This window comes from Globicephala melas, chromosome 2 (genome assembly GCF_963455315.2).
Source record: "Globicephala melas chromosome 2, mGloMel1.2, whole genome shotgun sequence".
Taxonomy (NCBI): domain Eukaryota; kingdom Metazoa; phylum Chordata; class Mammalia; order Artiodactyla; family Delphinidae; genus Globicephala; species Globicephala melas.
Window position 1 is genome coordinate 78031232 of NC_083315.2, and position 144179 is coordinate 78175410.

The 144179-nt window shown below is 40.2% G+C and overlaps 2 protein-coding genes and 1 non-coding gene across 7 annotated transcripts; all 3 read left to right on the plus strand.

The window, feature by feature from the left end:
• The first annotated feature begins 322 nt into the window (after positions 1-322).
• RAB27A (RAB27A, member RAS oncogene family) lies at positions 323-74277 on the plus strand. Of its 5 annotated transcripts, XM_060294233.2 has the most exons (7): positions 886-912; positions 39729-39927; positions 47191-47365; positions 55540-55625; positions 57606-57709; positions 62849-62972; positions 71922-74277. In XM_060294233.2, the coding sequence occupies exons 3-7, from the start codon at positions 47213-47215 to the stop codon at positions 72118-72120; spliced, it is 666 nt and encodes a 221-aa protein (XP_060150216.1). In that variant the 5' UTR covers positions 886-912; positions 39729-39927; positions 47191-47212; the 3' UTR covers positions 72121-74277. The 5 variants fall into 5 exon arrangements, with proteins under 5 accessions (XP_060150215.1, XP_030734598.1, XP_060150216.1 ...); XM_060294232.2 differs by lacking the exons at positions 886-912; positions 39729-39927 and adding an exon at positions 323-533; XM_030878738.3 differs by lacking the exon at positions 39729-39927 and having other exon boundaries at positions 795-912.
• LOC115864882 (U6 spliceosomal RNA) lies at positions 25588-25694 on the plus strand. The gene has a single exon (XR_004044175.2). It is a non-coding gene; the product is annotated as a U6 spliceosomal RNA (small nuclear RNA).
• A 6489-nt stretch (positions 74278-80766) lies between the features above and the next one.
• Positions 80767-105778, plus strand: RSL24D1 (ribosomal L24 domain containing 1). Its single transcript, XM_030878737.3, has 6 exons — positions 80767-80921; positions 97449-97562; positions 99263-99335; positions 102063-102126; positions 103833-103918; positions 104903-105778. The coding sequence occupies exons 1-6, from the start codon at positions 80841-80843 to the stop codon at positions 104974-104976; spliced, it is 492 nt and encodes a 163-aa protein (XP_030734597.1). The 5' UTR covers positions 80767-80840; the 3' UTR covers positions 104977-105778.
• The last annotated feature ends 38401 nt before the right edge of the window (positions 105779-144179 follow it).

Sequence of the window (144179 nt, forward strand, 5' to 3'; positions counted from 1 at the left end):
TATTCTTTCAAGTACTGTACTTTTTTTTTTGTTGTTAACGAATTGCTCTAATACTTGGAAATTTAACTGAGAGCGATTTTATAATCTGAACTAGACTGTACGAGTAGAGACCCCGTTTGTCATTTCCTTCCAGAAATATATTTTTTTCCTGCCAGAATTCTACTACTCTCCCCCCGCCCCCGCTTCCCCCGGTCATTTTCAAGAATCCCGGAGCTTTTTCTCACTCCACGAGGGCCATGTCCAGGCTCCCTGAGTGAGGAGCTGGCGGGGCGGGATGGACAGTGGCAGAGCCGGATGCCCAGCGCGGATCCGGTCCCTGGGGAGCCGGACCAAGGGGGCACTGTGAGCTGGAGCGCCCCCGGGCCTCAGGAACCGCGGGCAGGGCTGACTTTGCAGCCGCTCAGCACCTCTGGCTACAAGGTGGACACACCGACCTGATGCCCTGGAAAACACCTTTAGAAAATGGCTTTTAGGGGAGCAGATTTGGCGAGAGACACCAAACTACCTTGCAGTGCCCGATCCCGTGGCAGTTTGTAAGTGTCACCACTGTGTCTCAGAACGAAAACAACCCCCTAAGGTTTCGCGCCTTCCGGGAAGCGGCAGTGGAGACCCAACTTGGATTAAAAAGAGGCGAATGGGGCCTTTGCGTGGCAGGTGCGGCGGGGCTGGGGGCGGCGCGCGGGGAGGGCGCCCGCAAAGCGCTCTCGCAGAGTTGGGCGGGGGTGCTCGCCGAGGTGACAGGAGGAAGCGGGAGGTGGAGGGTGGAGAGGAGGTCCCGCCCCCACCTCGCTCTCCTTTACGGGAAGTGATGTGGGCCCGACGGAAAATACCCGCCGAGAACCCAAAAAAGGCCGTCAGCGGGTGGACGCGGCGCGCGCAGAAGGAGCGGCGTGGGGACCGCGGGCGAAACAGGTGAGGCGGCTGGCGCGGGCGGGGGAGGCGCGCTTAGGCCCGGGGCTCCTGGAGGCTCCAGTCACCCCGCGGGGCTGAGCGACGGAGAGGGCGAGCGCAGGATCTGGCCCTGGGGCGGGGGGTGGAGCTGCAGCTCCTTCTCTCCCCGCCTGTGGGCGGCTGAGCCCACCAGAAAAGCTGCTTTGCTTCTCCCGGGCCCTCAGCACAGACCCCACGATGACAGTGACGGGGGTGAGGGTCAGCTTGGGCGAGGTGCTGATTAGGTGGACTCCCAGGTTGGAACTGGGCTGAGGTCACCTCCGGGCGGCATCCAGGTGCGAGGCTCCCCATCTCGGGGTGGGAGGAAGGAAACTTCTCTGGCAGGAGAGGAGGAAGGTTCCAGACCTCCTGCACGCCCTCCTCTCCGCCCCCCAGCCCCCCGCCGTTTTTTCCTCCCTCCCTTTGTTGTCGGTTGAATGATTTAACATCTTGACACCTTTGCTGGTGAGGGTCTGGACGGGCAAACTGCACGGGTGGGAGAGGGTTCTCTCTTTCCCTGCCAATCAGACAGAAAACCCTACCAGGCAGCCAGGCTCTCGGGTCTTGACTGGTGGTAGGGCTGGTGTGATGACTCGTTTGCTAACTATTGCCAAAGCTTTTGTCTCTGTCCCAGTAGATCACCGATTAAGCAAAGTCAGGCCTGAAGTGAAGGAAAGCTTGTGAGCCCTTGACTTCACCTTCCCAGCATTTCGGCTCCTGCGGGCCACATGACTTCCTGCCAGGGGGTCCTCTTTCTTACCTCTATGGGCTAACAACTATTTTTCCTACTGGATGGATTATCACTTTTGGCTCAGCTCATCATTCAGATGTTGAGAAGGGGAGGAGTGTTATGCTGTATAAATTTTCTATAATTATTGGTGATATAACTTGTTGGTGCTTCACTGTTCTTGTTCCATTTATTTATTTATCTTAAACTTCTTAGAAACTTGCTTTAGGGGGGAAACACAGTCTGGAAAACAGAATTTCTGCAGATGGTTACAAATGAAGAAAGGTTAATGTAGTGCTGGAAAGACTTGACTGACCATCATTCTTTTCTATATTTTATGTTAGTTTTTCATTCCTACTTTCTTCCTTTCCTTTATTCTTTCTTCCTTACTCCCTCACTTCCTTAATTTCCATGGCCTGCCTTGATTTTTAACTTTGATGAAGTACAATTAATTTATTTTTTCTTCTGTTGCTCTGCTTTTTGTGTCAAATCTAAAAAAGCATTGCTAAATCCAAAGCCATGAAGATTTATGCCTATGTTTTCTTCTAAGAGCTGTATAGTTCTAGCTCTTACATTTCCATCTTTGACTCACTTTAAGTTAATTTTTGTATATGGTGTGTGGTGGGGGTCTAACTTAATTTTTTTGCATATGGACATCCAGTTCTCCCAGCACCATTTGTTGAAAAGATTATTTTTTCCCCTCTCAATGCTGTTGGTGCCTGTGTTGAAAATAAATTGACTGTAAATGTGAGGGTTTATTTCTAGACTCTCAGTTCTACTCCACTGATCTGTATGTCTATCCTTATGCTAGTATCATACTCGCCTCTTTATTAGCTGTGTACATGGTGAGTTTTGAGATCGGGAAGTGTGAGTCCTCCCACTTTGCTTTTCTTTTTTGAGACTGTTCTGGCTATTCTGGGTTCCCTGAATTTCCATATGAAATTTAAGATCAGCTTCTCAATTTCTGTTGCCTTGGTTTTAAAAGAGATCTAAGGGTCTTGAAGTGGGCAACAGTCTCTAGGAACCAGACTCTTGATTTTCCTCTTCCAAACCCGCTTTCACTTAGTCTCACCTGTCTCCGTTAATGGCAACTTCACTCTTCCAGGTGCTCAGGCTAAACACCCCAGGGTCACCCCTGATTCTTTTCTTTCTCTCACACTCCACATCTAGTCCCTCAGCAGATCTCACTGGTTCTATTTTGAGTCTATACCTAGGATAGGAAATTTCCACAGTTTCCCCTGCTTCCACCAAGTTCCTTTCACTTCTGTCGCCTGGATTACTCAAAAGCCTCCTACAGGGCCACTCTGCTTCCACCCTCACTACTCTACAGTCTGTTCTCAACGCAGCAGCCAGAGTCAATTATGTCTCTCACTCCGGTGCTCAAAGCTCTCCAGTGGCTTTTTATCTCAGAAGGAAACCAAAGTCCTTACTGTGGCCTGCAGTCCCCTTACATGGTGTGGGGGGCTTCATCTTCTATCACTCCCCTCTTTTCACACTCTGCTTCAGCCACGCCTCAGGACCTTTGTATTTGCTGTTTCCTTTGCCTGGAATGTTCTTCCTTCAGATGTCTGCACAGCTTACTCACTCATTTCTTTCAAGTCAAAAGTCATTTCTTTAGAGATGCCTTCTTGTACCATCCCATCTAAAATAGCATCCCTCACCCCCCACCCCCGCCCTGTCCCATCATTTTCTTCCCCTTTCCCTTGCCTTATTTTTCTTTAGAGTATTTATAGCACTTACTGTCATCACACACACACACACACACACACACACACACACACACACGTATGTTGTACACAACATCTATCTCCCATTGGTGGAATACAAGCTCCATGAAGGTCAGGAATTTGTCTTGTTCACTATGGTGGGCAAAGCACCTAGAATGGTTTCTGGCACATATTAAGCCCTAAAAAATCATGTTGAGTGAATGAAAAGGGAATGAGAGGCTGAGAAATGGGGATCACTCTGCTATTTCTTTCTCACTCTTCTTCCCACTTTATCCGAGAAGCAATGTCCATAGCTATACCACAACTCCTAAACCTCTCCTCTTCTATTCTCCTATTTTCCTCAAGATAATGGCCTTACCCTCCTTGGAAAGGGAAAGGTCGAACAAGCAGAAAGGTGAGGACTTTGGGTCCTTCCCACCGTGGCAGTGGGGAGCCCTCTTCTCTGGGTGGGGGCATTCAGCATCTGTCTCCAGTGATTCGGTCTCTTGTGCTGATCTAGGGAGAGAGTGAAATCCCTTGGAAATTTGAGAAAATGGAATTTCATTTCCTCATGAATATTTTGCAGTACAGTGAATTTAATCTTTTTCTGACTTCTAACTGAAATTGCCAGTTCTGAGACTCATTTTGGCCTTTAATGACGTGACGACTTTAGACTGTCAGCTGATTATGTGTACGTGGCCTTAGACAAAAAAAGAAGTGTTCAATAAACTCTTGCTGAATGTACCCATAAGTTAATGAATAAACTTGGATTTGTTTTCCTCATTAGAAACCTCTAGTCCATATATTTAATTTTTCTTAGTGTATAGATATAAGTATCTGGTCTCAGTCCACCTCATCCTGCTGCTCCTGATAGAGCAATATTGGCAACAGTTGAGAGGGGTTTCCTGCGGACCTCTCTCAGTGAGAATTGAGTTAACTGGCCCAGACAGCACAGTAATCAATCTTCTGTGTTATTTTGAAAACTGAACTAGCCTTCCATCGTTATTTAGACTTATCTTGGAATGTGCCCTGTTTATATCTTCACTACAAACTATGAAAAAGGATTATTTTTACGTACATGGAATATATATATATATTTCTCTCTAATAAATTATGATAAGCTTGATACCACCTGAAAAACCAAACAGGGCTCACATATTTAAAGTGTGAGTCCGTAATTAACTGGATGGGTGGGAGAATCCCTCTCACGATGTATATGTATATCAAATCACCATGATATACACTTTAAACATCTTACAATTTTATATGTCAATTATGCCTCAATAAAGCTGGCTCACAATAAAAAAAAAAAAAATGTGATGCCCTAGGCAGCAAGATTGTCTTGCCATTGTTAGAACAAGATTGCCTTCTGAAGAGAGGAATTTTTCCCTTTCACTGCTTTCATTTTTTATACTGTGTGCAGGTTTTGCTTGGATCATATTTATTCCTCTGCCTCTTGGTCAGGAAGTTCCAGTTTATGGTTTGGTTTCCCTTAAGCTGATTATCTTGGGAGCAGATGAGAGCACTGAGTTGGAGGAAGAGATAAAGGGCTTGTAATTAACTTTATGTCCAGAGGGTGAGAGGTGTGGAGCTGTGAGCATCCAGCTGGTTTTGGCCTCCTGTCTGGTTGTGCAGTACACCACATTGTTTTTCTTGTATGATTGAGGTCTACTAACACTCATATTTCACTCACTGTTAAAGAAAACTTGATGCCTCACTTACTCAAAAGAAATGTTGAAAGTTATTCTTCCTTGCCTGTTTTTGTTTTGTTGTTTGCCTCTGTGTGTGTTACCCATGAGAAGGCCTCCCATTTGGTGCCTCAGCCACACTTGGCACCACCCACAAATATGAAATCAGACTTTTGAGTCTTGAAATTGACCTTTTAACGTGGGGTCAGAGGTAGGGCGCCAGATTTAGCAAATTGGAAAAAAAAAAGAAATTTGCATTTTGGATGACCAACAACTAATATTTTACTATAAGTATGTCCCATGCAATATTTGGGATGTACTTATGCTAAAAAAATTAGTTGTTTTTATGAAAGGCAAAATCAACTGGTGTCTTGAATCTAATGTGGTAACCCTGGTTTGGTAAACCTAGGTTTATGCCCAGGGAATGCATTGAGCATGATAATGTCCAAAGAACGCCTGAGCTATGGCTCACTTCGGTGATTGCACATGTGTCCATCTTAAGGAAGGAGGGGGCTTGTAAACTCAAGGAGTATTAGAACTAGAAGGAAGTAGAAGATTATCTTACTCTAGTGTTTGGTAGTTAAGGAAATTTTTATCCAGAGATGTTAAGTCATTTTCTAAGGTCCCACAGTTAGAGCCAGAACCGGAACTCTGGGTCCAGTGGTTGGTCTGCTACATAATGTCTTCCCTTAAGAGATCATGTGTAAGTTGCTTATGTTTTCGTGCTGACCTTTAATCACTTCTTTTGCCACCCTCCCATGATCGCTCCATTCTCTTGCTGTCCTTCCAGTCCCTAGATCCGTTATGTAGCAGGCAAAGCCATCCTCGTGGATACCCTTGTCTTTTCTCTGAGAACCATAGGACTGTTTAGAGCCACCATAGGTTGTATTTCTGTGGTGATGCCAGAAAGCCAGAAAGCCTGTCTTTCCATGTGTTTTTATTCCTTTTAAGGTCTGGTTAATATTTTTGTTACCTTTGAGTGTTCATTGTAAGATGCTTTGATTTAGGAGGACTTGCTGAGAACAATTCCACAGCCACCAAGTACTGTCTCACTGTAAGTCACTTGCTTTGTGTGGCCTATTCCTTTGATACTCCGTATCCTTTTGTATTTTGGTAGAATAGATATGGAAGCTACATGGTAAGGACCAATGCAGTAGATAGGTATATGTGACTTCCTGTTTAGAGATGTGTCCTTTTAAAACACTGGGTTATTTTCTTACTGTTTAAAAGTTATTTGTACTTATTTGAGAAAGCAGTCTTGAAAACGAATATGCTTCCTCTGACTCTCACGAGAATACCATATTTCAGAGCCACTAATCCTGTTTTTTCATAGCTTTGTTGATTAATTCATATAAAGCCTTACCAGCTGCCAGGTCAAAGCATAACAATGAAATCGGTTGCCAAGAGACTGAAAAATCTGTTCGTTCTTAACTAACTGCTGCTCATCTATCTTGCTCTGATCCCACCTCATGGGCAGCTGGTCAAGCCTTATCTGAGTATGGCTGGTTACTTATCTCCTGTATATTTGTATCATTGGCAACAAAGACAGGGTCTCAGTCAGCTAATAAAACTTATGGTAAGGTATTGTTTAAATTCTTGCTGTACTAATACGGGAAGGAAGGAATGAGACATACACCTGAGAATTTAAAAATATAATCCATGGTTGTGGTCGGGCTTTCTTTGTTTCCTGCAGTGTGTGAATCATTTTCATAATGAATCTCACCACTGCAAGGGAGCAATCCCAGGCATGAGTAAAAAGGTCTAGCAGCCCTTGAAAAGATAAAGTATCATCCTTCTAGTCAGATACTGGAGACCACATGTGGCCAAACAAGCTGCTGGCTGTTCCAGGCTGGGCTTCCTTCATCAGAGACAAGGTCAGTTCTCCATTGCCCCCACTCTGCTTAGGCACAGAGGGCCGTGAAGTGGGTTGTGGTATTTCCTCAGAGAGTGACTCATCCCTGTGTTCCACAGCTCCTGCTGGAACGTGGAGGAACCAACACAGGCAGGAATTAGTGGATTCGTTTTTAGCTTCTAACACTGCCAATAATTAACTAAGTGATATTACACCAGCGTTCTCAATAGGGCTGGTTCCGACTCGCTCCTCCCGCAGAGGGCACTGGGCAATGTCTAGAGACACGTCTGGTTGTCACACCTGGGGAGCTATTGCTGGCATTTAGAGACCAGGGGCGCCTCTAAACATCCCACAATGCACAGGACAGCCCCTCATGGCAAAGGGTCAGTCCTGCCCACCATGTCAGTAGGGCCAAGGCTGAGAAACCCTGCGTTAGACACATCGTTGAACCTCTCTGGTGTGCGGTTTCCTGAGTTCCACATTCTCTCCATCATGTAAAGTAACTAAGCCTAACTCCACCACTCTTGCCTTTCTAACCTCTCCCTCACCCCAATTCTAAGTCATTAAATGTGAAGTAGGACCCAGGCATCTATATGTGTACATAGTTTTTAATCCCCACCAGGGATGCTGGTGGGCAGTTGGGACTGAGAACCCTGCCCTCAGGGATCATGGAGTGAGGTCCTCACCAAGGTGCCAGGTGGACCATTTGAGGGGAGTGGATGGTGTGGGGAGAGCCTGCCAGTAGGAAGTGAGAGCCGGGTGGCAGGGCCTGCTGCCGTGTGACTCAGTGCAGGTGGAAGGCTGCCAGAAGGGCCGCAGGGAGTGCTGTGACTGAAGGCTTGGTTCCTGAATTCCTCAGAGATGGGGCCCTCAGCCCCTCGGCCTGACGAGCTCTCAGCTTCCTGGGAGTGTCTGCTCCACAGATTCCCAGCTGGCCACCGTACCCTTGTGCCAGAGGTGCCACAGACCTCAGAGTTTCCCAAGGAAATAGTAGGACTGGCCAGTTTCTTCATTAACACTCCATTTCCTGCTTAGCTAGAGCCTCTCTGAGAGATTAAAAGTCAACAGCAAAAACCCCAACCCTGAGTCAGCAGCCCATTTTGCCACCCAGATAAGGTGGCAACAACCTCACTTGTTACACTTACGGCATCGTGTAATTTAAGGGCTGGTAGGCACCTTAGAAACAAGGGGGCCCAGCCTCCCCTCCACCTCAGAGGTTCAGAGCGGTCCCCAAGGTCACATGACAAATTGATGGCAGAGACGGTTCTAGAAGACAGGTCTGCTGGTTCTTTCTATGCCCCTGTGCAAATGTTTCTTAATTGTAACCAGCAGTGTCTCTTCCTTGAACTCTTCTGAAATATCACAGGAATTGAAGCAAGTATATTAATGATTTTCCCCTATGTTAAAGCAGTCCAGAAATATCTGTCTGCTATGGCTGTGTGCCAGCTGCCAGTTAAAGGCCACCATCATTTTTTTGCCTGTACTATTGCTTTTCTTCTTCTTCTTCTTCTTCTTTTTTTTTTTGGCCACACCACGCAACATGTAGGATCTTAGTTCCCCGGCCCGGGGTCAAACCTGCACCCCCTGCTGTGGAAGCATGGAGTCTTAACCACTGGACCACCAGGGGAGTCCCTGCTGCTTTTCTGGTCCCGTTCTGTGCCACCCATAACCCATTCCTCACACAAAGCCAGGGATCTTTAAAAAATGTAAATCAGATCATATCCTTCTTCTGTTTAAAATTCCTCAGTCGGGGCTTCCCTGGTGGTGCAGTGGTTGAGAGTCTGCCTGCCGATGCAGGGGACACGGGTTTGTGTCCCGGTCCGGGAGGATCCCACATGCTGTGGAACGGCTGGGCCCGTGAGCTATGGCCGCTGAGCCTGTGTGTCCAGAGCCTGTGCTCCACAGCAGCGGGAAAGGCCACAACAGTGAGAGGCCCGCGTACCGCAAAAAAAAAAAAAAATTCCTCAGTCACTTCCCATTGCAGTTGGTGTAAAATCCAAATGTTCTAACTGGTCTGGAAGAGTCTCCGTGATCTGAGCCCTGTTGACCTCCTTGACCTCAGTTCACCCCTGTGCCTCCATCTTTCAGCCTTATCTACTTCCTTTCTGTTCCTTAAAAATGCCAAGTTCTTTCCTTCCTCAGAGCCTTTATACTTGCCTATAATTCTTTTCTCTAGATCCTCACCTGGCTGGTCCCTTGCAGCAGAGTAATCCCTGATCACTCTGTTGAAAGTAGTCTCTAGTCAGTCTCTACCCTATTATTACACTATTGTCTTCACAGGACTTAGTACTCTTTGAAATTATTTTATCTCTATCTTCACTTATTACTGTCTGTGTCTTCCTACTGAATTGTTCTGTCTATGAAAGCAGGGACTTTTTCTGTTCTGTGAACTCTCTATGCTTAGCACCTAGAATAATGCCTGGCACATGGTAGATGCTAAGGTAATAAATGAATGATAGAGTAACTAGGGAGTTGGTGTTAGAGAAGATTGCCTGACAGATTGTCCTATGTAATTCCTATTTTTTTCCTACATTGAGCTTTATTTATTTATTTTTTAAACTTGTTTCTTTTTTTAAAATTAATTAATTAATTGTTGACTGCGTTGGGTCTTCGTTGCTGTGTGCGGGCTTTCTCTAGTTGTGGCGAGTGGGGACTACTCTTCCTTGCAGTGCGTGGGCTTCTCATTGTGGTGGCTTCTCTTGCTGCATAGTACGGGCTCTAGGCGCGCAGGCTTCAGTAGTTGTGGCACATGGGCTCTAGAGTGCAGGCTCAGTAGTTGTGGTGCACGGGCTTAGTTGCTCCGCAGCATGTGGGATCTTCCTGGACCAGGGCTCGAACCCGTGTCCCCTCATTGGCAGGAGGACTCAACGACTGCTCCACCAGGGAAGTCCTGGACTTTATTTTTTGAACTAACTGGAATGCCAGTTTGATACATGAGAAAAGTGCAACTGTTAAGCAGACGAGATTCCTTTCTTTGAAGATGAATGTACTCACTTCCTCTGGTAAAAACTCTGTGGGAAGCAAGTATAAAAGGACAAGGGTACTTGGTAAGCACAGACTCAGACACAGGGACTTAGAAATCAAACAGGTCCAAGAGCTTTAGTGCTGGATGGGGCCTGTAAGATCACCATGGGAATGGTTCCTCAAAACTGGCTGCCCATGAAAATCACACAGGGAACTTTTATTTAAAACATACTCACGCAGGGACTTTCTTGGCGGTCCAGTGGCTAAGACTCTGTGCTCCCAATGCAGGGGACCTGGGTTTGATCCCTGATCAGGGAACTAGATCCCACATGCCGCAACTAAAGATCCTGCACGCGGCAACAAAGATTCCCGTGTGCCACAACTAAGACCCGGTGCAGCCAAATAAATATTAAAAAAAAAACACAAAACCTAAAAAAACATACACATGCAAAACCACACGTTTTTCAGTCTCTCCTTTGGAGATTTTAATTTGCTATTCTTGGCATTAAGGCTGGGGAATCCATGTTTTATCAAAAATGCTGCTGTAGTGATGGATGGTGCACAGCCAGGTTTGGGAACCAGTGACTGAGCCCACTTCTGTTCCCAGGTGAATACACTGAGAGGTTCAAAGAGATCCCCTGTCTCACTCAGGGGCACCCACCTGGGGAGCTGGGAGATGGCACTCAAATCTCCCAGCTTTCTCTGCGCCTTTCGAAAAATGTAGTGAGAAAGAGTCTCAGGGACAGAGGTGGCACAGCCTTGGAAGTTGTGGGTTTATTACTTTTTTCTTTGTTGACATGTAACTAACCAGTCTGGTGTCAACCAGGAAATGCATGTAGCATCGTTTTCCTTTTTGATTACAAACTGTCAGAACAATCTGATTTTAGTGGAGCCATGATCAAAGTGTGGTTCTGGGACCAGCAACACCGGCACCATCTGGGAACTTGTTAGAAATGCAGATTCTCAGCCCCGGCCCAGAACTACTGATTCTGGAACTCTGGAGATGGCCCAGCAGTCTGTGTTTTCAAGCCATCCAGATAATTCTGATGCCCACTGAAGCTTGAGAACCACCATCACAGGTACTTTTTACAACCCAACCATTGGTTAAAGAAGCTGGCCTCGGCCTTTTAGTTGGTGACGCATTAACATGCAGGACTTAAGCTAGCCATCTGCTTTCCTTGGTTCAAAATAGGGACTTTTGTTATAAATCTTGTTCAAAATAGGGACTTTTGTTATAAAAGTTCAAAATAGGGACTTTCGTTATAAACCTTCATTAGACTTTTGTTATAAATCTTCGTTAGACTGCTACACAAGAAAGGGGGGGATGGGTTAATACTTCTTGGACACCTGCTGCATGTGAGGCTCTGTGCTGGAAGCTATTACCTGTTGTCTCATTTAATTCTCACAACCATCCTGCTAGGTAGGTATTATTATCCCTATTTTGCAGATTTGGAGTCTTGAGGTTGGTGGAGGTTAAACGTGGTCTTTCCTCTGGGTTATTTGCCCAGAGATGGTTGTGCGTTTTGCTGTCTGTGGTCTCCACTCAAACCTCTTTATGCACAATCAGGAGTCCTCTGGGAATCTTGTTATAAATGCACATTCCCTAGCCATCCTCTCAGAGATCCTCATTCAGGGGCCTGGGTGGATTTTCTTCAGGTGCTCCAGGTGATCCTGCTGCCGGTGGGCATCAGACCATACTTGGAGAAGTTCTCTCCTGGATCCAATCACTCTTGCTTCAGTAGTTGGACCAGATGTCTCTCAAGGCTCCTTGGAGGTTCTGTGGTTCGCCAGGGTTTTGCTCACAGGCCTTGGGCACTGGGTGGGGACACTGGCAGAAGAAGTATGAGCATGGGAGGTGGGAGCTTGGGAGCCTGGACAGAGAAGTCTCTTACATGCCTGGCTGTTCATGCTCTCTGCTGCCTCTTAGAGTGCCCAGGCCATGTCTTGGCTTTGAGTAACTTGTGATCCTTTCAGTTATCTACCCCAAATCGTGCAACTTTTCTCATAGCAACTTCGCCCTTGTGTTGGTGGACTGCCCTGATGTGAGCAATTTCCTTTGGCTTTTGAGGTCAGAATGGCATTTCATCTGTTTGTCGATAAGATCCCTTATTTTTCAGGCATAGAATGGACATATTTAGTGAATGAATTGTTAATCCATTAGGAGACAATGATTTGGTGCCATTATGAAGGAAAAAAGTGAGATGCAAATTAAAAAAGAATTTCATCATGTCTGATGTCCTTTTTTGCGAGTTGGAATGCTGATTTCTGTCCAGAAGTTTAGAAGCAACTACTAACATAAGTACTAACATAAGTACCCCAGGGCTTCTGTAGTAGAAAAGATGCATGGAGAAGTCAACATTGTTGAAATATTACATTTCTTTAACAAGTCTTAGTCCCTGAAACAAATTGTGTAGGAAAAGGGTGGAAGGAAATTCATGAAAGCAAACATTTCAGCTTCCTGGGATCCACTGTATATAAGGTTAATTATTTTTCCAGTAAGAAAATAACCAAGGTACAGGTTAAGTTTCTAAGGATAATTTATTTTGCCACTGATATCAGAGTTGGTAATAACAATAGGTAACTGAGTCCAGTAGCTAGAGCTATCATTTATTGAGAGCTTACTATGTGTCAGGAATTATATGAACATTCTCTCACTTAATCCTCAATAGACTTTCAAAGTAAATATTATCCTTCATTTTACAGCTGATGAAACAGGCTCAGAAGGATTAAGTAATTTAACCAGTGCTGGGACTGGGGTTTCCAAGTATGCAGGACTTTCGGTGCTAAAACGCAGTCCCAGGTAAACTGGGATGGTTGGTTTCCCTGAGTGTCACCCAGCTCACTGACCTACAGTTGATAGTTAGAAAGTAAGCCCAAAGGGTTCTGAATTGTCAGATAGATGATTCGTATATGGAAATGTGCAGATTTGCCCCACAGAGAGACCGTCAGAACATTTTGTGGTGCCCATTTTTCTCCATTTTATACATAATTCTAATCTTGGTTATTTGGTTTCCAGGTGCCTTGTCAATTAGAAGCTGCACATTGGCGGGGGAAGGGGTGACCCTAGAAAGGCACACTGACTGTTGTGGTGAGGGACAGCTGGCTAACTGACAGAGAAGGTGAGGACAGGGAGAATGAAATGTAAACTAATAAAAGACAAAATCAATACAGTGTCAGGAGGCTTTTATTATAGGGGCAAACATATCTTAATAAGAATAGCTACTTCTGAACATTTACTATGTGCCAAACACTGTTTTAAGCACTTTATAGGTATTACATAATTCAATTTTTACAAAATAATCCTGTTATTATCCTGGTTCCACAGATGAGGAAGCTGAGGCACAGAGAGGTTAAGTAACTTGCTGAAGGTCACACAGCCAGTGAGTGCTAAAGCTGAGATTCAGAGCCAGGCAGCCTGTCTCCAGGGCCCAGATCCTCAGCATCCTGTTTCCGTGTAGGCCCTAGATCCTGAGGATGTAGCACACGTCAGAGGTGTTTATTGTGATGGCCTGACTCATCCAAGAAAAAATAATTTAAGCTTGGGCATTACATTTCATTTTGTATTAATTAATTTTAAAGATTTTATCAGGGCATAGTTCTACAAGGCTTGTTAGGAGAAGGCATCCGAGCCCCCGCCCCCAGTTCATTTCCTGCTCCCCAGAGTCAACTGCTTTCAGTTCTTGCAATGAATTGACTCTTGCTGGTTGTTATATCCCCTGTCTCTAAATGACGTACTTATATTTCTATGGCCGGTTTTTCAGTTTGAGGCATTATCTGTTGATGCTTTACTATGGAAGAAGAGAATTTTAGCTTGTTTTTCCACCTATACCCCTACCACACACGTATACCATTTCCATCTCCTCCTTCTCCCAACAGGTACAACAGAGTTTTAGCTAGATTGACATGTCATGGGCTCCTTTGTATCTTTCAGCGTCCCTCCTGGGTTGGGCAGATTCTCCCGAGAAGACCATTTGAACCCACCTGCCTGTGGAGTATGCCTGCCTTCTGGAAGTCCAGTGTGTAGGTGAGGGTGGAGGTGTCTTCATACTTAGCAACTTCTCAGTGCCTCCCCCTGCCTCCACTGAAGTTGGTGTGACTCAGAGACCCTCTGAGAGTCTGGTACTCGGAGTTTTACTCTCTCCAGAGAATAAACCTTCGACTACTGCCAGAGCTGGAGGAGTCACAAGGCTGGCAAGGGTGGGGCTTGGGGGTGTAAACAGACTTCCACCATTTTCAGCCCCACTTTACCCTCTCCTCTCTCTCAGAGGTGTTTGGGGCCCCAACTGCCTAAGCCTTTCTGGAGATTCTGTGATGAGTTGCTTGTTGGCTTTCTCTAACGGCAGGTAAAGAGTTTGCTTTCCTGGGTCTGCTAATCGATTACCTCTTGTTCATCTATTCGATACTTTCTAGCTTCCAACATTTTCTTCCTGTTGTTTCCACTTACGTTCTCTTTGTTTTTGTAAGTTTATGTCTATAAGCAATAAAATTCTCTTCCTTGTTATACTAGTGAGATTTGGGGAGGGAATAGAACTAAATGTATTTAGTGTTCCATCTGTATCCTGAAGCCTGAAAGACATTTGAGAAAGCTTTCAATGCAAAGTGGTCTAAAAAAAGGTTGTGTTGCTCTAAGACTTATAGTTCTATGAAAAATGGGGTCGTTGAAGTTTTACTTGCTACTGAAAGTGTCGTTCTAGGACTAAGAGCATCATTGTTACCTGGGTATCACCTGGGTGCTCCTTAGAAATGCAGAATCCTGGGCCCTACCCAGACCTATTGAATCAGAATTAGCATTTTAACAAAATCCTAAGATTCCTAAGAACCCTGAAGGCTGAGAAGTGCTAATATGAAACTTTACTCAGCTTCTACTGTAATTTAGAATAAGCTAACTGTAATGAATTTTAATCTGGGATTTAAACATTTTGGTACATTCCCTTAATAAATTATTCTCCGCATTCTAGAGGTTGCTGTGAGAAAAGAGGAGTATATAAGTTTTCCTTTATAAACCACATAAACCGAAAATTCCGTGTCATTTACCAGATGATGTCAGACTGGTTATGTTCAGTCTTTTTCAGTTGCTCACATTTCAGGTTGGTGATGGGATTGTGTAGATTGTATCGGTGGAGTCTTCAGTCACACTTTGAGTGGTCAAAGTGAGCGGGTGGCTTCCCCTAGAGGCAAAGGATAGAGTGATTCGTTTTACGCCCAGCATCTATCCCAGTGACAGGCTTGTCTTCAGCTAGTGATTTGTGGGACGGGTGAGTCAGATAAGACACAATTCCTGTCTTCAAGATATTCAGGGACTTCCCTGGCGGCCCAGTGGTTAAGACTCCGTGCTTCCACTGCAGGGGAGCACAGGTTTGATCCCTGGTTGGGGAACTAAGACCCCACAGGCCGCGCAGCACGGCCAAGAAAAAAAAAAAAAAGATATTCACCAACCAGCAAGAAATAAATTGGATAATTACCATCCAGGGTTAACCTGTTCTAGGAAGAGTGAGCACAGAGAAGGGGCATCTAATGCAGCATTACTGGCAGAAGAAGGAGCCGAAGGACTAAGTCTCTGGGTGGGTTTAGAGCAGGTGCCCTCTGGGGAGTGTATCAGAATCACCTGGAGGGCTTGTTGGCTGCCCCCATCCTTAGAATTTCTGATCCCATAGGCCTGGGGTGGACCCACGAATGTGCATTTCTAACAGTTTCCCAGATGCTGCTGATGACTGCCCTCCCACTTTGAAAATCACTGGTTTAGAGAATTAACAGCTAGTTGTGGTGGCTGGAGTCAGGAGGCAGGGATGACAAAGAAGGCAGAGGCCTAAGGAGTGGGGATGCCACTGCGGAGGTGGTGGGGAGCCGTTGGCTGGCTTTACAGAGGACGGTGATGGACACCCACTTACCTTTTGGAAAGATCACTTTGGCTGAGGCGTGGAGGATGGGTCCGTGGGGGGGCCCAGTTGGGGGCCAGAAAACCGAACGTGTCGTTGATTGTAGCCATCCAATGAGAAATGATAAACACTTGGAATAAAGGCAAGAGGAGGGAGGAGCCCTAGAACTTGGTGGCTAATGGAAGTGGGAGGAGCCACTGAGGGCCAGTCAGATGTCTGGCTGGGTGTGTGTTCGGACTGTGTTACTCAAGACACAGGAGGAGAGGAGGGTCTGAAGCAGGGTCTGGAGAGGAGAGCACAGGAGGTAAGTGGAGGGCAGGACATGTTGAATTTAAGATGCCGGCAAGATACCTGGGTAGACCGCGCGGTAGAGAGTTTCCCTCGTGAGTCTGGAGGCCGGAGTGAGAGGTGTGGGAAGTCCCGTCACCTCTGCCACTTAACACTGATCTCCCGTGGTGTTTGTTTGGATCAGGCCTTGTATTTGTAAAGAAACAGTATTAATATAAACCTTCAGGGCCTTGAGAACGCAATCCCTTTAAAGATGTCTTTTCAAGAAACATCTAATTTTTTGATGGGAAAAAGAAAAAGTTGAAGTGTGAGTCTTCTAACGTTGGAAGGCGGTTAATACAGCCACCTTCTGTCTGAGAGACCAGGAGATTGGGTTTTAGTAAAAACTTGAAAGGGGCAAAGTCACTTGACTGGTTTGCAGGCCATATGACGAACAGCTGAGACTAATTAGCTGGCTTGTGGGTTTTTACAGAGATGCCTGATTTTGAAAGTTGATGGAGCAAATTGCTTTTCAAAAGACTCTTTTGAAAAACTTTTACAAGTAGGCGATTCTGACTTTCACATCTTTGTATTAGACAAAAAGTAACTTTTTAGAAGGGGACATGTGATTCCAAGTTCTCTAATTGTTGAAGTATTGGGAATGCCAGTCTCTACAGTTTTAGGAAAATTAACCAGCGATTTATACTTTATCAAGGTATGCTTTTGCTTTTTTTGGTGGTGGAGAGGGAGGTAGAGTTCTGCCATGCCAATTTTCAAGTATTTAAAACACGTGCAATTTAACATAAAATGCCACTGCACATGTTAATTTTTTTTTTAAACAAAGACTTCAAGACATCTGCTAAATTTCTTGGGTTTAGTTTGAAAAGTGCATTTTCGGTTACCAGAGAGTGAGTATGAATACTAACTGCATTCTTCCTTTCTTTTCTGTACTTTAACAAAGTAACAGAGGCTTTTATTCTCAGATAATATGTTGAGTAAGAGAGCCGATTATGGAATTGAATTGCTCTAAGAGTCTCACTCATCCTCTGAGCATTTTATCCACAACAGTTCAAGCTTATTGGGATTTTGTTTTCAATATTGTTAGTAGCTCTAGTGGAGGATTATATAAGCGTGTGTTTTAGTATAAGGTGTATTTCTTCTGTCAGTTAAATTTGCCTTCAAATTATTCATTTTGTGATGTTTGGAAACAGCATTGTGAGGAAAGGTCCATCTGTTTTAGAGGTGCTTAGTGATAGTATGCAGGAATGAAAGATCTGGGTGATGAGTATGATGGGGTATCTTATTAGACAATTCTCCCTACTTTTAGATATGTACCAGTTTGCTGGGACTGCCATAACAAAGTGTCACAGACCGTGTAGCTTAAATAACAGAAATTTCTTGTCTCAGTCCTGGAGCCTAGAAGTCTGAGATCAAGGTGTTGGCAGGGCTGGCTCCTTCTGGGGGCTCTGAAGGAAGGGTCTGTTCCAGGCCTCTCTCCTTGGCTTGTGTATGGCTGTCTTCTCCCTCTGTCTCTTCTTGTCATCTTTCTTTTCTGTGTGTCCCTGTTCAGAAATCTTATAGGGACACCAGTCACACTGGATTAGGGCCCACCCTAATGACCTCTTTTTCATTTGATACCCTCTCTAAGGACCCTCTTCCAAATCAGGTCATGTTATGAAGTACTACGAGTTAGGACTTTAACATATGAATTTTGGGAGAACACAGTTCAACTCATAACAGATAAATCTGAAAGATTTCATTACATCACACTTTGCCTCCACGTGCATGCAATAGGTATTTATTAAGCCAAGTGCCTAGACTGTGTTGGGTGTTGAGTGTGTGAAGATAAATAAGACACTGTCTCTGCCCACTAACATTGGTTTAATCATATGTATGGATCTAACTTCGTGAGTGTGCGTTCACTTATCTCTTCCATTGAGTCGGGGCCACTTTCACTGTTGGGTGTCCCTGGAGACACAATCAGCATCTTGGCACAAGGGCACCTGGAAGGGCTCCCTTGCTCCGGAACACCCTCAGGATAGGTGGGGAGAGTAGAAGGACCCCTAACATTCATCTAGTCTGACCTCCTCATTTCACAAATGAAGAAACTCGGGCTTCAAAGTGCTCAAGTCATTTGGCTGACGAGTGTCAGAGCCAAGGCAGTGTCCTGACTTCCACCCCAGTACATCATTTTGTTTTCTTGGTCACAGTTCATGCTTTCACCTAGGAGTGAACCCAAAGTCTCATCAGAAATCAGGTGAGAGGGGGACTTCCCTGGTGGTCCAGTGATTAGGGCTCTGCACTTCCACTGCAGGGGACCATCCCTGGTTGGGGAACTTAGATCCTGCAAGCTACGTGGTGTGGCAAAAAAAAAAAAAAAAAAAAAATCCCACGAGAAAGAGACTTGATAAAAAGCCGACATTCTCTGTTGAGATTCTTCTAAGTACCAAAAAAAAAAAAAAAGTTTGGGGGAGGAGTGTTTATTCATGAGGGCATTTCATCCATAGAATTTCATCCATAGAATGTCCATTTTGTAGTTAATACATCCCAAAGGAGTTTGCTCCCACCTTGGTTAGTTTCTCTGTCTCTTTCCGCTTTCCCTTTTTTCTTTCCAGGCACAGTGTTCAGTGACCCAGCAGCCATTAGAGTACAAACAACATTTTTTCTTCTTTCTTGCTGCTGCTGCCGCCCACAAGACAGGAACTGAGGTAGAAAGAGAATGCTGATGCAACCTTACCGGCCAGCAGGATAGCGCCATGGGAACCAGGACCTGCGCCTGTTTGGCAGGGCTGGGAGCCCAGGGCTGCCTCTGCCGCTGTTTCAGCATCTGCCCTTTCCAGTCCCTCAGTACCTGAGTGCTCACGGAGGACATGCTCCCCACTTCCCTCTGTTTCTCTTCTCTCTTTTGCTGTCATTCCCTTCTTCCTCCCTAGGAACCTGGTTGATTTATAGCTTGAGCCAGGGTGCAGCATATGTGGTAGCTGATGAGTCATGGAACAGGCCCATTAAAAACAAAAGCTGATTTTTGCAGAAGCCATCGTTCTCTGGGGCTGTCTTTGCAAGAGGACACCTTCCTGCTTTCTCCGGCGCTCCCGGTGTTGCTGTGGTGTGGCCGGGGCCCTGCCCTCTTGGCAGAGCAGAGGCTGGGTTCGGTGGGGGTTGGAGGGTAGGGAGGTGATGAGATGAGGGCGCTGCGTGAGAGGTGAGCTCGCATTGCTGCTGCTTCTCTGGAGGCAGGAGCCACTTTGCTCAGACACAGATGCAAATCATCCAAGAGCTGAGAGCATCGATTTTGTTGGGCTTCTCTTCTCCCTGATGTCGTCTGTAAAGGGGTCCTTTATTGTAAGTGCTGGATTTATCACTCAGCAAATATTGAATGGATCCTCTGCTTTCACAAGAAGGAGAGAGTCCAGACGGCTTTAAGCTGGCACCTCCGTGCGGTGGTGACTGACCCAGCCTATGGACTGTCGTTTGAAAAATTTCCTTCCTAGTGTCCTTGGATCTCTCTGGCTGAGCCTTAACATTTTGGCTCTTCACTCTAAAAGGCCATCTTATCTCTCCCATTTTCTCAGTAAATCAACTGTGTTGATGGCTTTAAAATCCGTCGTGTTAACCCTTGTTTTTCTTTTGAGCCCTGTTTCTGTTTTCCACATGCCAATTAAACACAACTCCCTGGATGTCCCCGAGACATGAGGGACATTTAATTGGTCTTGTCCCATACAGTATAACGTAGTAGTTGAGAGTGTGTCTGGGTTCAAATCTTGGCTTTGCCTTTTATTGGCTGTGTGACCTTGGAGAACTTACTTAGCCTTTCTGTGCATGAGTTTTTTCTCATCTGTAAATTAGAGAATTCATAGGGTTGTGAAGCTCTAATGAGTTAATATTTTAAAGGGCTTAGTAGTCAGTGAGTGTTACTTATAATCATCTCAAACCAGCTTTTCCTCTCTTAGTTAATGATAATACCTTTCATTCAGTTTTGGTTATCTTTAACTCCTATACCAGTCAGTTAAGAAATTATACTGATTTTCTGCCTCCTAAATCTATCTCGAATTAATCCCTTCTTCTTCATCCTACTGTCACCAACACATGTCACTCACTGTCTCTCCTCATAGCTTCCTGGTCCTCTGTGTATTCCCAGTCTCCATGTGGCTGCCAGAAAGATCTTTCTAAGACACAGACCTTGTGTTCCTCCTCTTCGTAAAAGCCTGTAGTGGCTTTCCATTGCCCAGAGGACAACACAAGACTTCCTAGTGCCGTATAAGAGTCCTTTCAGGCCCAGGTCCCAACTTTCTCCCATCTTTTCAGCCTGTTGGGACACCTCCTGTCGCCTCCCCGTGCAGCCCTATAGCGGCATGCATCTGCTGAGGTCCCCTAAGTGCATTGTAGCCTTTTCCCTCTTAGACCTTTGCAAGTGCAAATGCTCTTTCCCGACTCCCACCCTCCCATTCAGTCACCCCAGCACCTGCTCCCTTCTCATGGCTCTAAACCTGGCCTGTGTTTTGTACTTCGAATGTCAGACAGCCCTTACCTAATTCCATCAAAACTCGGTTACACCTTTCGGATTGGCATCTGTGATCATTTTGGTTGATGGTTTCCATGATGTTTAAAGGATAATGCTTATTTGACATATGAGGTGAAGTCCTTTACCACATCATATGTGAACTGTGTAATTTTTGTTCATTCACATTTGTCACTTGCGTCTCTGTGTGTTGATGTAAGTCCTTGGCTCAGGTGCCCCTCTGTGAGGCGGCATAGTGGGCTCCCCGCCCCTCTGGCCCCCTCTGCCCCAGGCCTCCTGGCTGCCCAGCGTTGTGTGCATATTTCTGTAACGTTCTTGTTCCACTGCATTTTCATCGTTCATTTCCATGTACAGCGCTTCTATTAGACCATTGCTTTTCTAGAGCCTTGTTCTAGGTGCTTAACATAGCGATGAGCGCAGGGCCTGTTCTCAGTGCTAACTTATTACAGGCATGATGTTTGAACTGATCTGCTCATCAGCCACGACCTGAATTTCTATCATTCATACCAGGCTCTCCCTCCTCAGTGTCTTCAGGCTTTGCTGGTATATCTTTGGGTCATTGGTGTAGGACAGTCCACTTGTCAAATTTTATTTAAAATTATTAACACCTTTTGGATTGATATTTATATATCATTTTGCATTTAGTTCTGGTTATATTTAAGGACATTTGGTGTATGTATCTTTCTTGGGAAATACTTCCGTATTTGTCACAGCCATTCTCCACATCATCCTATCCTTTATAATTTTTCTGATTTTGCATTTGCCTTTTTTGTTTTTTTGGCGGTGCCTCATGGCATGCGGGATCTTAGTTCCCTGACCAGGATCAAACCCGTGCTTCCTGTAGTGGAAGCACGGAGTCTTAACCACTGGACCATCAGGGAAGTCCCTGCATTTGTTTGAGCCAAGTTTTCCTTTATTTATTTATTTATATAAATTTCTTGAGCCAAGTTTTCCTTTATTTATTTATTTATATAAATTTCTTGAGCCAAGTTTTCCTTTATTTATTTATTTATATAAATTTCTTGAGCCAAGTTTTCCTTTATTTATTTATTTATATAAATTTACTTATTTATTTTCCGCTGCGTCGGGTCTTCGTTGCTGCCCGCTGGCTTTCTCTAGTTGCGGCAAGCGGGGGCTACTCTTTGTTGCGGTGGCTTCTCTTGTTGCGGAGCATGGGGTCCAGGTGCAAGGGCTTCAGTAGTTGTGGCACGTGGGCTCAGTAGTTATGGCTTGCGGGCTCTAGAGCACAAGCTCAGTAGTTGTGGTGCACAGGCTTAGTTGCTCCACAGCACGTGGGATCTTCCCGGACCAGGGATCGACCTGTGTCCCCTGCTATGGCAGGCGGATTCTTAACCACTCTGCCACCAGGGAAGTCCCCCCAATTTTTCCGTTAAAGCCACTTAAAAGTGTGTTAAAAAAAATAGATTGCCATCTAGTCTAGTTTTTATAGTTCTGAAAAGTGTTTAAAAAGTAAAAGTGATTAAGTGTTTATAGAAATCACAGAATGAAGATAGACTGTTTTTTGTTTTGTTTTGTTTTTGTTTTTATGGTGTTAGAAAACTTACTGCTGGCAATGGCCCTGGGGCTCCTTGGAGTCAGGTGCGAAATTACAATTCTATATAGTTTTGTGATGTTTAGTTTACTTTTCTTAGGATGAAAGACTCTAGAAGTTTGTTTGAGAGCTACTTGCTGATTTCTATTTAACTGCCCTTTTTCATCTAACATCCCTGGTAAAATAGGTGTATTTCATGGAGTTAAATACAGACTTTAGTATAATTGTATAGGCCAATTGAAAAACAAAAAAAAAACTTGGCAGTTTTTTCAAAAGTGCATCCTAAATAATTAGCCAGAGTTTAGAAATGTACCTTCAACTTCTTTAATTTTAAAATGAAGATGTCACCTTTTTAAAAATTTTTTTATTTTTTAAATTTATTTTGGCTGTGCTGGGTCTTTGTTGCTGCGTGGGTTTTCTCTAGTTGCGGTGAACAGGGGTTACTCTTCGTTGCGGTGCATGGGCTTCTCATTGCGGTGGCTTCTCTTGTTGCGGAGCACGGGCTCTAGGTGCGCGGGCTTCAGTAGTTGTGGCATGTGGGCTCAGTAGTTGTGGCGCATGGGCTTAGTTGCTTTGCGGCACGTGGGATCTTCCCGGACCAGTGCTTGAACCCGTGTCCCCTGCATTGGCAGGTGGATTCTTATCCACTTGCACCACCAGGAAAGTCCAAGATGTCACCTTTTTTTTTTTTTTTAATTTTTAAATTTTTTGCGGTACGTGGGCCTCTCACTGTTGTGGCCTCTCCCGTTGCGGAGCACAGGCTCCAGACGTGCAGGCTCCAGACGCGCAGGCTTAGCGGCCATGGCTCACGGGCCTAGCCGCTCCACGGCATGTGGGATCTTCCCGGACTGGGGCACGAACCCGTGTCCCCAGCATCGGCAGGCAGACTCCCAAGCACTGCACCACCAGGGAAGACCCAAGATGTCACCTTTTAAAAAGTGATAAGATCACATTTAAAAAAAAATTTTATTGGATTATAGTTGATTTACAATGTTGTATTAGTTTCAGGTGTACAGCAAAGTGATTCAGTTATACACATATTCATTCTTTTTCAGATTATTTTCTCATATAGGTTTTCATAGAATACTGAGTAGAGTTCTCTGTGCTATACAGTAGGTCCTTGTTGGTTGTCTATCTCATATATAGTAGTGTGTGTATGTTAATCCCAAGCTCCTGATTTATCCCCCACCTTTCCGCTTTGTTAACCATAAGTTTGTTTTCGATATCTGTAAGTCTGTTTCTGTTTTGTAAATAAGTTCATTTGTATCATTTTTAAAAATTAGATTCCACATATGAGTGTTATCATATATTTGTCTTTGAATTACTCCTCTTAGTATAATAATCTCTAGGTCCATCCATGTTGCTGCAAATGGCATTATTTTGTTCTTTTTTAATGGCTGAGTAATATTCCATTGTATATGTGTACCACATCTTCTTTATCCATTCCTCTGTCGATGGATATTTAGGTTGCTTCCACATCCTGGCTATTGTAAATAGTGCTTCTATGAACATTGGGATGCCTGTATCTTTTCGAATTATGGTTTTCTCTGGATGTATGCCCAGGAGTGGGATTATTGTATCATATGGTAGTTCTATTTTTAGTTTTTTAGTTTTTTGTTTTTTGTTTTTGTGGTACGCGGACCTCTCACTGTTGTGGCCTCTCCCGTTGCGGAGCACAGGCTCCGGACACGCAGGCTCAGCGGCCATGGCTCACGAGCCCAGCTGCTCTGCGGCATGTGGGATCTTCCCAGACTGGGGCACGAACCCATGTCCTCTGCATCGGCAGGTGGACTGTCAACCACTGCGCCACCAGGGAAGCTGCGACTTTTAGTTTTTTAAGGAACCTCCATGCTGTTCTCTGTAGTGGTTGTACCAGTTGACATTCCCACCAACAGTGTAGGAGGGTTCCTTTTTCTCCACACCCTCTCCAGCATTTATTGTTTGTAGACTTTTTGATGATGGCCATTCTGACTGGTGTGAGGTGATAACCTCATTGTAGTTTTGATTTGCATTTCTCTGATAATTAGTGATGTTGAGCATCTTTTTATGTGCTTTTTAGCCATCTATATGAAAAGCACATTTTTTGACTAGTAGAGGGAGATGGCAGATTGGGTGGGATCTAGTGCATAACAAGAGAGGTATAGTAAGGCAAGAAAGATGAGGAACCTGTTTCCTACTCACTGTCACAGTCTTTTCTCCAAGTATCTGGGGAATACATTGACTTTTTTTTTTAAACCGTAGCCTTCAGGGTGAGTCACACAGCTGTGTGTGTGTATGGGCAGTGGGGTGGGATGAGGGGAGAGTATGCATGAGGGTCTTTGGATCTTTCAGCTTTTCTGTTCTCTCCTGTTCTACACTGTTGGGCTGTAGAATGCTTTCCCCCCAGGGAATCCCAGCTTTAATGTACTATTTAGGGCAAATTACTTAGAGAACTTCTCCATCTCCAGACACCAAACCCTTTGTACACTTCCTCTCAGAACCTACCTCACCTGTATCTAGGTTAGGTGTTAATCTCATGTGCTCCTTCCATTATGCCAGCCATAGGTACTAACCACACTTGGAGTCTTGCTTCCGTGGTCAGTGTTCTCCATTAGATGGTAAATTTGGCGGGGGAGCAGGTGCTGTATCTGTCTTATTTGCATTTCTATCACCTTGCACAGTGTTTACCTGTGGTGGGCACTCAGCTATTAAATGAATGAACAAAACAAACAGATAATAACCCCTCATTAAAACAGAACCTGTCCAGTCTTTTCTAGAGGTATAACCTCCCTTGAGGCAGCATTCCACAAATCAGATTTGTTCATCCTGTTTTAAGCAAAAGGAAATAACTATATTTTCCCCTCTATCCTCAGATTGTACAAATTAGATGATCATTGTGGCTGGTCTGGTTTAGGTTCAGAACCAAGGTTTTGAGGCATGGGCTGGCCCCTTTGGCTGGTAGTGTTGAATTGCAAAATATGTATAAGCGTCACTTTTTATCTCTCTTAAGATGCTTATCATTTTTGAAATCTGTCACCCTCATTGCTAGGTTTTATAATGGGGGGAGCGCTTGAACCCCAGTACTTAAAGTCCAACATAGTACTGAAAAGAAATTCAAAAGACAACTAATGATTTTCTGATATTTCTCTAGGGAGTAAAAGACTATTTCAGTTGAAAACTTTCTGTGATAATTACTTCTGTCTCTAACTGACTGCATCTTGAGTAACGTTTTTCTTTTGGCTCCAAGCTAGAGCAACCTATGTACACGTGATGTGTTACATTTGAAGATTGGTTTTGAGTAAATCCTCTCAATTATGTGATACTTATTAGGTATTTCATTTTTTTATTCATTCAAATATTTATTAATGATTCTGAGAACTATAGCCTCCTCTCCTCAGGGATGGACATGGAAGAAACAGTGACTTTGAAAGAGAAGTCTTGGGTAGAGAGTATAGGTAAAGAGGAGAAGTCAGGAAAGTTAGAGAAAAAACTAGAAGAAAGGAAAAATAAAGATCAAAGGCAGAATAGTGCTCGCTTCGGCAGCACATATAGTAAAATTGGAACGATACAGAGAAGGTGAGCATGGCCCCGGTGCAAGGATGACACGGAAATTCGTGAAGTGTTCCATATTTTTTTGTTATAAAGCAGAAACTAGCACACCATTGTAAAGCAATTATACTCCAATAAAGATGTAAAAAAAAAAGGCAGAATAATTATAAAAGCTTGTAAATTAACAGATGGAAGGAGAAAAAAAACCCACATAATTTTCCCAATAGATTTAGGAATGTAATTTGATAAAATTGATATGCATTCATAATACTCATTCTTAGAAAACTAGTAATAGATGGTGCACTTCCTTAACCTGATAAGAGTGTGTACCAAAAACCTAAAGCAAATGTTATTCATCACAGTGAAACGTTAGAATCAAGACAAGATTTTTATTCAGTACTTTTGGAGGTCCTAACTGGTACAGTAAGACAAGGAATATAAATAAAAGATATAAAGATTAGAAAAGAAATATATAGAATGTATATATGTGTGTGTGTGTATATATATATATACTACATATATATTATATATATTTAAAAGATGTCACTTATAGTAGTCACAAAAATATAAAGTACCAGTAAATCTAAAAATGTACAAGGTCTTTATGAAGAGAATTTACTTTGACAACATTTTTAAAGGCGTTAAAGAAGACATAAATAAAGGTAGAGATTATACATTACATGGATAGATTCAATATCATGAATATGTCAGTCTTCTCAATTTGATCTATAGATTTAATGTACTCCAAATCAAAATTTCCTTATGGTTTTTGAGGAACTTAGATGGAAGTGTGAAAGGTCAAGGATGTCCACAGTGAGGTAGAGGGGCCTGGTCCTTCCAGATATAAACAATAAATATAAAGCTGTATTATAAAGCCATAGTAGTAGTTAAGACCATATGACATTGGCCCAGGGATAATGAAAATGACCAAAGGAACAGAAGAGAGAGCCATGAAACAGATCTAATCAGATATGGTGACTCACTAGGGAAAGCATAATTTTTCTCAATAAATGGTACTATGATAATTAGGTGTCCTTTTGGGGAAACTAATGAAATTGGATTCCTACATACACCTTAAAAATTCCCACTGGATTGAAGACTTAATGTGAAAGGCAAAATCTTTTAGAAAATAATGTAGAAGAATATCTTTATTACTTTAGGTAAAGAAGGATTTCTTTCATGATATGAAAAGAACTATCTATAAAAGTTTGATAGATATGACTACTGGAAGATTGAGCCATTAAAAAAGTGAAAAGACAAACAGCTAGGTCCTACTGTGTAGCACAGGGAACTATATTCAATATCCTGAGATAAACCATAATGGAAAAGAATATAAAAAAGACTCTTTCACGCTCTCTCTCTCTCTCTCTCTCTCTACATAAACTGAGTCACTTTGCTGTACAGCAGAAATTAACACAAGATTGCAAATCCAACTATACTTCAATTAAGAAAAAAAAAGTGAAAAGACAAACCACAAACAGGAAGAAGATATTTGCAACCTCTGTAACTGACAAAGGACGAGTCGCCAGAATATATGAAGAACTCCTTCATAAGACAGGAAAAGACAACCCAATAGAAGAAAAGAAAAAGACAACCCAATAGAAGAAAAAGACATAAGAAAAAGACATAAGAATGTCTTTAAGAAAAAGTCCATAAGAAAAAGACAACCCAATAGAAGAAAAAGGGAAAGGACATGACTATGCTCTTCCACAAGAAGAAATCAAATGGCCAACAAATTAAAAAAAAAAAAAAAGGAATTGAATGGCTCAACCACATTAGCAATAAAAGAAATGCTAATTTAGATTACAGTGTGTTACCATTTTGAGAAGTCTGACAATAAAATGTTGGTGAGGATGTGAAGTTGGGAGAGTACAACAATTATGCTGGACAACAATTTGGCATTGTCTTGTACTGAATATTATTGAACGCGCACATACCTATGCCCCAGGAATGTCACTCTTTGGTATCTACCCTTCTCCCCTGGTATGTTCTGAATTGGTTCAGATGTGTTGAGACAGTAAACGCTTCTTCTCTCAGGGTTGTTGGGCAGGGCCTGGCATTGCTGGAATGCCCAGATCTGTGGCCTTCGATTATGAGCATTTGACCCAGTTCGTCAAACAAATAGCATGAAAAGGGTTGCCAAACAATTTCCTGGAGAAGCTCTTGCTGGCATGCATCAGGAGACGGTGCACGTGCATATTTATAGAAGTGTTGTTTTATTTTAAATGAGAACAAAAACATGGGGGACATGGTCTAGTTAGCTAATTCTCTTCTGAAAACCCACAGCCATTAAGTAATTAGAAAAGAGTATGGGCTTGTCATTTCTTAATATCAGCAGTAAAAGTGGTAATTATTTCAAGCCGAGTGAGAGAGGCAGAGAATGAGGCTGAAGGAAAATGATATACCCCTGGCCATTATGTATTTTTATTAACATGTAGTCAGATGGGTGGGATATAGGGTGATGTTTTGAATCTGAATTGGTGCCCTAATAAAGGCTCCCCAAAGGAGAGAACAGTCTAGAGGCAAGGAGATATCCAGCTGTCCTCCTTGACATTTCCCTTTTACTTACTGTCAGATACTAGAGGCATGATGTCTGCAAATGAAGTTTCATCACAACAGCAGGGACTTCCCATCATGTCCCATGTAATTTAGTTTGAGTGAGAACACCCTGCTGTGATCCTTGGTCTTGTGTGTTCCCTCTTCTGCGGTTTGTACAGTCATGGCCTTCTTTTTGGACCTTTCACTGTTGGCCCCTCTGCCTCTGTCCCAAGGACAGAGAGAAATGTGGGACCATAGTGAAAGGGGATGGTTTTCAAGCACTTCTCTGTCATGTGGCTTTGTTGACCCCTAACTCTCAGTCTGTCCCAATCCAATCTCATCATCTTTTCCCTCCAAAAATCTGGTGGCCACCCACAAGAAACTTCTGCCCACTTCAGCTCTCTCCCTTCCCAAACTTCAAATATCCTGTTTCTGTCAGCAGCCCCATTTTGCTGTCTTGGTCACCCAGTTTCATTCCTGGTAGTACTTTCTCTTTGTTGCTTCCTCCTCTACCCAGTGACGCACTGCATTTTATTATTATTATTATTTTTTATACTATAACCATTTTATTTAGCATCAAGAATCCACAAAATCAATGCAGATGTCTCTTGGATCTTTTCCATCTCATGCTCATGTCTAGGGCTCTCGTCTTTAAGGAGTGAGAGGTGACACGAGGGACAGCTGCCACCATGACCCCATTTAAACGTCTCATGGCTAAACTCTTCAAATGTAGAATGTTTGTGTAGGGAAGAGACCATTGAGTTCAGCCCTCTTATTTCATATTTGAGGAAACAAGGCCTGGAGAAGGGGTGGTGACCCATGCTGGATCACACACAGATGGTAGCAGAGCTGAAACGAGTACCCAGCACACCGACGGGTTCGTTGTCCAGCCTTCTTCAGCTTGCCACATTGCCTCATAAGCATTCCTTTGAATTTATAGCCAGTTTTATAGTTATTTGTGGATTTGTCTTATGTTTCTCTGACTGTAAATTTTGAGGGAAAGAACTATATCGTATTTACATTCGTAGCCTTTGAAGTAGTTAACAGGGCTTCTCAATACTTGTTAAATTGCAGTCAGAACATGTTCTTGCACCAAACATTCCATCTTTCCTACTCACCACCACTGAGCTAAATCCCTTCCGGCTTTGAAGGTGTTCAGCTAAGGCCCTGGTTTCTGCTTGAAGCCTTGGTCAGATTGTGCCCTGTTTCTGACCTCTTGGGGTCTTTAATCCTCCCAGTGATCTTGCTAGATAAACACTCCCATATTGAGGAAACAGGCTGGGAGAGGTTACGTGACTTGCCCGAGATCACACAGCTAGGAAGTACGTTGCAGAATCCAGGTGTTCTGACATCAAGCCCATTTCACCTTTTTTTTTTTTTTTTTTTTTTTGGTGGTACGCGGGCCTCTCACTGTCGTGGCCTCTCCTGTTGCGGAGCACAGGCTCCGGACGCGCAGGCTCAGCGGCCATGGCTCACTGGCCTAGCTGTTCCGCGGCATGTGGGATCTTCCCGGACCGGGGCACGAACCGTGTCCCCTGCATCGGCAGGCGGACTCTCAACCACTGCGCCACCAGGGAAGCCCCCCATTTCACTTTTGATATCCTGGGCTGGGTGACATTTTGCTTCCTGATTATCTTGTCTTATTTGTCCTTTGTTGGAAGTGAGTTCATTTTATTTGCTCATCCCAATTACCAAGTTCTTGAGGGTTCTCATATTTCTCTTGTGCCATTTGTAGTTGTCAACACAGTACTGGGCACATAGAAACTGCTTATCAAATACTGTTGAGTTGAATGCAAATATAATTTAATTTACCAAAAAAGAGCAGCTAGGGACTTCCCTGGTGGCTCAGTGGTCAAGAATCCGCCTGCCAATGCAGGGGACACAGGTTCGAACCCTGGTCTGGGAAGATCCCATATGCTGCAGAGCAACTAAGCCCGTGCGCCACAGCTACTGAGCCTGCGCTCTGGAGCCCGCAAGCCACAACTACTGAGCCCTCGTGCCACAACTACTGAAGCCCGTGAGCCTATTGCCCATGCTCCGCAACAAAGAGAGGACACTGCAATGAGGAACCCACACACTGCAATGGAGAGTAGCCCCTGCTCGCCAAAACTAGAGAAAGCCTGCGTGCAGCAACGAAGACCCAACACAGCCATAAATAAATAAATAAATAAACTTATTAAAAAAAAAAAAAAGAGCCGCTATCAGTGGAGCTCCAAGACACCTTATGAGTCATTCCTGAATGAAATCAGCAGGGAACAGAGGGAAACAGAGGAAGGAAAAGGCTGTCAGAGAAAGCCAGATGGTAGACACAATTAGCAATTGAGTGACAGCTGGTCTGTTTTAAGTCCAGCGGTGAGGTGTGGAGGGGAAGCGACACACAAGAAGAACAGTCCCGGCAATACGCAAGTTTACTGGGGAGCTGAGGAATGGGAGAGGAGTACTCAGAAGTAGTGTAATACCCGTCCAAGTTAACCAAGATAAAGCACTCATACATATTGAGGAAACATTGGTTAAAGGAATATCCAGAGCATGATGTGGCCTAGGAGGACTGGTTTCCAGGCTGAGAGTGGAATGGGTAGAGGAACTTTTGGCTTAGTTCGTGATCATACTGTTAATTACTGAGACTGTGAGAAGAGGAACATAAGTAGGTGAGGATGTTGCCATTGAAACAACTTCCCTTCCCCTTTCTCTACTACGGCGATCAGTAGGGTCTCAGTCCTGAGCCCTGATGGTCAGAAGTGAAGGGAACTCAAATGATTGCACGTGTCCTCTGTGCACAGAGGTGTGTTGTGATGGCCAACTCCATGGCTTTTCCGATACTGCTTCATTTCACTTTCTTCTCTGTGTATTTGCCCTATAAATTAGTGAGGTGCTTTAGAAATTCCAGTACTTTGGTAACTAAACTATATTCCCGATTCTGCCTTTTTCCCAAAATGGTCATGAAAATCCACTGACAGACCTCATGCCCCAGATTTTGGTTTGGAAAATCACACTGCATCTCCTGAGTAAATAAACATTTTGCATCTTAACAAAATGTAAAACCTCTTGCACTAGAATGTATGTGGTAAATGTCCAGTTTCCTAATAGAAGCTTGTTCTCTTGCTGATTCATAGTTTCCTTGCTAACACAGAATCTTTATTTTGTGTTATATAAATCCACTTCTTACCCATCCCCCCCCCCCCCAAAAAAGGAAATAGGAGCTTGGTTCCCATAGGTGTCCTTATCCCAGGCTTGGCTGATGACAAAGACAGGTATGGCTTTGGGAACCAAGTTCTAACCTGGATGCTTGACTTTTCCATTTGCCCAGGGCAGCTGGAGGAAACTTAGTGAAGGAACCTGTTTAGGTTGATTAGGGAGCCTTTGAAATTGGATAGGTTAAGCAGGGGAGAGCAAGTAGATGGAATAAATTGCCCTGACTTAGAAAGGAAGAATCTCTCTGGCTTTTGATAAAGTAACAACTACCTGGGTCTTTTCTAGGTGTTGTTCCTACTGGCTCTGATGAGCAACTGGTCTTCCCAGTCTGCATGGCTAGCTGTCCTCCTGAATTCCTCAAATCCACAAGCCATCTCTCCCCTTTTTGATCTGCTCCTTACTTTTTTGGTGTTTGACTTTGATGTGACTTTGTCCACCTGTCTGGGACCTCCATTTGAATCTCCCCCTTCTGGCCTGAAGTTGGTTCTATGCCATCTTCATATGAGGCTGCCTGCTCTGGTAGGGAACACTAGGGATTGCTCTGTTCCCATCTTCCCCATGCCCTTTCCTCCTTCCCTGGAACTTTCTAATGGTTCTAAGTAGCAGTCCTTTCTTTTTTTTTTTTTTAAATTAAATTAATTAATTTATTTATTGGCTGCTTTGGGTCTTCATTGCTGCGTGTGGGCTTTCTCTAGTTGCGGTGAGCGGGGGCTACTCTTTGTTGTGGTGTGTGGGTTTCTCATTGCGGTGGCTTCTACTGTCGTGGAGCACGGGCTCTAGGCACACAGGCTTTAGTAGTTGCAGCACGCAGGCTCAGGAGTTGTGGGTTGCGGGCTCTAGAGCACAGGCTTAGTGGTTGTGGCGCAAGGGCTTAGTTGCTCCGCGGCATGTGGGACCTTCCTGGACCAGGACTTGCATTGGCAGGTGGATTCTTAACCACTGCGCCACCAGGGAAGTCCCAGTAGCAGTCCTTTCATATGAAACATTCCTCATGACATAGCCATTAGCTGGAACAAGGGGTTCTATGGAGAAAATACAATACTAGCAATTTCTTTTGAATTTATAGAAAAAAGTCAAGTTAGTGGAGAAAATTTTAAGTTTTTCTCCCATCAGTATTTTTTAAAATTTATGCTGCTTTGTGTTCTCCTGTGCTGTACTTTAGTACAAAGTGGCTTCTGACGTAGCACAAAATAATATATTCTCAGTTATTTTAAGTTTGCTATATCAACATTTCATTGTGGTCTTCAAAGCATATCTTGACTTTTGAGGGTTCCACCCAAGCATAGGTTGTCGAGTCCATTGAGACTGACATGGCTATGCTTTACAATGCCCTTTGGGAAAAGATCACCAGTGTAGCTGGTTATAAACATCCTCCCAATAGTTCCCTTTTCCAAGAACACTGGTTTTCTGTCCCAAGGGGGATGCTGCCCCTTGCTTCACTTCTAGCCAGTTTGATCTAGATTTTCCCTGGACTATTCAGCCTTAGATCCACAGCTCTTCTTTCCCTTTGGTTGACCCAGTGATCATTGTCCTTTCCTACAGACTTATTCTGTGAAGCTCCAGGTAGCCCTTCTTGGAATTCTTACCAGGGTCACCCAATACATTCCAGATTTTCAATCCCAGATAAGAAGAGTCCTAAGGTTGTGGTAAGGGGATGAGATTTGAGACATGGCATTTTTAGGAGATGCTGAATAAAAAAGTGTAGCATACCTTGTAATGAGGTGTCAGTTTGAGGTGTTTAGGCAGGCAGGAAGTGTTGGGTACAAAGTTGAAGGTAAACAAGATGATTCAGAGCCATTGAGGTCGAGCTTTCCACGTTGATTTTCCACATGTGTACAATGGAGCACTTGTTAGGACTTTGTTGGGTCCACAGGCCTTGGAGGTGGGGTCTTACCTTCACTTCTTTTACCAGAGTGGTTCTACTTTCACCTGTTTTATATGTTAAAGTGCCAGGTAAGATTTCATTTGAAGAACCTTGCTAAAGAACGTTTGCAACCAGCTGGACCAGAGCAGTTTTCTGAGGGAGCGAAAGATTTGCTGCAGTGATACTATGTAGCTTTTCTGAGACGCTATGCAAGAGTATTCAGCTGGCTGTGAAAACACTGATCTGCTATGAACAAGAAGTAACCCAAGCTTAGCGTAGCTCTAAGTCAGAGAAGAAGCTCCCCAAACATAAAATCATGTCTGCAGTGCTCTATAATAGAATGTTAGGATGCAGCATACTGTGTTCATTCCTTATTGCTCAATTGTCCTAACTGAGTAAAAGCCAGCATGTGCTGAACAGATGTGCCTGAGCCTTTCTGTCATTTACTGAGTGTGCCTCACATATGCTTCCTTAAATATTCTCATAAGAGTGGACATGTGAATCCACTCCAAACTTTTTTTAAAAAGGAAAGAGAATGACAAAAGCCTAGTGCAAATTATAGCCTTCTCAATTAATGTCAGATTTATAAGAATTCCAAATAATATGTATGCACTAAAGGCAGAAGCAAATAACTTAGCCAGGCAGTAAGTGAACAATTTGGAGGTCTCTAAATGTGGTATATAACTCGTTTGGCTGTAACTTTTTATTCCAGTTAAAAAAAATAACAATAAAGAGAAAAAGGACATTTGAATAAAAGTTTATAGACTCCTAAAGAACCTCAATGGGTCCCAGAGCTCCACAGACTTGAGGCCTCTCTAATAACTGCAGTGCCTTATTCTTTTATGATTTGCTATATTCATCTCGTTTAAGACATTGTCTTGTGCTTATTTTCTAAAAATAAATACGATCCAGTTTTTTCTCGGAACCTAACAGGTGAAGTAGGAAAACATAAACAAGGATATATCAGATTGAAAAATACAACTAACTAGCTTGAACTAGTACATACGTAATTCTGCATACAACAAACAGGGAATACAGATCCTTTTTACGCAACCAGGGGACATTCGTAAAACTTAACAAATCCCCCCAAATGTGATATTAGGCAGCATTTACTGATTCAAAGGTAAGAAAATTAGAAAAAACAACAACAATCGCAAAAAAGCCAACTGTGATCTGACAGGCTGATTTAGAAATAGGCTGGATGCCTGCAAGTACCTCAGTCCTCTTTTGCATAAGTAAACCCAAGGCATGCCCTAGTCTATAAAAAGCTGTTGATAGAAATGCAAACAGTCCCTGCTAAGACTGCCTACTGCATAGGTGGAACGGGGCAAGAATCAATAAGAAGTATATCAGATTGGACCTGCACCACAGGTGAGTTTCTCTTCTTTCCTTTTGATTCAGCTATTAAAGAATATGATATTTAGGGAGCAGTTAAACATGTATTGTAAGTATATTAAATGGAGAGAGTGGACCTGATCGAGGACCAGGAAGACCTATAGCTGGCTGTTTAGAGCTTATTGACACCAAACGAGAGAGGCTAAGAATCCTAGTACTGTTGTTTTGTGGTGCTAAAACATCAGGAAATAGTTTGATATTTCTGAGCCTATTTTACTGTTTTTAAAAGAACTAAGTTAACACATGGTGGAATATTTACAGACACTAGTTTTTTTAAAATAAATTTATTTCTTTTTTATCTATTTTTGTCTGTGTTGGGTCTTCGTTGCTATGTGCGGGTTTTCTCTAGTTGCAGCGAGCGGGGGCTACTCTTCATTGCGGTGCGCGTGCTTCTCATTGCGGTGGCTTCTCTTGTTGAAGAGCACAGGCTCTAGGCACGCGGGCTTCAGTAGTTGTGGCGTGCAGGCTCAGTAGTTGTGGCTTGCGGGCTCTAGAGCACAGGCTCAGTAGTTGTGGTGCACGGGCTTAGTTGCTTCGCAGCATGTGGGATCTTCACAGACCAGGGCTCGAACCCGTGTCCCCTGCATTGGCAGGTGGATTCCTAACCACTACACCACCAGGGAAGTCCTCAGACACTAGTTTTTTAAACTCATGATTAACTTGTGTCAGTATGCTGCCTTTTCATCAGTATATGGTAAACCCCAAACTGGCACAGTGGAGAAGCACTTGGGTTTCTGAAACGGCTCTGTTCCCAGACTTAGCTGGGGGAAGACTTTCCTTATTGGAAAAGCAGAAGTCCCTGAAGACAGAGTAGCAAATGAGCTTATGGAGGAGAGTCCAGTACCTTGAAATTGATATAGCAGCTCACTGTTACAAGGAAAGCACCAGTATTCATGGACTGGTGTTGTTGGTGTGAGGTCAGTTTTTGCACACACAAACTGGAGTTTGGGAAGAGTACGTGGAGATGAGGGACAAGAAAGAGTAGAGAGGCTCAGGGTAATGGATAGAAGTGGGACTGTTAGAACCCAACATGGGGGCATTGTAGGGTGGATAGGAGACTGTGGAAAAGAAAAGCAGCTGTGCATGGGACTTCCCTGGTGGTGCAGTGGTTAAGAATCTGCCTACCAATGCAAGGGACAAGGGTTCGAGCCCTGGTCCGGGAAGATCCCACGTGCCGCGGAGCAGCTAAGCCCACGCGCCACAACTACTGAGCCTGCGCTCTAGAGCCTTCATGCCACAGCTACTGAAGCCCGCGAGCCACAACTACTGAAGCCCGCGTGCCTAGAGCCCGTGCTTTGCAGCAAGAGAAGCCACCACAATGAGAAGCCCGCGCACTGCAACGAAGAGTAGCCCCCCCGCCCGCCACAACTAGAGAAAGCCCGTGTGCAGCAACAAAGACCCAACACAGCCAAAAATAAAAACAAACAAATAAATAAATTTATATTAAAAAAAAAGAAAGAAAGCCAGCTGTGAAGAGATGGACTCCTGTGTGCTTTTGTAAGCCAGACTGCACCTGAGAAGCATATCCCTGGGGGTGGAGAACGGCTGTGCCCTGGTGTGGTCAGCATGGGTGAGGCTGTGGTGTAGGCAGGACGAGGGAGAGGTGAAGCCCTGTCTGGTGCATCTTAGTGGCCTTTGTAAGTATCTGTGTGCCAAACTGATGCTTCATCTTAGCCTTCAGAGTAGGGTGTGTGGGATAGGAGCCCTCACCATTCACAGTTTCTGTAAGTATACAGTTACGGTATCTCATCACAGAAAAGGTGAGGTATGGTCTATGCCCTTTGTTTAAGAAGTCAGGGAAATGGTTACAGTACACTGTAGAAGTCACCCTAAAAAAACAACAGTGAAAATAATATCCTGGTGTGCAAATGATTGGGTCTGGAAAGGCAGGGTGGTGGTATATTCTGGACACACTGTCTCTACGGGGTGAATAAATATAGAGCATTCATTTTAGTTTTTAAAAAAGGCAATGGTAAAGGAATCCCTCTCCTCCCCAGCTACTGCCAACTCAGGGACATTAATCTAATTGTTTTTATTATTTGGACAGTCATCCTCAACAGGTCTTGATTCTTCTAATTCACAATTGTTTTTCCATCCTAAAATTTTTCTTGGAATGAAAGAAGCATCATTGCTCCATCACAAAGTGAAGTGATTCTTTTCTTGATTTGGTGCATTTCCTCTGACAAATCAACATCTTTCCTGTGTTTCAGCACATGAAAAACTTTGAGGCAGGTGAGATGCAAGAGGGCAGCTAGGTTGTGTTGGTCAGAGGCCTTTACAACCCTCGCATATTCCGGGAGGACCAGGCTTGGCCAGAATCCCTGACTCCATTTCTAGGTCATAAATGGAAAGGTGTTCTGTGTTTTGCAACCTTGGAAATGTACTTTTTTTTTTCTTTTTGAATTTTACTTTATTTTTTTACACAGCAGGCTCTTATTAGTCATCCATTTTATACACATCAGTGTATACATGTCAATCCCAATCTCCCAATTCATGGAAATGCACTTTTCAATTTCAAGTCCTTTGAGTGCTACTTGGTTTGTAATCCTTCCAGTCCTGGCTGCGGTAGCAGCACAGTCACTCCCAATATTTCCACCTTTGAGTCTTGGGCCCAGGAGTTTGGCATCACTCTGACATAACCAAAGGCTCTTCACTTCTACCTCTTCAGAACTTAATAGCAGAATTCCCTCTATGAATCAGTTGGTCTTGCAGCTACCTTCCAGGTAGCTTAGGTCACTCCTCCTGTTCCATTTTCGGAAAATATTTTTACTCCATTCTTTAGGAGATTTATTAGGTTCAGTGTCCCTCTCAAGGAATAGTGGAAAAAGCACCAGTCTTAATGCCATAAGGTCAGTGTTCAAACCTTAATCTCTCGTAGTCATAAGAACAGCTACGATATATTGATCTCCATCATGCATTTTGCTACTCACTTTACACCAGTAGGTGGTGGTCCCCTGTTTGAATTGAGGAGACCCTGACTCCAACACCTATGTCTTACTGTTTTCTATGTGCTCGCAGAAAGCAACCACTGAGTGGGAGTAGACTTTACACGTTTTGCACTTCTGTGGACTTCTTGGAGAATTCCAAGAATTCTCCAAGAATTTCCTGCTTTACTGTGTCATTAGGAAGCACGTTTAGCCATGGGTGGGACATTCCATTGCAGGGACATGTGGTTGGGGCCATTATGGGGCTACTTTCACCTTATTTGAGATATTGCTCGGCAAACCAAACAGCCACTCCTATTGCCACTGTATTGTCTATATTTTACAAAGGACAGTTTCTGTAGTACGCCTTTATTCCTATTACCCTGTGTCTATAAAATAAGATGTACTTGTCACAAACTGTAAGTAAATAACACCCAGTATTTACTTTCCATAAATTTCTGTAAACAGTTATATTCTGATCGTAAAAGAGGCGTGGGCAGCAAATAATGCCTTTTGAGTAAATGAATCGATGATCTCCACATCTTACAAAAACAAAGAAGCCAGTATCTCATTTGAGTCGCTGACAGTGGTCTTCCAGAAGAACATTTTCTACTTTCAAGAATCATTCCAGTGCCCACTTCTTTCTTAATGTGTAGTTGCTTGTATTATTTGACTACTGGCTTATGTTAGTCACCTACTGAGGTGATGGTAACATTTCAGAAATAGTAGGTCAACTCCTGGATTGAGACTGCTTATTTTTTCTTTTTTAATACTCATAAGGAATTGCAAATGGCTGAAGGATGCTTTTACAAATGATATATTTGGATGTCCTGGTAGTATTTGGGAATGTATATTTAATTCAGTAGTGTTTGTAGATGATTTTATTTTTTCTCTGAATAACTTACTATGTTGGAATATCATCGAATGCTATAATTTAGTCTTTTCACTTTGTGTAATTGGGGAAAATGGAATATTCCTGTGTAAGAGGCACATTTATAAATATTAAGCCAAATTGTATGTAAATTTAGATTGTCAGTTTTTAGCTATGTACCTCTCTTCTCAGTGTTAAGGGTGGATCTATTATATTACTATGAAACAGATTCCAATTTCTGTCTATTCTTCAATGCCATTACATTTCTACTTACTTCTCTCTACCTAAGATCTTTGCACAAATAAGATAAGCTCTTTGTTTATAATTTCATCTATTCTACTGTCAACCTATTTAGGAGGGCAGAAACCTATCTACTCACACTAGATCAGAAATTGAGAAGAGGAAGGTCACGTGCACAGAGGGCAGAGGCTATCTCCTCTTGTGGAAATGGGGAGCCCCACTCTTGGGCAGTACACATCTTGCTTTTGCAGTGAAAGTAAGTGTATGTCACTTCAGGGTATAGCAATTACAGTGATCTAAAATAGTTGTAGCCAGAGCTCATCTGGTAAACACAAGTTGCCCCTACTCATATCTTGGTACATTATAAAATGCTGCTTTTTTTTGGTTTTGTTTTTCCTCATGGCTTGTGAGATCTTAGTTCCCCGACCAGGGATCGAACCCAGGCCCCCTGCAATGGAAGCATGAGGAGACTTAATCACTGGACCACCAGGGAATTCCCCATTATAAAATGCTTTTATAATGAACACTCTAGCTCTGAAATTGCCAAAAATCACCCAGTTAAAACTCACTGTTGGGCTTCCCTGTGGCACAGTGGTTGAGAGTCCACCTGCCAATGCAGGGGATGCGGGTTTGTGCCCCGCTCTGGGAAGATCCCACATGCCGCGGAGCGGCTGGGCCTGTGATAGATGGCCGCTGAGCCTGCACGTCCGGAGCCTGTGCTCCGCGACGGGAGAGGCAACAGTGAGAGGCCTGCGTAGCGCAAAAAAAAAAAAACCCAACTCATTGTTAGATTGGAATGCCAAAATAGCTTTTGTGATAGAGACCTCTTAAATGATTGCACCTAAATTGACTTTCTTTCTCTATTTTTTCTAAAGGTTCAGGTACTGGTTACATTAAGAATAGGTTATAAAATTACATGCCTTGCCTAATAAGAACTTGATGAGGCTATATGTTAGTAATAGTATTGCTAAAAAGAAGTTTCTGTTGTTGAACACTTAACACAAACCAAGCAATGTGCTAAAACTTTCTGTGGATTATGTCACTTCATCCTTAAAGTAACCCAGTGAGGTTAGTAATGTTATCTCCACTTTGTAGTTGAAAGAGAGGAGACTTAGTTTGAAGAACTTGGACCAAGTCACACCAAGAAGAGTCCAGAATTTTAACCCAAGCCTACGTGCCACCACATTAAGAAAACAACGTTCTCTTTATGTCTTACCTAGACATTAAGTTGCACTTAAGGATGATAAAATAGAACCATGTCTACTACCATTCATGACACATAGTAGTTGTTCAGGTAATGTTATCCCTCCCTGCTTTTTTACTCTCTGTATTAAATGTGGTTGATAGAGGGAAAATTGGGCTTTTAAAAACTGGCTTATCTGGAGTAGATTTTGAATGATTCTGCCTAGTGATTGGGGATCGTAAGGTTGGAATCTTTGACTGAATTTAATAGGAAGTTTCGTGGAGAATTTGGGCTATAGTGTGTGTGTGTGTGTGTGTGTGTGTGTGTGTGTGTGAGAGAGAGAGAGAGAGAGAGAGTGAGAGCTTTCCCCTTTGCACTTAACTAAAATCAATTTCTTCTACCTTATTTCCTGAAAAGCAATTAAAAATAAGGAAGAAGATCATTGACTTTCTCTCACCAGGCAATTATCACCACATGGTACATGTTGAGGAAGTAGGTGTTCCTTGCTTTCTATTGTTAATCTGATGAGAGTGAGGGTGTAGATCACTTTGAAAAAATATTTGTGTAAGGAGGAGAGATAGATATGAGATGAATAAGAAAATCGTTTGCCTGTCTCAAATTGAGGGCATTCTTGACTTTAGAAGACATTTCCTTGAGGTATTTAGTTGCTCCTTCCTCCAGGAGGTACAGTGTTTAAAGAAGTGACCTTAGGTTCAAGTGCTCTCCATAGATTCTTTTTTTTCCTTTTTTTGATAAAATTTATTTTATTTTATTTTTTACATTTTTTTGGAGTATAGTTGATTTACAATGTTGTATTAGTTTCAGGTGTATAGCAAAGTGAATCAGTTGTATACATACATATATCCACTCTTTTTTTTTTTTAAGATTCTTTTCCCATATAGGCCATTACATCTCCATAGAGTCTTTTTTTTTTTAATCTTATTTTTCGATTAGGGATTCAGTTCTTTCTTCATTTCTAAGAAAGAATATTGCCTTCGTATTGACCCTTCAGAGCTAGACTGCTTGATGATGCTAATAGCAGTTAATACTTATACAGGACTTACTGTGTGCCAGGCACTGTTCTAAACTAAACTTTATATGTATACTCAATCCTCACAACAGCCCTCTGAGATAGGTTTACTGTTGTGCTCCATCGAATCTAAAATGTGTTGATGCTGCATTCTTGATTTTGCTTAGAAGTTGCTAATGAAAGGTTTCACACAACTGTATTTCCAGTACCACCTTATTTAATAACAATTGTAAGATGTCATGGGTGGTAAGACTGTGAAATATAAGATGCACCCCACTTTTAAAGAAGTTAAGAAAGCAGATACTTGATAGTATTAATAAAATAGGTTATCATTCCCATTGTTAAGATGGGGATCCCGAGGCAAAAGACATTAAATTTTCTAAAGTGACATGACTGGATTCATATCCAGGTGATTCAACTCTAGAGTCCTTGCTCTTAACTTCCACTTTTTTTATGCCTCTCAACAATTCATTGGAATTGAGCGCATGTTAATATGTGGAGAGACTGCCCAAGACCCACTTCCTCATCCTTTCATTGTGGCATTCATGATAGACTGGCACCGAGATTCCTCGGAGGGAGGAAGTGTGTGTGATGTATGTATCACCTGCCTTTAGGGCTGTGATGAGGGCTGTTACACTAATGCAGGTAAAGTGCCTGACATGTGGGCATCTTACTTATTTTTAGCAAGAGCAGTGCAATTGGGAGGCCTTGATGAACTAGCTTCCCAAGCATCAATAGGCTGGAGTGCTTGCTGGAAATTGTGTGCACAAAATGTTGTTTGGGTGCCCCGAATTCTGCACTGTGTATTTTTACTGTTTCCCTGTCTGCTCTAAAATGCCAACATAAAAATAATTTGTTATTTCCATAATTGGGGAGTGGAGTATTTTTTTTTTCTGAAGAACAGGTTCCAGAAACACCACTCAGGACTTGAGTAACAAAAATAAAAAGCAAAAATAATTTTAATTTTTTTTAACTAAAAATTTTTTTAAATGTTTATACTCTTTAAAAAAATTTTTTTTTCTTTTTTTAAAAATAAATTTATTTTTATTTTTGGCTGCGTTGGGTCTTCATTGCTGTGCGTGGGCTTTCTCTGGTTGTGGCAAGTGGGGGCTACTCTTTGTTGTGGTGCGTGAGCTTCTTACTGCAGTGGCTTCTCTGGTTGTGGAGCATGGGCTCTAGGCACCTGGGCTTCAATAGTTGTGGCACGTGAGCTCTAGAATGCAGGCTCAGTAGTTGTGGCACACAGGCTTAGTTGCTCCGCAGCATGTGGGATCTTCCAGGACCAGGGCTCGAACACGTGTCCCCTGCATTGGCAGGCAATTCTTAACCACTGTGCCACCAGGGAAGCCCTGATTTTCTTTTTTTTAATGTGGATCATTTTAAAAGTCTTTATTGAATTTTTTACAATATTGCTTCTGTTTTATGTTTTGGTTTTTTGGCCCGGAGGCATGTGGGATCTAAGTTCCCTGACCAGGGATCAAACCCTCACGCCCTGCATTGGAAGACGAAGTCTCAACCACTGGACTGCCAGGGAAGTCCCAAAAATAATTTTTAATAATATGAAGATGGTTCTACGTGAAGACCTACCAGAAGCTGAAACTTAACATTTAGTTGTCTTTACCTCGTGGTGGTAAGCGGTGGCGAGACAACCACATATAGGACTGCAGCATGGGTTTGGGATTGTAGTCTGCTATGGACTAGAATTATTTTCTCCTGAAAGATGGAATGATTCCGTTAACTCTAGGCTTTGACTAACTGACTGTAAGCTCAGATAAGGAACCTGTCACCACCAATACCCTGAAAAATCTCTGTCAACAATTTGAAGACCTGCCTGTTCCCTGAATACTTTTATTTCCTAGCAGCTTCCTTACTCTTTAGAATTCTGGTCTCTGTTAACCCAGAACAGCCTGGTCATTGTGACCAACTTAGGGCAAACTCTAAATAGCATCCCAATTTGCTAAAGGTTCCCCCCAGCTGAAATCTCTGTTTTATTGTTGGATTACAGATCAGTGTTTTGCTGCCAGGTCCTTGAGATAAGGCAGGAGGTGAGTTCTCAACCAAGGAAGCCTGTGTCACTCATCATACCTTTCCCTGTTGTTTATCGTATTCTCCTCTGCCAGTATCCCTTCTCCCAACCTGTTTTCTGTACTCTAACACGTACAAACTGTTCAAGTGTAGAAAGAGACTGTACTGTGATGGAGATAAATATTTGAGTACAGATTGTCTACAGCTGGGGTAATTATAAGGAAAATTTTAAGTTTGTTGATTTGGTATAAGTTTAAAAGCCCCAAACCATTGCTTTTGGTGCTTCTGAGTATCATTTTACATTTTTAGTCTTGAACTGTTTGAACATCTTATCAGTCAACTTGGACTGTTTTGAGCCAGTTTTTACCTTCAACTACAAGCAGTTTGGTAAAATTAGAGCAACTGTGACCCAGTTGGAGATAGATTTAATTGGTCAGCACTAGCTTGATTCAGTAGAATATGCTCTGAACCAATCAAACCTTAGGTGAGCCGGTCAGAACCTACTTGTCCAGGTCAGAGCTTATTTGAGCTAGCTAAAACCAGTGTGAAGCAGTTTGAGCCCTTAAAACCAGACCTAAATGATTTTGGTTAGATACATGTGTTGTTGTTTTTTTTAACATCTTTATTGGGGTATAATTGCTTTACAATGGTGTGTTAGTTTCTGCTTTATAACAAAGTGAATCAGTTATACATATACATATGTTCCCATATCTCTTCCCTCTTGCGTCTCCCTCCCTCCCACCCTCCCTATCCCACCCCTTCAGGCGGTCACAAAGCACCGAGCTGATATCCTGTGCTATGCGGCTGCTTCCTACTAGCTATCTACCTTATGTTTGGTAGTGTATATATGTCCATGCCTCTCTCTCGCTTTGTCACAGCTCACCCTTCCCCCTCCCCATATCCTCAAGTCCGTTCTCCAGTAGGTCTGTGTCTTTATTCCTGTCTTACCCCTAGGTTCTTCATGACATTTTTTTTTCTTAAATTCCATATATATGTGTTAGCATAGGTATTTGTCTTTCTCTTTCTGACTTACTTCACTCTGTATGACAGACTCTAGGTCTATCCACCTCATTACACATAGCTCAATTTCGTTTCTTTTTATGGCTGAGTAATACATGTGGTTTTAACTAAGTGGCTTTAGATCAATCAGAAATGGTTTTGTAGGTAGAATGTCTCTGAACTTAACTCTTTCAGTCTGAACCAGAATGAACCTTTGAGATCCTTTTAAACAAGTATGAATTTTTTAGTATGGACCAGAGTGTTTTATACAATTTAAACCCGTTCTTAAGCTGGTCATAACTCTTTTGAAATTGACATATCTACTTAAAATTAATTGAAAATGGTTTGAACCAGCCAAAAAAGAAGGTGACGTTTGCTGACTCCGTAAACTATTCTGAGCCAGTCAGCAATCTTTTGTGCCAGAAATACATGTTTTGAGCTGCCCAGAGGCAATTTCAGAAATTGTTCTAGGTCTTCAGAGCCTGTCTGATGTGTCCAGAATGGGGAGAAGAGAGTGAGCCAACATTTACTGAGTACCCAGCTTATGCCAAGCATTGTGCTGGGCACTCCACAAAGAGTATCTCATTCAATCCTTAGAACAATGGTGGGAAGTAGTGTACATTTTCTTTTTCATGGAATGGAAACCTGAAAATCCAAGACTGAAAAACATCTGAGTAGCCAGTATGTGGGAGATATGGAATCCAATCCAGCTCTGCTTGACTTCAGAAGTCACATGTTTCCTGTTAGGCTACCTTGTATGATATCCCACCTGGTCACTTTTAAATCCAACATCCATTTGTAAAAACTTGAGTAATGGCCACAAAGCTTGAGGTAGAATGGACATTGGACTTGAAGTTAGGAGACACATGTTCTAGACTGTGCAAATGAGTTAAACTCTCTGGGTTCTGTTTCATTCTTTAGCAAACTGAACCCAGAAAATGGAAGGTCTGAGCATTTATTTTCAGATCAGCAAGGCAGATAATTGTCTAAAGGTGCAGTCTGAAGAGTATAAAATATGATTAATTTCAATGGTGGTGTCTATACCTTCAGTTGTGGTATGTTGTTAACACTTCCTTTATGATGGTTTGGTTTGGGAACAAACTGTTATATATTGCTGTCATCACAAATAGAAGACAAAACCCATGAAGATCATTTGTAGACTTACCTGTGTAATTCTTCTCCCATGATAACTAAACATATTAAATTTTGGTGCAGCAGAGATAGGTTCATCAGTCTTTGAATTCCATTGAAGTAGGTTTAGAGAATTCTAGAAGAGTATGCCATTGGTGACAACATTTTCTCCTGTACCTGAAATGATACAGAAACTCGTTATAAAAATGACCAACTTTTTTCAAAATAAAAGTAAAGAGGAGGGCTTCCCTGGTGGCGCAGTGGTTGAGAGTCCGCCTGCCGATTCAGGGGACACGAGTTCGTGCCCCGGTCTGGGAAGATCCCACATGCCGCGGAGCGGCTGGGCCCGTGAGCCATGGCCGCTGAGCCTGCGCGTCTGGAGCCTGTGCTCCGCAACAGGAGAGGCCACAACAGTGAGAGGTCCGCGTACCACAAAAAAAAAAAAAAAAAGTAAAGAGGAAATAAGGTAGCCACAGCGACTTCTTGCATCATTCTCCTTGCAGAATTTGGAGTTGCTTTCTGCTTCCTCATTTATTTGGACGGAAGCCCCCCCCCCCAAATGATTCAATGTTATCTGGACCTACTTTTCAATTCTTAGCTCTTATTTATGAATAACTTGGAGCCGAGTGAGATGCTGTGATAAAACGTACTAGAATCTTTATTTGTATCCAAGTGGTCATCTTCTGGAGAGGCATTCTGTTACACACCATTAATGCTGGCAACCTGTACCTGTGTGTACAGAAGCTATAACATAGGAAAACCATCATCTGTACAGTGTCACACCTTATAGTGTGCAAATAGAATGCCAAATGTTTGTAGAGGCTTTGCCCTTGTCGACTGACCAGCCATATCTGAATGTGAGGCCACAGCTCTGCACTAAGGGACTCTGTGGAAGTCACTGAAGCAGCTCTTGGGGATCAGAATTCAGGATTTTTGAGCATAAGGTGGGTCACCAAATTGAGGATAGGGTGGGGGAGGCAACCTTGAAAATCAATAAATGTCCTTGCCTGAGCTTTTATGAATCTTATGGATCTATAGAAATAATCCTATAGGAAGCGTTGAGAATTGTGGTAAAGTTTCTGGGCAGGAGATGGCTGGGTGAAAAGGGGACAATGAGAGGAAAATCAGCAGCATCTAATGTAGGGCATATGATGTGTATGTGGATGGGTGAATATGTATGTTGAATGGGCAGGTAGAGTTGTCAGTGGTAACGGAATAGCTGATTGTTTTTCTGATTTTCAGGAGGGTTTATCGGTATTAGAAATGGGAGGATAAAAAGAAGTAAGCCTTCCCTGGAGACAGACTATATTTCTAGTCAGACTGATATTTTGAATAGTTTGAATCTATTTAGAGGATAAAAACAATCTTGAAAAGTGCTGATTGCAAAGGATAGAAAGTAACCATGGTTAGATCTTGCTGTAAAACCAAGAATATTTCTTCTCAAAGGTAGACTTCTGGCCAATATTGAAGAGCTGAATTGGAAGCATTTCCTGTAGAATACCAAGGCAAATGTAGATAAATGAGCCCTTCATGGTGGAACTCAGTTCTCAAGTGAGCAGTGATATTCTAGAAAGATCTGATTTAATATGTAGTAACAATAATTTGTAAGGAAGCTGCAAACCAAGTTTTACTTGTGAACTTAACATTATCTTTGAAGGAATGATAATCACATGTGAAAATGAATAGGATAAATGAAATTGCCTCAATGTCCAAGTAAAAAAAGAAAAGCCAAGGATGCAGCACTAGGAGACTTTGAAAAAGGAGGGGCAGTTGGAACCACTTGCAGTCTAAGAATTTTTGTTATTCTTGTAATATTCTCCTTCCTCCTTTCTTTCTTTGTTGTGTCAACTCTTGTTCTACACGGTCTGCATATAAGCCTTAGTGACCATTATCTTCTTGATTTTCATTCTTACTTGGAATTTTTGTCTTAACAGTACTATAATATGCACGATAAATTTAACCTAAACTGTTAGTTATTTACAAATTCAGTAGCAGCTCATCTAGCAAATGATTAAGTCCTTGGGATAGTGAATCATGTCTAATCCTCTCTTCACAGAACCCTTAGGCACATAGGTGTTACGTAAAAGTACTTGATGAACTGGATATTAAAGGAAGTCATTTAATTCATGGAAGATTCTAATATTTTCTAATCGGTTTTTGGTAAATATACATTTGTTTGTATTTTTCAGGTGAACCACTGAGTTCTTCATTATGTCTGATGGAGACTATGATTACCTCATCAAGTTTTTAGCTCTGGGAGACTCTGGAGTAGGGAAGACCAGTGTACTTTACCAGTACACAGATGGTAAATTTAACTCCAAATTTATCACGACAGTCGGCATTGATTTCAGGGAAAAGAGAGTGGTAAGTTCTGTATCCTTCTATATAAAAACATAATCTGAGTCAACATTTGCCTGTCTGTTTTGTTTACTTTGTAGGAATTAGGAGGACAAAGGTTGGAATCTAAAATTAAAGGGTACCTATGAGAGTGTATTATGTTCAGTCTGGGCAATGTGATTAAAGGCTGTAACTGAGGACACTTCATATAAAACCAAGCAGATAAAATAAAAGTGAAGATTTAAAAAAATTTCCTTGATACTCTTTTGGCTGGTATGTTCCTTCTGATTTCCACAAAGTTATTTGTGGAATTTGCTTCGTACCTTTGTTATGAAGCTTGCAATCTTCCCTGCTCCTCATACCCCTGTTTTGTGGGCTATTTCTTCCATTTTTGATATCATTTTAAATGGATTTTCTCTTAATTAAGGCCTCAGCTATCCCATGTGGAACACTAAGTGGCAGAACTCATTGATCCCACCAGGAGTGTGAGGTTGGAGTAGGGATGGGAATGGCGGTAGGGCATATGAATCTGGGAGGTAACCAAGGGAACAGCAAGGTTCTGCAGAATAAGGGAAGTGGATATTTTAAAATATTTTTATTTAATTTATATTTCAGAGGACAGCAAGACAAGTTATTGTGGGGTAGGGAGGAAGGCAGGAGGTTAGTATGTCCAGGAACTACATTTCTTACTGAAAAAGCAGCTGTTCCCATGAAGCAGGTCAACAAGTAGTCAGGAGATTAATGACAAAAACCCTGCAGTGGACAGTATCCTACCTGGGAAAAATGAATGGTCTCTGGCTTCTAGGACAGAAATATTCATTCTCTCTGATCCACCCTAAGCCTTCCACTACCAGAGAGTCTGTTTCTTTTTCTTTCTTTTTTTTTTTTTAATTATTTTCAAATTGAGGTATAGTTGCTGTACAATATTGTATAAGTTTCAGGTATACAATATAGTGATTCACAATTTTTAAAGGTTATATTCCATTTATAGTTATTATAAAATATTGGCTATATTCCCTGTGTTGTACAATATATCCTTATACCTTATTTATTTTATATATAGTAGTTTGTACCTCTCAATTCCCTACCCCATCTTGCCCCTCCCCTATATGCTTGTGATTATATTTATTAACTAATCCCCATTTTATAACTTTGTTTTTAAAAAATAACTTTATTGAGATATAATTTATATAAAATTCACCCATTTAACATGTACAATTCAGTGGTATTTTAGTATATTCACAGTTGTGCAACTGTCACCACTACCAAATTTTAGAACATTTCATCACCCCAAAAGAAACCTCATATCCTTTAGCATTTTTCCATTTTCCCTCCCCCAGCCACTAATCTACTCTCTGGATTTGCTCGTTTGGATTTATCACGTAAATGGAATCATACAATATGTGGCCTTTTGCGTCTGGCTTCTTTTACTTAGTGTAATGTTTTCTGCATAATGTTGTATCGTGTATCAGAACTTCATTCCTTTTTATGATCAAATAGTATTCCATTGTATTGGTATACCACATTTTGTTTATCCATTCATCCATTGGTGGACATTTCAGTTGTTTCACTTTTTAGCTGTTATGAACCATACTTCTATTAATATTCATATACATTTTTGGGGTGAACTTATGTTTTCAATATACTTATATAGGCTTGGAGTGGATTTGACTGGCTATATGATAACTCTCTGTTTAACTTTGAGGGACTTTCACATTTTTCAGAAGATGCTGCCCCATTTTACATCCTCACCAACCATGTATGAGGGTTCCAATTTCTCTATATCTTCACCAGCTCTTCTTGTTGTCTGTTTGATTGTAGCCATTCTAGTGGGTGTGAAGTGGTACCTCATTGCAAGTTTGACTTTAATTTCCCTAATGATGAATGTTGTGGAACAATCACCTTTTCATATGCTTATCGGCCATTTGTTTATCATCTTTGGAGAAATGTCTGTTCAGATCCTTTGCCTATTTTGAAATTGGTTGTTTTTTTGTTGTTAAGTTTTAAGAGGTTTTTTTGTGTGTGTATTCTGGATAAATGTTCTTATCAGATATATGATATGCAAATAGTTTTAGCTTTTACATTTAGATCTGTGATCCATTTTGAGTTAATTTTGGGGTATAGGGTGAATAGGGGTCCAACTTCATTCTTCTGCATGTGTATATCTAATTGTCCCAGCACCATTTGTTGAAAAGACTATTCTTTCCCCTGTTGAATGTTCTTGACACTCTTGTTGAAAATCAGTTGACCATAAATGTAAGGGTTTATTTTTGGACTCTCAATTCTATTCCATTTATCTATATGTCTATCCTTATGCCACTATCTTGATTACTGTAGCTTTGTTGTAAGTTTTGAAATTGGGAAGCACGAGTCCTCCCACTTTGTCTTTTTTCACTATTATTTTGCGTTCCTTGCAATTTCATATGAATCTTAGGGACAGCTTGTTAATTTCTACCAAGAAGCCGGCTGAGATTCTGATAGGGTTTGCATTGACTCTGTAGAATAATTTGGTGAGTATTGGTATCTTAACACTATTAAGTCTTCCGACTTGTGAACGTGGAATGTTTTCCTATTTAGATCTCCTTTAATTTCTTTCAACAATATTTTATAGCTTTCAGAATATGTTTTATACTTTTTAATTAAATTTATTCTTAATCTTTTTATGCTATTATAAATTAAATTGTTTTCTTAATTTTTTTTTGAATTGTTCCTTGCCAGTGTATAAAAATACAATTTATTTTGTAAGTTGAGCTTGTATACTGGAACCTTACTGAACTTGTTTATTAGTTTTAATATAACCTGTACATGTGTGTGTAGGGGGTGTATGTATCTGTGTGTGTATTTATTCCTTAGGATTTCCTATATACAAGATAGGAAATAGATGTTCGGAATTCCCATCTTCTGTTATACTTCTTCCTTTCCAACTTGGGTATGTTTTGTTTCTTTTTCTTGCCTAATCGCCCTGATGAGAACCTCCAGTAAAAAATCGAATAGAAGTGTTCAGAGAGAACATCTTTGTCTTGTCTTTTAGGGAGAAAGCATTCAGTCACCATTAAGTGTAATATAAGCTGTGCATTTTTCATAGATGCTGTTCTTCAGGTCAAGGATGTTCCCTTCTATTCCTAATTTGTTGAGCATGTTTATCATGAAAGGTGTTGGACTTTTTCAAATGCTTTTTCTGCATCTTTTGAAATGGTCGTGTGGTTTTAGTCCTTTATTCTATAACTGTTCTACTCCATTACAAATCAATATTGGTTGATTTTTGTATGTTAAACCAATCTTGTTGTTCTCGTGATAACTTCTACTCAGTCATGGTATATAATCCTTTATATATTTTTCTGGATTCTTTTTGCTAGTATTTTGGTGTCTGTATTCAGAGAGGATATTGGTCTGTAGTTTTTCTTCCCCTCGTATCTTTGATTTTGGTGTCAGGATAATATAGGCCTCATAAAATGAGGTGGGAAGTATTTCCTTCTTTTCTATATTTTAGAAGAGTTTGAGAAGGATTTGTGTTAATTTTTCTGTAAACATTTGATCAGATTCATCAGTGAAGGCATTTGGGCCTGGCCTTTTCTTTGTGGGAAGTTATTTTTATTATGAATTCAGTCTTCTTATTGGTTATATATTTCTTTAGATTTTCTATTTTTTCTTGAGTTAGTTTCAATTGTTTGGGTCTAGGAATTTCTCCATTTCTTCTAAGCTATCTAATATTTTGACATACAATTGTTCATACTATTCCTTTATAATCTTTTTACATATGTAAGGTTGGTAGTGTTGTCCTTTCTTTCATTTCTGATTTTAAGAATTTGAGTCTTCTATTTTTATCCTTGATTAGTCTAACTAAAGGTTTATCAATTTTCTTGATTTTTTTTCAAAGAAAAGTTCATTTATTTCTACTCTAACCTTTATTATTTCTTTCCTTCTGCTTGCTTTGGAATTAGTTTATTCTTATTTTTCTAGTTTTTTGAGGTTGAAGTTTAAGCTATTGATTTGAGATCTTTCTTGTTTTTTAATATAGGTGTTTACTGCTAAAAATTTCCCTCTGAGCACTGCTTTAAGTTCACTTAGTATTTTTTGTATGTTGTGCTTTTCATTCATCTAAAAATATTTTCTACTTTCCCTTGTGTTTCTTCTTTGACCCATTGGTTATTTAAGACTGTATTGTTTAATTTCCACATATTCATGAATTTTCCAAATTTCTTTCTGTTAATGATTTCTAATTTTACCACATTGTGGTTAGAGAACATACTTTGTATGACTTCAGTTTTTTAAATTTATTGAGGCTTGTTTGATGACCTAACATATGGTCTGTCCTTGAGAATGTTTCATGTGAACCTGAGAAGAATGTGTATTTTGCAGTTGTTGGGTGAAATCTTCTGTAGATGTCTATTGTGTCTAATTGGCTTACAGTGTTCTGCAGTTTTTTGTTTTTTTTTTTTTGCGATACGCGGGCCTCTCACTGCTGTGGCCTCTCCCGTTGCGGAGCACAGGCTCCGGACGCGCAGGCTCAGCGGCCATGGCTTATGGGCCCAGCCGCTCCACAGCATGTGGGATCTTCCCGGACCGGGGCTGGAACCTGTGTCCCCTGCATCGGCAGGCGGACTCTCAACCACTGTGCCACCAGGGAAGCCCCTGTTTTATCCATTATTGAAAGTAGTATTGAAGTCTCTAAATATTATTGTCAAATTGTTCATTTCTCTTTTTATCCCTATGTATCCTTAATAAATCAGCCCTTTTATCATTATAAAATATCCTTCTTTGTCTCTAATAACTCTTTTTGTCTTCAAGTCTATTTTGTCTCATATTAGTATAGCCACTCCAGCTCTCTCTTTGTTATTGTTTGCATGGTATATATTTTTTTCATCCTTTTCCCTACACCTTTTTGAATTTAAAGTGTGTCTTTTGTAGATAGCATATAGTCGGATCATGTTTTTAAATCCATTCTACCAACCCCTGCCTTTCACTTGGAGTCTTTAATACATTTATATTCAATATAATTACTGATAAAGTAGGATTTATATCTGCCATTTTGCTACTTGTTTTCTGTGTATCTCATCTTTTTTCTGTTGTTTTGTTATTTCTTTGCAACTGTTACATAGATATTTTCTAGTATACTATTTAAATTCCCTTCTCATTTTTTACTATATATTTTTTGAATTATTTTCTTAATAGTTCCCCTAGGGATTACAGTTGTCATCTTAATTTTTAACAATCTAGTTTGGATTAATACCAATTTAATTTCAATGCCATACTCTGCTCTTATGTGGCTCCATTTCCTACCCCTTACTTTGCACTGTTATTGTCATACAAATTGCATCTTTATACACTGTGTGCCCATCAGCACAGGTTTATGATTATTAATTTATGCAATTGTATTTTAATCAGATGGAAGGAAAGAGTTGCAAAAAACCATTTATACTGTCTTTTATATTGACCCACGTAGTTATCTTTACTGGTGCTCTTTATTTCTTTATATGGATTCGAATTACTGGCTAGGGTCCTTTCATCTCAGCCTGAAGCTCTGTCTTTATTATTTCTTGCAGGGCAGTTCTGCTAGCAATGAATTTTCTGTTTTTGTTTATCTGAGGTTGTCTTAATTTCTCTTTTAATTTTAAAGAATAGCTTTGCTGGATATAGGATTCTTGATTGACAGTCTTTTTTCTTTCAGCACTTTTTGTCATCCTACTGCCTTTTGGCCTTCATTTTTTTTGATGATAAATCAGCTCTTAGTCTTATTGGGATCCCTTGCATGTGCTGAATCACTTTTCTCTTGCTGCTTTTAAAATTCTCTCTGTCTTTTGATTTTGACAGTTTGGTGGTAATATGTCTAGTCAGTATCAGCAAGCTTATCCTTCTTGGAGTTTACTGAGTTTCTTGAATGTGGAGATGAATGTTTTTCTTCAGATTTGGAAAGTTTTTGGCTATTATTTCCTCAAATATTTTTTCTGCCTCTTTCTATCTCTCCTTTTTTTTATTTTTATTTTTTTACGGGATTGCTAGTATGCATATATTGGTATGTTTCATGGTGTTCCATAGGTCTCCAAGACTCTCTTCACTTTTTTTAAAAAAATGAGTTAATTTATTTTTGGCTGTGTTGGGTCTTTGTTGCTGTGCGTAGGCTTTCTTTAGTTGCGGCAAGCAGGGGCTACTCTTCGTTGCCGTGCGCAGGCTTCTCGTTGCGGTGGCTTCTCTTGCTGCCGAGCACGGGCTCTAGACGCATGGGCTTCAGTAGCTGTGGCGCACGGGCTCAGCAGTGTGGCTCGTGGGCTTCAGAGTACAGGCTCAGCAGTTGTGGCATGCAGGCCCAGCTGCTCCACAGCATGTGAGATCCTCCTGGATCAGGGCTCGAACCCACATCCCCTGCACTGGCAGGTGGATTCCCAACCACTGTGCCACCAGGGAATTCCCTCTCTTCACTTATATTAATTCCTTTTTTTTTTTCTTTTGTGAGTAGACTAGGTGATCTCAGTTGAGCTATCTTTAGATTCAGTGATTATTTCTTCTGCCAGTTCAAATCTCCTCTTGAGCCCCTCTAGCGAATATTGCACTTCAGTTATAATTTTTAACTCCAGAATGTCTGTTTACTACTTTTTATAATATCTATCTCTTTACTGACATTCTCTATTCAGTGGGGCATTATTCTCATACTTTCCTTTGATTCCTTAGACATGATTTCCTTTAGTTCTTTGAACATATTTATAATAGCTGATTTAAAGTCTTGTAAGTTCAACATCTGGACGTCCTTAGGAATGGTTTCTTTTGGTTGCTTTATCTGTGTGTGTGTTCCTATTTCTTTGTGTGTCTTATAAATTTTGTTGAGAGCTGAACATTTACATTGATAGAATGTAGCAACTCTGGAAATCAGATTCCTCCCCATTCCCAAGGGTTTCTTGTTTTTCCTGTTTATTTTTGTCGTCACTGTTTGTTTAGTGATGTTCTTGGGCTAATTCTGTGAAGTCTGTATTTCTTGTTACGTGCAGCTACTGAAGTCTCTGCTTAGTTAACTTAGTGGTCAGCTAATGAGTGGACAGAAAGTTTCTTAAATTCTTGAGCCAGTATATCTCTCAGCTTTCTCTGAGGGACTCTGTGTGTGTGTGCTGGGATGTTTGCTTAATGCTCCTGCAGGCAGTTTACAACTCTGCCTTAGCCTTCACTTCTGCTTGAGAAGAGTCTCAAGGTCAGCCAAAGGTGAGAGATTAGGGCATTTTTAGGTCTTTCCTGGACATATGTACAACCATGCACATGAGCCTGGCCTAGTAGGTTCCAAGGAATATTGTGAAACTTTTCAAATCTCTCTGTGGACACCTCATATCTTATCTTTAAGATTTGGGGTTAGATTAGGTCCAACTGGTCTTGCTGCCTTTGGTAGCTGTGATGTTAAATAATTGCTACTGATTGCTTTCAATAAATGGTCTAAGGATAGGGTTTTCTCATAGAGCAAGTTAAGTCAGATAAAATAAAGACAAGACTTGGGAATGGAGCTTTACAGGCAGATTTCAGACACTACTCTGGGGATGAGACTTTTGGGGAACTCCAAACCTGTTCTGCCTCTCCTTCCTACAGTGGTTGCTGCACTGATGGTTTTCACAGCTACTGTAGTTGTGCATCTGTTGGTTTTCAAGGCTACAGTGGAGCCGGAGAGGGAGAATGGGAATAGGACAAGTTAAAAAGGCACAAAATTTATAATTTTTACTGATATTCAGCTGTTTTTCTTGAATAGGTGCTCCTAGGAATGTTGCAAGCTTTTGTTAATTTTAAGGGTTTGGAAAAAGTTGATTTTGACTATTTTTGCCAGTGTTTTTATTGCTTTGGTGGAGGAAGAGATTTTCAGAGGCCCTTCCTATAAAATTGTTTTAAGAGTACTTTTTAAACATAGGATGGGGAGAAGGTAATATTACCTGAAACTAGTGACCTGAGGGGACTTTGAGGAAAGGTGAGCTGATTATTATTTTTTAATACAAATTATGTATTACTTGTATATTTTGTAATATATTTATAAAGATATATAATGTACATACATCATTTAATACAAATTATTGTGTTACCCAAAGACGATTATTTGGAATAAAATACAAATAAGATTATATTCCAGATGGGATTTCCTTTAGAAGTTTAGATGCTTAGGGGAGTTGTACTGAATAGGAAAGTGAGAAGAAGTTCTCTCAGAAGTTCTCTTTTTCTCTTTCATTTTTCCATTTTAGGTGTACAGAGCCAATGGACCAGATGGAGCCATTGGCAGAGGCCAGAGAATCCACCTGCAGTTATGGGACACAGCAGGGCAGGAGAGGTATGAGATCTTCACTTACGTGCTCCTTACTGGAGGAAAGGGGAAAAACAGCTGCGCTCTTCACACAGTGACCTGAGCAGGAAAAGGCCAGCTGATTAGTTGATTTGCACCTGGATAAGACGTGCTGCCAAATTAGCAGGAAATGTATCAGTCTGAGCTGATAATGGTGGCTTTATTTCGTACAAGGTCAAAGGAAAAATGGATCCTTTTCAAAATGGACCCTTTTACTTATGGACTTTTTTCTTTTTCTTCCACCCTTTTTTTTAGATCTGTATACTTTTCTCCATTTGCTTTTGCTGTTTACTCAACCACAAAGAAAGCTGTAGAGTTGTATGCGTTATTCTTACCTGATTGTTGAAACCTAGTAGAAAATCTCATTGGAATTAATTTATATGGTCAGAGGTTGCATGACAAAAATGTGACATGAAATCTTCATATGAAGTTACTTTTTACAAATTGCAGTATAGTTGATTTACAGTGTTGTGTTAATTTCTGCTGTATGGTAAAGTGATTCAGTTATACAAATATATACATTCTCTTTTATGTTCTTTTCCATTATGGTTTATCACAGGATATTGAATATAGTTCTCTGTGCTATATAATAGAACCTTGTTGTTTATAATAGTTTGCATCTGCTAATCCCAAACTCCCAATTCATCCCTCCCCCACCCCTCTCCCCCCTTGGCAACCACAAGTCTGTTTGAAGTTGCTTTTAGTTAGCTATAGCCATGTTATCTCTCACAATTTCCTTGAAGGATTTTGTTTGTTTAACTTTTTATCATGGGAAACTCCGAGTATATGCAGAAGTAGAGAGGACAGTACAGTGAACTCAGGTACTAATTCCCTGGTTTCAACAGCCATCAAGTTGTGGCCCATCGTATTTCACGTATATTCCTCACCTTTTCCCACCACCCCCACCGCCCAATTATTTTGAAGCAAATCCCAAATAGCAAATTATTTCATTCGTAACTATTTTGGTACGTATCTCTGAAAGATAAGTACTCTTTTTGTAAAAACATGGATTAGAAATAATTGAGAAAACTTAAAAGAGTGGATTAGATGACAGATTTGTACCAGTATTTTCTTCCCTGGAGCCTTTGCCCGTCAGTTGCAGGCTTTGCATAAAAGCAAAATAAGAGAAAACCTGCTACTAGAGGGGGAGAGAGAGGGGAGAGAGCAGGATAAATCCTTGGTGGAGAGAGTACCAAGAAAGGGGAGACTGAGGCGATACTATCCCCACCTTAAAGCCAAAGAAATGGTTCTCAGAGATAAGAGATTTCTTTAGAGACTGAACATTAAAAGGTCATGGAACACATTGTGATGTTCAATCAAGTCAAGCTTTCACAGGACAAAGAAGACAAACACAGCAAGCACCGTTGCTTTTGGCCTATTTAACTCTTAACTGTACAATAAATTCTGGGCTGAGACCAGGGAATCACGAGCTGGTTCTTGTCATCCCTGTCCAGCAGGCTGGGTTTTTAAATCACATGGCCTATTAACACATAAACTTTTATCAGTCAGATAAATAACTGTAATGTACATGTTTGGAATAGCATCATCTAACTTATTTAAAATTTTTTAAAAGTTTACACAGGTGGTCTTTATTTTAAAAGAAAATTGCACGTTTAACTTTGGATAATTGTTGGCATTTTCGAAAGTCTAGATTTGTTTTCACATATTCTTTCTTGCTCTAGATAACTACTTACTATATTTTGTATGCTATCCAATATCATTGATTATGTACATAATTCTACACTGTTGAAATTATCTATTAATGTAATACAGTAAATCTTGCACAAATAAGATTTATGCATGTATAATGTGCATATATAATGTGAAGTTACTAGAAACAGCGGCATGTTATTAAACATCTAACTTGTTTTTGATGAACTGTTGTAAGAGGCTGAGGGCACTGCTGGTGGCTTTATCTCTCAAGAGTGGGGCCATGGTTTAGGTGACCAATCTGCTCTATGTTCCCAGGTTCCGCAGCTTGACAACCGCATTCTTCAGAGATGCTATGGGGTTTCTTCTGCTTTTTGATCTGACAAATGAGCAAAGCTTCCTCAGTGTCAGAAACTGGATAAGTAAGTGTTAATAGTCTCCCTGCCTCTTGCTTCCCACTCCCTGCAATAAAATCCCTTTTATATTCTACTTCTTTTGTAAGTTGTTCTGTAAGAGCTCCTAGTGCTGTTTAAGATGCTGTTTAAAGGAGCAAGGCTCTTAGTTTAGGGGTGAAGATAACTGAAATACTCTGCTTTCACTAGTCATGCTCACTTTCATTTGTTGAGTGCATCGTGCACTCTAGATACAAGGAGTGCTTTCTATGTAATCTCTTCATCAGTCTTTTCCACAAAGGGGACTCTCATCTGCATTTTATAGATGAGGAAATAGAAGCCTAGAGAAGTGCTATCAGGTATTTTACCATCCCAGGTTTTAAAACATATATTACATTGACCCTTTTGAAAGCTTAATGGACCCTACCCCTGGCTCCATGTCTCTTCTGTATTTAGAGACCCCTTTCTACTTTTAGGGCCAGAGCATTTACCAGGAAGATCCCATCATAGAAACCTCTAGAACTGCATTGGCCAGAGTGGTCCCCAGCAATATATATATGAACCTGCATTTTGGCTCTTTGGAGACAGCCTAATCTCTTACATGATTGGTTATAGTAGCCATTTAAAATACTGCTACTTGACCAAATGTATCATTTTCTTGCCTTGCAAATGTACATTTTCCTCTGTTGGTTGTATTAGTGTTACCTTAGAGAATCTATTGAGAGGGCTGTGATGTTAAATTCTTAACATCCACATCTTTAAAGTGAAAACACTTATTTCGAAACACCCACTACTTAAGAATTTGGAGTTTCTGTATTATGAAAGGGTAATGGGCTGTGGTTTTTATAGTAGAAAACCTTATTTTAAAAAATGAGGGACCTCCCTGGTGGTGCAGTGGTTAAGAATCCGCCTGCCAATGCAGGTGACACAGGTTCACGCCCTGGTCCAGGAAGATCCCACATGCCGCGGAGCACCTAAGCCCTTGCACCGCAACTACTGAGCCCACATGCCACACTACTGAAGCCCGTGAGCCTAGAGCCCATGTTCCACAACAAAAGAAGCCACCGCAATGAGAAGCCTGTGCACCACAACGAAGAGTAGCCCCCGCTCGCCGCAACTAGAGAAAGCCCGCGCGCAGCAACGAAGACCAAGCACAGCCAAAAATAAATAATTTTTAAAAATAAAAAAAAGTGTTTTTAAATAAGTAATTTATTAGTGCCTTGTGGTTTTCAAAGCATTTTCACATAGTTTGTGTCTGATCCCCACGTGCCGCCTGTGAGCAGATGCAGGGAGGTGGTGTGTCCTAATTTTAGGATGAAGATGCTGAGCCTCACAGAGTAACAGACTTGTCCAATGACATGGAGCTTATGGCTTTTGATTCAGTGGCCTTTTTCCCCCCTTGATTCAGTGGCCCTTTATGTTCTTTCTCAACTAAGTTGATCACTAAGAGTTGAAGAGCTATTTAATACTTTAAATATAGGCTCCCCAATTTAGTCATGTTTACTGGGCTTCACTTCGTTAAATGCCTGCCTGAGTCACACACCCTTACAATTGAAGGGTGGTGGCTATTTCTAATCTCTTATCCTCATTCCTTGCTCATCATTCTCGCCTCTGCATCATCGGAACAAATTCTGGGGCTTTCTTAAGTCAAGCACTTTAAAAGGATTGTTGTTAGAGATGGGCTCATAGAATCTTAGCATCGAAAGAGCATCAACCCACCTATTTTTCACTGGCAGAAACTGAAACCCTGGACAAGATAAGTCTTGTCCATTTGGGCTTTATGGCTAGTTGGATGAAGAACAAAATCATGTGAAATTATGTGTATGTATGTATTATTTTATATTTTCCTTATAGTGTAAAAGAATTCTTTTTGCCCAGTTAGGTAAAGAAAATATGCATATTGGAGATTTCGCATCTTCAATGGAAAGTATTCTCCTCCCTCCAGCCCCATTTTTAAAAAAATGGTATAAGGTTCAGTGTCAGAGGTGGTAATAGCAAATCTTAATTAGGAATAAAAATTTGTTAATTATCTATACATTTTATTTTTCCTCTTCCTGTTAGTATTTTGACTATTAGAGGGATCATTCATTTCTTCTTTTTTTTGGTCAAATTAAAAAATATATATATATATATATATACACACTAATGGTGATAAAAGAACAGAGGCAGTGTTGCATTGAGCAGGTAGCTGAGTCCTGGGCACTGAAGGCCCAGGGGGAGGAAGCAAGTCTGCCCCCTCCCTTTGCTTCTCTAGAGCTGCATTGCAGTCCCTTCTCCCTTGACCCAAGATCTGTCCATGCCATCTTGGGCAAGGGGTAAGAGTCCCAAGGTGATCCCTGCTGAGTTTAGGAGACTGAATAGAGAGCTGTGTCCTCTGGGCCTGAATTTGAAATCTGAGAGCAATCAGATAGTTTTTATCACTCACCTGTCTTTCTGGAGCTTGTAGGAGGAGCCAGTCATGCCCACAGGCAGCGTGTTTTGTAGGGAAACTCTAAAGCAGCCTATATTTCTAAACTTTTCTTCTGTAGCCTCACATAAATGGGACAAGAGCCCAGCAGGTATATTTTTAACGTATTTTTGCCTTTATATTTTTATTCCGTTATTCCCTCTGTCTGAAAAGCCCTCCTCACACCCACTCCCATTTCCTTAAAAAGTTGAGTTTTACTTTTTCTTTAAAATATAGCAAAATATGGCCTCCATGAAATTTTCTGTGATAACTTTGTTGGATTAAATTCTTTCTCTCCTCTTAACTCCTATTACCTTTTGTACTACTTACAGGGTCCGTATCACATACCACCTCTAGTTGTAGTTATTTATGTATGTGCTTTTTTCCTTGGTGAGATTTTTTTAAAAGGATTAATCAATTTACTTAAAAAATATTTTTTATTTGGCTGTGCCGGGTCTTAGTTGAGGCATGTAGGATCCTTAGTTGCAGCACGCGAACTCTTAGTTGCGGCATGTGGGATCTATTTTCCCTGACCAGGGATCGAACCCGGGCCCATTGCATTGGGAGCACAGAGTCTTTAGCCACTGGACCACCAGGGACGTCCGTAATTTACCTTTTTTTCTTTTGTGGCTGTGTTGGGTCCTCATTACTGCGCACGGGCTTTCTCTAGTTGCAGTGAGTGGGGGCTACTCTTCGTTGCAGTGCGTGGGCTTCTCATTGCGGTGGCTTCTCTTGTTGTGGAGCACAGGCTCTAGGCACACAGGCTTCAGTAGTTGCAGCACGTGGGCCTCAGTACATGGGCTTCAGTAGTTACAGTGCCTGGGCTCAGTAGTTGTGGCACGTGGGCTCAGTAGTTGTGGCTCGTGGGCTGTAGAGTGCAGGCTCAGTAGTTGTGGCACACAGGCTTAGTTGCTCCACAGCATGTGGGATCTTACTGGACCAGGGATCGAACCCACGGTAAGTAATTCACAGATTTTGTAGAAAAGTTGGGAAAAAAGAAAAATTATCAGTTATCGTACTTCCCAGACTCCTCAAAGTAAATACTATTAAACATTACTACTGGTAATACACAGCAGCTCTAAATTCTTTATTATATTAACTTAATGATTGTCAAGTGCAAGCATGCATCTAGATCCCCCCAGAGGGCTTGTTAAAACACAGATTCCAGGCCTGAAACCCAGCCTTCCTGATTCAGTAGATCTGGGGTGGTACCTGAGAATTTGCATTTCTAACAAGTTCCCAGGTGATGGTTAGGCTGCTGGTCCATGGACCTTACCTGAAGAGTTGCTGAATTAACTCATTTAATCCTCACCTAAACCCTATGAAGTAAGTACCGTCATTATCACCATTTACAGATGGGGAAACTGAGGCACAGAATGGCCACATAACTTCCTCAAGGCCACACAGCTAGTAAATGGCAGAGCCAGGATTCAACCTTAGACACCCTGAGTCCTGAGTTCATGCTCATAACCATGACACTGAATAGACATGGTGTTAACAGAGCACAGAGTCTCTCTGGAGACGAGAAAGGTTTCACAGTAGAGGTAACTGAGAGGCAAGTCTTAAAGGAAGGGTTGGGATTCCTTGAAGGAAGGTTGTATTTGGGTATTCAAGGGTGTGGGGACAGCATGTGTAACAGCCTGGAGGAAAGAAAGGTCTCGGCTGTTGTTGGAAATGGTACACAGTTTGGTCTTGCCTGTATGGGTCTTGTTTCCCCTAACTGTCCCTTGAGGGCAAAGGTCAGTGCCCTGAATTCTACACCAAGTATCAGGCCTCCCTTATTGCTCAGTAAATACTTGCCGATTTGACTTTCTCCTGATAAGATATAGCGAACATGACTTTATAATGAGGAACTAAAATGTCAACACTTTTCTGGTTAACCATGATAAAAAATAAATTAAGCCACACATTTTTGAGGATATCTTATTGTGCAAGTTTGGGTTGCTTTCATTTCATTGTGGAGTGTGATGAGGAAGAAATAAGGCTTTATTTTCCTTCTTTGGGAGATTAAGCTCTTTAGCTTAGTTGAATTTCCCTTGATTTAACTGCTATTAAAAATTATTGCCTATTTACAGGTTTTCAGGTGAAAAGAAATAGCAGCTATGGAGTAAGAATTGTAGTCTCCTGCTTCTTGGTTCTGGTGACAGAATCATTTACTACTTATTCTGGGTTTTCTGTCTTCATTTGATCCTATATTTTGTTTGTTTTAGATAAATTGATTCTGCCTTAGGATAATAGGAAAATGTGAATAACATTTCAGATGGAAATAGGTTAGTTTATAGAAAGACAATTTGTTTTAAAATGTCATTGCTATGGAGAGAAAATATATGACAAACAGAGCTTTAAGATTAGCCATAAGCACTAGTAAATCCTCCAAGTTTTTTTTTTTCAAATGGCCTTCATAAGAAAGACAGCTATGTTGTATGTGTATGCATGTGTGTGTGTGTGTGTGTGTGTGTGTACATAACTTTTGGAGAGAGAACAAATTCTCCCATTCCTCTCCGATATAAATAAGCTGGGGTATGTGCATAAGGGTAGGATTAGTTTTACATCTCTGCCCCATCCATTTAGTTTTATAGCTTAGGGTCTTGGTGCTTTGAAAGAATTATATCAGTTCCTTATATCTGTGTATCCATTTACAGTTTCAAAGCACTTTTGCATGTATTCTCCACTGATCATAGACTTACATTACTTACCTATAATAAATTTTCTTATATTAATAGGCCAGCTACAAATGCATGCATATTGTGAAAACCCAGATATAGTGTTATGTGGAAATAAGAGTGATCTGGAAGACCAAAGAGTAGTAAAAGAGGAAGAAGCCAGAGGACTTGCAGAGAAGTATGGGTGAGTATTTTTGTGGAGGAATCTACAGGGCAAGTTTCCAATGCAAACATTTGCATATGAATGGATAACAAAAAGGGCAAAAGCAAAAAATTGAAACACTCAGATGTAGCCCTTGGGGGGAGGTGTCAAATACCTACTTTGCATATTAATATTATATGATATGGGAACCATAGCAACAGCAGTGGGCGAGGGCCCTCATTCAGTGCTTCAGTACCGTTTTTCTCAGTCTCTTAGTGTTTGAAGAAAGACAGCTTTGAGGTCAAATGCCCTAACTATGTAAGGCCTCCTTTCCAAGATGCAGGTAAGAGACACCCAGGGTAAGGAAATTCTCTATATTCAGCGAGGAAATTTCAAAGCCAGTTCCTATGCTGCTGTAGAGAGCTCCCGCAGACAAGAAGGCCTTATTGGCTTTGGAATACCTGTGCTGGGAGAGGACTGTGAAGATCCCCTTTGGTTTAAGCTGTGTTTTTGTGCTGGAGAATCAACTAAATACTGTCTTCCTCCTTTAGCTCAGGGAATAGGTTCGTAGTAGCAGCAGCATTAACTGGACATGAGAGAAGGGGTCAGCCGCTGCTAATTAAGGTGTCTGGGGCACGTCTACAAAACAATTCGTGCTTTACTTTCTTTCTGCCTCTAATATAATGAGAATGCAAATGTGTATGTATTAATTACCCTTAATATAAGTGGGAGGCAGCAAGTAGGGTAGAGAAGGAAGGGGAGAGAGAGAGAGAGAGAGAGAGAGAGAGATATGGTGTGGGGTGTCAGTAGGCTGTGTGTAGGGGCGTTACCACGCTGGCGGCCTCTGTTAGGCAGGCCCGAGGAGGCCCTTTCCCTTTTCTTTGTGTGACCCCTGCTTTGTTCTTCCTTGGGCTGATTGAGTTCGGAAAACACTCAACAATGGGGTTCAAACCGGGGGTGGGGGGGAGTGGAAGGCCCGGTGGGAAGGAGCCAGAGTTTGGAGAGCTTTGAACACCAGGTAAGAAGAGTGGACTTGATCTCCCGGGACACAGGAAGTTGCCGAAAGCCTTCAAACGTGGAGGGCTGTTATGAGTACTTTCCCAGGTCAGTCTGGGGATGACGAGTGGGGTGAAGTGGAGAGCTGTCGGGCAGCCTTTGTAAAGTGTTGCTTTGTGTCTGACTCTGGAGCCCACAGGGCAGGCAGTCAGAGGGAAAGATGGATTTGAAGTGGCAGAGAGCCAGAACCAGCTGGGACCCGTAATCATGGACTGAAACTTGTATCAGTTCTTATGGCTTCTGACCTGGATGGTGTGGGTGTCCTACAGAAGCCAAGACCCTTTGCCACAGAGCTAAACACACACACCTGGCCCAGGAGTTGGAGAAGCTGAAGGAGGATCTAGGGGAAGGTGGAAAGGGGGCAGGTCTGGTCACTGGTCTGTGCCAACGAGATGAGCTAGTGGAGAAGCGTCGATGTATGAGCAGAATGGCTGCTCCTTCACTTCCGCCCTCTGCATCCCCCCCGCTGCATCTCTCTGTGGTCCACCCTGACTGGGAAGGGAATTCTGGGAAGTGTTGTGCAATCTAGCCAAGCTGACAGATTGCAAAGCCACCACAGGTAGGGAGTGGGGGCCGGGCACTGGTATCTTTTAAAAGCTCTCCATGTGATTTTTGTGAGCAGAGGTTGAGAACCTCTGACAGAGGTGATTCTGAAATGGAGGCTGACAGAGCCCTGCAGGCGATTCTGATCACCTGATATGTCCCCTCCTCTCATGAGAGGCACTTTGTGTAAAGTAGTGGAAGGAAAGAGGGAGGGATCAAATATCATGGAGGATTCTGTAGTGTTGAAGCTGGGCGCTGTGTTGCAAGGGGGTGAGGAGGAAGTAAGTGATGAAGCAACGGAAACTGTGGACCATGCTTTTGAGAAGTGTGTTTGCAAAGACCAAAAAAAAAAAAAAAAATAGGGCAGCTAGGGGAGTTAGCTGGATCAAAGAAGCACATTGTCAAGCTTTGTGGGGGAGTCTGGATTGATTTCTTATCCCTCTGGCCTTCTTCAGCCCTTTGCTTGTTTCCTCTGGGCAGGTTCTTAGGATCCCATCTCCTGCCTGGTATGAAAGAGCCTGGCATTGCTTTCTGACTATATGGGGGCTCTGGGGATAACAGGGATTGTCTTCCCTCTGTGCCCAGGTTGGAAGATCTGGGGAGTATTTCATAAGAGGGACTCAATGTAAAGTTTCTGAGCTGAGTTAAAATAAGGAGAGGAGAGATTAGCAGATAAGATAATTGAAATTATTGAAGAATGGAAAGGGGTGGAAACGGACATCCCTCAGGATTTAGGAAGCATAAAATAGAGTTCTGTAGGCTGTTTGGCAGAGGAAGGTGTAAAGGGGAAATTTGGTTCACATGCGCTTCACAAATTTGAACAAATAAGTTTAATGATTATTTTCACAGAAATCTTTTTTTCACTTTTAATAATCGTAATATTTTCATTGGTTGCACATGCACTAGAGGACTATGTTGGTTAGTCCATCTATGTGCTAACACTCAGAAAACAGTAGTTTACGGCATATCTTCATATCTTTTGTATGTTGTCTGATAAATTTGCATTTTTTGTTACTATCATATTGCCTTCTCTCCTCAGTTCATAAAAATGGGTCATTGGTTCACAGGTGGTTCTCTGAAATATACATGCATTTGGAGAGTGAAAGACTATGTCTCAGAAAAACTTTGCAAACCTAATAAAAACATGTTACAGTGCAAATATGGAACATAAATCTGTGTCTGCTGGGACAAGTAAATCTGAGAATGAGGGCTTCATGCAGCAGCCCAAAATAGAAAGGGTGAATTGGATGCATGATGATGAATATTCAAAAAATTAGTTTTAGTAGACTAAGAATCCCTTCACCCCTAGTTACCTTTTTTTTTTTTTTTTTTTTTTTTGCTATAAAACGTGGTTAAATTGTAATGTGAAGCTCTTAGGTCACTTCCTAACACAACAAAGCGATGTGCCCCGTAAAGCAGTCGAGTTTTTTAGAACAACTACAAAATAATGCTTTCTAGTATGTAATATTGAATAATATTGTCAATGAAATCGGAGAAGAGAGCAAAACAGAGGGTTATTCAAATTTGTACTTCTGCCAGTCAAAACTATTATAGTTCACACTGTTGCTGAAATACTTTTAAAAATAGCTACAAAGTCAGTGACAAATATATTAAAAGAGAAAGCAGAATGCAACATTGACAACATTCGTCTTTTAGATGATACCGTTGAATCTCAGACTTTAGTGTGCTCCAGCTTCACCTGAACGCTGTCCCACTGAGTTTCTCATTTAGTACGTCTGGGATGAAGCCCCACATTTTACATTTCTAGCTGATTCCTAGGTGCTGCTGCTGTTAGTGATTGAGGATAACACTTTGAGACCCACCTGTGTAGATGTCAAGTTACTATGAGCTGTGCATGCTGGCAGATATTTTCCTTGACAGCAGAGCTGGACAAGATCATTATGCACAGAATATGAAGCAGGTGTGTACTTGTGCCATGCTTGGAGAAGGGAAATGTGCTCAATGACTTAACATCGGAAAATCCATGCTAAATCCAGGAGGATTTTTTCTCTTGCACAGTTAATGATATCAGCTTTGATACAGACTGGGCAGGGACACTGGGATTGGTACCAAAGGAGCACCAGCCACAACTGGGTGGGAAAGGACTTTATTGTGAGTGAAAATGGTTGCATCTAAGCATCCTTCTACCCTCTTTATTCACAGAAGATAGTTGGTGGTCAATATAAGCCTTTTGTTTTTGATTCAGGGTCGAGGGAAATAGAGAACATTATGAATATGATGAAAGTATGATAATTGAAAGTATGTATTTCACATGTGCTGTGCAAAGAAAGAGTCAGCAAATTTTTAAAAAATGAGATATAATTGATATATAACATTGTATTCGTTTTAGGTATACAACTTAATGATTTGATTTATGTATATATTGTGATATGATCACCACAGTAAGTTTAGTTAACATCCATCACCACATGTAGTTACAATTTTATTTTCCTTTTTTTTTTTTTTCTGGCCACACCTGGTAGCGTGTGGGACCTTAGTTCCCAGACCAGGGGTGGAACCCGTGCCCCCTGCAGTGGAAGTGCAGAGTCTTAACCACAGGACCACCAGGAAAGTCCCATGTAGTTACAGTTTTTTTTTCTTGTGATGAGAGCTTTTAAGATCTATTCTTAGGGGCAGCAAATATAAGACAACTTTGTTCCCCCACTGGAGACTGCTGGCTAGTGATGAGAAGGGTGCTCAAGAGTTTCTTGAATGAAAGATGTGTTAAAAACATTGATTTACAACATTAGTAATACGAGTACAGACCATTTCTGGGATTTCAAGTGGCTTAGCTCAGCATACTGCTGTCAGTGTCTTATCTAGTCTGAACTAGATGAAATGTATGAATAGCTTGATCTCTAATAGTTTTTTATTCTTTGAAAATTTGTGGACATCCGACCCTTATTCAAGAAATAAATTAATGCCGTATCATTGGGCACATTTTAAAACCACACACATAAGCTGCAACTAAACAGATAAGGCTGATTTCCAGAGCCCCAAAGACTCAGTAGAGGACCTGAATTTCATTTGGGCACAGTCTCCCAGGCTGAAACAGTTTATACCCTCACTGTTTCCTGTAAATGCTTGTTCATTTACCAGCCAACAGGCCATGAGGAGCAGTGAGACTTGCTTCTTACCTTAGTGAAAAATATCTTCATAATTTCTGGACCCACACGTGAGCCAAATATCTAGAACCATTGGACAGAATCACCAAATAACACTTGCTTTCATTCCTGGGATCTAAGCTCTTCTAGTGTTGTAGAAATAAGTCATGGAAAAGAAAACATCTAAAAATGTGGGTCCTAACCTATGACATGAGCTGGATATAGGTGTCTCGGTGAAAAGCTGTAAATGATAATGCCCACCCTAATTTTCGTTTTGCGCATTATTTTTTAATTTAGAAATTTGTGATTTATCAAGTTATTAAAAGCACATCAAAATTTGTATTCTGCATGTGTTCCAAAAGGTCATTAAGTGCTCGTTTACAGATTGATATCAATTAGCTGCACATGATTTTTTCAAATGTTTGGCGGTACTGCTCCCTAGTCATGCTGCTCTAGCAGCACCATGTGGCGAGAAGGAACAACACACCTGTCTCCATGCTTAAAAGGGGGACAATTGATCCTCTTGAATTTAAGCTAAGATTACTAAATTTTTGCCTAGAAAGTTTTAGGAAAAGCAGAATATTATTTTTAGAGAAGAAGAGAACCCCATTAGATGAACACTGATTGAGCACTTGCGGATGCTAGGCTTGTGTTAAGCCCTTTACGTATATTATCTTATTGCCTCCTTATCAAGACCCCATGAAGCACTGTTAACACCTCTTTACAGACGCGGAGAACTGTTCAGATAAAGTAGCCCGAATGCCTTCTAAAAGTGAGCATCAGGAAGATACGGACATAAAAATATGACTGACTCCATCCACTAGACTTCCTATGCCCTTAGGACAAGCTGAGCAAGTCCAATTTTCACATGTGAGCACAAGGCATATTTCTGTGTCTGGGGCATCATTTTATGCTGGAACAGAAGTCTTAATTCAGGGTCTTTGATGTGCATCTCATCTAGTTTGCTTTTCGTCTGGCAGCTCAAAGAACTGAGAGTAGAGAGGAGTGATCTCTAGCATTCATTTATTCCTATAGAAACAAAAACCGTGTTGCCCCAATTGCTCAGAAGACTCTGAATAATTAGTCAAAAGATTTTAAGGCTGTTAACCTGACTCCTGGTCACATCACCTGAAGATTCACAAATGGCCAGTAAATATATTTTTAGTTTGTTACTAGAATTTGAATTATAACTCTAAACTATATCTCATTAATACTGTACCTATTTTAATATGAGTGACTTAAAAATGTACACCTTCACTCCTATACCCTGAAATTATACCAATTAAATATTTGCTGAAGTTAGTAAATAGAGAATAGCTCATAGTTCTGCTAGAGGCACCAGTCATTTATACTTCAGTACTGATCAGTAAAGTAAGATCCATTTTCTCTCAGCATTTAGTGATGATCACTTCGGGGCAGTAAGGAACCTCTTATGGTTTGACAGGGACTGGAGGGAGACAAATGCTTTGAAGCATGAAACATTTTGGCTAGGACAGATCTGAGTGAGCCATCTCTGACGTAGGGAAGCATGGTTCAGTTTACCAGAATTTAGGGCAGGATTGTATATCAGCTACATTGTGGATTAAATCAATGCTTATGGGCTAGTCTGGAAATTTAATGTTTGTAATCTTGCTGAGGTCTCTTGGAGCTATGATTTTCCATGATTCAGTGACATTGTTTCTATGTGTCCTAAGATTTAAACAACAAAATTAAAAACAAACTTTTGTAACCTAACCCATTACTGCGTTGGAAATAAGGAATGTTTGTCAATGACACATTTGTCAAAAATTACGCATTTCTAAGTGCTTGAAATGTTAACTCATTTAATCCTTAATAGGAAGATACTGATATTATCTGGTTTTATGGATAAGGCAACTGAGGCACAGATGTAAATAGCTTGCCAGGGCTACACAGTCGGTAAGGAGTCGTACTAGGATTTGAATCCCGGCAGGCAGGCTCCAGAGGTTATGGCTCTTAACTATTCTCCAGACTGTCTGTAACTTCCATGCATAGGTTTTATTATTTTTTAAAAAGTATTTTCAACTGTTCTTTCTCATTTATGCCTTAAAAATTATTGTGAGGTAGTTACCAGGAGCTGAGATGGAAGAAACTATGGAAAATAGAAATAGCTTAATGGAGACCCTGTTGAGGAATTCATTGAGGCTGAGGACTCTATAGCTGGAAGGATATTCTTAATTGACTTGGAGGAAATTTTAAAAGTAAGATGTACACTATTATGACTAGTATTTACAAGAAAGTTTACTGCTCAACTACTTTTTTATTTGTGTATTTCCAATTTCAGCCCATTATTCTCTGAGGGAGAGATGAGTTTTTCAGTTGCTTTTCCATTAAACAATAGCTTTCTGAATGGTGATAGAATGATCAAGCCTTCTCCTTAAGTATAAGAAATGTTCTGCAGATATTAAATGATTCTTCATGGGTATAATTGAGAAAGAGCACGATGAAGAAAACCTAAGTATTTAAATTTTGAGAATTCTTAATCTAAAATGCAGCTCATGTAAAAATGGCAGCATTACAAAGTGTCCCCAGGACTTAGCTCAATCACATAGGTACTTGATAAATAAGTATTTATTCAGTCCCCACAAAGAATGTCTTCTTCAAACTTGGTAAAGAAATACTGCATGTGACCAGGGGGATGGGAAAGATGTATTACCTTCATTTTGTGGCTAAGGCACCAGATGAAGAGGTAGGGAAAAAAGACTGACAGTAACCAAAGAGATATCCGGGCAAGAGGTTTAAAAACTACTGAGATGATGTAATTTGCCCAGTGGACCCTTCTCTGATTAAGATATTTTAGAGCCAGCATATGAAGGGCTATGAACATGGTCATGGTAGAATCAGTGGAGCAACCATGTCCTTCAGAACTCACAGATAGGTAGATAAATCCTCAAATGAAGTGATGGTTCCTCAACCGGCTTTTAAGAGCTATACTCAAACAGGAGAGGATTGTAGAGTCCAGTTGCAAGGCCTGCTACCTCCCATAGGAAGCGAGCAGATAATAAGGCAACATCTTGAGGAAATCATAATGGACAAATAGCCTTCCATCCCTACACATGTGCCCCTAATGTGCTTCTTGGTGACACAGGAAGCAGAACAGTTGTGAAAAGATCTGTAAAAGTAGTAAGAAGGTTAAAACAAATCTGGAAACGCTCTCCTGTGGAAGCTGCTCCTAGCCAGGAAATGAAAGAATAACCAAAGTTGTAATCAGAGTCATTGATGTAGTGTTAACATGCTATGAGAAGACAGGAAAACAAAGACATTCTTCAGGAAAAGTATTGTAATAGAGTTGGATGTTAAAGTCTCTATAAATGTAAGGAGTATTTTACTGAATTCAATTGCAGGGCTCCCAGAGGTGCTAAAACAACTTTCTTTTGTAGATTTTACATCTAAGAGCATTTTTGGTCAGATTCCTTACTAAGTGGTGGGAATGAAATCAACAGTTTGAAGAAAATACAATTTTATCACTATTTTCATGACTTTATTAAGAAGGAGGAAGAACTTGGCAGGTGATTGATTAATCCCCTTGCAAAGACTGACTCTAAGTATGAAAGGTGACCACCATGACAAGACTGACGTCTTAAGAATATGTGAAAAGTAGCCTTACAGTTTTGAAATGATGCTTTGTGAGTTACTAAAAAATTACACCTAACCTCGGGTCCTGGCATAACAAAACAAACATGCTTAAGATCGATAATACCTGAGGAACTCTGAAGTGCTGTGGAATTCAGAATGTCTTCCGGTGTGTGGTCCAGGAATACAGCCTGGAGCTGACAAGTGGCAAAGCCTTTGACAAATACAGCCAGGGACCTCTGAAGTCTCTCTTATATCAGCTTCCCCCCCCCCCCCGCCCCGTATGTATCAAGTGAAACAGAGTTTTCTGTTTTGGAAATCCTCATGCAAGTACGCATATTTGGAACCAGTGGAGCCTATAGTTGAAGTTGGTTACACTAGAAGCAAACCGCTGTGGATTCAAATCCTGGCTTCGCTACTTTCTAGCATAATGAAATTGGGCACGTTGCTTTATCTTTCTGAGCTGCAGTTTAATCATCTGTTAAATGGGAGTAAACACTTCCAGAAGTTTTACGTCTGTTAGGAATTCAGTGTCAATTATTTTATTTTTCACTTTTTAATGTGGCCTGTGTGGCAAAATGCTTTTGTTGCCTTGTATATTTGTATTCTTCCGATTTTTAAGTTGAATTATCAAGAGCAAAAAGGTCACTGTCCTTTCCCTCCACATGTTGTTACCCGAGTTGTCACTGTCTTCCAGAATCCCCTACTTTGAAACTAGCGCTGCCAATGGGACAAACATAAACCAAGCGATTGAGATGCTCCTGGACCTGATAATGAAGCGAATGGAACGGTGTGTGGACAAGTCCTGGATTCCCGAAGGCGTGGTGCGATCCAACGGTCACACCTCTGCAGATCAGTTGAATGAAGAAAAGGAAAAGGGGTCATGTGGCTGTTGAAGAGTCCAGCGAGCTACACAGTAATTCAGGTGGCCCATGTCTGTGACCTTCTCTACGGTGATACACGCATGGCACAGGGAGAAATTAACGGGCATTGTGTACAAACTGCTTCTCACCATCCCAGTTAGACCTATCAGTAGAGCATCCAGTTTTAAAATTACTTTGCTGCAGCTTTGTAAATATTTCTTTAAGATTCAGCCTGAGAGTTAGGAGAAATATTTCACATAGCCCAAAGTGCCTTATAAAACCTTAGCCCATGGCAGTAGATCATTTAAGTAGTCAGGATTTTGTAGCCACAGAACAGTGCATTTATTATGTAGAATGACTGAAGATACTGTCACCTGCCTTACCATAGATAGGCCTGGAGTCTCACATTCAAGATCTTAGACGTAATATCAGTGTTTAATCCAAATTTGAAGACCCTTACTTGCACCCAAGGGACCTTCTAAAATGCCATCTAAACCATTTGAATGTTAAATAAGAATATACACAAATGATGCTTCAATGTCTTTGAGTATTAATTTATGTAAGCATTCTGTTTAAAATGAAATAGGGCAAATTATTGCCCATATCTACAGACCTTGGATAAACTGGATCAAGAAATTGTATGCTCATTGTGACTGTTGCTGGTGGGAAAGGGCTTGGGGGTGAGGCCTGGGGGGGCTTAATGTTGTATAAGCAGCTGAAGGGGGACTTCTGGCTCCCTGCTAGATTCCCGTTGCTCTGAAGGGTTGATTGACGGGCCAGGGAGCTAGATTTTTATGGCTTTCGTTCACTGTGATGTGTGCATTTATACGTGGCCTATGTGCTGACCCCATCTGAACATAGCTGGTGCTTATGCCGAAGTTAGTTGTGATAAGTAAACATTTAGCTTCTTTTTCTTCATATTTATAATGTTGGTCTGGCATCCTCAGGCTGCAGTTTCAATTAGCTTGTGAACGACTCATCTTGTTTTCACCCTCAGTCTCTATATTGTTGATCTTTGCAACTTGTTTTGTTTTGACATTGGTGGAATTGAAGGAATTATCTTATAATTACATAAAATATCTGTTTACTATTTGGTGGAAGATGGATGGTTGTGTTTAAGCAGTTACATTTGTACTCTAGCTCAGTATAAGAAAAATGGAGTGTTCTGTAGCCTGTAGTTTTCCTTGAGATCATGGGCATTTACTGTACTTGTTGGGTCTTTCCAAGGTCATGTACTCTTCCACATTGCCAAAGTGTCTTTTTAGCAAATTAAAGGCGGTTTCAAAATATGCTTCATGGCAGTTGCTTACAAAAATCAAAGGGGAAAATTCTTATTTATTAAAGTAGTTTAAGTAAAGTAGATTAAAATTTCCAAAGAGCTCAATGGCTATTTAGGAAGAAACACCCACCACTCATTATAATTTAAATAAAGAATAAAAATGACTGTATTTTGTGGTGGCAAATGTTTGGCATAACAGTAATTAGAAAAATACAGCTATGATGGAAAGTAATTACCTTTATGATGATTTTCAAACGGCTTTTTGTTGAGCATCTGTCCTGGTTTCTTTTTTTGCCATTGCCCTCCCACCATCCCCTTAAGAAACTTAGCTGTGTTTACTAAGATCTTATATATTTCTATCCGTGAAATGAGGACCTTTTTAAATACTAAGGATTCATTGAGTCCTATGCATTTGAATTGTGTATCCTGGTGAGAAAAAGATCCAGACATTTCAAGGGCAGGGTCATCCTCACAGGCAGTGCCTTCTAAAGTTGCCATAAGACTTAAGTGGAGTAAACGATAATTTTATAGCTACATATCAGGGAACATTTTATATGATTCATTTGTATAGTTAAAAGGAAGACAATATCAGTATGTTCCAACCTATTTAGGAACCAACTGAGAAGTTAGCTACAGATTCCATCGGCCTTAAACGTAATACACAGTTAAACATATACATGATATTGGCACATGCAAGAGCCATCTTTAATTATTGATGTAAATAACCTGTATTCTCTTTGGAAAGCATTTGTTTAAATTTATATTGAAGTACCAATATAAATTTTTGTGTGCGTCAGTGTATTTTCCTATTGACAGGCTTCTGTAAAAGTGAAGTGTATCTTCAGTGAACTGTGTGCCAATTAAGCTTATAATAAAAAAGTGGTTTAATCTGTCAAGTTTGGATGTGAACACAACTTCATTTCCCATCACAATAAAGTTTCAACCAGAAGTCATAATGCTAAAGGAAACCACATTCAGAGACACAAATTCCATTAGGTGCGTGATGAGTGACCAGCCAAGACAACATATTCTGGAGCAGATAATTCAAATTTGTTATCCTCGAACATTTATGGAGCATCTGCAGTGCAGGAAATGTTGTACTAGCTGTCCTCAGGTGAACAAAGCAAGGATGGTAAGGGCGTGAACTAAGACTGGGACTGAGAGATGGGTGCAAGAGGCATTGGGAGTGGTGTGGTACTTGACTGGATGAGGAGGGAATATGTGGGGAAATGGACACTCTTACCTTATTTCCTACCACCACTGTTCACCCCACTTACTCCTCCACAGGCATACGGGCCTCCCTGGAGCGGCCAAGTATGTTCCTGCCTCAGGAATATTTGCTGTTCCCTCTACCTGGAACGCTAGTCTTCCATATATCTGCATGGCTCCCTCTCCCATCCGTTAAGACAGTTCAAATGTCACGTTGTCCAAAAGGACTTTACTGATCACCTTATATAAAATAGCAGTCGGGCTTCCCTGGTGGAGCAGTGGTTGAGAGTCCGCCTGCCGATGCAGGGGACACGGGTTCGTGCCCTGGTCCGGGAAGATCCCACGTGCCGCGGAGCGGCTAGGCCCGTGAGCCATGGCCGCTGAGCCTGCACGTCTGGAGCCTATGCTCCGCAACGGGAGAGGCCGCAACAGCGAGAGGCCCGCGTACCACAAAAAAATAAAATAAAGTATCAGTCACTCCCCCTCATGGCCCCAACCAGATTGTCACCTGCTGCCTTGTTATCCTGCTCTGTTTTTGTACATGTCACTTATTACCACTCAATATATTTGTATGTTTGTCTCCATCCACTAAGATATAAGCTCCATGAGGACAGGGACTTGGGAAGTTTTCTTCAAAATTGTGTTGCCACTACCTGGAAAAGGCCTGGTATACAGTAGGTACTCAAATGGTTATTGGTGGACTGAATAAAGGACTTAAGATGCAGCAGGGTCAAGTGAAAGAGTTTTCAAAACAGGAGTCACGGGCTTTCCTGGTGGCGCAGTGGTTGAGGGTCCGCCTGCCGATGCAGGGGACACGGGTTCGTGCCGCGGTCTGGGAGGATCCCACATGCCGCGGAGCGGCCGGAGCCTGTGCTCCGCAACGGGAGAGGCCACAGCAGTGAGAGGCCCGCGTACCGCAAAAAAAAAAACAAAAAAAAACAGGAGTCACTATTAATGTTCAAAGACAGGAATAGAATTTGAAAGTAACCACTTCAAAAATGTTTAGAAATGCTCTCATATAATAAATCCATATTGGTTTATTATGAGAAATTAGGAAATCTGAGAAGTATATTCTGGTGTTTTGAAGTTGATGTCAAGATAGCTAATAATCTATTGAAGAAATGTTCAATGAGGACTTTTTGGCTGCTCCACGTTGCATGCAGGATCTCAGTTCCCTGACCAGGGATCGGAACGCGTGCCCCCCACAGTGGAAACACAGAGTCCTAACCACTGTACCGCCAGGGAATTCCCAATAAGGAGTTTTTTTTTTTTTTGATTGAACTGTTGTTGATTTACAATATGTGTTAGCAAAGTAATTCTTTGCTAACATTATGCATACATTATATATGTATATGTATAATATACATACGTATATTCTTTTTCAGATTCTCTTCCATTAGAGGTTATTACAAGATATTGAATATAGTTCCCCGTGCTATATAGTAGGTCCTCATTGTTTATTTTATATATAGTAGTGTGTATCTGTTAATCACATACTCCTAATTTATTCCTCCTCCCTCCTTTCCCCTTTGGTAACCATAAGTTTGTTTTCTATGTCTGTGAGTCTGTTTCTGTTTTACAAATAAGTTCACTTGTGTTATTGTTTAGATTCCATATTTAAGTCATATAGTATTTGTCTGCCTGGCTTACTTCCCTTAGTATGATAATCTCTAGGTCCATCCATGTTGCTGCAAATGGCATTATTTCTTTCTTTTTTATGGCTGAGTAATATTCTATCGTATATATATTACCACATCTTCTTTATCCATTTATCTGTCAGTGGAGACTTAGGTTGCTTCCATGTCTTGGCTACTGTAAATAGTGCTGCAATGAACAGTGGAGTGCAAGTATCTTTTCGAATTAGAGTTTTTGTCTTTTCTGGATATATGCCCAGGAGTGGGATTGCTGGGTCATATGGTAGCTCTATTTTTAGTTTTTAAGGAACCTCCATACTGTTCTCCATAGTGGCTGCACTAATTTACATTCCCACCAACAGTGTAGGAGGGTTCTTTTTTTCTCCACACCCTCTCCAGCATTTGTTATTTGTAGACTTTTTGATGATGGCCATTCTGACTGGTGTGAGGTGATAACTCATTGTAGTTCTGATTTTCACTTCTCTAATAAATAGTGATGTTGAGCATCTTTTTATGTGCCTGTTGGCTGTCTATATGTCTTCTTTAGATAAATGTCTCTTCTGATCTTCTGCCCATTTTTGAATTGGGTTGTTTGGGTTTTTTGATATTGAGTTGTAGGAGCTCTGTATATTTTAGAAATGAATCCCTTGTTGGTCACATCATTTACAAATATTTTCTCCCATTATGTAGATTGTCTTTTCATTTTGTTTATGGTTCCCTTTGCTGTGCAAAAGCCTGTAAGTTTGATTAGGTCCCATTTGTTTATTTTTGCACACTAAAGAATGTTTTGCTTGGCTTTTTATAAGCTGGAAAACTCTATATGGTATTTCCAGGTCTTCTATTTTTGGCAATATGGGTGAGTATAGAACTGGAAAACTCTCCCAATATAAAACACTTGATAATGCTGGATAAAATATAATGAACATTTTTTTTAATGAACTCTTGATCTCTTAAGAAAGTAAGGGAAATACCCTGAGACCATCCCTCTTTTTCCACAAAACAGACAACAGCAGCAACAGCAGCAACAACAATGGCAGCAACAGAGGGAACTTACAACAAACTGATACTGAGTGTGGTTTGCTTTTGGTTTGTTTTTTTCCAGCATCAGTAATCTAGGTGCTTGGTTTTAATGGCTACATGCCATCATGGGAGAAAGCTTTGGATCTGTTGGAGGTAGGATACTGGGGTGGAGGGCCCCTACCTCCAAACACACACAAAGCCAGGGCCTGGTCTATGTCTTAATCTTCCCTGAGCATTTATAACCATAAGTATGCTTTTACACAGGTTTGAGGTTCAAGTTTACATTAGCCCCCTTTTCTGGGAATGTCTAAGCCAAAAAATGAACATAAACTAACATAAAGTGATTTGTGGTTGGTAATACCTCTGGATTTCTTGGGAGAAGCAAAGTAAAATCTCTTCAGAGAAAACATTTTCACCCGGAACTTAACAGGATTTTTACAGAAAACACCCTGCTAAGAGTGAGCTCACTATTTAAAATGAAAACCCATTCCTTCCTCACCCCCTTCAGCCCCAAACATGAGCAAGGGCCAGTGAACCAAAATCCAGCAGATAATATAGTTATCAGATGGAGACCATAAAGTAAAGATGTTTAAAATGCTTACAAACATAAAAGGCATAGAAACATCTGGGAAAAGGAGACTTTATTAAAGATACAAGACTGGTTTGAATTTTAGAAAAAGACTTCCATATATGGAAAAATGTAGCTATTGATGTTCAAAATGGAATGGTCAGAAGTTAAATGGCAAGTTTGACAGGTGAAGAGAAAATTGGTGAACTAGAAGGTAGACTGGAGGAAATTATACAGAATTCAGCAGACAGGGATAAGGTATGAGGGAGGTTAAGAGAGATAGAGGAAAGATTAAGGCTCCAACTTATGTCTAATAGGAATTCTAGAAGGAGAAACGGGAGGACATAGAGGAAGAGGAAATATATGAAAAGAAAATAGCTGAGAATTTTTCAGTAATGGTGACATACACCTTCAGATTCAGGAATCATTAAGTCTCAAGCAAGCTAAACAAAAAGAAATAGTATTTCCAAGATTTCAGTTCAGTCTGTTGAACGTGAAATACATGTTTGTTGTTGTTGTTAACCCCTTCCTCTGTATTCCATTATAATAATTGGAAAGAAAAACATTTTCTAAGACTGGCTACTCACCTATTCAACCTAGAGCGAAGCACTGAGTATGCTCATAGGCTGAAGGGAACAGAGTCTCAAATGAAGCCTTAAGGTGTGGGATTAAGAACACAGATAAGGGATAGGGCCCCTGACACTGAAGGTAAGAAGTGAAGCTGGGTTATCATGTTCGTGAGAAAGGCAGGAAATTTCTTCTTGAAGTAAAGGGATAAAACTGAGAGAGTTGGGAAGGAACTGTGTAAAGAGCTTGGGAAGACTGATGAGGCTCTTCTATAATTATTGAGGGGGATGAGAGAGGGAGAAGATCAAACAAAAGTAAAATAATTTTCAGTATCTTGGTTGCCAGTGAAGTGTTGGGAAAATGTTTATTACTGAAATTTCTGATGTGTGCCTTTGTTATTAACATTGTTCTGGAATTGCATGTCAAGTGATTAGCAAAGAAAAATAAATGCAAGTATCAGATAAAAAGAAAACACATGTATTCACAGATTATAACTAGACAAACTGATTCTAAAGTTAAAGAAAAAACTTTAAGGAATAGCTAGAGAAACAAGGAATAAGAAGGCCAAGAAAGGAAGAGGAGGACTGCTGGTAAACCCAGTTATTTAAAAAATTACAATAATTTAAACATTTTGGAACTGTCACATAAATAGATAAATCAGTTGAACAAAGTAGATAGACCCATGGAGAAGTGATATTTTGAATTAGTGGAGGAAGCAATGCCCTTATTCAACCTGTGGTACTGGGGGGAAAAAATGCACCGGAATCCTATGTTATTATTTATACTTAAGCAAATTCCAGATTAGTTGAAAATTCAAATGTGGAAAATGATACTATAAAAATAATAGAGAAAAATATTTGAAAAACAATTTTGAAGAGGGAAATGCAGTTTTAAGCAAAACACCAAATCCAAAACCACAGAAGAAAAGATTAATTTGGATACATACAAATAAGACATTTCTGCACAGAGAAATGCTATAAGCAAAATTTAAAATATTGATAAATTGGGAAACAATTTCTGAAAGAGCAAAGCTCTAAATTTCTTAATATGTAAAATGCTGTTAAAAATCAACAACACAGTAGAAAACTGTGTGAAGGACATAAACAGGCAATTCACAGAAAAAAATAGATGTCAAACATTTGTAAAGATTCCTAACTCCACTCATAATCAAATAAATGCCAGTTAAAATAATAATAAAAAAATTTTTAATCTCAGATTGGCAAAGATCACCTTCGACAAAGACGTCGTGAAGTAGGCATCTTATTTGTTCTTGTTGAGTGTTAATTGGTAAAACCTTTTGGAAGGCATTTAGTATTATCTACCAAATTTTAAGTGTTATAGGCCCAGCAACTCTATACCAATAAACTCTTCTGAAAAAAAAAAATTAGTAAGGATGCTTATTATCTCCCAAAGATAGAAGACAAGATACGAAACAAATTTCCAAACACAGGCAACCAATTAAGATGATACCCTCCTACAACTGCGCTTATGTAACTATGGAAGACAATGTGAAGTATTCACTGATAATAAAATGTGTATTGGATGCCTAATTACGTGCCAGGAACTGTTCTAGGTACTGGGAGTATAGCTGTAAACAAAACGACAAAAATCCTTGCCTTCATGGAGCTCACATCCCATTGAGGGGAGGCAGATAACAGCAAGATGCAGAAAAGGGTGAACAGGATGCTCATCAGTGTTATCAAGAAGAGGGAGTGGAGACACGTACACACAAATGTTTGTCTATGCACAGAAAACCTCTGGTAGGTAATAAAAGGACGTGACTGCTACTGGAGAGGAGGACTGGAGGTCTGGGGAGAGAACTTAAGTTTACTGTGAAGAAAAAAAAATTTTTTTAACCACATATGTATATTTATTAAAAAGCGCGGAGGTGGGGGAGTAAAGGTGGAGACCACCACTACAAGTCTTTAAAACACTGCCGCTTAAGTCCTCCGAACCTGAGGCTCAGCTGCTTCGGTTGCAGCGCGTGGCAGCAGGTTCCCGCCGCGGACATCAGGCAAGTCGGCTTGGGACTGGAATCATGGGCGGGGCTCGGGCCGCAGAGAAATGAGTTCCTGGAGACGAGCCACGTGTGGAGAGCCGTCTTGGGAAAAGCACAAACCAGAAACAGGATATACAAGACGTGAGTAAATGCTGACGTCGTACGACACGGTGGGGAGGAAAACTAGAGGCTCGGACAGCCAGTTCAGAAGCCTGCGTAGAAACGCGCACTTCACCAGCGGGCGGCCGCACTCTGGGCCTGCGCCAAACGGCAGCGCTTTTGCCGGCGTGCCCGCGGGGTGGCGCTGTCACGTCCGGCTAGCTTTCCAGGGGGCCCCCAAGAGCGAAGGACCACCGCCTTTTCCGGGTGGAGAACCGGAAAGAGAATCACTTCCCGTGGCGGGGTCACGTCACTTCCTCTTAAGCGCGGCGTCTGGCCGGGGCGTCCGCACGAGCGGCGTCCGCACGAGCGTTCAACATGAGGATTGAGAAGTGTTATTTCTGTTCGGGTCCGATTTACCCAGGCCACGGCATGATGTTCGTTCGCAACGATTGCAAGGTGAGACGGCCGGGAGTAGCGCGCGCTCCGCTGCGCTCCCGCCGGGCTGAAGCCGCGCCCGCTCGGCGCGGGGTTCCTCGGCCCCTGCGTGGGGTTTGGTCTAGGATTTCGGCTCGTGGGGCTGGTTTTGCTAGCGGCTCCGACCTCGACCTCCCTCTTGGGGAAGGTTCTCCTGCCGGCGTCGCGACCGGAGCTGGTCACTAGACCGCCGTTGGGCGAGGCTGGCTGTCATGAGGTTGAGGAGCGATTCCAGCCAGCGCCGACGGGGAAGCTGGGAGTCTGTTTGCCCACTTTTGCACATGGGCCACGTTCTTCAGTTCGGTAAACTTTGTTGAACGCATGCCGGGTTAAGCATCATTGCTGAGGTCCGCGTCTGTACAGATGAATAAGACTTGGGGTCGGCCATAGTCTGTAGAGGTTGATAGAAATGTTGCATATGGCTTAATAATAGAGTTATGTATTATGAAGCTGTTGGAGGTGTTTTGGAGAGGGTCGTCTGTAGAAAGGCACAGAAAGGAAGTGACGTTTATCCTGGATCTTGCATTTTGCTTAAGAACGTGAGGAGAAGGCAATCTAGGTGGAAGGAAAACGAACAGTTTGAGCAAAGGCACAGAGGGGAGCAGCTACTTCTCTGTTTAGGGAAGTGACGGATTGCAGATGGTAATAGAGGCTTGGGGTAGGGCTATAATGAAGTACGGTTTTCACTGAATGTGTATCACTTTTTCATCATCATGAAGTCGAAAGATCATAAGTTGGGGACCGTCTGTATAAGGCCTCTGTGAAAGACTTTATGAGTGATACATGAATTTGCCTTTCATACCGGAATGGATCTCATTCCTCTGTTTAACACATTGTTTCTCAGAATTAGACCTCTCTTGTATTTGCTTCTGAATCACTGGACACTTGTAGAAAATACTGATTCCTGGTTTCCACCGGATCTATTGAATTGGAATCTCTGGGGAGAGAGGAAGAGGAGCTAGAAATCTATATTCATTGAGGTGATTTTGACATGCTAAAGAACTACAGTTCTTGTTTCATCACCTTATGTCTGTATTCTACATGAAAAATATTGACCTCACTAAATTAGGAGTAAGGGGTCTTGCCAAAAGTGTGGGACCAAAGCGATGTTTGAAAACTTGAAAGAGCATGTAAAAGATTTTTTTTTTTTTTTTTTCCCCGGTACGCGGGCCTCTCACTGTTGTGGCCTCTCCCGTTGCGGAGCACAGGCTCCGGACGCGCAGGCTCCGGACGCGCAGGCTCAGCGGCCATGGCTCACGGGCCCAGCCGCTCCGTGGCACGTGGGATCTTCCCGGACCGGGGCACGAACCCGTGTCCCCTGCATCGGCAGGCGGACTCTCAACCACTGCGCCACCAGGGAAGCCCTCATGTCTCTTTTTGAATTATGGTTTTCTCAGGGTATATGCCCAGTAGTGGGATTGCTGGGTCATATGGTAGTTCTATTTTTAGTATTTTAAGGAACCTCAATAGTGTTCTCCCTAGTGGTTGTATCAATTTACATTCCCACCAACAGTGCAGGAGGGTTCCCTTTTCACCACACCCTTTCCAGCATTTATTGTTTCTAGATATTTTGCTAATGGCCATGCTGACCAGTGTGAGGTAATACCTCATTGTAGTTTTGATTTGCATTTCTCTAGTAATTAGTGATGTTGAGCATCTTTTCATGTGCATCTTGGTCATCTGTATGTATGTCTTCCTTGGTGAAGTGTCTATTTAGGTCTTCCACGCATTATTATTATTATTTTTTTTCCGGTACGCAGGCCTCTCACAGTTGTGGCCTTTCCCGTTGTGGAGAACAGGCTCCGGACGCGCAGGCTTAGCGGCCATGGCTCACGGGCCTAGCCGCTCCGTGGCATGTGGGATCTTCCCGGACCGGGGCACAAGCCCGTGTCCCCTGCATCGGCAGGCGGACTCTCAATCACTGCGCCACCAGGGAAGCCCAAAAGATTTTTAATTCCTGCTCTCAGGAACATGACAAAGAATTTATAGCAATGAATGAAATGATTGTCAGGTTGGGGTGTAATTCACAGTGGGCATTACGGCTTTGTGGATGATTTGGTCATCATGACTATGATTTTTGTCCATCAGTGTTTGTCAGCTGGGTATGGGAATTAGAAAGGATGATGGGAGCTATCTAGAGTTGTATGTTGATCTGGCAGACACAGTGGAAGTTCAAGTTGATGAGGAAGTCTATATTGCTAGCAAGGATAGTGTTGAATTAGCTGGGAGCTAGCTTGCTGTAGGGAAGACCAGTGTATCCAGAACAGAGTTGATTGGGGAAATAAGAAGTAGAGGCCCTGAAGCACTAATGAAGAACAGGTGCCTCATTTTTTCTTTGTTGATGATTCCGAAATCTTTATCTCCTTAGTTTCAGGTGTGAATTTTCCGCTTGACAGGGAAATCCTGTTTGTACCTAACAGTGAGCCTACTGAGAGTGTTCCTTATTACCTCAAATCTTTTTGCTCTCTGAATTAATACTGTCATCCACCTAGACAGTTCTGCTAGAAACTGAGAGTCATCTTTGAATCTTTCACCGTTTATATCTAGCTATAGGTTCTATCCATTCTGCCTTTGCAAGGGAGAGTGGTGTCTTAGCTTTCTTTCTGCCCACCTGCCCTGGGTCCAGATTAGGCACTTGTCGCTTTTGTAGCCTCCTAACTAGTCTTTCTGCATTTATGCTTTTAGCTTTTGGGACCATCTTTCATAGAAACCTCCCCTCTTATGCTTCTCAGGTAGTTTCTTAAGAGTAGAATTAGTGTATTACTGTTCCATATTTTCATAGTTTGCAAACAGGAAAAATATACATACTCTTAAGGTGTGCTTAATAAATGTTTGTTGAATTAGTGGCATAAGAACTTGAAGATGTGGCATAAGAACTTGAAGGTGTTGGAAGAACTTTGAGGCTCAGATGGATCATTTGTGTGCATGTTGAAGACTGAGGATGATGCCAGAGGACTAGGTTAAAAGGGAAATTTGAGTCTTATGAAGCTTTATCTCACACATAATCGTTTACCACCTACCCCACCATAGATTTAACCACTTCCTTAATGTGTACTTGCATATTACTTTATACTTGATTATTGTGTATAGTTATATCCCATTGTTTATATCCTAGTCGGTTCTTTATCTCTCTTGTTTGCAAAATGAGATTTTACCACGTTGCTAGACTAAGCTTCTCAACGTAGGGCGTCATGTTTTAATTATTCTTGTATCTAGTACAACGTCCAGCACATAGTAGCTGCTCCTTATTTGGGGATTGAATCCCCATCCCATCTCAGTGACTCCAGTCTCTTCAGATAATTCATTGTGCTTTTCAGGTGACGTCTGTTAGATATGGAGTTCAAGTAGACTTGCCTGTAACTTCCCATTGGCTCTCTTTGGAACCGAGGAGACCTGGGACAAGTTCAGGTCTCTCATTAGGTATATCTCAGAAGTGGGGATTTGTTTAGGAGTTATCTAGTAGGTGTTAAACATTGAAGCCTTTTACTTTAAAAAGGTAATAGTACTTTGGCTGAAAATACTCAAAGAAATTTTACCAATAATGATTTTATAGTGAGTTATTCCAGAAGACTACAGTATTCTCCTATTTTCTAGTTGGTTTGAAATTAATTCAAGAATGTAGACATGCTTTTACTCGAGTCTCCCAGGAGAGGGCTCTCCATGAGGTCAGGGCTTAGATCAGATTGATCTGGTATTGACCATTTCTAAGAAAACTATGTCCTAGTGTGTTTAGTGACCTATTTGAAGGTCTCCATAGAACAAAGTGTATATAAAATGAAAAGTATTTTGGTTTGTGATATATGCGTGTGTGTGTGTGTGTGTGTGTGTGTGTGTGTGTGTGTGTGTGAGTGTATGTTAGCTTGAAATGGTGATATCTTATTTTGACCTTTTTTTTTTAATGGGTCACATTTTCTAGGTATGATAATTCAACTTAATTTTCTTTGCCAAGATCTACAAACTCAATTACTTTTTCTCTTCAGATTTCCTCTAGTAATACACACAAATTTCAATGTGTTCTAAGACAAAGTAACAAAATGATGCATTTTAGACTTATAAAATGAGTCCCAATAAGCCATTTCAGGAGCATGTTGAATGATCATTAAATTGTAAACACTATTAAAGGATCACATCTTTTGGGATGAAAGTGAAGAATTAAAGTAGTGAAGAATCTTCCTAGTAGATCTCTGAATAAATACTTTAGAAGACAAATCTATAGTCAGTTTTAGTTGCTTTTTTGAAATTATTTTGTGCAACGGTGGAAAGAACCAAAGGAAGTTTCAGAATGGTTGTTTGAAACTTTTAACCCCCTCCCCCCATTGAGGTATTTAGAAAGTGAATTTTGAGAATTATTCTGAATTGCAAAGGGATTTAAATAAATGACTTTCCCTAAAACTGTTCCCTTCATTCAAGATCATTTGTAAGGTTTTACTATTATTCTATAAAAATGGTCGGGTTTTTTTGGGGTTTTTTTTGCGGTACGCGGGCCTCTCACTGTTGTGGCCTCTCCCATTGCGGAGCACAGGCTCCGGACGCGCAGGCTCAGCGGCCATGGCTCACTGGCCCAGCTGCTCCGCGGCATGTGGGATCTTCCCGGACTGGGGCACGAACCCGTGTCCCCTGCATCGGCAGGTGGACTCTCAACCACTGTGCCACCAGGGAAGCCCTACAAATTTCCTTTTTAGCACTGCTTTCCCTGCATCCCTTAAGTATTGGTAGGCTTTGTTATCATTTTCATTCATGTCAAAATATTTTCTAATTTCCCTTGTGATTTCTTCTTTGCACCCTTGATTGTTTGAGTGCATTGTTTAATTTCCACATATTTGTGAATTTTCCAGATTTTTTTCTGTGATTGATTTCAGTTTCATTCTGTTGTGGTCAGAGAACATACTTTGTATTATTTTAATCTTTTCAGATTTATTGAGACTTGTTTTGTGTTCTCAAATGATGGTCTGTCTTGGAGAATGTTGCATGTGCAGTTGGGAAGAATGTATATTCTACTGTTGAGTGGAGAGTTCTACTGATGTCTATTATGTCTGGTTGTTCTATAGCATTGTTCAAGTCCTCTGTTTCCTTATTGATCTTTTTGTTCTGACCGTTATTGAAAGTGGGGTATTTGAAGTTTCCAATTGTTACTGTTGAACTATTTCTTCCTTCAATTCTGTTGGTGTTTTTTTTCTTTTGGTGCATATGTATATATATATATATATATATATATATATATATAATTGAAGTGTAGTTGATTTACAATGTTGTGGTAGTTTCTGGTGTACAGCACAGTGATTCAGTTATATATTATACATATATATTACATATTTTTTTCATATTCTTTTCCATTATGATTTATTACAGGATATTGAATATAGTTCCCTGTGCTATGCAATAGGACCTTGTTGTTTATTCATTCTGTTGGGTTGGCCAAAAAGTTCGTTTGGTTAATGAATACATTTAATAAAGTTCTTGCTGAAAATGAAAAATGTGTGTTTTATTTTTACTTAAAACCGAATGAGCTTTGTGGCCAACTCAGTGTATACAATAGTTTGCATCTGCTAGTCCCAAACTCTCAATCCAACCCTCTCCCACCCCCACTCCCCATTCGCAACCACAGGTCTGTTCTCTATGCATGTGAGTCTTTTTCTGTTTCATAGATAAGTTCATTTGTGTCATATTTTAGATTCCACACATAAGTGATATCCTATGGTATTTGTCCTTTTCTTTCTGACTTCACTTAGTAGGATTATCTCTAGGTCCATCCATGTAGCTGCAAATGGCATTATTTCATTCTTTTTTTATATTCCATTGTGTATATATGTGTGTGTGTATACATATATATGATATTTATATATATATATCATATATATATGTCTCTCACATCTTCTTTATCCATTCTTCTATCTATGGACATTTAGGTTGTTTCCATGTCTTGGCTATTGTGAACAGTGCTGCTATGAACATAGGAGTGCATCTATCTTTTTGAATTATAGTTTTGTCTGGATATTTGCCCAGGAGTAGCATTGCTGGATCATATGGCAACTCTGCTTTTAGTTTTTTGAGGAACCTCCATACTGTTCTCCATAGTGGCTGCACCAATTTACTTTCACACCAACAGTGTAGGAAGGTTTCCTTTCTCCACACCCTCTCCAGCATTTGTTATCTGTAGACTTTTTTTTTTTTTTTTGCGGTACACAGGCGTCTCACTGTTGTGGCCTCTCCCGTTGCGGAGCACAGGCTCCGGACGCGCAGGCTCAGCGGCCATGGCTCACGGGCCTAGCCGCTCCGCGGCATGTGGGATCTTCCCGTACTGGGGCACGAACCCGTGTCCCCTTCATCGGCAGGCGGACTCTCAACCACTGCGCCACCAGGGAAGCCCATCTGTAGCCTTCTTTAATGATGGCCGTTCTGACTGGTGTGACGTGGTACCTCACTGTAGTTTTGATTTGCATTTCTCTAATAATTAGCCATGTTGAGCATCTTTTCATGTTCCTGTTGGCCATCTGTATGTCATCTTTGGAGAAATGTCTGTTTAGATCTTCTGCCCATTTTTTGATGGGGTTGTTTGTTTTTTTGTTATGGAGTTGTATGAGCTATTGGTATATTTTGGAAATTAAGCCCTTGTTGGTCACATCAATTGCAAATATTTTCTCCCAGTCTGTATGTTGTCTTTTCATTTTGCTTATGGTTTCCTTTGCTGTGCAAACGCTTGTAAGTTTGATTAGGTCCCATTTGTTTATTTTTGCTTTTATTTCTATTGCCTTGGTAGACTGACCTAATAAAACATTGGTACGATTTATGTCAGAAATTTTTGCCTGTGTTCTCTTCTAGGAGTTTTATGGTGTCATGTCTTATGTTTAAGTCTTTAAGCCATTTTGAGTTTATTTTTGTGTACGGTGTGAGGGTGTGTTGTAACTTCATTGATTTACATGCAGGTGCATATATATATATATTTTTTAAACATCTTTATTGGGGTATAATTGCTTTACAATGGTGTGTTAGTTTCTGCTTTATAACAAAGTGAATCAGTTATACATATACATATGTTCCCATATGTTTTCCCTCTTGCGTCTCCCTCCCTCCCACCCTCCCTATCCCACCGCTCCAGGCTGTCACAAAGCACTGAGCCAATATCACTGTGCCATGTGGATGCTTCCCACTAGCTATCTACCTTACTACGTTTGTTAGTGTGTATATGTCCATGACTCTCTCTCGCCCTATCACAGCTCACCCTTCCCCCTCCCCATAACCTCAAGTCGTTCTTTAGTAGGTCTGCGTCTTTATTCCTGCCTTACCCCTAGGATCTTCATGACATTTTTTTTTCTTAAATTCCATATATATGTGTTAGCATACGGTATTTGTCTTTTTCTTTCTGACTTACTTTACTCTGTATAACAGACTCTAGGTCTATCCACCTCATTACAAATAGGTCAATTTCTTTTCTTTTTATGGCTGAGTAATATTCCATTGTATATATGTGCCACATCTTCTTTATCCATTCATCCGATGATGGGCACTTAGGTTGTTTCCATCTCCGGGCTATTGTAAATAGAGCTGCAGTGAACACTTTGGTACATGACTCTTTTTGAATTTTGGTTTTCTCAGGGTATATGCCCAGTAGTGGGATTGCTGGGTCATATGGTAGTTCTATTTGTAGTTTTTTAAGGAACCTCCATACTGTTCTCCATAGTGGCTGTACCAATTCACATCCCCACCAGCAGTGCAAGAGTGTTCCCTTTTCTCCACACCCTCTCCAGCATTTATTGTTTGTAGATTTTTTGATGATGGCCATTCTGACTGGTGTGAGATGATATCTCATTGTAGTTTTGATTTGCATTTCTCTAATGATTAATGATGTTGAGCATTCTTTCATGTGTTTGTTGGCAGTCTGTATATCTTCTTTGGAGAAATGTCTATTTAGGTCTTCTGCCCATTTTTGGATTGGGTTGTTTGGTTTTTGTTATTGAGCTGCATGAGCTGCTTGTAAATTTTGGAGATTAATCCTTTGTCGGTTGCTTCATTTGCAAATATTTTCTCCCATTCTGAGGCTGTCTTTTGGTCTTGTTATGGTTTCCTTTGCTGTGCAAAAGCTTTGAAGTTTCATTAGGTCCCATTTGTTTATTTTTGTTTTTATTTCTATTACTCTAGGAGGTGGGTCAGAAAGGATCTTGCTGTGATTTATGTCATAGAGTGTTCTGCCTATGTTTTCCTCTAAGAGTTTGATAGTTTCTGGCCTTACATTTAGGTCTTTAATCCATTTTGAGCTTATTTTTGTGTATGGTCTTAGGGAGTGATCTAATCTCATACTTTTACATGTACCTGTCCAGTTTTCCCAGCACCACTTATTGAAGACGCTGTCCTTTCTCCACTGTACATTCCTGCCACCTTTATCAAAGATAAGGTGTCCATATGTGCGTGGGTTTATCTCTGGGCTTTCTATCCTGTTCCATTGATCTATCTTTCTGTTTTTGTGCCAGTACCATACTGTCTTGATTACTGTAGCTTTGTAGTATAGTCTGAAGTCAGGGAGCCTGATTCCTCCAGCTCCTTTTTTCGTTCTCAAGATTGCTTTGGCTATTCGGGGTCTTTTGTGTTTCCATACAAATTGCGAAATTTTTTGTTCTAGTTCTGTGAAAAATGCCAGTGGTAGTTTGATAGGGATTGCATTGAATCTATAGATTGCTTTGGGTAGTAGAGTCATTTTCACAATGTTGATTCTTCCAATCCAAGAACATGGTATATCTCTCCATCTACTTGTATCATCTTTAATTTCTTTCATCAGTGTCTTATAATTTTCTGCATACAGGTCTTTTGTCTCCTTAGGTAGGTTTATTCGTAGATATTTTATTCTTTTTGTTGCAATGGTAAATGGGAGTGTTTTCTTGATTTCACTTTCAGATTTTTCATCATTAGTATATAGGAATGCCAGAGATTTCTGTGCATTAATTTTGTATCCTGCTACTTTACCAAATTCATTGATTAGCTCTAGTAGTTTTCTGGTAGCATCTTTAGGATTCTCTATGTATAGGATCATGTCATCTGCAAACAGTGACAGCTTACTACTACTTTTCCGATTTGGATTCCTTTTATTTCTTTTTCTTCTCTGATCGCTGTGGCTAAAACTTCCAAAACTATGTTGAATAAGAGTGATGAGAGTGGGCAGCCTTGCCTTGTTCCTGATCTTAGTGGAAATGCTTTCAGTTTTTCTCCATTGAGGATGATGTTTGCTGGGGGCTTGTCATATATGGCCTTTATTATGTTGAGGAAAGTTCCCTCTATGCCTACTTTCTGCAGGGTTTTTATCTTAAATGGGTGTTGAATTTTGTCAAAAGCTTTCTCTGCGTCTATTGAGATGATCATATGGTTTTTCTCCTTCAATTTGTTAACATGGTTTATCACATTGATAGATTTGCGTATATTGAAGAATCCTTGCATTCCTGGAATAAACCGCACTTGATCATGGTGTATGATCCTTTTAATGTTTTGTTGGATTCTGTTTGCTAGTATTTTGTTGAGGATTTTTGCATCTATGTTCATCAGTGATATTGGCCTGTAGTTTTCTTTCTTTGTGACATCCTTTTCTGGTTTTGGTATCAAGGTGATGGTGGCCTTGTAGAAGGAATTTGGGAGTGTTCCTCCCTCTGCTATATTTTGGAAGAGTTTGAGAAGGATAGGTGTTAGCTCTTCTCTAAATGTTTGATAGAATTCGCCTGTGAAGCCATCTGGTCCTGGGCTTTTGTTTGTTGGAAGATTTTTAATCACAGTTTCAATTTCAGTGCTTGTGATTGGTCTGTTCATATTTTCTATTTCTTCCTGATTCAGTCTTGGCAGGTTGTGCATTTCCAAGAATTTGTCCATTTCTTCCAGGTTGTCCATTTTATTGGCATAGAGTTGCTTGTAGTAATCTCATGATATTTTTTATTTCTGCAGTGTCAGTTGTTACCTCTCCTTTTTCATTTCTAATTCTATTGATTTGAGTCTTCTCCCTTTTTTTCTTGATGAGTCTGGCTAGTGGTTTATCTATTTTGTTTATCTTCTCAAAGAACCAGCTTTTAGTTTTATTGATCTTTGCTATTGTTTCCTTCATTTCTTTTTCATTTATTTCTGATCTGATTTTTATGATTTCTTTCCTTCTGCTAGCTTTGGGGTTTTTTTGTTCTTCTTTCTCTAATTGCTTGAGGTGCAAGGTTAGGTTGTTTATTCGAGATGTTTCCTGCTTCTTAAGGTGGGCTTGTATTGCTATAAACTTCCCCCTTAGAACTGCTTTTGCTGCATCCCATAGGTTTCGGGTCGTTGTGTCTCCATTGTCATTTGTTTCTAGGTATTTTTTAATTTCCTCTTTGATTTCTTCAGTGATCACTTCATTATTAAGTAGTGTATTGTTTAGCCTCCATGTGTTTGTATTTTTTACAGATCTTTTCCTGTAATTGATATCTAGTCTCATGGCGTTGTGGTCAGAAAAGATACTTGATACAATTTCAATTTTCTTAAATTTACCAAGGCTTGATTTGTGACCCAAGATATGATCTATCCTGGAGAATGTTCCATGAGCACTTGAGAAAAATGTGTATTCTGTTGTTTTTGGATGGAGTGTCCTATAAATATCAATTAAGTCCATCTTGTTTAATGTATCATTTAAAGCTTGCGTTTCCTTATTTATTTTCATTTTGGATGATCTGTCCATGGGTGAAAATGGGGTGTTTAAATCCCCTACTGTGAATGTGTTACTGTCGATTTCCCCTTTTATGGCTGTTAGTATTTGCCTTATGTATTGAGGTGCTCCTATGTTGGGTGCATAAATACTTACAATTGTTATATCTTCTTCTTGGATCGATCCCTTGATCATTATGTAGTGTCCTTCTTTGTCTCTTTTAATAGTCCTTATTTTAAAGTCTATTTTGTCTGATATGAGAATTACTACTCCAGCTTTCTTTTGGTTTCCATTTGCATGGAATATCTTTTTCCATCCCCTTACTTTCAGTCTGTATGTGTCTCTAGGTCTGAAGTGGGTCTCTTGTAGACAGCATATATAAGGGTCTTGTTTTTGTATCCATTCAGCCAATCTGTGTCTTTTGGTGGGAGCATTTAGTCCATTTACATTTAAGGTAATTATCGATGTGTATGTTCCTATTTCCATTTTCTAAATTGTTTTGGGTTCGTTATTATAAGTCTTTTCCTTCTCTTGTGTTTCTTGCCTAGAGAAGATCCTTTAGCATTTGTTGTAAAGCTGGTTTGGTGGTGCTGAACTCTCTCAGCTTTTGCTTGTCTGTAAAGGTTTTAATTTCTCCATCAAATCTGAATGAGATCCTTGCTGGGTAGAGTAGTCTTGGCTGCAGGTTTTTCTCCTTCATCACTTTCAGTATGTCCTGCCACTCCCTTCTGGCTTGTAGGGTTTCTGCTGAGAGATCAGCTGTTAACCTTATGGGGATTCCCTTATGTGTTATTTGTTGTTTTTCCCTTGCTGCTTTTAATATACTTTCTTTGTATTTAATTTTTGACAGTTTGATTAATATGTGTCTTGGCGTATTTCTCCTTGTATTTATCCTGTATGGGACTCTCTGTGCTTCCTGGACTTGATTAACTATTTCCTTTCCCATATTAGGGAAGTTTTCAACTCTAATGTCTTCAAATATTTTCTCAGTCCCTTTCTTTTTCTCTTCTTCTTCTGGAACCCCTATAATTCGAATGTTGGTGCATTTAACGTTGTCCCAGACGTCTCTGAGACTGTCCTCAGTTCTTTTCATTCTTTTTTCTTTATTCTGCTCTGCAGTAGTTATTTCCACTGTTTTGTCTTCCAGGTCACTTATCCGTTCTTCTGCCTCAGTTATTCTGCTATTGATCCCATCTAGAGTACTTTTAATTTCATTTATTGTGTTGTTCATCGTTGCTTGTTTCATCTTTATTTCTTCTAGGTCCTTGTTAACTGTTTCTTGCATTTTGTCCATTCTATTTCCAAGATTTCGGATCATCCTTACTATCATTATTCTGAATTCTTTTTCAGGTAGACTGGCTATTTCCTCTTCATTTGTTAGGTCTGGTGCATTTTTATCTTGCTCCTTTATCTGCTGTGTGTTTTTCTGTCTTCTCATTTTGCTTATCTTACTGTGTTTGGGGTCTCCTTTTTGCAGACTGCAGGTTCGTAGTTCCCACTGTTTTTGATGTCTGTCTCCAGTGGCTAAGGTTGGTTCAGTGGTTTGTGTAGGCTTCCTGGTGGAGGGGACTAGTGCCTGTGTTGTGGTGGATGAGGCTGGATCTTGTCTCTCTAGTGGGCAGGTTCACGTCTGGTGGTGTGTTTTGGGGTGTCTGTCGCCTTATTATGATTTTAGGCAGCCTCTCTGCTAATGGGTGGGGTTGTGTTCCTGTTTTGCTAGTTGTTTGGCATAGGTTGTCCAGCACTGTGGCTTGCTGGTCGTTGAGTGAAGCTGGGTGTTGGTGTTAAGATGGAGGTCTCTGGGAGATTTTCGCCATTTGATATTATGTGGAGCTGGGAGGTCTCTTGTTGACCAGTGTCCTGAAGTTGGCTCTCCCACGTCAGAGGCAGAGCCCTGACTCCTGGCTGGAGCACCAAGAGCCTTTCATCCACACGGCTCAGAATAAAAGGGAGAAAAAGTAGAGGGAATTAGTAGAAGTATGAGGAAAGAAAGAAGGAAAGGAGGGAAGGAAGGAAGGAAGGAAGGAAGAGAAAGAAAGAAAGAAAGAAAAAGGCAAAGAAGGAAAGAAGGCAAGAAGGAAAGAAAGGAGGGAGGGAGGGAGGAAGGAAGGAGGGAAAGAAGGAAAAAAGACAGAAAGAAGATACAGTAAAAATAAAGTATAATAAAGTTATTGAATTAAAAAATTCTTATTTAGAAAAAAAAAGGGACAGATAGAACCTTAGGACAAATGTTGGAAGCAAAGCTATACAGACAAAATCTAACACAGAAGCATACACATACACCCTCACTAAAAGAGGTAAAGGGGGAAAAATCATAATCTTGCTCTCAGAGACCACCTCCTCAATTTGGGATGATTCGTTGTCTAAAGGAGGGAAGGAAGGAAGGAAAGAAGGAAAGAACGAAGGTAAAGTATAATAACGTTATTAAAATTAAAATTATTAAGAAAAAAAATTTTTTAAAAACCATGGACGGATAGAACCCTAGGACAAATGGTGAAAGCAAGACTATACAGACAAGATCTCACACAGAAGCATACACATACACATTCACAAAAAAAGGCTCTGGGAGCCTCAGAGCCTCAGCTCGCAGCCCCGCCCGCCCTGGCGGGTGAGCAGACAAGCCTCTCGGGCTGGTGAGTGCCGGTCGGCACCGATCCTCTGTGAGGGGAATCTCCCCGCTTTGCCCTCCGCACCCGTTGCTGTGCACTCCTCCGCGGCTCCCAAGCTCCCCCCTCCGCCTCCCGCAGTCTCCGCCCGCGAAGGGGCTTCCTAGTGTGTGGAAACTTTTCCTCGTTCACAGCTCCCTCCCACTGGTGCAGGTGCCGTCCCTATTCTTTTGTCTGTTTTTTCTTTTTTTTTTTCTTTTGCCCTACCCAGGTACGTGGGGAGTTTCTTGCCTTTTGGGAGGTCTGAGGTCTTCTGCCAGCCCTCAGTAGGTGTTCTGTAGGAGTTTTTCCACGTGTAGATGTATTTCTGGTGTATCTGTGGGGAGGAAGGTGATCTCCGCGTCTTACTCTTCCGCCATCTTCCTGAAGTCCAGCCATATATGTTTTAAGTTATATCTTCATGTTGGATTGACCCTTTTATCATTTTATGGTGTCCTTTTTTGTCTTTTGTAACAATTTTTCTTAAGACTTATTTTGCCTGATATTAGTATAACTACTAATATAGTTATACTATATAAACAGTATAACTACTGTTATGCTGTCCTGTAGACAGCATATAGATGGATCTTTTTTTAAAAAAAATATTTATTTTTGGCTGCGTTGGGTCTTTGTTGGTGCATGCGGGCTTTCTCTGGTTGCAGGGAGCAGGGGCTACTCTTTGTTGCAGTAAGTGGGCTTCTCATTGCGGTGGCTTCTCTTGTTGCAGAGCACGGACTGTAGGCTTATGGGCTTCAGTAGCTGTGGCTTGTGGGCTCTAGAGCGCAGGCTCAGTAATTGTGGTTCACAGGCTTAGTTGCTCCGTGGCATGTGGGATCTTCCCGGACCAGGGCTTGAACCTGTGTCCCCTGCATTGGCAGGCGGATTCTTAACCACTGCACCACCAGGGAAGTCCCAGGATGGATCATTTTTAAAATTCATCCTGCCAATTTCTGCCTTTTCATTGGAGAAGTTGATTTATTTACGTTTAAAGTAATTACCAGTAAGGAAGGACTTCTGCCATTTTTGATATTTGTTTTCTATGTCATGTCTTTTTTGTTCCTCAATTCTTATCACTGTCTTACTTTATGACTGCTTTTTCTGTAGTGTACTGTTGCGATTCCCTTCTTGTTTCTTTGTATATTTTTAGTTTTAGTAACTTTCTTAATGGTTACTCTGGTGACTACAATTAATCTTAATTTCCAGTGATGTAGATTTATAATTATTGTTTTATACAATTGTCTTTTAAATTAAATCTTATGAAAAAAGAGGAGTCACTAACTAGAAATTCATTAATACTGACCTTTATACTCACCTATTTAGTTACCTTTACTGGTGTTCTTTATTTCTTCTTGTGGATTCAAGTTACTGCCCATTGTCCTTTCATTTCGGCCTGAAGGACTCCCTTTAGCATTTCTTGTAGGGCACTGGCAACAAACTCTAAATTTGTTTTTATTGAGGTGAGATTTACATAACATAAAATTTACCATCTTATTTTTATTAAGTTATAATTGACGTACATTAGTTCCATATGTACAACATAATGATTTGATATTTATATGTATTGTGCAAAGGTCACCACAGTAAGTCTAGTTAACATTTGTCACCATTACCTTGTTACAGAATTTATTTTACTGTGATGAGAACTGTTAAAATCTACTCTCTTAGCAACTTTCAAATATGCAATACAGTCTATTAACTGTAGTCATCATGCTGTATATTACATCCCCATGACTTATTTTTTTTATAACTGGAAGTTTGTATCTTCTGACTCCCTTCACCCATTTTGCCCACCTCTCCCGCTTCCCTCAGTCTCTAACAACCACCAATTTATTCTCTGTATCTGTGAGCTTTGTGTTTTTGTTTTTTTAGATCCCACATGTAAGTGATATCATACATACGGTATTTGTCTTCCTCTGTCTGCTTATTTTACCTAGCATAATGCCCTCAAGATACATCCATGTTGTTGTAAACAGCAAGATTTGCTTCCTTTTTTCTTTGGCTGTGCCACGTGGCTTGTGGGATCTTAGTTCCCCAACCAGGGATCGAACCCGGGCCCCCTGCCATGGAAGCACCCAGTCCTAACCACTGGACCACCAGGGAATTCCCAAGATTTCCTTCTTTTTTATGGTTGAATAATGTTCCATTATATATATATGTCATATTTACAGTGGCATGAATAGTATTTTATTGTATATATACACATTTTCTTTGTCCATTTATCTCTAGATGCACACTTAGGTTGTTTCCATATCTTGGCTATTGTAAGTAATGCTGCAATGAACATAGACATGCATATATCTTTTCAAATTAGTATTCCTGTGTTCTTTGGGTAAATACCCAGAAGTGGAATAGCTGGATCATATAGTAGTCCTGTTCTTTTTCTGAAGCATTTCCATAATGTTTTCCATAGTGACTGCAGCACTTTACAATCCCACCAACAATTACAAGTGTTCCCTTTTCTCCACATCCTCTCCAACACTTGTTACTTCTTGTTTTTTTGAAAATAGCCATTCTAACTGTGGTTTTGATTTTCATTTCTCTGATTAGTGATGTTGAGCATCTTTTTATGTACCTGTTGGCCATCTGTCTTTTTTAGGAAAGTGTCTATTCAGGTCTTCTGCCCATTTTTTAATTGTATTGTTTGTTTGTTTGCTATTGAATAGTATGAGTTCTTTACATATTTTGGATATTAACCCTTTATCAGATATATAATTTGCAAATATTTTATCCCATTCAGTAGGTTGCCTTTTCATTTTTTTTGTTGTTTGTTTTTGTTTTTGTTTTGCGGTCCTCTCACTGTTGTGGCCTCTCCCGCTGCGGAGCACAGGCTCCCGACGCGCAGGCTCAGTGGCCACGGCTCACGGGCCCAGCAGCTCCGCGGCATGTGGGATCTTCCCGGACTGGGGCATGAACCCGTGTCCCATGCATCGGCAGGCGGACTCTCAACCATTGCGCCACCAGGGAAGCCCCAATGGTCGTTTTTAACCATATTTTTGGGGCCCTCAATCTTTAGTTGTGATGCTGTTTTAGTCAAAAAATAGTTCAATTTCCATTTTATGTGATATGTCTCACACATTTCTAAATGGTGTTTTGAGTAAGTAGAAGCAGTTGTGAGAACGATTGTTACTTCTCAGACTTTATAGTATATTTTGTTTGGTAGGATAACGTCCTATGGTATAAAATTTTTTAATATTGACTTTTCACTATTTAACACTTTTCTTGTAGGTGTTCAGATTCTGTAAATCCAAGTGTCATAAAAACTTTAAAAAGAAGCGCAATCCTCGCAAGGTCAGGTGGACCAAAGCATTCCGGAAAGCAGCTGGTAAAGAGCTCACAGTGGTGAGTACGGTTAGCTATCAGTATAGTTTTTACAGTTTTCAAAATTTTAACTTCTGGGTGGGAGATGTGATTTCATTAACTCTAACAAGGCTTCCTATAGAATGGTTAATGAGTGACTTATTTGCATCTGGTAATTCTCACATGATCCTCAGAACCATAAATCTGTAGAATTCTGAAAAGGAAAAAATTCCTAATCTAGTTTGTAAAAGTGATTTTTCTTATTCTCGAAAAAGTATTTTTAGCTCTTGCAACAAGGGGAGAATTATTTAAATGGATTGAAGTTGGAAATTGCTACTTAAGGATTTTGAAAGGAGGTTAAGAGATTAAAGGGTTTTTGACTAGCAGTGAGGACTCAGCTGAGGTTTGTAGTAGACTCATTTATCAGTTTCTTGATTTCTTTAGCAGGACTGTGTGTCTGAGAGCAGAGAGCTTAGTTCATAATGGCAGTGTAAGGAGGAATAGTGAGGAATCAGGGGTGAGGGAGTTCCATGGGGCAAGCCCCCACCATCATATTGCTGTTAATTGAGTTGGTGTAAGGACCTGGTGAAGCTTATCTGCACTCGATCCTTAAAAAGGGAGGAGGGGAAGCTGCTGCACAGGCTACCTTTGAGGGAGGGAGAGCTTTCAACTGTCCCCTTCCGCCGGACTTCCTCTTCCCCCAAACCCATGACTCTTTCCCACCTCGCCACTCCTTAAAGACAGTATCTAAGTAGTTGCTGTGAAGCCCTTTGCTGTCTTTCTCGACACCTGAGGTTCTTCAGTGAACATAAAGAATATTTTTTGACAACACATAAGGCCAAATCATAATTGTCACAAAAGTAATTTTCACTGTGGACGAATAGATATGTTGCATCTCAAATACAGGTGGCAACTGTATGAGTGAAGAAAGGATGCCGGGTCATAGTCATTTGCTGGTGACGACTTACCTTATCATGGCTGAGGTTACTGTGATCTGAACAGAGGCATGTGTATATAAATGAAATAGCCACGTGCAGAGTTAATGCTGTTCCATATGCCAGAGTCTGATAGCTTTGAAAACTAAGAAATATCTGTAGTTTTTCCAAAATTATTTTGCATGTTTTGAGATAAATAGGATCGTTAATTGTCAAAATATCAACTACATTTGGAGGGGACTAAAGAATTTCAGGCTGAAGCTTACATCATGCAGAGTCGTACCACATTATTTGAAGATGTGGTTTCAACTCTGTGCTGTAACACAAAGGTTTATAGGTATTGAAATATATAAACATGCTAGGTATTTTTGTTGAACCATATGCAGTTCTCAGTGTTTGACTTTTTGATCTATGGGAAAAGGAAATTTCATATGGTTCAAACTAATATAAAGTTTTCTGGCTGTGAGTCTCATCTAGGAATAGGAAGTAAGGGAAGCTTTTTTAGTTCGTTTATAATCCCCATGATTGTTATAGGCCCCTATGAGGGATGGTGGTGATCCTCTCCCCTCCCCTCCCTTTGAGAATCACTCATACATAGACAGACATTTTCAATAGGGCTGTCTTGTACATCGTGGTATTTAAAAGAGAAAAAGGTTGAAAACTTGTATCTTCTGGGATCACCCCGGGGGAAATCTTAATATGTGCCCATAGCTTGAAACACTTCGAACTTTTGTGAAAAGGAGAAAAAGTTTTAAGAAGTGCTTCCTTTCTACCTCTCTTAAAACCGTATTTCTCCTCTTCTTACAGGATAATTCATTTGAATTTGAAAAACGTAGAAATGAACCTGTCAGATACCAGCGAGAGCTGTGGAATAAAACCAGTAAGTCACAAGGACTACCGGGGATTTTCAGGAGACACTGGTTTGGGATATTACCATACCTTTAATATCAGTTGGTTGTTTAAATATTAGATTTCTTTTCATCAGTTAGCTTTTATACTTTTATCCTTATTTTAATGGCTCTGTTGTATTTGTGGGTTTTTTTAATAAGCTATCCCAAATCTTTTTCAGAATTGGCTGATGTATCCATTATAAAAATGACATAATTATTAAATTTGATATTATTTGAAGTGCCTACACAGAAATATAAAAACATTCAAATATCTGGGGGAAAAAATAGAGATGTAGAATACTTTTGGGGGGTGAGTGTGGCATAGTTAAAATATACAAAAAACCTAACACACTTTACAAGTTTAGATAATTTGGTTTAGGGATATAAGTATTGTTTTCTGTATACCTAATAATAGTGATTCTGTAAAGTTAAAAAGTACAGCATGTAAGGTGATAATTACAAATTTTCTAAGAGAACTTCTAAGTGCTCGACTTAGGTAAAAATGAAGCTATAGGCTACTGAAACTAAAAGTAATGTTTAATTCTTATCTACCTACCTACCTACCTACCTCTCTGTTTTGTTTACTTATTTAAGTAAGCAGAGGGTTTAATTTAAAAAATTCTCATGTAGTAAAACGTAGTTCCTTAAGCTAGCTTGTAGATTCCACTATGTCTCTATGTGTGTTTGAGGCCCTCGGCCCTGCCTTTTCTCCTTCCCCCATGCCTGCTTATGCAGCCTTTAGCCATTTCTAGTCTTGGGTGTGGAGGTGATGTAGTTTGTTACCTAGAAGTCTCTAAGACTTAGAATTCTACCAACTTTATTGGTCTCTAATGGATTATTGGCAGGGCATACTTTTCAACACCTTTTCACCAGTTAGTCACAAGACGTCAGAGGAAGAGTTGGAAAGTTATGGGCCTTTGTAGTAGCATTTGACACCCTCTAAAGCCTTGTTTATCTTCCTGAACTGTGTGGAAAAATCAGAGTCCCAATGGGGAATTGCCTCAGTATTCTGCCCCTTGGTGTGCTTGTTTGGTTTATCTTTTTAAAAAATAAGGTCTTTCCCTTCTGTTTTGTAATTAGCGGAGGAGTTAATTTCTGATTAGCAGTTGGTTTTATTGGGTTTATTTGGTAAGGAAATAACACTGATTCAAACGCAAGGATTTTTGAAGAGATTAATAGGATTTTTTAAATTGAAGAGATTAATAGGATTTTTTAAATTGAGATTATAATTGACATATTAGTTTCAGGTGCACAGCACAATGATTTGATATTTGTATATATGGTGAAATGATCACCAAAATAAGTCTGGTTAATATCTACACCATACATAGCTAATTTTCATAGGATTATTAAATTGATTCCTAAAGGTACTCTTGGCAGGGACATTATTGGAAGATCCTAAAGCGTTTCTGGACCCCACTGAGTTTTATTTCACTTTGGCCTTTGTTTTCTTTTTTGTTACTACTTGAAGATAGCAGCTCCAGACCATTTTTACCTATAACTACTTTTATTTGATGGGTATTCAGCTTGATATGGAAACTGAGGTACATATTTTAGTCATCTGTGGATCTTCAGTTACTAAGATCCTCTGTGCTGGTATCATGATGTTTATGTTGTTCCTGAGAAATACTGTGTGTTCTCTAAGATGTTGTCTCCTTTACCAATAACCACTGACTCTAGCATACAAAGATGAACAGGGCATACACAGTCCCTGATCTCTCAGTGCATTTTACTGAGTATTTTATTGTTTCTGTTAGACAGTAATTGGTTTAGGTATTATCACAGAGTCTCATTCATTTGCCCCACTCAGATCCACAGACTACACTTTAAGAATCTGGATTGGGAATTGTGCTATTTAGTATGGTAGCCACTAGCCCCAGGGGCTACTGAGCAATTAAAATGTGACTAGCCTGAATTGAGATGTTCTGTAAATATAAAATACGTGCTGGATTTTGAATACTTAGTATGAAAACAAGCATAAAATATCTCAATAATTTTTTATATTAATTACATGTTGAAATGACTGACAGTATTTTGGCTATGTTGGGTTAAACAAAATCTATCTTAAATTTAATTTCAAACTGTTCCTTTTTACTTTTTTAAAAAAAGTGGCTACTAGAAAATTTAAAATTACATATGTGATTTATCTTACATTGGACAGTGCTGATATAGATTCTAGAGTAGTTGGACTCAACTCCCTTATAGCCAAGGCTCCTCTACACATTTTCTGAAACAGTTGGATTTTAGTGGTTAAGAACGTGGCAGATTGATTGGTTCATTCTACCAGTATTCATCATGTGCAGATCATATCCTAGGCACTGGAAGAAAAAGTGGCTTTTATGACAAGGTAGAGTCTATTTATGGAGATGACAAGCTAAGGATGGGATTAATTGCCATTAATCCAAGTTCTCTGTAGAATAAAATTTGAAAAGCATTGGACTGGTTTCAAGTACAAGAAAAATTTAGTAGTAAAGGCTTTTGCAAAATAAAAGTTAGAGAAATGATACGTGGGAAAGAGTCAACAGTGATATCAGCCAAGGGTGCATACCTTTGTCAGCTATTTTAGTAGGAATTGTTTTTGAGGTGAGTTTTTTGTTGAGTTTAATCCACTTCTAAGCCACAGTAAAGTAGTGATTGTTAAAGCTCCTGTTGGTTATAATCATCCTGCTTGAATGAATGTACATAAATTTGTTAACATTTATGCATTTTTTTTGTAGTTGATGCAATGAAGAGAGTTGAAGAGATCAAACAGAAACGCCAGGCTACATTTATAATGAACAGGTATGAATATTTAAAATATCTTTATTTTCATGTAACTTCAAACTTTCAAAAACTGGCAAGATAGTATAAAGAAGTCTTGTATATTCTGTTAGCATTTTGCCAAATTTACTTTAACTCTGTGCGTAGTAAGTTGAAGACATGATACCTTTTCCTCCTAAGTATGCTTCTCTCTCTCTCTCTCTATATATATATATCCTAAAAATAGTATGTTCTTTTTCTCTGGGATTTTAAAATTGAGGTATAATTGACACACAACATTAGTTTCAGGTGTACAGCATAAGAACATAACCACAGTATAGTTAAATCAGAAAATTAACACTGCTAAAATACTATAGACCTTACTAGATTTACCTGTTGTTCCAATAATGTCCTTCATAGCAGAAAATCCTGGATCATACATTACATTTAGTGGTCATATCTCCTCAAGCTCCTTTAATCCAAACAGTTTCTCACCTTTGTCTTAGATGACATTGGCCTGTTTGAAGAGTACAGGTCAGTCATTTCATAGAATGTTCCCTGGTTTTTGTTTGATGTTTTCTTCATGATTAAATTCAGGTCCCTTTGGCCAGAACATCATAGAAGTGTGTCCCCCTTAAGCACCCTAGCAGAGGCACCTGTTGTCCCTTACTGGTGATGTTAACTTTCATAGCTTGGTTAAAGTAGTGTCTGCCAGTTTTCTCCACTGGAAAGTTACTGTTTTTTCCCCCTTTTATCAGTACATATCTTGAGGGAGTCACATTGAGACTCGGCAAAGAGCCTGTTACTCCTCAAACTGATACCTACTGGTTTTCGCATCCATTAGAGTTCTGCCTGAATCTGTTACTACTGTGATTGTTGCCAAATGGTGGTTTTTCTGATTTCATCATTTCTTCTCCGTTTATTAGTTGACCTTCTTATCTAAGAAAGAGCATTTTCCTTTTTCCCCAGTTCCAAAATTTATTCATTTATTCACATCATATCTGTGTGTATTCATTAATTCTTATTGTATTCAATGAGTTATAATTCTTTGTCATTATTTTGATGTTCTAAGTGCCCCAAGTTGGCCAGTGAGAATTCCTTCAGGCAGGCTGTGTGTCATTTTGACAGTTCCTCACCATTCTTTGAGTCCTTTCTTGCTTTTTGCTTTATGGCTAATAAGATTTTCCCTGCCCCAGCTTGGAATTGGCCATTTCTTTAGAAGGGGCATCGCTTTTGATCTAGTCACCATAAAAGTCATAGAAAAGCATGCGTCAACAGCTTTCTGGCTTAAAAAAAAATTTTTTTTTAAAGCATTACAAAAAAGGACCCAAATGCTTGAGAACTAGTCTGTTAGCTTTTTTTGTTGAATGTCTTGTGTTTTGTGCTCTTGTAATTACTAACAGAGACTACAAATCTATCTCCTCAAATAGAGAACACAGACACTTCAATAATTAGAGATTCTTACTCTGTGTAATCTCTGAGACTTGTTAATTCTTTGTTTCAATCACATCCCTTCATTCACTGATCAAATATCTTTTCAACCCCTGTTTTATTCCTGACTAGGTGCTAAGAATACAGTGAATGAACAAATTGGGAGTGCAGGAATCATGTTTAAGCTAATTAGGAACAAGAAATGAATTGTGGTCCCATTGCTCATTTGTGTGGCTAACTTAATACAATTTTTACAAATTAGGAATTAATGTCTTTTAAAGAGATTTTAGTAACTGAAGTTTTGGCCTTTGTCCTAGGTTGAAGAAAAATAAAGAACTACAGAAAGTTCAGGACATTAAAGAAGTGAAGCAAAACATCCATCTTATCCGGGCCCCTCTTGCAGGTAAGTATTGCATTGTGCAGGAGTTCTCTGCCTTAAGTAGAGAAATGAAAAATCTGGATTGTTGTGGTCTATGTAATTGGGTACCAACCAACTTTTTAAGGTTGAATCTTTTCATGTAAATGTTCTCCCTCATTTATGATATGACTGTTTATAAAAATAATTTAGTCAGTGTGTTTCCCAGTTCCAGTCAATTTATTGCGTATGGTGTTTCTTTTCTCCCTTCATAAAATCCTAGCTTCCACAAAATCCAAGTTAATCAAAACGATTTGAGTAATAATTGAATAGATGATTTTGCCTCATACCTGTTTTGATTAAAGGATAATGTTTTATATTAGTAGCTCTCAAACTTCATTTGGTGTGGGAGTTACTTGGGGGACTTAGTATGTAAACATAGAGGTCTAAGCCCCTTGAGTTCTTTACTAGCTAGCTAGTTCTTTACTAGCTCTCCAGGTGAGTCTGATACTTCAGTTTGAGAACTACAGTTTTGTATTAAAAACCCTCCTTGTGCTTATGTAACTTACAGTTAGGCACTCACTTGAGCAGTTGCTTGTGTGCATAATTTCTTTTGTGAGATGCTAGGAAACCACTCTTTTTACTCAGCTGGTGCCAAGTGCAATCTGTTAAAAGGAGAGAAATTTTGGTGAGATATAGCTATGCCTAAACCTTAGTAAAGTCAAATCCTATAACCACATATTGGGTAGATTTATGCTAAAGTCCTAGCTAGGTTGTTTTTGTACCAAATTTAAAAAAAAAGACAAAATCCTGGAGCATTGTTTCACATATAGATGATATGGACTGACAGACAACCAAAAAACAGTAGGAATGAACCATTGTTACCTAAGTTTTTAGGTAACCCTCTTTGAGGTAGGTAGTACAGTGTTAAGAGCAGAGACCCTGGTTCAAGGTGGCCAGGGTTCACATCCCAGCTCTTTGTCAAGAGTTTAATTTCTTTCTTTCCCCCCCCCCTTTTTTTTTTTTTTTAAGGCAAAGAAAAGCAGCTGGAAGACAGAATGGTGCAGAAATTACAACAGGATGTGGACATGGAAGATGTTTCTTAGAACTCTTACTGCCTGTAACCATTTCTATAAGTGCATCTGGAAATCTCCTTTGGAGACACAGAACTTCTAAATTATTGGGTTTTTTTCATATAAGGTCACTCATATGAAAGGGGATTAAAGTACTTCTTTCCTACATTGGTCTCTACAGAACAGCAGATGTGGATGCTTGATTGCATCTCAACGGTAAGCCTTCACTGAGAGATCACTTTTATAAGTCATGAAAATTGTTTGTAAATACAGAAGTGAATTGTGGACATAAAATGGTCATGCCATTTGGTTAATGGCACTAGGCAGCATTTATGTAACAATTAATGACAAATTCGTGACGAGTTATATATAAAATAAAATTTTCATTGCAGTAAAATATTCCTTTCCTAGAAGGGATACAGCAAGGAACTAACAATCTGTATGATAATTAGCCTCTAGTAATTTCTTTTGATTTTAGTACTTCTGGTTTTGGTTTATTAGCTTCTTAGAAGAACATAATGGTCTAATATATTGAAGCCTAATTCTGTTGGACCGTTTTGATCTGGTTTTAACTATTGTGATTGATAGGCATTTGTGGATGTTGGGGGTGAGTTGAATAGTCTGTTCCTGAAATGGCACTATATAATTTCTACTTTGGAGAATACTCACTTCTAAGTTGAGATTCCTAGTAGAATAAGCTTTATTTTTCTAGGCGTCCAGTACCTATTAAAATTTTTTGTGTGGTTTTCTTTTTAAAAACTCCTTGTTTGTGGAAAATTGGACGTATGGGTAACACATTATAGATTATTTGCACATAAAATTGTTTCTGAAGTAAGTGCCTACGTATTTATTATTTAAAAGTACTAAACAAAAGGTATGAAGTTTGCCCACACATACTAAGAAGTAGGAGATACATTTAGAGAGAAATGTATACTTTATACTTCATGTTTTCTTATTTTTACATTACTTATGAGTAAGTATGTTTAGAGTATTAGGTAACTCAGATTTTTTTTTTTTAAGGACAAAATTTAGAATAAATTCCAAGTTTTAAGATTATATAATTATATAGTTATGGCTAAATTTTTATTTTAGTATTAGATAGTAAAAAAGTGGACTGATCACTGGACCACGTGTTAGAAGACCTGAATCCAGCTTTGTTCTTATTGATAAAATAAAGCTCATTTGTAAACAACATTATTGATGCAACATTTAGGGGAAATATGTATGTAAAGACATTTGTAAAATTACTTGAAGTTTTCATTGCATTCTATATTCATGTTTGTTTTAATATAAACTTGTTTAAAATTACATAGTAAAACTAAAGTAAAACTTAGTTTCTTAGTAAGTTTTACTGAGTTTTAAGAAACAAATTTCCTACGGTGCTAGTTAGGGAGCAGCTTAGCTATTGCTTTGAGATCATTAATTGGGGAAATTGAGCTGAAACAAAGAGCTGACACTGTGTCTCAGGTTTAACATTCAGGCAGTTCTCTTAGCTGTCAGGATTTCATATTATCGTGAGACGCCAGATAAGTATTTGGGTGCAAATGCCATGATTTTATCCACCCACAGCTTTTTAAGCTTGGTTGGACCACTGAGGATGAGTTGTCCCTTTAAAGTTTGCCTGAGAGTGGCGAGGTTCAATGGTTTTAGGCTACTATTGTTTTAGCTTGTCTGGTTGAGACCTCTGCTGGGCAGTTAGCATAAACACAAAAGCGTAAATTGTCCAAACACTCACTACACAGAATATATTCTCTCATTGCTTAAGAACAGCATAGGGCTGGAAGTCATAGAATTTTTTTTAACATGTACCTCTTAAAAAACCTTGTAAGATTGCAGAAAAAAAATTCTCACATGAAAAAAAAATCTCATTTCTTAAAAATGGAAACCCTAGGAAGATGTTTACCCTGTAGAAGAAAGTTTGAGAAGGACTAGCCTATTATCTCATGAAGAAGACAGCATTTTTCTAATTTTATAAATGGCCAAATCTCAGGTATAAAATCTTGCCCCTTAATCACACGGAACAGAAGATGGAAGAGGCAGGGATTTGCGTTCTTACCAGTCTGTTTCCAGCATTGCCCTGCGTTTATATGGAAGGGATTGATCTAGAGCCTCGCAGATCCCATCTTCACAAGTCCAGGTGTTAGCTGCAACACTCACTTGACTATACTTTGGTTTCTTCATCTGAAAAAAAAATGGAGACAATAATATGACTAACCTCAGGAGTTTTATGAGGATCTAATTAGTTAACACATGTAAAATAGTCATTTCAACTCCACCACTATAGTAAGGTACTGTTAAAATGTTAGCTATCGGGGCTTCCCTGGTGGCGCAGTGGTTGAGAGTCCGCCTGCCGATGCAGGGGACGCGGGTGCGTGCCCCGGTCCGGGAAGATCCCACATGCTGTGGAGCGGCTGGCCTATGAGCCATGGCCGCTGAGCCTGCGCATCCGGAGTCTGTGCTCCGCAACGGGAGAGGCCACGACAGTGAGAGGCCCGCATACCGCAAAAAAAAAAAAAAAAAGTGTTAGCTATTAACAAACTCAGTAACAGCAAAGGACTTTGACTTGGAAGAAAGATGGAAGGTCTTAGGGTTGGGGCTAGCTGTGCTAAATTGAGTGCAGTGTACTTTGTCTACAAAGTGATATGTATGGCTTAAAATGTTAATTTTAGCCTTTATGTCAGCTGGCAAGTTCAGTTATTAAAAGCATCTCATTCCACAAAGATTCTCTGCTGTGAAGATTGGAAGGGGGAAATACATTTCTGGTTCATCAGCATTAGTTTAAAAAATGAATCATCGCCCGTAGTTTTAATGGCTAATTTACATGATATAAGGGAAGTTATTTTTTCCCTCTGTCCTTTAGCTTACATTTTAAATGGAGATCCGGAAAAAGACATCAGACTTTAATCACTCAGTATAAATTCCAATATTGAATGAACACTACACCTTGCAAAAATTAACTTAGCAGCCTGCTGAATTGAGAGTGTTGAAAAACTAAGGGGAAAATATATAAAAAATCAGTTTCAAAGGCTATAGGAAGAATTTTCTAAGGTGTCTGTTCTTTACTGATACATAGCAGAAAGGAAAAGTTAACCCACATGGTTTACCCTGCATGTGTTTACACTGAGTGTATCCATCAGCCTCGTGTTGACTGGAATCGTTTTTGTCTGTTGACTTTCTTTTTAAAGGAGAAGTGACCTTTTTATGACATTCTGGATGTAACAGTCTTTAGTTTCTGGTGCCATGGGGTGAGTCTCTAACTTAAGCTCTCCTGCTTGAACACTCTCCCTAGGTTTGTTTTTTGTTTTTTTTTTTTAATCTGCCTCCTTAATTAATTTATTTTTGGCTGTGTTGGGTCTTCGTTTCTGTGGGAGGGCTTTCTCTAGTTGTGGCAAGCGAGGGCACTCTTCATCGCGGTGCACGGGCCTCTCACTATCCTCTCACTATCGCAGCTTCTCTTGTTGCGGAGCACAGGCTCCAGACGCGCAGACTCAGTAGTTGTGGCGCACGGGCCTAGTTGCTCCGCGGCATGTGGGATCTTCCCAGACCAGGGCTCAAACCCATGTCCCCTGCATTAGCAGGCAGATTCTCAACCACTGTGCCACCAGGAAAGCCCCCTCCCCCCCCCAGGTTTTCTATCTTAATTCAAGCTATCATGCAGAGGTTGGAAGTGATGTTTCTACCAACATAGTAGAAACACTCACTACAGTTACCTGAACTGATTCTCTAGGCTCCCATCGATTCTGTGTCTTTCCTTTGATCCTGACAATAAATTCCTTTTGCCAGTGTTTGTAACCAAAAATTTTGATTGATAGACATCCCCATCCTCTCCAGCAAGTCCAGGCAACCCATTTCTATCATAATCTATTAAGATTGCAGGGACTGTTTCTTATCCCAGACACATATTATGTACCTGGTGCCTGGAAGGTGCTCAATAAATGCGACTAAATGTAGCCATTTGCTAGGTTTACTCCTGCTTATCTTTAAGATAGCCAGTAACTTGGAAGATATAAAGAATCAATTAGCAGCAGAGAGATACTACATTAGGAAAGGAAGCAGCCTGTCTGTGACTTTAACATTAATTGTATCTGTACTGTTGGAAAGACTTGCTGAAGAACAGTGCTTACCTTGGGTTGCAAAAAACTGATTTTGCTGCTTAGGTCTAACCATCTAGTCGTGGTACACCAACCTCCACTTCTGGGTCTGGCTGGAGCATTCACAAGTCAAGAAATCCCAGGAAGAACTGAGCATGAGCCATGGTTTTGGCAGGTTTCTTAATGTTTTGTCTGGAACGTGCTTTGCTGGTGGAAGTAGAACTTTACTTCAGGAGCCACAGAGTCTAAAATAGAAAGAAGGACAATTGGGAAGAATCTGTTAAAAGAGTACTGCTTCTCTAAAGGGATGTTAACCAACCAAAAAAATACAGGAGACTGGTCCGTTAGCATTTTGAGGAACTCTTTGTTTTGAGGATGCCAGATTTTAAATACTTCATTTGTTTAATATATTCCAATAAAGTGTATATATGTTTGGTTCGGCACCAAGCCTTGGACTCTTAAGAGGAACACCAATGAATAGTATGCCATTCTAGTCAGTGAGTTACCTCACACTGTTTTCCAGTGTCCATTTGATGATATTGTTACATATTAACTCTTCTGATATAGAATGATGTAGTCAGTGAGCAAGTAAAGGCAGTCCAGCTGATTAAAAGGACTCCCCATTCCAAAGCAAATGATACTACCTGCTTATACTGTGTTAAACTACATTGTTGTCCACTGAGTTTCTCTTCAGTACTCTGATTCTTCATGCTGCCGAAACACCAGAGCTAGTAGCTTTTTGACTTTGTAGAGACAGTTTCCCCATTTCTAGAAGATAATATACAATGGAAATAAAAGTTCTGTAGGGAAAAATATCTAGGTCCTAACCTCTCAGTTCCTTTGATCACACGTTTGCCAAGAGGTAGTACCACCTTATCCCAGAGTTGTGAGAACTCAGTGATACAGGAAATATTACAGCCAGGTACACTGCATATATTATCTCATAATATTCACAACCCTTTAAGTTAGTCCTACATTTTGCAGATGAGGAACATTAGAATATGAAAATAGCTTCATCCATATGCTTGTCACTAACAAGTAGCAGAGCTTAAATTCAAGCTCTGACAATCACTAGCTGAAATCCTAAACAGCATCTAGCATGTTGGTGCTCAATATACATGTGTTTATTCATTCAAGGAAAAAAATCTAGCAGTAAAAAAGTATCCAGGAGAAAAGGATAGATTTCATGGAGTAGTTTAACCTATGACTCTAGAATGAACACTTTTTCTTACCAGTTCTTCCAGGACTGACAGGTGATCACCTATCCCAGGTTGAGTATAATTCAGACAGCAAGTTTAGGGAAATTAAGTTTTTTTGAAATTCACTTCAAAAATTAGTACAGCAGTACAAGTAATTACAGTATAATTATTGGAACAAGTGTTCATTTAGCACTACAATGCATGCTAATCTTGTTATCCAAAGATTTTGAAATTCAACACCTGATTCAATTAAGCAACTTCAGTATTAATTTTAAATGTTTATTTTGTGTCTGCTGTGTGTGAGGAATGGCTTGCCTCACTTAGCAAGTTAATTCATGTTATACTTGAGAAATTTGAATCATTGCAAAGTGCATTCCTCTAGTTATAGTTCATTTTATAGGACTTTAATTCTAATAGCTGTTGCTCTTGGGCCAATTCTTAAATTCTCTAGGACTGTCAGGATTACTGACAATAGAGTTACGTCTTTGTCCCAGGGGCTGAAAGTCCTGATGCTGACAAGCTTCAGGTTTCATCTAAGGTGAGAGGTGGTATTTGAAGATGCCCAGTGTACTATTTGATTCGTCTTTGTAATAACTGATGTGGAAAAGAATCTAAAATCATGTTCTTGCAATGCATAAGCACACATGATAATATTTTATTCCCACTGTTAGTTAAGTGGAACCTCAGAAATAATGTGGGCTCTACTAAGCAACTGTATTCCTTTTTCTTGATGCTTAGTCCCCACTGGAGATTAGGGATCCAGGAAGATTTGATCAAAACAGTTGAGGATTAGCTACAATAGCACTCAGAGTGGGGGCCTCAAGCCTGATGGCACAAGAGAATCATCTGGGGCAATTTACAATTATCAGTGCCAGGTCCCTGCCCCAGAACGATTAAATGAGAATCTGGGATTGAGGCCCAGGCATTGGTATTTTTAAAAAGTTATCAGGCGTTAGGGTCAAGAAAGATGGTGACAAAAGAGGTACCTAAACTCTTCTCCCATGGACACGCAGAGCAATCAACTCTGAAAGAAATTTAGAAACTAGCTGAATGACTCGTATACACTGGTGAATGAACAAAACCCACACTGAAATGGATAGGGAAGGCTGAGACACACTCACCATAAACCCCACCCCCAGCACAACACCATACATTTAGGTAGAAACTCCCAACTTCCAGCTTCTCCCTGAGGATTAAAGGGTTTGAACCTACCATCTGGTGTCCCGACTTTAAAGATGCTCACCTGAGGAGTGGGTCCTCCAAAACACCTAGCTCTGAAAGCCAATCAGGCTTGCACCCACAAGACTATAGCAAACAAAGGAGCAGTTGTTAGTGGGTGTGTGAGCACTTGCTGTGGCTATATCCCCTGGGCTCTGTGTGGCAGAAGCAGGCAAAAATCACCAGTTTCCCAATCTTTCTCTGAAAGGAGTGTATGTGCATACTTTGAAAGCTGCTGCCTTAGGGTCAGGCTTCTACTTTAGGACACATCTAGGCACTAGCTGTGTTTCCTGGAGACAGGAACCTGTCAGACACCTCCTCTGCTATAGCCTCTCCCTATAGCCCCTCAAACTTGCCACTGTCACCATGGAAGGAGCTTATATGCCCAGTTTTTGCGCTGCTGCCTGTGGGATGGGCCCTTAGATTGCCTGGCTCTGATAGCTAACAGGGCTTGCATTCATGAGTCCTACAGGATAGTAACAAACAAAGAAGCAGTTCTTAATGGGCACAGAAGCACCCCTTGACCCCTGCATCTATATATGCAGGCCTAGAGCAGAGGGAGCAGGCAAAAATTCTTATCTCCCAGTTTCTCCCTAGAAGGGGCTTAACTAAAAACTTTCCCAGCTGCCGCCTAAGGGTCTGCCTTCTAATCAGTGTGTATCTAGGTTCCGGCTGAGATCCTCCACTTTAGGACACTGACAGATCTTGGTACACCCTCAAGTACTGGAAGCCATTCAGAACAAAGAAGGCAGCTTGGAAGATCACAGAGGTTTGAGAGAACCAGGAGCTGGGGCCAGGCTGATAGATGAGGTTTATCTCCTACACAAGGCCATTCTGTCAAGACTGGGAAAGGTGGCTGTTTTGTCAGAAATCAACATAAAGAATCAAGAAAAATGAAGAAATAGAGGAGTATGTTCTGAACAAAAGAAGATAATCTCTAGAAAAAGATCTTAATGAAATGGAGAAAAGTAAAGTACCTGATGGAATTCAAAATAACAGTCATAAAGATGCTAACTGAGGTCAGACAGCAATGCACAACAAAATGATAATTTCAAAAATGGGAGAGAAAATGCAGAAAAGCACAAAAATCACAGAGCTGAAAAATATAAATTGAACTAAGAAATTCAATAGAGGGATTCAAGAGCAGATTAGAGCAAGTGGAAGAAAGGACCAGTGAACTTAAAGACAGGGCAATGGAATTCATCCAGGGAAGCAAAACCCAAAAAGTATGAAGAAGGTGAAGATATCATAAGGGTCTTATGGGATATCAACCCTCATAGCACAATTATATGCATTAAAGGGGTCCTAGAAGGAGGAGAGAGAGAGAGAGAGAAAGCTTATTTTTAAAAATATTGGCTGATAACTTCCCTGATCTGGGGAAGGGAACAGACTTACAGATCTATGAATGCCAGAGTGTTCCAAATAAAGAGGATTCGGAGGGACCCATTTAAGGCATATTATAATTAAACTGCCAAAGGATAAAGAAAAGGAAAGAATCTTAAAAGCAGCAAGAGAAAAGCAACTTGTTTTGTGCAACAAGTTGTATGTGTACCCCCATAAGACCATCAGTGGATTTTTTAGCAGGGACTTTGCAGGACAGAAGTGGGTGGCAGAATATTTTCAAAGTGAAAGGAAGAAAAAAAAAGGAAGGAAGGAAAGAAAGAAGGAAAGGAAAGGAAGAAAATGTTGCCAATGGAGAATATTCTGGCAAAAATATCCTTCAGATTTGGAGAGAGAGTTTTCCAGACAAACAAAAGCTAAAGGAGTTTGTCACCACTGGACTGGCCTTACAAGACATATTGAAGTGTTCTTCAAGCTGGAATTAAGTGATCCTAATTAGTAACGAGAAACATAAGAAGGCATAAAACTCACTGGTAAAAGTAACTATATAGTTCAACTCAATACTGTAAAGTTATAACATTGATGGGTAAGTCACTTACAATTCTACTATAAGGATTAAAAGACCAAAGTATTAATAATAACCTCAATAATTTGTTAATGGTTACACAACATAAGAAGACAAATTGTGACAAAAATGTGGGTGGGGGAGTGTAAAAATGTAGAGCTTCAAAGTTATGTTATCAGCTTAAAATAGACTTATATTTTATGTAAGCATCATGGTAACCACAAAGCAAAAACCTATAGTAGATGCAAAGAAGATAAAGAGAAATGACTTTAAGAATACCACTACAGAAGATCATTAAATTGCAAAGGAAGAAAGCAAGAGAGGATCAAAAGAACAAAGCAGTTACAAAACAACCAGAAAAACAACAAAATAGCAATATCAAGTCCATTTCTAACAATCGTTACATGTAAATGGGCTATATTCTCATAAAAGACAAAGTAGCTGAATGGATAAAACAAACAAAACCAAAACCAAAACAAAAGATGAAAAAATCCAAGACCCACCTATATGCTGCCTACAAGAAACTCACTTCAGGGAATTCCCTGGTGGTCCAGTGGTTAGGATGTCATGCTCTCACTGCTGAGGGCATGGATTCACTCCCTGGTCGGGGAACTAACACCTCACAAGCTGTGCAGCACAGCCCAAACAAACAAACAAAACAAAACACACACAAAAACAAAAAACAAACAAAACCTCACTTCAGCTTTAAGGATACACATAGACTGAAAGTGAAAGGATTAGAAAAGATATTCCAAACAAATGGAAATCAAAAGAAGGCAAGGTAGCTAAATTTACATTAGACAAAACAGACTTTAAGTCAAAGACTAATAGGAAACAAAGAAGGTCATCATATAATGATAGAGGGTTCAATTTATCAGTAGAACAAAACATCAGTAAATATTTATGCAACTAACAAAGGAGCACCTAAATATATAAATTCAGTGTTAACATACATGAAAGGAGTAATATATAAGCAGCACAATAATAGTAGGGGAGTTCAATATCCCACTTTCATTAAAGGATACATCATCCAGACAGAAAATCCATAAAGAAATACTGCACTTTAAACCACACATTAGTCAGATATATCTAATAGACATTTATAGAGCATTCCATCAAACAGCAGCAGAATACACATTCTTTTCAAGTGCACGTGAAATATTCTCCAGGAGAGATTATGTTAGGCCACAAAGCAAGCCTCAATAAATTTAAGATTGAAATCATACAAATAAACACAACGAAAGATCAGAAAGACAAATTAAGGAAACAATCCCATTTCCCATCACATCAAAAAGAATGAAATACCTAGGTATAAACCTACCTAAGGAGGCAAAAGACCTGTAGGAGTGCACATGGGCAGCAGCAGGCACTAATTGCTGCCTCTGCTATCCCAGGAGTGCACGGCCTGTCGCCGCCACTAAAGAGGCACAGGAGCAGGCGCCAAGCACTGCTCCTGCTGTCCTGGGAGTGCGTGGGCCGCTGCCATGGCTGGGAGACCTGTGAGTGGGTGCCAACCACTGCCCCTGCCGTACTGGGAGAGCGCACAGGCCGCTGCACCTGCACACCACCTATCAAGGGGATAATGGCCAGCACACACTGAGGAAAGAGGCAGCAAGCACCCACACTAAAAGCAGCCCCTTGATTCTGGACAAGATGAGAGAGTAGAAGGACTTCAGCTCACCTCTGCTTATGAAAACACCAAAATCACAGCTCGCTGCTGAACAACCACCAACAAAAAAGACTGGAACCTACCAAAAAAGATATTTTACATCCAAAGACAAAGAAGTCACGACGAGACAGTAGGGGGCGCTTTTGCAATATAATCAAATGCTGTACCTGCCGAGTGGGCAACCCACAAACTGGAAAATAATTATATTGTAGATGTTCTCCCACAGCAGTGAGTGTGCTGAGCCCCATGTAAGGCTCCCCAGCCTGAGGATCTGGCACTGGGAGGAGGAACCCTGAGAGCATTTGGCTTTGTAGTCCAGTGGGGCTTGAATGCAGGAGCTCCACAGGACTGGGGGAAACAGAGACTCCACTCTCAGAGGGCACACACAAGATTTCATGTGCACTGGGACACAGCACAAAGCAGTGACTACATAGGAGCCTCTGCCAGACATAACTGTGTGTCTTGGAGGGTCTCCTGGGGAGACGGGGGTTGGCTGTGGCTCACTGTGGGGGGAAGGACACTGGTGGCTTGGCCCCAGGGAATATCAATCATCATGAGCTCTCCTGGGGATCACCATTTTGGCACTGAGACCTGGCCCAAGTCAGTAGGCTGCAGACTCCACTGCTGGGACGCCTGAGCCCAAACAGCAAGGAGTGGGGGCACACAGCCCCACCCGTCATCATACAGGCTGCCTAAAGATGTACTTTGCTAACAGCCACCTCTAAACACATCACTTGACATAGCCCTGTCCATCAGAGGGACAAGACCCAGATCCACCCACCAGTGGGCAAGCACACCAGTCCCTCCCACCAGGAAGCTTACACAAGCCCCTGGACCAACCTTACCCACCAGGGGGCAGACAGCAGAAGCAAGAGGAACTACGATCCTGCAGCCTGTGGAAAGGAGATCACAAACACAGAAAGTTAGATAAAATGAGATGGCAGAGAAACATGTTCCAGATGAAGGAACAAGGTAAAAACCCAGAAGAACAATTAAGTGAAGTGGTGACAATCTACTTGAAAAAGAATTCAGACTAATGCGAGTAAAGATATCTAAGATCTCAGAAAAAGAATGGAGTCACAGACTGAGAAGGTAAGAAATGTTTAACAAAGAGCTAGAAGAACAGAGAGGAACAATACAATAACTGATATGAAAAATACACTAGAAGGAATCAATAGCAGAATAAATGAGGCAGAAGAACAAATAAGTGAGCTGGAAGAGAGTGGTGGAAATCACTGCTGCAGAACAGAATAAAGAAAAAAGAATGGAAAGAAATGAGGACAGTCTCAGAGACCTCTGGGACAACACCGAATGCACCAATGCATTCTAGGGGTCCCAGAAGGAGAAGAGAGGAAGAAAGGGCCTGAGAAAATATTTGAAGATTATAGCCAAAAACATCCCTAACATGGGGAAGGAAACACTCGCTCAAGTCCAGGAAGTGCAGAGAGTCCCATACAGCATAAATCCAAGGAGGAACATGCCGAGACACATGTTAATCAAACTCAAAAAAACTAAACACAAAGAGAAAATATTAAAAGCAACAAGAGAAAAGCAACAAATAACATACAAGGGAATCCCCATAAGGTTATCAGCTGATTTTTCAGCAGAGACTCTGCAGGCCAGAGGGGAGTGGCATGATATAGATAGATAGATATAGATACACATTGATACTTATTTTTGGCACATAACAGATTTTATTGAGTCAGTTTGTTATTTACATACTCATAAGGGATTTTAAAAAGACATTAAATGGAAGATGTTCTCAACAGACAGAAATAAGATATTCAAATCTATTGTTCCAGTTTATACCTCACATATAAATAATGGAATAAACATGATCTGAAAATAGTTGCACAGTGTGTGCTTCAAAGCCAGCCAATGAAAAGCAACATCTCCCTTTTTCTATGGCTGAAGGCACTCCAAAGACATTACCTTTTCTTTTTTTCTTCTTTAAGGAGACTGACCTCTCAGTTACACTGGTGTTTAGCACCATTGCTGGGTCTCCCAGGTCCGCAGTTTAACTTTTATTTGCAGAATACCACTGTGGTTCAAGACATGGCATTCCAGTGGGCTTACTACTCCCAGCAGCACAGGACTGCAGAAAGTGCCTTCACTCTGAGTGAAATTACAGCTTCCCATGCTCGAGCTCTGAGCACAGCCTCATAAAGTCAATCCCTATCACACTGCAAGGGTGGGCATGAGAAATCTCACTTTTCAAGCGCTTAGAGGGCAGGAAGGATTTGGGACTCCATGCATGCCTTTCTGTGCTTTTTAGAGGTTTACACACCATATGCACCTGGCCTGTGTCTGGAAAGGGTTGTGGCAGAGCCCAAGCCCAGCCCTGAGCCCAGAAGAAGAACAAAGGGGACTTGCCCGCCTTTGCTCCTGGGGGCAGCACGTGCCCAGTTGCCAGCCCCACCCCTCTTTGGCAGTGCGCCCTTCCCCCACTACACGGCCCCCATGGCTGGGCGAAACGGTGGCCACGCCACAAAATGGCAGCTGCGTCACAGGGTGACAGCTGGGCCAGGCCCCAAGTGGGCACTGGAGGGGAAATTAAAGGTGCTGCAGAGAGATTAAAGGTGCCATGGATCCCATCCCTAGTGCAGCAATGCAAGCCTGAGCTTCCTCTTGATGGTGCTCAGGGGCCCCAGCCCTCCTTGGACACAGGCACGCCTCCATGGCCACATGAAGACACCCTGGCCTTCCCATACCACCCCACCCAGCAGCACCATCCTCTGCCCTCTCAAGTCCAAAAGACTTGGCAACTTTGTGCCTGGGCTGCCTTTTCCCTTCCAAACAGCCCCCTCTTCAGGAGGCTCTTACTTAAGGGCATACAAACTGGACAGAACTGAGCATGGCACACCTGCTGGGTGACACTTGTCTGCCAAGGACACCCTTTTGGTTGGACGTGGGGAGGGAGCACCCCTTTCCCAGGGTCTCCACACTTGCAGCTTAACTCCAGGCCACCAAAGTAAAGATAGAAAAGGGGAATCAAAGAGTCCCCTGATGAGGAGAAATTAAGGAAAAGGCGCCAAAGTCCCATAGCAGGCCTTCAGCAGTCATGTTGAACTCCAACGCACTGAGTCCACACCCAAGAGAGCAGTGAAGAGCCACCCGTGGCCCACTGCATGCAGGCACTTTAGAGCGTGGACGTCAGCTTTCACTCCACCACGCAAACATCCAGTGAGTGTCTTAGGATTTTCGTCGTTCCCTCCTGCTCTCTCCCTTCTCCCTGTGGTGAGGGGTATCAGGGGGTGGGCACAGGCAGAAGGAGCAGCTGCTGTCATCCCCATGCTTTTTCCTCAGGCATGAGGGTCTTGGTGGGCTTGGCCTTTGCTTTGGTCATGGCTTGATGGATGGAGGCAGGGCAGTGGCAGTGTGCTTTGGACTTTCTGCTTTTCCTTCTCTCAAATGCTTGCTTCCCTGCACTCTCCATCCCCCAGCTTCCCTTGAGCTCTGACTTTCCAGAAACTTCTCAGGGAAACTTAGCAAAAATCTGCAGGCTCTGACACCACCTCTCTACTGGAGCATGCACGTTGCACCCACATGATATATTTAAAGTGATGAAAGGGAATAACCTACAACCAAGAACACTCTACCCAGCAAGGCTCTCGGTCAGATTCGACTGAGGAATCAAAAGATTTACAGACAAGCAAAAGCTAATAGAATTCAGCACCACAAAACCAGCTTTAAAACAAATGCTAAAGGAACTTCTCTAGGCAGAACAGAAAAAGCCACAAGTAGAAAAAAGAAAATTACAAATGGGAAAGGTCACTGGTAAAGGCAAACATACAGTAAAGTTAGGAAATTATCCACACACAAATATGATATCAAAACCAGGAATCATGAGAAGAACAGAGTACAAATGCAGGATACTAGAAATGCATTTGAAATTAAGAGACCAGCAATTTAAAACAATCTTGTTTATATATAGACTGCTATATCAAAACCTCATGGGAACTGCAAACCAAAAATATGTAATAGATACACACACACAAGAAAAAGCAATCCAAACCCAACACCAAAGATGGTCATCAAATCACAAGAGAAGCTGAAAGGAAGAAAAAAGACCCACAAAAACAAACCCCAAACAATTAAAAAATAGAAATAGAACTTACATGTTGATAATTACCTTAAATGTAAATAGATTCAATGCTCCAACCAAAAGACATAAACTGGCTGAATGAATACAAAAATAAGACCCATATATATGCTGTCTACAAAAGACCCACTTCAGATCTAGGGACACATAGAGACTGAAAGTGAGGGGATGGAAAAAGGTATTCCATGCAAATGGAAATCCAAAGAAAACTGGAATAGCAATACTCAGACAAAATAGACTTAGAAATAAAGACTGTTACAAGAGACAAGGAAGGACACTACATAATGATCAAAGGGTAAACCCAAGAAGACATAATAATTATAAACATATATACACCCAACATAGGAGCACCTCAATATATAAGGCAAATGCTAACAGCCCTAAAAGGGGACATCAACAGTAACACAATAATAGTGGGGGAATTTTACACCCCACTTACATCAATGGACAGACCATCCAGGAAGAAATTCAATAAGGAAACACAGTCCTTAAATGACACATTAGATCAGATGGACTTAATTGACATTTACAGAACATTCCATCCAAAAGCAGTAGAATACACATTCTTCTCAAGTGCACATGGAACATTCTCCAGGATTGATCATATGGTGGGCCACAAAGCAAACCTCAGTAAATTTAAGAAAACTGAAATCATATCAAGGGTCTTTTCCAACCACAGTGTTATGAGATTAGAAATCAACTACAAGAAAAAAAACCCTAAAAAACACAAACATGTGGATACTAAAAAATATGCTACTAAACAAGTAATGGATCACCAAGGAAATCAAAGAAGAAATAAAAAAATACCTGGAGACAAATGACAATGAAAACATGACAATCCAAAACCTATGGGATGCAACAAAAGCAGTTCTAAGAGGGAAGTTTATATCAATACAATCTTACATCAGGAAACAAGAAAAATCTCAAATAAAGAACCTAACCTTACACCTAAAGCAATTAGAGAAAGAAGAATGAACAAAACCCAAAGTTAGTAGAAAGAAAGAAAACATAAAGATGAGAGCAGAAATGCATGAAATAGAGATGAAGAAAATAATAGAAAAGATCAATGAAACTAAAAGCTGGTTCTTTGAGAACATAAACAAAATTGATAAACCTTTAGCCAGACTCATCAAGAATAAAAGGGAGAGGGCCCAAATCAATAAAATTAGGAATAAAAAAGGAGAAGTTACAACACAACAGAAATACACAGGATCATGAGAGACTACTACAAGCAACTATATGCCAACAAAATGGAATACCTAGAAGAAATGGGCAAATTTTTAGAAATGTACAATCTTCCAAGACTGAATCAGGAGGAAATAGAAAATATGAACAGGCCAATCACAAGTACTGAAATTGAAACTGTGATTTTAAAACTCCCAACAAACAAAAGTCCAGGACCAGATAGCTTCACAGGTGAATTCTATCAAACATTTAGAGAAGAGTTAACACCTATCCTTCTCAAACTATTCCAAAAATTGCAGAGGGAGGAACACTCCCAAACTCATTCTACTGAGGCCACCATCACCCTGATACCAAAAGGAGACAAAAATACTACAGAAAAAGAAAATTACAGGCTAGGACTTCCCTGGTGGCGCAGTGGTTAAGAATCTGCCTGCCAATGCAGGGGACATGGTTTCGAGCCCTGGTCCAGGAAGATCCCACGTGCCGCAGAGCAACTAAGCCCGTTCACCACAACTACTGAAGCCCATGCACCTAGAGCCTGTGCTCTGCAACAAGAGAAGCCACTGCAATGAGAAGCCCACTCACCGTGACGAAGAGTAGCCCCTGCTTGCTGCAACTAGAGAAAGCCCGCGTGCAACAAAGAAGACCCAATGCAGCCAAAAATAAATAAGTAAATAAATAAGAAAATTACAGGCTAATATCAGTGATGAACATAGATGCAAAAATCCTCAACAAAATACTAGCAAACCGAAACCAACAACACATTAAAAGGATCATAAACCAAGATCAAGTGGGATTTATCCCAGGGATGCAAAGATTCTTCAATATCTGTAAATCAGTCAGTGTTGTACACAACAAATTGAAGAATAAAAGCCATATGATCATCTCAATAGACGCAGAAAAAGCTTTTGACAAAATTCAACACATATTTATGATAAAAGCTCTCTAGAAAGTGGGCATAGACAGAACCTACCTCAAGATAATAAAGGCCATATATGACAAACACCACAGCAAACATCATTCTTAATGGTGAAAAACTGAAAGCATTTCCTCTAAGATCAGGAACGAGACAAGGCTGTCCATTCTCGCCACTTTTATTCAACATAATTTTGGAAGTCTTAGCCATGGCAATCAAAGAAGAAAACGAAATAAAAAGAATCCAAATTGGAAAAGAAGTAAAATTGTCACTGTTTGCAGATGACATGATACTATCCATAGAAAATCCTAAATATGCTATTAAAAAACTACTAGAGCTCATCAATGAATTCAGTAAGGTTTCAGACTACAAAATTAATACACAGAAATCTCTTGCATTCCTATACAATCACAGTGGAAGTTCAGAAAGAGAAATTAAGGAAACAATCCCATTCACCATTGCATCAAAAAGAATAAAATACCTGGGAGTTATTTTACCTAACCTACCTAACAAGGCAAGAGGAAACTATAAGACATTGATGAAAGAAATCAAAGACAACACAAACAAATGGAAAGATATACCATGATATCAGATTGGAAGAATGAATATTGTCAAAATGACTGTACTACCCAAGGCAATCTACAGATCCAATGCAATCCCTATCAAATTACCAATGGCAGACTGAGCTGGAGGAATCAAACATCCTGATTTCAGTCTATGCTACAAATCTACAGTAAACAAAACAGTATAGTACTGGCACAAAACAGAAATATAGATCAATGGAACAGGATAGAAAGCTTAGAGATGAACCCACACACCTTTGGTCAATTAATCTATGACAAAGGAGGCAAGAATATACAATGGAGAAAAGACAGTCTTTTTAATAAGTGGTGCTGTGAAAACTGGACAGCTACGTGTAAAAGAATGAAATGAGAACATTCCCTAACACCATATACAAAAAAACTCAAAATGGATTAAAGACCTCTTAGAGGAAAACATAGGCAGAGCACTCTGACATAAATCGAAGCAAGATCTTCTTTGATCCACCACCTAGAGTAATGAAAATCAAAACAAAAACAAACAAATGGGAACTAATTAAACCTAAAGGCTTTTGCATAGCAAAGGAAACCACAAACAAAGTGAAAACACAATCCACAGAATGGGGGAAAATATTTGCAAACTAAGCCGCCAACAATGGATTAATCTCCAAAATATACAAACAGCTCATGCAGCCCTATTTATATAAAAAAAATTAAAAATAAAAAAATGGGCAGAAGATCTAAATAGACATTCCTCCAAACAAGACATACAGATGGCTAAAAAGCACATGAAAAGCTGCTCAGCACTGCTAATTATTAGAGAAATTCAAAAACTACAATGAGGTATCACCTCACACTGGTCAGAATGGATATCATCAAAAAGTTCAAAAACAATAAATGCTGGAAACATGGATGGTCCTCAAGATTGTCATACTGAGTGAAGTAAGTCAGACAGAGAAAGTGAAATATGATATCACTATATGTGGAATCAAAAAAATGATACAAACGAACTTATTTACAACAGTTACTGGGGGGAAGGGTGGGGGGAAGCGATAGTTAGGGAATTTGGGATTGACATGTATACACTTATATTTAAAATGGATAACAAAAAAGGACCTACTATATAGCACAGGGAACTCTGCTCAATATAATGTAACAACTCAAATGGGAAAAGACTTTGAAAAAGAATAGATACATGTATATATGTAACTGAATCACTTTGCTATACACCTGAAACTAACACAACATTGTTAATCAACTATATTCCAATACATACAAAAAAACAACAATAAATGCTGGAGAGGGTGTGGAGAAAAGGGAAACCTCCTACACTGTTGGTGGGAATGTAAATTGGTACAATCACTATGGAGAACAGTATGGAGGTTCCTTAAAAAACTAAAGCAATCCTGGGCATATATCCAGAGAAAACCATAATTTGAAAGGATACATGCACCCTAATGTTCACTGCAGCACTATTTACAATAGCCAAGACATGGAAGCAACCTAAATGTCCACTGACAGAGGAATGGATAAAGAAGATGAGGTACACATATACAATGGAATATTACTCAGCCATAAAAAAAGAGTGAAATAATGCCATTTGCAGCAAACATGGTTGGACTTAGAGATTATTATACTAAGGGAAGTAAGTCAGAGAAAGACAAATATCATATGATATCACTTATATATGGAATCTAAAAAAAATGATACAAATGAACTTATTTACAAAACAGAAACAGACTCACAGACATGGAAAACAAACTTATGGTTACCAAAGGGGAAACATGGGGTGGGGGGACAGATAAATTAGGAGATTGGGATTAACATACACACACTACCATAGATAAAATAGGCAATCAATAAGGACCTACTTTATAGCACAGGGAACTCTAATCAATATTCTGGAATAACCTATATGGGAAAGAATCTGAAAAAAGTATATATGTATATGTATAACTGAATCACTTAGCTGTACACCCGAAAGTAACACACAATGTAAACCAACTACAGTCCAATATAAAATAAAAATTAAATTAAAAAAAGAAATCATATCAAGCTTCCTTTCCATTCACAATGGTATGAAATTAGGAATCAATTACAAGAATCTAGAAAAAAAAAACCCACAAATATAAAGAAATTAAACAACATGCTCCAGAACAAATGGGTCAAAGAAAACAAAGGGAAATATGAAAAATATTTTGAGACAAGTGAAAATGGAAAGACAACATACCAAAACTTATGAGATGCAGCAAAAGCAGTTCAAAGAGTAAAGTTTATACAGTTTACCCTCGAACAACACACGTTTGAATGGCATGGGTCCACTTAATACATACAATTTTTTTCCAAAATTGTTGGCTCTCTGTATCCATGGGGTCCACATTTGTGGACTCAACTAACTGTGGATTGAGTACTATGTTTACAACCCACGGTTGGTTGAATCCTTGGAGCAGAATATGCAGATACAGAGGGCTGACCATGGGACTTGGGCATCTGCTCATTTTGTTATCCTCAGTCTTGGAGCCAATATCCCACTGATACTGAGGGATGACTATAGTATTAAATGCCTGCATTAAGAGAAAGCAAGATCTCAAACAACCCAATCTTACACGTAAAGGAATTAGAAAAAGGATAAACTAAGCCAAAAGTTAGAAGGAAGAAATAAAGCTCAGAGTGGAAATAAATAAATTAGAGATTAAAAAGACAATAGAAAAGATCAATGAAACTAAGACCTGGTTTTTAAAAAGATAAACAAAATAGACAAACCTTTAAATAGACTGACTAAGAAAAGATGGGATTTAAAATTATAATTGCAAGAGGAGACAAGACAACTGATACGACAAACACAAAGAATCATAAGGCAGCAAAAGCAAAAATCAACAAGTAGGTTTACATCAAACTAAAAAGCTTCTGCACAGCAAAGAAAACCATCAATAAAATGAAAAGGCAACCTACCAAATGGCAGAAAATATTTTCACATCATATGTGCAATAAGGGGTTAACATCCAAAGTATATAAAGAACTCATACAACTCAGTAGAAAAAACCTAAATAATCATATTAAAAATGTGCAGAGGATCTGACTAGACATTTCTTTAAAGATAACATACAAATGCACAACGGGTACATGAAAAGGTGCTCATTACTACTCATCCTGGAAATGCAAATCAAAATCACAATGAGATATCACTTCACACCTGTTAAAACGGCTACTATCAAAAAGACAAGAGATACGGGGCTTCCCTGGTGGTGCAGTGGTTGAGAGTCTGCCTGCTGATGCAGGGGACGTGGGTTCGTGCCCCAGTCTGGGAGGATCCCACATGCTGCGGAGCGACTGGGCCCGTGAGCCATGGCCGCTGAGCCTGCGCGTCCGGAGCCTGTGCTCCACAACGGGTGAGGCCAACAACAGTGAGAGGCCCGTGTACGGCAAAAAGATTGACCAAGGAGCTAGCAGAACAGTTCTACAAGCAAGGCTGTAAAGAAAGATCCACATGTACTCGGGTAGGAAGGGAGGAAATGCAAAATAGGTGGGACTGGTACCCCTAGTGGGGGACAAAGAAGAACAGAGGGCTATCACAGGCTCAGGGATCCTCCCTGGGGAGTGAGGGGTTTGAGCCACGTATTAGGCACCCCAGCCCTGGGATACGACACTGGGAAGATGAGCCCCTTTGCTGTTTTGAAAATCAGTGTGGCTTACTGGAAGAGTGTATGAAACTGAGACTCTGATCTTGAAAAGCACATGCCTTAATTTCCTTACTCCTAGTCATAGCATGAAGCGATCAGACTGAAAACTGCCTGGGGCTCTGGTAGGCTTGCCAAGACTGCCCCAGCACACCCCCACCCAGCCCACGCCAGGCACTCGCTCCAGCCCCTCTTGCGATGGTGCTGCTCTCCACTAGGGTGGAGGCTGCTGTTGCCAAAAGAGTGAGCACACCTAGAGGGAATGGAGCCAGCTTGGACACAGCTCTGTCTCTGGCAGCAGTGGATACAGCCATTTCCAGCTTGCACATTCTGCCCATGTTGAGGAGTAAAACTAGCTCCAGGGTGGAGACCAACGTTGCCAACAGGAGTGAAACAAGCTCAGTAGTGTGGCACCAACCCCTCCGTTCCTGACCCACCCTCTAACAAAGGTGTGAACATGGGGGAAAAGTGAAACCAGCACAGAAGTACAACCCCATGCCCTCAGGCCCCAGTCACATCCCAAATCAAGGCAGAGATTGTCATCATTCCTGAAAGAAACCCAACTTCCTCAGGGGTCCTGCTCCAGCCACTTGGCCCCCGACCCTGACCCTGATAGGATGGTGATGGCCATCGAGCATAGGAGAAACCTCAGCTTGCACCTGGCTCTGGTGTTAGCCAATCCAACTCCAGCCCCCACCTCCCACAAAAGTAGTGGCTGCCAGCACATCCTGGGGTGAAAGATGCAGCTCATGCTCATTTCAGATCTAGCTCTCTCACCAAGCCACTGGGCAAAGGCAGATGGCATACACAAGCTCTCACAGAAGGACATGCCTTCAAGACCAGGAGAAGTAACCCTTTCACATAATTTCATAGAGATAAAGTTAAACAAAATGAAAAGACAGAGGAGTATGTTTCAAATGAAAGAACAAAGAAATAACCTTTAAAAAAACCTAAGAAAACAGATAAATAATTTACCTGATAGCATTCTCATTACTATTGCTTTGAACTCTAACTGACCTGGGGAAAGAACAGATGAACACATGATAATTTTAACAAACAACTAGAAAATATTAAAAAGAACCACTCGGAGCTGAAGAATACAGTAACTGAAATGAAAAACACACTAGAGGGAATTAAAAGGAGATTAGGTGATACAGAAGAGCACATAAGCAATCTGGAAGATTAAATAATGGAAATCACCCAATCAGCACAGTAAAAAGAAACAAATTTTAAAAAATGAGAACAGTTTAAGGGACCTCTGGGACAACATAAAACATACTAACCTGCATGTTATAGGGGTCCCAGAAGGAGAAGGAGAGGAAAAGGTGTAGAATATTATTTGATGAAATTATGGCTGAAAGCTTCCTAAACATGGAGAAGGAAACAATCCAAGAACGGGAAGCACAGAGTTCCAAACAAGATGAATCCAAAGAGATTCACATCAAGATATATCATAATTAAATGTCAAAAGTTAAAGAGAGAATTCTAAATCCAGTAAGAGAAAAACAGAGTAACATTCAAAGGAACCCCCATGAGGCTATCAGCTGAATTTTTAAGAGAACCTTGCAAGCCAGAAGGGATAGGCATGGTATATTTAAAGTGCTGAAAGGAAAAAAACCTATAACCTTGGATACTGTAGCCAGCAAGCCTATCATTCAGAATTGAAGGAGAAGCAAAGAGCTTATAAGACAAACAAAAACTAAAAGATTCATCACCACTAAACAGACTTTACAAGAAGTGTTAAAGGGTCTTCTTTAAGTGAAAAAGAAAAGGCTACAATAAGAAATTATAGGAAGGGAAAAATCAGACTGTTTAAGGCAAATATATACTAGTGGCAGTGGATCAACCATTTAAATAAGATAGTATGATGGTTAAAAGACAAAAATTGTAAAATCAACTATAGCTAAAATAAAGTTAACAGATACACATGAAGATGTAAAATACGATATAAAAAATATAAAACGTGGGGTGGGGAGCAAAAAATGTAGAGCTTTTAGAATGTGTTTAACCTTCTAAATGGCTATTAGTTTAAAGCCAGTTGATATAGTACTGGTCAATGTATATGAACTCCACGGTAACCACAAATCAAAAATCTACAATGATTTGGTAAAGTAGCAGGATACAAAATTAATGCACAGAAATCTCTGGCATTCCTATACGCTAATGATGAAAAATCTGAAAGTGAAGTCAAGAGAACACTCCCGTTTACCACTGCAACAAAAAGAATAAAATATCTAGGAATAAACCTACCTAAGGAGACAAAAGACCTGTATGCAGAAAGTTATAAGACACTGATGAAAGAAATTATAGATGATGCAAATAGATGGAGAGATATACCATGTTCTTGGATTAGAAGAATCAACATTGTGAAAATGACTCTACTACCCAAAGCAATCTACAGAGTCAATGCAATCCCTATCAAACTACCACTGGCATTTTTCACAGAACTAGAACAAAAAATTTCACAATTTGTATGGAAACACAAAAGACCCCGAATAGCCAAAGCAATCTTGAGAACGAAAAACGGAGCTGGAGGAATCAGGCTCCCTGACTTCAGATTATACTACAAAGCTACAGTAATCAAAACAGTATGGTACTGGCACAAAACCAGGAAGATAGATCAATGGAACAGGATAGAAAGCCCAGAGATAAACCCATGCACATATGGTCACCTTATCTTTGATAAAGGAGGCAGGAATACACAGTGGAGAAAGGACAGCCTCTTCAATAAGTGGTGCTGGGAAAACTGGACAGGTACATGGAAAAGTATGAGATTAGATCACTCCCTAACACCATACACAAAAATAAGCTCAAAATGGATTAAAGACCTAAATGTAAGGCCAGAAACTATCAAACTCTTAGAGGAAAACATAGGCAGAACACTCTATGACAGAAATCACAGCAAGATCCTTTTTGACCCACCTCCTAGAGTAATGGAAATAAAACCAAAAATAAACAAATGGGACCTAATGAAACTTCAAAGCTTTTACACAGCAAAGGAAACCATAAACAAAACCAAAAGACAACCCTCAGAATAAGAGAAAATATTTGCAAATGAAGCAACTGACAAAGGATTAATCTCCAAAATTTATAAGCAGCTCATGCAGCTTAATAACAAACAAACAAACAACTCAATTCAAAAATGGGCAGAAGACCTAAATAGACATTTCTCCAAAGAAGATATACAGACTGCCAACAAACACATGAAAGAATGCTCAACATCACTAATCATTAGAGAAATGCAAATCAAAACTACAATGAGATACCATCTCACACCGGTCAGAATGGCCATCATCAAAAAATCTAGAAACAATAAATGCTGGAGAGGGTGTGGAGAAAAGGGAACCCTCTTGCACTGCTGGTGGGGATGTGAATTGGTACAGCCACTATGGAGAGCAGTATGGAGCTTCCTTAAAAAACTACAAATAGAACTACCATATGACCCAGCAATCCCACTACTGGGCATATACCCTGAGAAAACCATAATTCAAAAAGAGTCATGTACCAAAATGTTCATTGCAGCTCTATTTACAATAGCCAGGAGATGGAAACAACCTAAGTGTCCATCATCGGATGAATGAATAAAGAAGATGTGGCACTTATATACAATGGAATATTACTCAGCCATAAAAGGAAACGAAATTGAGCTATTTGTAATGAGGTGGATAGACCTAGAGTCTGTCATACAGAGTGAAGTCAGAAAGAGAGAGACAAATACCATATGCTAACACATATATATGGAATTTAAGAAAAAAAAATGTCATGAAGAACCTAGGGGTAAGACGGGAATAAAGACAGAGACCTACTAGAGAATGGACTTGAGTATATGGGGAGGGGGAAGGGTAAGCTGTGACAAAGCGAGAGAGAGGCATGGACATATATACACTACCAAACGTAAAGTAGGTAGCTAGTGGGAAGCATATGCATAGCACAGGGAGATCAGCTCAGTGCTTTGTGACCGCCTGCGGGGGTGGGATAGGGAGGGTGGGAGGGAGGGAGACACAAGAGGCAAGAGATATGGGAACATATGTATATATATAAAACTGATTCATTTTGTTGTAAAGCAGAAACTAACACACCATTGTAAAGCAGTTATACTCCAATAAAGATGTTTAAAAAAATCTACAATGGCTATACAAAAAACTATAAAGAAAGGAAACAAACATATCACTAAAGAAAATCATCAAGCCACAAGGGAAGAGACTAAAAGAAGAACAGAGAAGAACTAGAAAAACAACCAAAAAGCAAATAACAAAATGGCAATAAGTACCTACCTATCAACAATCTCTTAAATGTCAATGGACTGAATACTCCAATCAACAGACATAGGGTGGACCCATCAGATCAAGATGGCAGAGTAGAAGGACCCAGAGCTCACCTTTCCCACAAATACATCAAAAATACATCTACATGTGGAACAATTCTCACAGAATACCTACTGAAAGCTGGCAGAAGATCTCATACAACCAAAGCTTCAATAAAGATCCCCATGTAACTGTGTAGGACAAAATGAAAGAGGAAAGGTTCCCTCACCATGGGGACTTCCTTCACCAGCTGGGAGGTACGCCAGGACAGATAGGGAGTTTCAGAGGCTCTAGAAGAGAGTGTAGGAGCTGCCGTGTGGGAAAATAAGGTAGAGAGAGACCAACATAGACCGTCCTGGCCACCTCACTGCACTTCCCAGCCCAAGATGTGTGCCTGCTGTTGTACTCAGTGGCTGGGTGCTTAAACTTGGGCTACCCTGGACAGCCCTGGGGAGAGGATTAGGTTTGAATGCACAGAGACAGGCCAAAGAGCCTGAAGTGTGGTCCACAGCTGGTGGGATGGAGTATAGGTCCACCATAGGAGCCTCATTGTCAGCGTGTGAAGACAGAGGTGTGGGGCTGCCCCAGCAGTCTCATTGGCAGTGCACTCACAGCAGGGCATGGCTCTAGCTACTGCAGACATTGGGAGTGTGCAATCACCAGCAGGGTTTGGGAGCATGCATGCACCACTGGAGGGTCATCCAAGCCAATCAATGGTGCTTCTGCAGTGGAGACGTGTCCACTGCCAGCAGCAGTGGGCTTTGTGGGTGCACACACACAAGTGGAGGTGGGGCTGAAATCTAATCCAATTACTGGGGCTCCCACAGGAGGTGTGGGAGCATAGCTTTGGCAGATTTTTTTTGCCAGTGGCGTTGTGAGTGCAGTGCCTGAGGGATGTCCAAGCTGATTACCAGTGCTCTCACAGTGGAGGTGGGTCCCAAGGCAGCACCAGCAACAGTATACTTTGTTGGCATGCATGCCAGGTGTCAAGTGGCATCAGAGTTGCATGTCCTGGTTGATAGCTCCTGGAGAGGAATACAATGACTCCTTTCCCAGTGGGAGCACTCCACTCCTGCCTAACTCACATTATAGCTTGGAATTGGATCTGGGGGCTTCTACTCCAACAACTGGGGAGCAGACCCCATGAAACACACCCCATATTAAGGGAACAAGGGCCAACACACCCTGAGGAAATATGTGGCGGGCATCTATAAGAAAAACAGCCCTCATACCAAAAATATTGTCTCGTGCAGCCTACACAGGGAGGCTCCCACATAAAACAGATCTTCAAGACCACAGTAGGTAACTGTTTCTCCTTAATTCATAGAGTCAGAGAAATAAGTAAAGTGAAAAAGCAGAGGTGCTACTCCCAACTAACAAGAGAAACTCCCTGAACAATGAAACAGACCTCTCCAGTCTACCAGACCCCAAGTTCAAAAGTGAGGTCATAAAAATACTAAAGAAATTAAGAAAGATTATTGATAGAAATGCAGATGACTGTAACAAGGAACTAGAAACTGTAAAGAGGAGCCAATCAAAATTACACAACTCAATTGCTGAGATAAAAACCAAGCTAAAGGCAATGAGTAGCAGACTAAACAAGGCAGAAGAATGAACAAGTGATCTGTAAGTCATCCAATCAGAACATCAGAGAGAAAGACAATCAGAAAAAAAATAATGAACGCAACATATGAGATGTATAGGATAACATAAAGCATGCTAATCTCCATGTAATAGGGATCCCAGAAGGAGAAGAGAAAAGGGGATCAAAAATGTATTTGAAGAAATTATGGCTGAAAACTCCCCAAACCTAAACAAGGAAACATACCCAGGTACAGGAAGCACAGAGGGTTCCAAACAAGATGAATCCCAAAAGACCTGTAACAAGACATATCAATGAAAATGGCAAAAGTTAAAGATAAAGAGAAGATTCTAAAGGCATCAAGAGAAGAAGAAACAGTCACTTACAAGGGAACCCCCATAAGCTGATTTCTCTACAGAAACTTTGCAGGCCAGAAGGGAGAGGCAAAATATATCCGAAGTCCTAAAAGGCCACCTAAAAAGAAAATTACAGGCCAATATCTTTGATGAATACAGATGCAAAAATTCTTAACAAAATATTAGCAAACCAAATCCAACAACACCTAAAAAAGATCATACACCATGACCGAGTGGCATTCATCCCAAGTTCACAAGGATGGTTCAACATACACCAATCAATAAATGTGATATACCACATCAACAAAAAAAGACAAAAACCACATGATCATCTCAATAGATGCAGAAAAAGCATTTGACAAAATTTAACATCCATTCATGATAAAAACCTTCACCAAAGTAGATATAGAGGGAACATATCTTAACATAATAAGAGCTATTTATGACAAACCCACAGCCAATATAACACTCAATGGTGAAAAGCTGAAAGCCTTCCTGCTAAATTCTGGAACAAGACAAGGATGCCCACTCTCACAACTTCTATTCAACATAGTATTGGAAGTCCTAGGCACAGCAGTCAGACAAGAAAAAGAAATAAAATGTATCCAAACTGGAAGGGAAGAGGTAAAACTGTCATTATATGCAGATAATAGGATACTATATATAGAAAACCCCAAAGAATCCACACAAAAACTACTAGAACTGATAAATGAACTCAGCAAGGTAGCAGGATACAAGATTAACATACAGAAATCAGTTGCATTTCTTTACACTAACAATGAAATATTAGAAAGGGAATGTAAAAAAATATTTAACTTGCACCAAAAAACCCAAAACAAAACTTAGGAATAAACCTGACCAAGGAGGTGAAAGACTTATATGCTGAGAAGTATAAAACATTAAAAAGGAAATTAAAGATGATTCAAAGAAATGGAAAGATATCCCATGCTCTTGGACTGGAAGAATTAATATTGCCATTAGTATGCTATTTAGCCATACTACCTAAAGCAATACACAAATTTAGTGTGATCCCTATCAAATTACCCATGACATTTTTCACAGAAGTAGAACAAATAATTCTAAAATTTATATGGACCCATAAAAGACCCAGAATTGCCAAAGCAATCCTGAGGAAAAAGAACAAAGCAGAAGGCATAACTCTCCCAGACTTCAGACAATACTACAAAGCTATAGTAATCAAAACAGCATGTTATTGGCACAGAAACAGACATATGGATCAATGGAACAGAATAGAGAGCCCAAAACTAAACCCACACATCTATGGTCTATTAATCTTCAACAAAGGATGTAAGAATATAAAATGGGGAAAAGTCTCTTCAGTAAGTGGTGCTGGAAAGTTAGCTGCATGTTAATCAATGAATTTAGAACACACCCTCAAACTACACACAAAAATAAACTCAAAATGGCTTAAAGACTTAAATATAAGACATGACACCATAAAACTCCTAGAAGAGAACATAGGCAAAACATTCTCTGACATAAATCATACCAATGTTTTCTTAGGTCAGCCTCCCGAGGCAATAGAAATAAAAGCAAAAATAAACAGATGGGACATAATCAAACTTAAAAAGCTTTTGCACAGCAAAGGAACCATAAACAAAATAAAAAGACAACCTATGGAATGGGAGAAAATATTTACAAACAATGAGACCAAAAAGGGCTTAGTTTCCAAAATATACAAACAGCTCATACAACTCAACCACAACAGAAACAAACAACCCAATTGAAAAATGGGCAGAAGACCTAAATAGACATTTCTCTAAAGAAGCTATGGCCAACAGGCACATGAAGAGATGCTCAACATTGCTAATTATTAGAGAAAGGTAAATCAAAACTTCAATGAGGTACCACCTCACACTAGTCAGAATGGCCATCATTAAAAAGTCTACAAATAACAAATGCTGGAGAGGGTGTGGAGAAAAGTGAACCCTCCTACACTGTTGGTGGGAAAGCAAGCAGGTGCAGCCACTATGGGAATTAGTGTGAAAGTACCTCAGAAAACTAAAAATAGAATTACCATATGATCCAGCAATCCCATTCCTGGGCATATACCTGGACAAAGATATAAATCAAAAAGATACATGCACCTCTATGTTCATAGCAGCACTATTCACAATAGCCAAAATATGGAAACAACCTAAATGTCCATCAACAGACGAATGGATAAAGAAGATGTGGTGTATACACAAACACACACACAACGGAATACTACTCAGCCACAAAAAAACCCAGAATAATGCCATTTGTAGCAACATGGATGCAACTACAGATTATCACATTAAGTGAAGTCAAGAAAGAGAAACCCAAATACCATATGATATCACTTATATGTGGAATCTAAAGTATGGCACAAATGAACCTATCTACAAAACAGAAACAGACTCACAGACAGAGAACAGCATAGTGGTTACCAAGGGGGAGGGATGGATTGGGAGTTTGGGATTAGCAGATGTAAACTATTAAATATAGGATGGACAAGCAACAGGGTCCCACTGTATAGCATAGAGAACTTATATTCAATATCCTGTGATGAACCATAATGGAAAAGAATATTAAAAAAAGAATGATTATATGTGTATAACTGAGTCACTCTGCAGTACAGCAGAGATTGGCACAGCATTGTAAATCAACTATACTTCAATAAAAAAAAAAAGAAACAGAAAAGAATGACACAGCCGTTGAAGATATGACATAAACCGGTTACCAACTATGCCCAAGATGGCAGAAGATTCAACTTCTGGTAGACCTTGAGCCTCATTATATGCTCATTATAAACTTTAACATGCTAAATGACAACTACAGATACCATGACAGTTCCCAGGCTGACCAAAAAAGGCCAAAAGGTGGGTGGTGGCCCAACTCCTGGAAGTCCCTGACTCTTCTCCAAAATAGTTGGAATAATCCTCCTACTCTTTAGTGCATGAAATTAGCCAGCACATAAAAACTAACCACCCCCTTAGCCTGGGGCCACTTTCACCTTCTGAGACAACCATATTCTACCTATGGAACGTATATCTCTCTCAGTATACCTGTTTTCACTTAAAAAACGAAGTCTACAAATAACAAATCCTGGAGAGGGTGTAGAGAAAAGGGAACCCTCCTACACTGTTGGTGGGAGTGTAAATTGTTGCAGCCACTATGGAAAACTGTATGGAGGTTACTCAGAAAACTGAAAATAGAATTACCATATGATCCAGCAATCCCACTCCTGGGCATATATCTAGACAAAACTCTAATCTGAAAAGATATATGCACCCCTATGTTCATAGCAGCACTATTCACAATAGCCGAGACATGGTAACAACCTAAATGCCCATCAAAAGATGAATGGATATAGAGGATGTGGTATAAATATACAGTAGAATACTACCCAGCCATAAAAAAACACCAAAATAATGCCATTTGCAGCAACATGGATGCAACTAGAGATTATCATACTAAGTGAAGTAAGTCAGAAAGAAAAAGATAAATGTCATAGGATATCACTTATATGTGGAATCTAAAATATGGCACAAATGAACCCACCTACAAAACAGAAACAAGATCACAGACATAGAGAACAGACTTGTAGTTCCCAAGGGGAAGGGGGAGTAGAGGAGGGATACATTGGGAGTTTAGGGTTAGTAGATACAAATGATTACATATAGAATGCATGGGCAACAAAGTCTTATTTTATAGCACAGGCAACTGTATTCAACGTCCTGGAATAAACCATAATGGAAAAGAATATAAAAAAAGAATGTATATATATATATATATATATATATGTATAACTGAGTCACTTTGCTGTACAGCAGAAATTAACACAACACTGTAAATCAACTATACTTCAACTACAAAAAAATACAAAAACCAAAGTCCTGAAACAGAAAAACCTGCAACCTAGGATACTCAATCCAGCAATATTATCATTTAGAATAGAGGGAGAGATAAAGAATTTCTCAGACAAGCAAAAACTAAAAGAAATACTGAAAAGTCTTCTCTAAATAAAAAAGAAGAATCTACAGTAAAGGGAAAATCACAATAGGAAAGGCCATATATAAATATGGCCTTTCCTACTGTGATTTTATATATATATAAAGTAGATAAATAAGCCCATATATTGATTAAAAAAACAAAAAAACTCTGTGAAAGCGATTATAACTACAATGAACAGCAAAGGATAAACATGAGAATGTAAAATAGGACATCAAAATCACAAAATGTTGGGGGAGTAAGAAAGTGTAGATTTTTTAAGACTGTGTTTGACCTTACATGGCTACAAGTCAACAGCAAGCAGATATAGTTATGGGTTAACATACTTGAAAATCAGGGTGATTACAAATCAAAAACATACAATAGATTCAGAAAACCTAAAAAGCATAATACAAGAGAAAACCATCAAACAACAAAAGGGAAAACAAAAAGAAGAAGAAAGGAACAAAAACGGAATACAAAATCAACTGGAAAACAAGGTTTAAAATTGCAATAAATACATACCTATCAATAATTACTTTAAATGTCAATGAAGTAACTGCTCCAATCAAAAGATGTAGAGTGGCACACTGGATAAGAAAACAAGAACCTACAATAGGCTGCCAACAAGAGACCTACTTTAGGGCAAAGTATGCACACAGACTGAAAGTGAGGGGATGGAAAAAAATATTTCACACAAATGGAAATGACCAGAAAGTGTGGGTAGCAATAGTCATATCAGACACAATAGACTTTAAAACAAAGGCCATAAAGACAGACAAAGAAGGACACTATATAATGATAAAAGGATCAATACAAGAAGAGAATATTATACTCATTAACTTATATGCAAACAATACTGGAGCATCTAAATACATAAAATACTAACAGACATAATTGGAGAAATTGATGAGAATACAATAATAGTAGGAGACTTTAACTCCCATTGACATCAATTGACAGATCTAGACAGAAAAATCAGTAAGGCAACAGAGATTCCAAATGACAAAATAGAACTGTTATCTACAGGACATTACATGGCCCCCCTCCAAAAAAAAGCCCAAACAGAATACACATTCCTCTCAAGTGCATTCATTTCAAGGAACATTCTCTAGGATAGACTGCATACTAGGACAGAAAATAAGTCTCAACAAATCTGAGAAGATAGAAATTATTTCAAGTATCTTTTCTGACCCAAACAGCATGAAACTAGAAATCAACCACAGAAAGAGAAATGAGAAAAAAAATGATTACATGGAGACTAAACAACATACTCCTCAAAAAGCTAATGGGTCAATGATGAAATCAAAGAGGAAATTAAAAAACTACCTTGAGACAAAGGACAATGAAAACACAACCATACAAAATCTATGGTATGCAGCAAAAGCAGTCCTAAGAGCAAAGTTCATAGCAATACAGGTCTTCCTCAAAAAAGAAAAAGCCCAAATAAATAACCTAGCCTACCAACTTAAAGAATTAGAAAAAGAAGAAGAAACAAAACCTAAAGTCAGCAGAAGGAAGGAAATAAAGATCAGACAGGACATAAATAAAATTGAGATAAAAATCAATAGAAAAAATTAATAAAACCAAAGTTTTTTTTTTTTTTTTTTGTGGTACATGGGCCTCTCACTGTTGTGGCCTCTCCCGTTGCAGAGCGCAGGCTCAGCAGCCATGACTCACGGGCCCAGCCGCTCCGCGGCATGTGGGATCCTCTCTGACTGGGGCACAACCCGTGTCCCTTGCATCGACAGGCAGACTCTCACAACCACTGCGCCACCAGGGAAGCCCCCAAAGTTGTTTTTGAAAGGATTTACAAAATCTAGAAACCTCTGGCCGGGCTCACCAAAAAGAAAAGAGAGAGGACCCAAATAAACGAAATAAGGAATGAAAGGGGAGAAATAACTGATAATGCAGAAATACAAAAAATCATAAGAAAATACTATGAACACTTATATGCCAACAAAATGGATAACCTAGATATGGACAAGTTTCTAGAAACATATAGCCTGCCAAAACTGAATCAAGAAGAAACATAAAATTTGAAAAGACTGTTCACTAGAGGTGGTCTAGATTCTGTAATAAAAAAAAAAAAGTCCCTGCAAACAAAGTTCAGGACCAGATGGCTCCACTGGGGAATTCTACCAAACATAGAGAGAACTTATACTTATCCTTCTCAAACTCTTCCAAAAGATTGAAGAGGGGCTTCCCTGGTGGCGCAGTGGTTGAAAGTCCGCCTGCCGATGCAGGGGACGTGGGTTCGTGCCCCGGTCTGGGAGGATCCCACATGCCGCGGAGCGGCTGGGCCCGTGAGCCATGGCCGCTGAGCCTGCGCGTCTGGAGCCTGTGCTCCACAACGGGAGAGGTCATAGCAGTGAGAGGCCCGTGTAATGCAAAAAAAAAAAAAAAGATTGAAGAGGAGGGAACACTCCCAAAGTCACTCTATGAAGCCACAATCACCCTGATAACAAAACCAAAGGCAGAATCAGAAAAGAAAATTACAGGCCAATATTTATGATGAATATAGATGCAAAAATCCTTAAGAAAATATTAGCAAACAAATTCAATAACACATAAAAAGGATCATACACCACGATCAAGTTGGATTTATTTCAGGGTCAGAAGGATGGTTTAACATACACAAATCAATCAGTGTGATACACCACATCAACAAAGGTAAAGACAAAAGCCACATGATCATCTCAATAGATGCAGAAAAAGCATTTGATAAAATTCACCACCATTCATGATAAAAAATCTTCACCAAAGTGGGTATACAGAGAACATATCGCAACATAATAAAAGCCATTTATGACAAACCCACAGCCAACATAATACTCAATGGTGGAAAGCTGAAAGCCTTCCAGCTCAATTGTGGAACCAGACAAGGATGCCCGCTCTCACCACTTCTATTCAACATAGTATTGGAAGTCCTAGATACAGCAATCAGACAAGAAAAAGAAGTAAAATGTACCCAAACTGGAAGAGAAGAGGTAAAATTGTCATTATATGCAGATAATAGGATACTATATATAGAAAACCCCAAAGAATCCACACAAAAACTATTAGAACTGATAAATGAACCCAGCAAGGTAGCAGGATACAAGATTAACATACAGAAATCAGTTGCATTTCTTTACACTAAGGTATCAGAAAGAGAAAGTAAATATTAATCCTGTTGGGCTTCCCTGGTGGTGCAGTGGTTAAGAGTCCACCTGCTGATGCAGGGGACACAGGTTTGTGCCCCGGTCCAGGAAGATCCCACATGCTGTGGAGCGGCTGGGCCTGTGAGCCATGGCCGCTGAGCGTGCGTGTCTGGAGCCTGTGCTCCGCAATGGGAGAGGCCACAACAGTGAGAGGCCCATGTACCGCAAAAAAAAAAAAAAAAAAAAAAAAAAATCAATCCTGTTTAAAATCGCATCAAAAAAAAAATACCTAGGAATAAACCTAACCAAGGAGGTCAAAGACTTTTATGCTGAGAACTATAAAACACTGATAAAGGAAATTAAAGATGATTCAAAGAAATGGAAAGATATCCCAATTCTCTTGGATTGGAAGCATTAATATTGTTAAAATGACCATACTACCCAAAGTGTTATGCAAATTTAATGCAATCCCTATCAAATTACCTATGACATTTTTCACAGAACTAGAACAAATAATTCTAAAATTTATATGGAACCACAAATGACCCAGAATTGCCCAAGCAATCCTCAGGAAAAACAACAAAGCAGAAGGCATAACCCTGTCAGACTTCAGACAATACTAAAAAGCTATAGTAATCAAACCAGTCTAGTATTAGCACAAAAACAGACATATAGATCAATGGAACAGAATAGAGAGCCCAGAAATAAACCCACACACTTACCATCAATTAATCTTCAACAAAGGAAGCAAGAATATGCAATGAAGAAAAGACAGTATTTTTTAAATTAAAAAAAATTTTAGGGCTTCCCTGGTGGTGCAGTGGTTGAAAGTCCGCCTGCCGAAGCAGGGGACATGGGTTCGTGCCCCGGTCCGGGAAGATCCCACATGCCGCAGAGCGGCTGGGCCCGTGAGCCATGGCTGCTGAGCCTGCGCATCCGAAGCCTGTGCTCCACAACGGGAGAGGCCACAACAGTGAGAGGCCTGCATACTGCCAAAAAAAAAAAAAAAAAAAAATTGTATACAGCAGGTTTTTATTAGTTATTTTATATATATTAGTGTATATATGTCAATTCCAATCTCCCAATTCATCCCCACCACCACCCACCCTCCTGCTTTCCCTCCTTGGTCTCCATACTTTTGTTCTCGAGAAAAGACAGTATCTTTATTAAGTGATGTTGGGAAAGCTGGATAGCTGCATGTAAATCAATTAAGTTAGAACACCCCCTCACACCATACACAAAAATAAACTCAAAATGGCTCAAAGACTTAAAGACATGACACCATAAAACGCCTAGAAGGGAACACAGGTGAAACATTCTCTGACATAAATTGTAGCAATATTTTCTTAGGTCAGTCTCCCAAAGAAATAGAAATAAAACCAAAAATAAACAAATGGGACTTAAACTTAAAATATTTTTCACAGCAAGAGAAACCATAAACAAAACAAAAAGACCACCTATGGAATGGGACAAAATATTTCCAAACAATGCAACTGACAAAGGCTTAATTTCCAAAATATATAAACAGCTCCTACAACTCAATATCAAAAAAACAAACCACCAAATCAAAAAATGGTTGGATGATCTTAATAGACATTTCTCTAAAGAAGCATGGCCAACAGGAACATGAAGAGATGCTCAGCATCACTAATTATTAGAGAAAGGCAAATCAAAAATATAATGAGGTATCACCTCATACCAGTCAGAGTGGCCATCATCAGAAAGTCTACAAATAACAAATGCTGGAGAGGGTGTGGAGAAAAGGGACCCCTCCTATACTGTTGTTGGGAATGTAAATTAATGCAGCCACTATGAAGAAAAATGGAGGTACTTCAGAAAACTAAAAATAGTTTTACCATATGATCCAGCAATCCCATTTCTGGGCATATATTTGGAAAAGATGAAAACTCTAACTCAAGAGGATACATGCACCGCACTGTTCATAGCAGCACTATTTACAATAGCCAGGACACGGAAGCAACTTAAATGTCCATTGACAAATGAGTGGATAGAGAAGACGTGGTACATATATACAATGGAATATTACTCAGCCACAAAAATGAAGAAAATAATGCCATTTGTAGCAACATGGATGGACATAGAGATTATCATATTAAGTGAGTCAGACAGAGAAAGACAAGTATCATATGGTATCACTTATATGTGGAATCTAAAATAAATAGTACAAATGAACTTATTTACAAAACAGAAACAGACTCACAGACATGGAAAACACACTTATGGTTACAAAAGGGGAAAGGGGAAAAGGGGGGAGAGATAAATTAGGAGTATGGGATTAACAGATATACACTACTATATATAAAATAGATAACAAGGAAGTACTGTATAGCACCAGGAACTATATTCAATATTTTGTAATAACCAATAATGAGAAAGAATCTGAAAAAGGATGTGTGTGTGTGTATATATATGTATATATGGAACTGAATTACTTTGCTGTATACCTGAAACTAACACAATATTGTAAATAAACTATACTTCACTTAAAAAAAGATATAGCTTGGGTAATTGAGAAAAAAAGAAAAAACAAGATCCATCCTTATGCTGCCTACAATAGACTCACTTCAGAGGTAAAGACACACAAACTTAAAGTGAGGTGATGGAAAAAGGTATTCTGGGCATACTGAAATGACAAGAAAGCTGGGGTATCAATATTCATGTCAGTCAAAGTAGACTTTAAAACAAAGTCTATAACATAAGACAAAGAGATAAATTATATAATGATAAAAGATCAATACATGAAATGGCTATAACGTTCCTATACATATGCACATAATATAAGCACACCTAAGTACATAAAGCAAATATTAACAGACATAAAGGGAGAAACTGACAATAAAAAAATAGCAGGGGGCTTCCCTGGTGGCACAGTGGTTGAGAATCTGTCTGCCAATGCAGGGGACACGGGTTCAAGCCCTGGTCTGGGAGGATCCAACATGCCACGGAGCAACTAGGCCCGTGAGCCACAGCTACTGAGCCTGCTCATCTGGAGCCTGTGCTCCGCAACAAGAGAGGCCACGACAGTGAGAGGCCTGTGCACCGCGAAGAAGAGTGGCCCCCGTTTACCACAACTGGAGAAAGCCCTCGCACAGAAATGAAGACCCAACACACCCAAAAAATATAATAATAATAAAAAAACCAGCAGGGAGTTTTAACACCCCAGTTACATCAACGGACAGATCATCCAGAGAGAAAATCAAAAAGGAAACACTGGCCTCATATGATACATTTGACCAGATGGACTTAGTAGATACCTACTGGACAGTCCATCCAGAAACAGCAGAATACACATTCTTTTCAAGTGCACATGGAAAGTTCTCCAGGATAGATCACATGCTAGGCCACAAAGCAAGTCTCAAAATTTAAAAGGATAGAAATTATAGCAAGCAAGTTTTCTGACCACAGTGGTATGAAACTAGTAGTCAATTGCAGGAAGAAAAATAGGAAAAACACAAACACTTGGAGACTGAACATCATGCTACTAAAAAAACAATAAATCATTGAAGAAATTAAGGTGGAAATCAGAAAATACCTTGAAACACATGAAAATAAAAACACAACTTTCCAAACTCTATGGGATGCAACAGAAGCAGTTCTAAGAAGGAAGTTTATAGTGATGCAGGCCTGCCACAAGAAACAAGAAAAATCTCAAACAATCAACCTAACCTACCACCTAAGGAATTAGAGAAACAAGAACAAAGCCCAAAGTCACCAGGAGGGACATATTAAAGGTCAGAGAGGAATTAAATCAAATAGAGACCAGAAAAACGAGAACAAGAATAAAAACAATAGAAAAGATCAAAAACACCAAGAGCTATTTTTTAAAAAAAGGTAAACAAAATTGATAAACCTTTAGCCATGTTCATAACAAAAGAAGATCCAAATAAACAAAATATAAAAGAGGAGAAATTACAACTCATACCACAGAGATACAAAAAATTTCAAAGAAAGCACTATGAACTGTTATATGCCAAAAAATTGGACAAACTAGAAGAAATGGATAAGTTCCCAGAAAGATACAATCTTTCAAAACTGAATCAGGAAGAAGTGGATAACATTAACAGGCCAACTACCAGTAATGAAATTGAATTTGTAATAAAAAAATTCCCCAAAAGCATTCAGGACTGGGTGGCTTCACAGGTGAATTCTATCAAACATATAAAGAAGAGGTACTTCTTAACCTTTTCAAAATATTCCAAAAAATTGAAGAGAGGGGAACACTCTCAAATTAATTCTATGAGGCCACCATTAGCCTGACACCCAAACCAGACCAAGACAGTACAAAGAAACTTACAAGCCAGTATCTGATGAATACATAGATGCAAAAATCCTTAACAAAATATTAGCAAACCAAATTCAACAATACATACAAAGGCTCATACACCATGATTAATTGGGATTTATTTGAGGGTTGCAAGGATGATTCAATATCCAAATAAATCAATATGATACACCACATTAACAAAACAAAGGATCAAAATCACATGATCATCTCAATAGATGCAGAAAGCACTTGACAGAATTTACCACCCATTCATGATAAAAACTCTCAATTAAAGGGAGTGTAGAGGGAACATATCTCAACATAATAAAGGCCATCTATGACAAACCCACAGCTAACATTGTACTCAATGGTGAAAAACTGAAAAATTTTCCTTTAACATCAGAAACAAGGATGTCCACTCTTGCCTTTTCTATTCACATAGTATTGGCCACAGCAATCAGATGAGAAAAAGAAACTGAAGGCATTCAGATTGGAAGGGAAAAAACAAAACTGTCACAATTTGCAGACATGACACTATATGCATAAAACCCTAAAGTCTCCACTAAAAAAATATTAGAATAAATGAATTCAGTGGAGTTGTAGGACATAAGATTAATACACAGTAATCTGTTCTTTTCTCTACACTAATAATTAACTATGAGAAAGAGAAAGCAAGAAAACAATCTTGTTTAAAATTGCATCAAAAATAATAAAATGACTTGGAATAAACTTAACCACAGAGATTAAGACCTTTACTTTGAAAACTATAAAACATTGATGGAGGAAATTGAAGATGATACAAAGTAATGAAAAAATATCACGTGTTCAGGGATTGGAAGAATTAATATTGTTCAAGTGTCCATATGACCCAAGGCAATCTACAGATTTAACACAATCCCTATCAAAATACTCATGACATTTTTCACAGAACTAGAACAAATAAGCCTAAAATTCCTATTTATCTACAAAATACCCTAAATAGCCAAAACAATCTTAAGAAAAAAGAACAAAGCTGGAGTTATCATGTGCCCTGATTTCAAACTACACTACAAAGCTACAGTAATCAAAACATTATGGTACTGGCTCAGA

What these genes read in the sequence shown, in the direction of transcription:
- RAB27A (XM_060294232.2), top strand. Translation starts at nt 47,213, where the DNA reads ATGTCTGATGGAGACTATGATTACCTCATCAAGTTTTTAGCTCTGGGA. An exon ending in ATTTCAGGGAAAAGAGAGTG is followed by an intron (nt 47,366 to 55,539) that starts GTAAGTTCTGTA and finishes TTTCCATTTTAG; the next exon opens with GTGTACAGAGCCAATGGACC. An exon ending in GGACTTGCAGAGAAGTATGG is followed by an intron (nt 62,973 to 71,921) that starts GTGAGTATTTTT and finishes ACTGTCTTCCAG; the next exon opens with AATCCCCTACTTTGAAACTA.
- RSL24D1 (XM_030878737.3), top strand. Translation starts at nt 80,841, where the DNA reads ATGAGGATTGAGAAGTGTTATTTCTGTTCGGGTCCGATTTACCCAGGC. An exon ending in AGAGCTGTGGAATAAAACCA is followed by an intron (nt 99,336 to 102,062) that starts GTAAGTCACAAG and finishes TTTTTTTTGTAG; the next exon opens with TTGATGCAATGAAGAGAGTT. An exon ending in TATCCGGGCCCCTCTTGCAG is followed by an intron (nt 103,919 to 104,902) that starts GTAAGTATTGCA and finishes TTTTTTTTTAAG; the next exon opens with GCAAAGAAAAGCAGCTGGAA.